The following is a 140,458-nucleotide window of genomic DNA, read 5'->3' on the forward strand; positions in this document are numbered from 1 at the left end:
CTCGACTCTGTTTATTGCCATTGTTCTTGTCTGTCCGTCTCCCCCGATTAGACCGTAAGCCCGTCAAACGGCAGGGACTGTCTCTATCTATTGCCGACTTGTTCATCCCAAGCGCTTAGTACAGTGCTCTGCACATAGTAAGCACTCAATAAATACTATTGAATGAATTATTATTATTATTATGGGCATGTGAAGGAGTGACTGTTGAAATATTGGAGTGCCTAAGTTGCTATGTAGAGAAGTGCTATTTGTGGTGCTGAGTGTGGAAAGGTAGAGACGATGCAAAAGTTCTGAAGCGGTTGTTGGGAGCATGTGACCTAGAGAAGCACTTGATTCTATTTAGTTGCCCTTGATTCTATTTAGTTGCCATTGTTTTTACGAGATGTTCTTCCCCTTGACTCTATTTATTGCCATTGTTCTCATCTGTCCGTCTCCCCCGATTAGACTGTAAGCCCGTCAAACGGCAGGGACTGTCTCTATCTGTTGCCGACTTGTTCATTCCAAGCGCTTAGTACAGTGCTCTGCACATAGTAAGCGCTCAATAAATACTATTGAATGAATGAATGAATGAATGCACTGTGGCTTAGTAGTTAAAACCCAGACCTGGGAGTTAGAAGATTCTGGGTTCTAATCCTGGCTCCGCCACCTGTCTGCTGTGTGACCTTGGGCAAGTCACTTCACTTGGATGGGCCTCAGTTACCCCATCTGTAAAATGGGAATTAAGACTGTGATCCCCATGTGGGACCCAGACAATGTCCAACCTGATTGGCTTCTTTCTACCTCAGTGCTTAGAACGATGCCTGGCATATAGTAAGAGCTTAACAAAAACCATCAAAAAAATGAAAATGAATCAGGGAAGACATCCAGGAAGAGGAAGAATTTAAGAAGATCTTTGAAAATGGGGAGAGTTGTGGTCTGGAGGACTCTGCAATGGGGGTGCGATTTGCTTAAGAGGTTGGATTATGAATTTGTCCAAGAGTTCCATCAGTTTCACCAATCCTGGTAGAAGAGGCAACATGGTGCCACCATCCCCTGCCAATCCTACGATACAATCTGATGTCAGCCTAGTGCCCGCCCCCATCCATGCACATCCTTGCAGCTGCGATGGACTAATGGGCGTAGCTCTGATGGGCCGGGCAGCGGCCTCAGCGCTTCGCTGCCTTGGACCAGTAAGGGTTAATTATTTAAATAAAAATAGAGAATCAGCATGGCTCAGTGGAAAGAGCAAGGGCTCAGGAGTGCAAGGGCACACAGCTGACAGGTGACAGAGCTGGGATCAGAAGCCAGGACCTCTGACTCCCAAGCCTGTGCTCTTTCCACTAAGCCACACTGCTTCTTTAAAAGCAGCATGGCCTAGTGGAAAGAGCATGGGCTTGAGGGCTATAGGATCTGGGTTCTAATCCCTGCCCTGCTACTTTCCTGCTGTGAGACCTTGGACAAATCGCTTAACTTCTCCTGATAAGGGAACTCCTAACTGTTGCTCACAGCCAGGCTGACACATGGCAGACTTGCAGGGAAATCCCAGCAGGAATTTTTCCTGTCAAGCTCATTCTGGGACCGGTGGTCTCTAAGGACAAAACTTAATGGAACATTCGTCCTCTTTCTGGCCTTGTAAGTCTGCTTTGCAGAGGACAGAAATATTTGCGTTCGGATGCCAGACGGCATAGGAACAGCTGATTTGTAATCTCACAGGTAGATATATATATATATAAACATGTCCCATTTTAAGAAATTCCAAGGCCACGTGGGCCTGCGATAGACCATCTGGGAGAGCCAGGAAAACAATACTTCTCCTCAAGTCCTCCCTGAGTGGGTAGCTGAGAAGTGGCATGGCTTAGTGGATAGAGTACAGGCCTGGGAGTCAGAAGGGCCTGGGTTCTAATTCTGGTTCCAATACTTGTCTGTTATGTGACCTTGGGCAAATCACTTCTCTAGGTCTCAATTCCCTCATCTGGAAAATGGGAATTAAGAGTGTGAGCCCCATGTGTGACTGGGACTCTGTCCACCCTGCTTAACTTGTATCTACCTCAGTGCTTAGAACAGTGCTTAGCACATAGTAGATGTGTAACAAGTACCATTATTATTATTATATTTTTCTTACAGTAAGCATTTAACAAATACCATTTAAAAATAGGAGGAAGTGATAAATTATGAGAGATATGTGCTACTGTGTGGTGGGAGTTGGGGAGGTTGGGGAGACAGGGAGAGAAGATAGGGAGAGGTGAGTATCCAAATGCTTAGATGTCACAGAAATGCTGGAGTGTCATTAGTGGGGAAAAAAGGGTGGTGAGATGAGAGATTAATCAGGGAGGGGCTCCTGGAGGAAATGTGATTTCAGAAGAGCTTTGAAGATGGGGAGAGTGATGGGTTGGATGTGAAAGGGGAGTGAGTTCCAGGCAGAGGGAGAGTGCCTGAGCAAGAGGCTGGCAACTAGTCTCTCTGATCTCTTTCTCCCTCTCCAGTCTCACATCTACTCCTGCCTACAAGATATCTCTACTTGGATGTGCTCCCATCAACTCAAACTTAACATGTCCAAAACCGAGCTCCTTATCTTCCCACCCAAACCCTGTCCTCCCCGTGACTTTCCAATCACTATAGATGGCACCACCATCCTTCCTGTCTCACAAGTCTGTAACCTTGGCATTATTCTTGACTCCTCTCTCTCATTCAACTCACATATTCAATCTGTCACCAAATCCTGTCGGTCCCACCTTCACAACATAGCTAAAGTCTGCCTTTTCCTCTCCATGTTAATACAATCACTCATCCTATCCCACCTGGATTGCTGCATCAGCCTCCTTGCTGACCTCCCAGCCTCCTGTCTCTCTCCACTTCAGTTCATAATTCATGCCGCTGTCCAGATCATCTTTCTACAAAAACAATCAGGACATGTCACCCCCATCCTCAAAAATCTCCAGTGGTTGCCTGTCCCCCTCTGTATCAAACAAAATGCCTCACCACTGGCTTTAAAGCACTCAATCAGCTTGCTCCCTCCTACTTCACCTCTCTTCTTTCCTTATACAACCCAGCCCGCACACTTCGCCCCTCTTGTGCTAACTTACTCACTGTGCCTCAATCTCGCCTGTCTCATCACTAACCTCTTGCCATGTCCTGCCTCTGACCTGGAACACCCTCCCTCCTCAAATCTGTCAGACAATTACTCTCCTCGCATTCAAAGCCTTATTGAAGGCACACCTCTTCCAAGAGGTCTTCCTAGACTAAGCCCCACTTTTCCTCATCTCCTACTCCCTTCTGCATTGCCCTGACTTGCTCCCTTTGATCTCCCCCCCTCCTAGCCCCACAGCACTTATGTCCATATATGTAATTTTATTTATTTATATTGATTTCTGTCTCCCTCCCTCTAGACTGTAAGCTCATTGTGGGCAGGGAATGTCACTGTTTATTGTTGTAGTGTACTTTCCCAAGTGCTTAGCACAGTGCTCTGTACACACTAAGTGCTCAATAAATACAATTGAATGAATGAGTGAACTAATAATAAAAATAATAACGAACACTCTGAGTGCTTGGGAGAGTACAATAGAGTTGATAGACATAATCAATCAATGAATGGTGTTTATTGCGTATTTACTTTGTGCAGAGCACTGTACCAAGCGCTTGGGAAAGTACAATAAAACAGAATTGGTAGACACTTTCCCTGCTCACAGTGAGCTTACAGTCTAGAGGGGGAGACGGACATCAGTTGCTCATACTGTAATTACTATTATTATCCTATCCTGCCTAGATTACTGCATCAGTCTCCTTGCTGACCTCCCAACCTCCTGTATCTCCCCAGTCCAGTCCATACTTCATGCCGCTGCCCAGATCATCTTTCTACAAAAACATGTCACTCCCATCCTCAAAAATCTCCAGTGGTTGCCTGCCCCACTCTGGCCTGGAATGCCCTCCCTTTTCAAATCTGCCAGACAATTACTCTCCCCACCTTCAAAGCCTTATTGAAGGCACATCTCCTCCAAGAGGCTTTCCCAGATTAAGCCCCACTTTCCCTTATCTCCCACTGTCTTCTGTGTTGCCCTAACTTGCTCCCTTTGCTCTCCCCACCCCTCCCAGGCCCACAAAACTTGTGTTTATATCTGTAATTTTATTTATTTGAATTGATGTCTCTCTCCCCCCATCTAGACTGTGAGCTCCTTGTGGGAAGGGATTGTCACTGTTTATTGCTATATTGTTCTTTCCCAAGTGCTTAGTACAGTTCTCTGCACACAGTAAGCACTTAATAAATACAATTGAATTAATGAGTGAACAAATATAAGTAAATAAATTACAGATATGTACCTAAGTGCGTGGGGCTAAAGGAGGGGTGGATAAAGGGAGCAAATCAAAGTGCAAGGGCTGCACAGCAGGATTGGGAGAAGAGGAAATGAGAGCTTAGTGGGGGAAGGCCCTTTGGAGGAGATGTGTCATCAATAAGGCTTGGAAGGTGGGGTGAGTCATTGTCTGTCGGATATGAAGAGGGAGGGAATTCCAGGCCAGAGGTAGGACATGGGCAAGAGGTGGGTGGACAGATAGATAAGATCCAGGTACAGTGAGTACTTTGACATTAGAGGAGCAAAGTGTGCAGGCTGGTAGTAATAGGAAGTCGGGGCCGCAAGATAGGAGGGGGAAAAGTAATTAGGTGCTTTAAAGCTGATGATAAGGAATTTGTGTTTGATGCAGAGGTGGATGGGCAACCACTGGAGGTTCTTGAGGAGTAGGGAAACATAGACTGAACGTTTTTGTAGAAAAATGATCTGGGCGGCAGAATGAAGTATGAAGTAAAGCGGGGAGAGACAGGAGGCAGGGAGGTCAGCAAAGAGGACTTTCTGGCAATTAAGGCAGGATAGGATAAGTGCTTGGATTAATGTGGTAGCAGTTTGGATGGAGAGGAAAGGGTGGATTTTTACTATGTTGTGAAGGTTGAACCGACAGAATTTGGTGACAGACTGACATAATCCCTGCCCTCAAGGAGTTTATAGTCTAGTGTGTACGATTAGAACAGTGCTTGGCACATGGTAAGCACTTAACAAATGCCATCATTATTTTCTAAGTGCTCAGGAGAATACAGTGGAGTTAGTAGAGATGACCCCTGCTTTGATGGAGCTGACAAGGTGCACTTTACTGTGTGCAGAGCACTGTAGTAGACCCTTCTTGTAGGCAGGGATCGTGTCTACTATACTGTACTCTTCCAAACACTTAGTACAGTGCTCGGCACAGAGTAAATGCTCAATAAATGCCTTTAATGGATAGATGCTGAGTACAGTGCTCTGCACACAGTAATGCCTAGTACAGTGCCTAGTACAGCGAGAAGCAGCTGGGCGTAGTGGATAGAGCACAGGCCTGGAAGTCAGAAGGACCTGGGTTTTACATGACCAAAACTGAGCTCCTCATCTTCCCTCCCAAGCCCTGTCCTCTCCCTGACTTCCCTATCACTGTGGATGGTATGACCATCCTTCCCATCTCTCAGGCCCACAACCTCGGTGTCATCTTTGACTTGGCTCTCTCGTTCACCCCACACCTCCGATCCGTCACCAGAACCTGCCGGTCTCACCTTTATAATATCGCCAAGATCCGCCCTTTCCTCTCCATCCAAACAGCTATCTTACTGCTATAGGCTCTCGTAATATCCCGGCTAGATTACTGTGTCAGCCTGCTCTCTGATCTCCCTTCCTCCTCTCTCTCCCCGCTCCAGTCTATTCTTCACTCTGCTGCCCGGCTCATCTTCCTGCAGAAATGCTCTGGGCATGTCACTCCCCTTCTTAAAAACCTCCAGTGGTTGCCTATCAACCTCTGCACAAAACAAAAACTTCTCACTGTAGGCTTCAAGGCTCTCCATCACCTTGCCCCTTCCTACCTCTCCTCCCTTCTCTCTTTCTACTGCCCATCCTGCACGCTCCGCTCCTCTGCCACCCACCTCCTCACCGTCCCTCGTTCTTGCCTATCCTGCTGTCGACCCCTGGGCCACATCCTCCCGCGGTCCTGGAATGCCCTCCCTCCTCACCTCTGCCAAACTAATTCTCTTCCCCTCTTCAAAACCCTACTCAAAGCTCACCTCCTCCAAGAGGCCTTCCCAGACTGAGCTCCCCTTTTCCCGCTGCTCCCTCTACCCCCCCTTCACCTCTCCGCAGCTAAACCCTCTCTCCCCCCTTTCCCTCTGCTCCTCCCCCTCTCCCGTCCCATCCCCTCAGCACTGTACTCGTCTGCTCAACTGTATATATCTTCATTACCCTATTTATTTTGTTAATGAGATCTACATCACCTTGATTCTATTTATTTGCTATTGTTTTAATGAGATGTTCTTCCCCTTGATTCTACTTATTGCCATTGTTCTTGCCTGTCTGTCTCCTCCGATTAGACTGTAAGCCCATCAAAGGGCAGGGACTGTATCTGTTGCCAATTTGTACATTCCAAGCGCTTAGTACAGTGCTCTGCACATAGTAAGCGCTCAATAAATACTATTGAATTGAATGAATGAAATTCCAGCTCTGCCACTTTTCTGCTGTGTGGCCTTGAGCAAGTCACTTCCCTTCTCTGGGCCTCAGTTCCCTCATCTGTAAAATGGGGATTAAGACTGGAAGCCCCATGTGGGACATGGAGTATGTCCAACCTGGTGACCTTGTATCTACCCTAGTGCTTAAAACAGTGCTTGAAACATAGTAAGTGCTTAACAAATACCATCATCATTCATCATACTAGTACGGTAGATGACCAGTCAAAACTATTGCTGATTCATTGGCCCCTAGTGACTGAAGCCCTGGAGTAAGGCAGGGAGATGCCCAGTTTAGCCCTGGTATCTGGTTAGGAGGGAGCGAGAAGGGTTCCTGTACCCAGCTTGCGACACACCTGTTCCTCAACAGGAAGTGGAGGTCATGTCAGAGCTCCTTTTTGAGGACAGAAAAGAGCACTGAGAGCAGGAAATGGGCACTCCTAGGACTAGAGGGATTTTGCAAGATGTCATCTGTTCTGTCTCCCTCCTATTGGCAGAACGGGAGTGTGAAACTACTCCTCTAGCCACAGCACACTGTCACTCTGGTTTTTATATTGTTGACTTGTTTGTATTTTTAGGTTGGTTTTGTGTTTGTATTGTTTAATCCTCCTTTATGTACCTGGAGGGCCCTGAATCATGTCCCCACTCTCAGCTGTGTACTTTTTTCCCAGCATTTAGGACAGTACCTTAGGGCTCCCCTCTAGACAGTAAGCTCCTTGTGGGCAGGGAATGTGCCTGTTTATTGTTCTATTGTCAGTAATTACAGTGCTCTGCACACAGTAAGCTCTCAATAAATACAATGGAATGAATGAGTGAATTCTTTGCACCCACTAAACCCTTAATAAATCCATTACTATTGCTGCTTCATAGCCACTCAAGACAGCCCGTACTTTCAATCAATCATATTTATTGAGTGTTTACCCTGTGTGGAGCCCTGTACTAAGTGCTTATAAGAGAATACAACGCAACAGAGTTGATAGACACATTCCCTGCCCACTGTGAGCTTATGGTCTAAGAGGAGGAGTCTTTCGATTTGAACGTCCCGAGAAAGAAATATCTTCATCACATGCCATCATTTGTTTCTGATCCTCAGAAGTGATGAGTAGGGCTCAGAGTCAGGATTCCTAACATGAGAGTATAAGCCTGCAATTCTTTCTTCACTGGGTCAGTTCCATGGACCATCCATCCCAGTGCTCCATCTCCATGCCAAGAAGATGGATGCTTGGAGAAGTCATGTGATGGTTGTCCTTCTGGCTGCCCCATCCGCCTGATTTCTTCTAGAGTCCATGATCCCCTCTGTGTTTTCCCAAACTGGGGGTATGCAATTAATTATTTTTACTTTTCCAGTCCCTTTACCCACTACACCCCAACTTCTATGCTTCTCTCCCTCCAAAGCTCACTGTCTCACCGCTCCTCATTTTCAACCTTACCACCTCTGGCCCCTTTCTCCCACCCTTCCTCTTTCCTGGAATCTCCCCCTTCCTGAAATCCCATCTTCCCTGATTCATTTTTCTTCTCCCCTTGTCAAATCCTCTGCATTTTACCACTCACACCCACCTGTAGCATTTCTGTACCTATTGACTTATACGATCTGCTGTTTAATCAACAAATGAATGGCATTTATTGAGCGCTTACTATAATAATAACAATTGTGGTATTTGTTGAGCACTTACTACATGCCAGGCACTGTACTAAGTGCTGGAATGGATACAAGCAAATCTAGTTGGACACAGTCCCTGCCCCATGTAAGACTCACAGTCTCAATCACCATTTTAAAGATGAGGTAACTGAGGCACAGAGAAGTGAAGTGACTTGCCCAAGGGCACATAGCAGACAAGTGGCAGATCTGGGATTAGGACCCATGACCTTCTGAATCCTAGTGCTCTATCCATTAAGCCACTTTGCTATGTGCAGAACACTGTACTAAACACTTAAGACAGTATAATACAACTGAATTAGTAAACACTTTCCCTGCCCATAATTAGCTTTAAGCCCTTGCTCATTTCTCCATTCTCATTTTTAAAAACTAATGTCTTTGAAGTGCTTACTATGTACTAAGTGCTGGGGAAAACACAAGATTATCAGGTTGAATATAGTTTCTATCTCACAGCATCTTCCTTCCTGTAGTTGATTTTAGTGTCCATCTCCCCAGCTAGACCGTAAGACTCTTGAGGGCAGGGAATCTCATCATCTGACTAATGGAGTCTCCCAAAGGCTCAGTCCAGTGCTCTGTGCACAGTAGGAACTCGACAAATACTACTGTTTGATGGATTGATTGATTGATGCTGGAACTGGAGCAGTTCTGAGCCCTTTGGCCAAAACACTAAAGTTTCAGGTCAGCATCCTCTGCTTCTGCTTCTGCTTCCCTAACTCTCTCTCACCCATTATGTTTTTGGGAGGGGGGTGGGGGTGGAGAGGAAGGTGGAGGCTCCTCAAGGAGGGATCCCAGAACAGTCAAGAAGGGGATTTCCTGGTCTCAAAATGGGAAAGTCAAGAAGGGTAAATGTACAGAGCACCAGCTGTTCTTCACCTCAAAACAACAAATAAGCTTAAACAGCAGCCGGAGGAGATTAAAATCTTTGCCTCCCAGAGCTGGAAAGGGGTCACCTGGTCCAGCTAAAACAGATGGGTGTCCTTTTTGAAAACAGTTCCAGGAATGAACACTCACCAACCTCCTTCAATACCTGGTTCCAGTGTTTCATTCAATCGTATTTCATTCAATTGTATTTCTTGAGCACTTACTGTGTGCAGAGCACTGTACTAAGCGCTTGGAATGTGCAAATCAGCAACAGATAGAGATAATCCCTGCCCACATCAAGTTAAAAAGTTCTTTCTTATGTCTAACCGAATACTCTCCTGCTGCCAATTAACCTGTTTCCTCTGGCTCCATCCACCTTGGACATGAAAAATTTATTATCAGTGTTCTTTGTTGGTTAATGAATCACCAGGTGGAGAAAGCTGATTGATGAATAGTTGGCACCATTTCAAAGCTGCCAGAGGGCAAAATTAAATCCAGGCAGCAATCTTGAGGACATGGATTGTCCACAGGTAAGGTTCCAGGGTTAGAGTTAAGGCTAGAGAGAGAAGCATAGTCATTTCTGCTGACCTGATTTGGGTAGGACATGATGGAAGAATTACAAGAGTGTTCTTCCCACTACTAATAATAGTTGTGGCATTTGTTAGGCACTTACGATGTGCCAGGCACTGTACTAAGCGCAGGGGTGGATACAAGCAAATCTGGTTGGACACAGTCCCTGTCCCACATGGGGCTCACCATCTCAATCCCCATTTTACAGATCAGGTAACTGAGGCCCAGAGAAGTGAAGTGACTTGCCCATGGTCACACAGCAGACAAATGTCAGAGCCAGAATTAGAACCCATGACCTTCTGACTCCCAGGCCCATGCTCTATCCACTGTGCCATACTGCTTCTTTATATCACATGATTCATTATATGAATCTGTCCTGATAGAACAGGGTCCCAAACCGGCACAGGTAGATTCAGCCCAGGAAGAAACAGTATCACACATGCATGTGGTGTCAGTCACCATCTGATGCTGCTATGCTTCTCGAGGTTCCTTGTCGGTTTTGGCAACTTTAATATAGTAGTGTTGGACAAAACCATAATATAGGATTTTGCATCAAAAAATTTCAACCTCAATCGGTGCTGAGAGTAAAAAACAAACTCTGAGTAGATACTATTCATTCATTCATTCAATAGTATTTATTGAGCACTTAGTATGTGCAGAGCACTGAATTAAGTGCTTGGAATGTACTATTTGGTAACAGAGGCAGTCCCTTCCCACTGACCGGCTTACAGTCTAATCGGGGGAGACAGACAGACAAAAACAATAGCAATAAATAGAATCGAGGGGATGTACATCTCATTAACAAAATAAATAGGGTAATAAAAATATATACAAATGAGCAGATGAGCACAGTGCTGAGGGGAGGGAAAGGGAGAGAGGGAGGAGCAGAGGGAAAGGGGGGGAAGGGGGTTTAGCTGAGGGGAGGTGAAGGGGGAGCAGAAAGGCAGCAGAGGGAGCAGAGGGAAAAGGGGAAGCTCAGTGTGGGAAGGCCTCTTGGAGGAGCTGAGCTCTCAGTAGGGCTTTGAAGAGGGGAAGAGAGTTAGTTTGGCGGAGGTGAGGAGGGAGGGCATTCCAGGACAGCGGGAGGACGTGGGCCAGGGGTCGACGGCGGGATAGGCAACAACAGGAGACAGTGAGGAGGTGGGCAGCAGAGGAGCGGAACCTATGGGGTAGGCAGTAGAAAGAGAGAAGGGAGGAGAGGTAGGAAGGGGCAAGGTGATGGAGAGCCTTGAAGCCTAGAGTGAGAAGTTTTTGTTTCATGCGGAGGTTGATATGCAACCACTGGAGATTTTTAAGAAGGGGAGTGACATGCCCAAGCGTTTCTGCAGGAAGATGATCCGGGCAGTGGAATGAAGAATAGATTGGAGTGGGGAGAGACAGGAGGAAGGGAGATCAGAGAGAAGGCTGACACAATAATCCAGCTGGGATATTATGAGAGCCTGTACCAGTAAAATAGCTGTTTGGGTGGAGAGGAAAGGGCGGATCTTGGTGATATTATAAAGGTGAGACTGGCAGGTCTTGGTGATGGATTTGATGTTTGGGGTGAATGAGAGAGCTGAGTCAAGGATGACACCGAGGTTGCGGGCTTGAGAGACAGGAAGAATGGTCGTTCCATCCACAGTGATAGGGAAGTCAGGAAGAGGACAGGGCTTGGGAGGGAAGATAAGGAGCTCAGTTTTGGACATGTTCAGTTTTAGGTGGCGGGCAGACATCCAGGTAGAGACGTTCCGGAGGCAGGAGGAGATACGAGCCTAAAGGGAGGGGGAGAGAACAGGGGTGGAGATGTAAATTTGTGTGTCCCCTGAATAGAGATGATAGTTGAAGCCATGGCTCCGCTCCTCTGCCGCTCACCTCCTCACAGTCCCCCGTTGGCTCCTGTCCTGCTGTCAGCCCCTGGCCCACATCTTACCGCTGTCCTGGAATGCCCTCCCTCCTCAAATCTGCCAAACGAACTCTCTTCTCCTCTTCAAAGCCCTACTGAGAGCTCACCTCCTCCAGAAGGCCTTCCCAGACTGAGCCCCCCCTTTCCCTCTGCTCCTCCTCCTCTCCCCTCCCACCCTCTGCTCTCCCCCCTTCCCCTCCCCTCAGCACTGTGATCATTTGTATATATTATTTATTGCCCTATTTATTTTGTTAGTGAGGTGTATATCTCCTTGATTCTATTTATCTTGCTGATGTTTTGCTTTGTTCTGTTTTCCTTTGCTGTTTGTCTCCCCCGATTAGACTGTGAGCCCGTCACTGGGCAGGGATTGTCTCTATCTGTTGGCGAATTGTCCATTCCAAGCGCTTAGTACAGTGCCCTGCACATAGTAAGTGCTCAATAAATACTATTGAATGAATGGGAATAATAATGGGAATAATAAATAATGGGAATGAATGGGAGCGAATGAGTTCACCAAGGGAATGAGTGTAGATGGAGAATAGAAGAGGGCCAAGAACAGACCCTTGAGGAACCCCTACAGTCAGAGGATGGGAGGGGGAGGAGGAGCCTGCGAAGGAGACCGAGAATGAACGGCCAGAGAGATAAGAGGAGAACCAGGAGAGGATGGAGTCTGTGAAACCAAGGTGAGATAAGGTGTGGAGGAGAAGGGGATGGTCTACAGTGTCAAAGGCAGCTGACAGGTCAAGGAGGATTAGGATAGAGTAGGAGCCATTGGATTTGGCAAGGAGGTCATGGGTGACCTTTGAGAGAGCAGTCTCGGTAGAGTGGGGGGGACGGAAGCCAGATTGGAGGGGGTCCAGGAGAGAATTGGAGTTAAGGAATTCCAGGCAGCAAGTGTAGATGACTCATTCTAGGAGCTTGGAAAGGAAGGGTAGTAGGGAGATAGGGCGATAACTGGAAGGGGAAGTGGGGTCGTGAGAGGGTTTTTTTAGGATGGGGAAGACATGGGCATGTTTGAAGGCAGAGGGGAAAAAGCCATTGGAGAGTGAGTGGTTAAAGATAGAAGTTAAGGAGGGGAGGAGGAAAGGGGCGATGTTTTTTATAAGGTGAGCGGGAATGGGGTCCGAAGCACAGGTGGAGGGAGTGGCACTTGCGAGGAGGGAGGAGATCTCCTCTGAGGATACTGCAGGGAAAGATGGGAAAGTAGGGGAGAGGGTTGGGGGGGAGAGGTAGAAGGGGGAGGGGTGACTTTGGGGAGCTCAGACCTGATTGTGTTAATTTTCGTGATGAAGTAGGTGGCCAGATGGTTGGGGGTGAGGGATGGGGGAGGGGGAGGAACAGGGGGCCCGAGGAGAGAATTAAAGGTCCGGAAAAATTGGTGGGGGTGACAGGCATGGGCGTCAATGAGGGAAGAAAAGTAGTTTTGCCTGGCGGAGGAGAAGGCAGAGTTAAGGCAGGAAAGGAGAAATTTGAAATGGATAAAATTGGCTTGGTGCTTGGACCTTCGCCAGCAGCGCTCAGCTGCTCGAGCATAAGAGCGAAGGAAGTGGACAGAGGCAGTGACTCAGAACTGTGGATTAGTGGAGCGAGAGCGGCGGAGGGAAAGGGGGCAAGTGAGTTGAGATGAGTAGAGAGGGTGGAGTTGAGACCGGTAACCTAATCATCGAGAGTGGGAAGAGAGGATAGGGAGGCAAGGTGGGGAGAGATGCTTTTGGAGAGATGGATGGGATCAAGAGAGTGGAGGTCTCTGTGGGGGAGTAATACAGATTTGCAGGGGGAGAAAGTGTGAGAGAGAAGGCAGGTGAGAAGGTTATGGTCCGAGAGAGGGATTTCAGAGTTGGTGAGGGAGGAGATAGTGCAACGGTAGGAGATGACAGATAGAGGGTGTGACCGAGTTGGTGAGTGGAAGAGGTGTGGTGGAGCAGGAGGTTGGCAGAGTTGAGGAGCGATAGCAGGCGGGTGGCAGAGGAGTCACTGGATACATCCATGTGGATGTTGAAGTCTCCGAGGATCAGAGTGGGCAGAGAGGAGAGAAGGAAGGTGAGAAAGGGGTCAAGGTGGTTGAAGAAGTAGGAGGTGGGACCAGGAGGGCGGTAGATGACGGCTACAAGTATCTGGAGGGGGTGGTAGAGGCGAACGATATGGGCTTCAGAGGAGGGGAAGGAGAGGGAAGGGGGGAGGGATAGTGCGGAAGCGGCATGGGGGTGAGAGAAGGAAGCCGACGCCTCCTCCCTTTCCGGTGAGTCTGGGGGAGTGGGAGAAGGAGAGGCCTCCGCTGGAGAGAGCAGGGGAGGAGACCGTGCTTCAGGAGTGAGTCAGGTCTCCGTAAGGGCGAGGAGGAAGAGAGAGCGGGAAAGCAAAAGGTCAAGGATGAAAGGTGGTTGACCTGTAATGGAGCGGGGATTCCAGAGACCACACTTGAAAGTAGCTGTTGGTGCGGGGGGGAGAGGGAAAGAAGCGGGAGGGGGGGGCTTGGATGGGAACGAGATGGCGGGGCCCTGGACGGGGAGCGGGGGATGAGGGGTGGCGGTGGGACAGGAGGACTGGGATGGGGGGGAAGAGGGAAGGGGGGAGGATGGGAGGAGGGGGTTTGGTGGGGAGGAGTGTACGGGGAGGGGGAAGAGTGGTGGCACTGGTAAAGTGGGGTTCTAGGGCGGGGGATGGGAGGAGGGGAGGAGGCAGAGGAGAGAGCGGGAAAGAGCTGGGCAAGAGAGGGGAAGGGGAAGGAGAGGATTGGGAGGGGGCAGATGGGAGAAGAGGGGGTGGAAGGACATGGTGTGGCCAGAGCGGTAGGTGGCAGCACTGAGAACAATTAACAATAACATGCGAAAGCGGTAAAATAATAACATGATACAATAAAGCATTATTAATAAGCGGGTGATGACCAGGGTCGGGTGTTGACTAAGGGTCGATCTGATCAAAATCAAAGTCAAAAGGCTAGCGGCAAGGAGGGTCCTGGGGCTCATGGTCCAAATGTCTCTGAGGCAGCGGAGGGAGCCCTGAGGATGTCCGATGTGGGTTGCGGGTGCAGGTGGCGGCTAAGGTAAGGTAACACAGTGAGAACAAGGGCATTGTTGACCGGGAAGGGGGGGCGGGGGAAATCAATCACCTCACAGGGGAGGAGGGAGTGAGGGCTTCCCAAAGGATGGCTGCTTCCGGGCAGAGTAGGAGGAGGGAGGTTGGGGAGGTAATGTCCAACAGCCGGGGGTGGGTGGGGGGGCGGCAGGGGAGCACGATGTCCCACGACTCTGCGGGCGGCGGGGGCGGGGGGGCGTGCTGGGGAGAATAGAGTCCTGCAGATCGGGTTTGCTACCAGGAAGGGCTACAAGGGTCAGGGAAAGTTGCGGGGAGGTCTGGGAGCTATTCGTGGATCTGGTGGCTGTGGGGTCTGCAGTGACATGGGGGGCGGGGGGATCCTCGGTGTCGGAATCCTTGAGCTGGGGTGCAGAAGTCTAGGTTGGAAAGCTGACTATAAGCCCGGGGGCAGGTCATTGCTTAATGCAATGCCTGGCACATAGTAAGTGCTTAACAAATACTATAGTAAAAAAGCAAACAAAAAAAAAGAGGACTCCAGTGCAGGTGATGAAATAGCAATTGCCTGGTCTTTAATTGGGCTGCTCTGTGGGAGTTCCAGTTCACCAATTAGTCTGAATGGTAGTTGCTCACACAGTCTCCCACGCCCTATTTCCACCTGATAAGACAACAAGGTGTCTATTGAAGTTCCCTTAATGCTATCTCCCGGCTCTACCCCTTCTTCCCACTTCCCACAGTCCTAAGCCTCACCCCTGCTGCCTCCCAGATCTTAGTAATAATAACAATAATAATAACGATGATTGTGGAAGTCCCTTGTGGGCAGGGGACAGTCTACCGACTCTATTACATTGTACTCTGCCAAGCATTTAGTACGGTGCTCTGCACAACATAAGCGTGAGAAACAGCATGGCCTAGTGGATAGAGCATGGGTTCGGGAGTCAGAAGGACCTGTGTTCTAATCCCGGGTCTGCCACTTGTCTTCTGTGTGACCTTGGGCAAGTCACTTAACTTCTCTGTATCTCAGTTACTTCATCTGTAAAATGGGACTCAAGACTGTGAGCCCCACGTGGGACACGGACTGTGTCCAACCTCCTGATGAGCTTGTAAATACCCAGGTGCTTAGTAGAGTGGCTGGCACATAGTAAGAACGTAACAAATGCCATTAAAAAAAGGAAAAGGAAAACAAATATTTATTCCCCATTTGACTAATGAGGAAGGAGGTACAGAGCAATTAAGTGACTTGCCTAAGATCACACAGCAGGGAAGCGGCAGGGGTAGGATTAGAACCCAGCTTTTCCGACTCCAAGGCCTTGGGCTCCTTCTGCTATATCAGAGTTTTTCATGGTCAAGGAACCTTGGAGAAGGAAGGTAATGCACTGGCGTGAGCCCAAGCAATTAATCTCACAGTCCTATTCACCATTGGCAGGGAGGGACAGTCAGACAGAATCTGAAGTACTGGAGAGGAGAATTGGGAGGCAGTGACCCAGGAGAGTGAAACAGGTTGTGTGACTGCTGAGGGAAGTGAAGACCTCCAAAGGCTCTGAGAGACCTCGGGGTCTTGAGGAAATGATGCAGAGAAAGGGAAAGAGGAAGTCCTTATGCAACCTGAAGGTTCTGTAACCTCAGGAAGTTGTGTAGGCCCAAAATATCAGTAAGTTTAGGAAGGGTTTGAGTAAATTCATGGATGGGACAGGAACTGGGTATAGCTTCCCCAGCACTTAGTACAGTGCTTGGCACTCAGTAAGTGCAAATACTATTATTATCCTCATGAGAGAGCCTCAGTGGGTGGCTGGAGGGAAGTAGAGGAAAAGTTAGGGGTAATAGATGGTCCATTCCTAACCATGAGGACCTATGTCCAGGAGGGTGACCATCACTGAGTTCCTCCTCCAAGCATCTTGTTGCCATGGACATCAAGCACGAGGCTGGATGAGCCATTGGTCTCACCCAGTAATGGTGTTGCTTATGTTCTTATGTACTTGAAGACAGGAAGTCCCCTGTGGCCTCCCATTCTGATATTCAACTGCTGGTTAACCATCCCCCCCCCACCCGTCCCAGGTATTTGCTGCATCCTGCCGGATTTAACAATGGCTGGAAGCTACTGCAAAGATTTCAAACCCCAAAGCCGGGGATGGAAATTCCTGAAATCCATCAATCAGTCTTATTTATTGACTCCTTAAGTGTGCACAGAGCACTGTACTAAGCGCTTGGAAGAGTGCAATATAACAGAGTTGATAGACATGTTCCCTGTCCACAAGGAGCTTGCAACCTAGAGAGGGAGACAGACATTAAATAGAAATAAATAAATTACAGATATGTACATAAGGACTGTGGGCCTGAGGGAGGGGTGTATAAAGGGTGCAAATCCAAGTGCAAGGGTGATGCAGAAGGGAGTGGGAGAAGAGGAAGTGAAGGCTTAGTCAGGGAAGGCCTCTTGAAAGAGATGTGCCTTCAATAAGGCTTTGAGCTTGGGTTTTGAAACACAGAACAGGGCTGGAAGAGAGCTTAAGAAGTCACTTCATCCATTCCCCCTGCTTCCAGGCAGGATCACAATGGAACCACCTGTGTTTGAAAGCTGAGCAGGTGATTTCACCCACTCCTTCTCCTGTCTCTACCAACCCTTCCATATCCCCTCTGGCCCCTTGGGGGTTCCACCTGGTGGAGAGAGCCCCGTGACAAGTAGATGGGGCTGCTCCAGCAGCCCTTTCTCTCACCCAGAGAAGGCTGCTGGCATCAGGCCGTGCAAGTGGGAAGAGGAAACCATCATTAGGACAGTTGTGGTTTCTGCTTGTCACTCTTTGTGGCCCGCGGCCCCCTCGCCTCCAAGTCCCTGTCGGAGCCACAATTTGGCCCCCAGTTAGTAATCTCTCCACTCCTACACCGTTGCCCCCCTTCCCTCCCCCCCAGACCCCATGCCCACTGATCGCAGCCTTTCCTGCTGAAATTTGGCCATCCCGGTGTTCGTGGGCCTGTGAGAAGGGAGGGATGGAGGAGACGATGGTGCTGGCAGCCTGACGGCCACCACCTGAGCCAAGCTTCCGCTCCCCCACTCATTCACCCTCCCTCCCTTCTTCTTGCCGAGAAATCCCAACCACCACTCTAGACCCCACAAGCTCCGCAGATGGAAAGCTGCTCACCCACTAGCTCGCCCTCCCGCCCAGCCCCTTTACACTCCTACCCACCCACATACTCACCCCCATGTTCATTCTCACCTCACTTACCACAAGAATATTTCCAAACACCCCTCTGTCATCATCAGTGGTATTTATTGAGCGCTGACTGCATGCAGAGCACTGTCCTAAGCACTTGGGAGAATATAATACCTCAGAGTTGGTAGACAAGTTCCCTTCCCATAGTGAGCTTAGTCTAGAGACCAACCTACAGTCTAGATACTCACAAATACATGCCCATAACCCCCGCCCCCCCAAAATACCCATGGTCCCCTCCTCATCCACCCATACACCACAGACATGTATGTGTGCAACAACGTATTCCCCCCATTGCCATACACAAACACAAGCACAAGCACAATCACCCACCTATTATTATTACTAATAATAATGTTGGCATTTGTTAAGTGCTTACTATGTGCAGAGCACTGTTCTAAGCATTGGGGTAGATACAGCTTAATCAGGTTGTCCCACATGAGGCTCACAATAATTATGGTACTCATTGGCTCATTGGAAAGAGCCTGGGCTTGGAAGTCAGAGGTCATGGGGTTCTAATCCTGGCTCCACCACTTGTCTGCTGTGTGACCTTGGGCAAGCCACTTCACTGCTCTGTGCCTCAGTTGCCTCATCTGTAAAATGGGGATTAAGACTGTGAGCCCCACATAGGACAACCTGACAACCTTGTATCTGCCCCAGTGCTTAGAACAGTACTTGGCACATAGTAAGTGCTTAACAAATACCATCATCATTATTATTATAATTATTATTATTATTATTAAGCGCTTACTTTGTGCCAAGGACAAGCACTGGAGTAGATACAAGTTAATCAAGTCGGTCACAGTCCCTCTCCCTCATGGGGTTCACACTCATCCTCATTTTACAGATTATGGAACTGAAGGACAGAGAAGTTAAATGACTTGCCCAAGGTCACACAGCAGATGTGGCAGAGCCGAGATTAGAACCCAGGTCCTTCTGACTCCCAGGCCTATACTCTATCCACTAAGTCATGCTGCTTCACACGTTCACAGACATACGCAATCATGCATATATCATTCACAGGCACAGAGAGACAAACTGAAACCCAGATACTGAAAGCCAAGAGACTTCAAGTTGAAACATAAATGTGAGGAGACACACACATACCCAAGGACAAGGATACACAGGCACCGCCCCACCAAGGGGAGAAGATGGAAGGAGTGAATGGATCCAGAAGAGGAGAGGTCAGAGATAGGATCCCAGGAAAAAACTGGGAGACAAAGTAAATAATAATAATATTTGTGGTATTTGTTAAGCACTTACTATGTGCCAGGCACTGTACTAAGAGTAGGGGTAGTTAAAGATAATCAGGTGGAAACAGTCCCTGACCGAAATGAGGCTCACAGTCTTAATCCCCATTTTACAGATGAGGAAACTGAGGCCCAGAGAAGTGAAGTGACTTGCCCAAGGTCACACAGCAGACAAGCGGCAGAGCTGGGATGAAAACCCAGGTCCTCCTACTCCCAGACCTGTGCTCTTTCCACTAGGCCATACTGCTTCCCTAAAGAGAATCCAGAAAGGGAGAAAGAATGACGAGTCCATTGCTTATGTGATCCAGGCAGAGGATTGGTGCTTTTGAAGGTAAAGGACTGTAACACAGCAGCCGAAGAATTGCGTAGAAGGATAGTCCCCCCCAAAAATAAAAATCAATGATTGGCTTCTAAGATTTTTATGTTTTTTTCCAGTCCTGCCTTAGAGCCTAGTTTCTTCCCAGGATGATCCGGTTTCAGCTCGCCCCGTGGCAGTTCCTGACACTTCCTGTCACCTTCAAATCACCCCTGGCCCCAGGGAGGTGACATGGTGCTATAACAAGTGTGGCCAAGAGCAAAGGTAGAAGCTGGGGCGGGGGAACAGGGAAAGGGCTGAGGAAGGAAGTAAGAGGAATGGGGATAAAGGAGGGGTCCTAATTGGCAGGGTGAGGGGAGGGGAGGAATGAGCCCGAAATGTCCCCCAGCTTGGTTCCAGAAGGGAGGAGCTGCCCCCAGAGGAGTGGAGCAGAAAGCAGGAAGTTTCACCCAAGGGGTAGCATGGCCAGGGTCCCTCAGACTGGGCGGTTGGGGGGAAGAAGGGAAACTGAACAAGGCAGTCTCCAGCTCCCTGAAGGGACTGCAAGCTCACTGTGGGCAGGGAACATATCTACCAACTCTGCTATATTGTTATATTATACTCTCCCAAGTACTTAGTACTGTACTCTCCACACAACAAGTGTTCAATAAATATGAACGATTGATTGGAGAGCACAGGAGGATGGAAGGCAGCTGTTCTCTATTTGCCCTGAGCCCGGGATCAGAGGGAATGGGTTTGAAATTGCAGCAGGAGGCACTGAGGGTAGATTTCAGGCAGAAATTCCTACTGGCCAGGGTGGGAAGACAGTAGAATGCTTTAGCTCTCTTCTGGAGACGCTTAGCCAAAGATGTTTCTGGCTTTGTTTAGAGGAGCAGCATAGCCTAGTGAAAGGAGCACAAGCTTGGAATCAGAGGACCTGTGTTCTAACACTGGCTGTGTGATAATAATAATAATAATAATGTTGGTATTTGTTAAGCGCTTACTATGTGCCGAGCACTGTTCTAAGTGCTGGGGTAGACACAGGGGAATCAGGTTGTCCCACGTGGGGCTCACAGTCTTAATCCCCATTTTACAGATGAGGTAACTGAGGCACCGAGAAGTTAAGTGACTTGCCCAAAGTCACACAGCTGACAAGTGGTAGATCCGGGGTTCGAACCCATGACCTCTGACTCCAAAGCCCGTGCTCTTTCCAGTGAGCCACGCTGCTTCTCACTATAATAATAATTGTGGTATTTGTTAAGTGCTTACTATGTGCCAGGCACTGTAATAAGTGCTGGGGTAGATACAAGATAATTAGGTTGGACATAGTCCCTGTCTTTCATGGAGCTCACAGTCTTAATCCTCATTTTACAGATGCGGTAACTGAGGCACAGAGAAGTGACTTGCCCAAGGTCATACAGCAGACAAATGGAGGAGCTGGGATTAGAAACCAGGTCCTCTGCCTCCCAAGCCTGTGTCTGCAGTTTCCTCATCTGTAAAATGGGGATTCAATATTTGTTCTCCCTCCTAGACTGTAAGTCCTATGTAGTACAGGGATTGTGTCTAACCTGATTATTTTGTATCAACTCCAGGAGTTAGTACAGTGCTTGGCATATAGAAAGTGCTTAACAAATACCACATAATTCTATTTATTTATAGTGATGCTATTGATGCTTGTCTATTTGTTTTGTTTTGTTTTATTGTCTGTCTGCCCCCTTTTAGACTGCGAGCCCATTTTTGGGTAGGGATTGTCTCTATTTGTTGCCGAATTGTACTTTCCAAGCACTTAGTACAGTGATCTGCACACAGTAGGCGCTCAATAAATATGATTGAATGAATTAATAGCATCAATATAAATAGAATTATAGATATATACACAATAAAATAAATAGAATAATAAATATATACATTTTTACACAGGTGCTGTGGGGAGGGGAGGGGAGGAGGGTAGAGCAGAGGGAGGGAGTCGGGGATATTTGGAGGGGAGGAGGAGCGGAGGAAAAGGGGGATTTACTCTGGGAAGGCCTCCTGGAGGAGGTGAGCTTTCAGTAGGGCTTTGAAGAAGGGAAGTGTGTTAGTTTGGCGGATAATAATAAATAATAATAATAATGATGGTGTTTGTTAAGCACTTACTATGTGCCAAGCACTGTTCTAAGCGCTGGGGGAGATACAAGGTAATCGGGTTGCCCCACATGGGGCTCACAGTCTTAATCCCCATTTTACAGATGAGGTAACTGAGGCACAGAGAAGTCAAATGACTTGCCCAAAGTCACACAGCTGATCAGTGGTAGAGCCGGAATTAGAACCCACGACCTCTGACTCCCAAGCCCATGTTCTTTCCACTAAGCCACATGAGGAGGGAGGGCATTCCAGGCCAGAGGTAGGACACTGGCCAGGGGTTGACGGCGGGACAAGCGAAAATGAGGCACAGGGAGAAGGTTAGCAGGAGAGGAGCGGAGTGTGCAGGCTGGGCCATAGAAGGAGAGAAGGGAGGTGAGGTAGGAGGGGGAAAGGGTGATGGAGAGTTTTGAAGCCAATAGTGAGGAGTTTTTGCTTGATACAAACGTTGGTAGGCAACAACTGGAGATTTTTGAGGAGGGGGGGGTGACATGCCCAGAGCATTTCTGTAGAAAGATAATACAGGCAGAGAGTGAAGTATAGACTGAAGTGGGGAGAGACAGAAGGTTGGGAGACCAGAAAGGAAAGGATCAGTCCACCTCTCCCCACCATCTAAGTCCTCCTAAAATCCTCCAAGAGGCCCTCAATCAATCAATCAATTGCATTTATTGAGCACCTACTGTGTGCAGAGTCCTGTACTAAGCACTTGGGAGAGTATTCAATCATATTTAGTAAGCATTTACTGTGTGCAGACCATTGTACTTAGTGCTTGGGAAAGTACAATACAGCAGTACAACAGAGTAAAATGCAACAGAGTTGGTAGACACATTCCCTGCCCACAAAGAGCTTCCAGTATATAGGGAAGCTCCCAATCCAGACTAAATCCTCATTTCCCCTTTCTGCCTCTGGTCGCCCATGTCCACTTACTATGCACTTACTATATAAATATGTACATATCTATAATTCTATTTATTTTTACTGATGCTTGTTTACTTATTTTGATGTCTGTCTCCCCCACTCGAGACTGTAAGCCTGTTGTGGGCAGGGATTGTCTCTATTGCTGTATTGTGCTTTCCAAGCACTTAGTACAGTGCTCTGCACACAGTAAGCTCTCAATAAATACGATTGAATGAATGAAATAATTTAGAAATAATGCAAGCAAGAGAAGGAACAAAGCTACCACTATTGATAACAGGGTTATGGAAAGAGAAACAGATGAATAAGTGAAAATTTACCCAAATTTCTATGTGCGTAAGTGCCAAGCAGAAGCTTTGAGGGGGGCACTTGGGTTGACTCAACCATACTTCGTGGAAAGTAAATAGGGCAAGGTTTCTGGAGGCAGAGGATTTTCTGGAGAGCTTTGTAGATGGGGAGATTTGTGGTTTGTTAAAGCCGACAGGGGAGATGTCTCAGAGAAGCAGTGTGGCTTACTGGAAAAAGCATAGGACTGGGAGTCAGGAGACCCGGTTCTAGTTCCGTTTCCGCTGCTTACCACTGTGTGACCTTGGGCAAGTCATTTCCCTTTTCTGTGCCTCAGTTTCCTCATCTGTAAAGTGGGGATTCAATACCTGTTCTCCCTCTTCCTCAGACTGTGAGCCCCGTGTGGGACAAGGACTCTGTCAGCCCTGATTGTCTTGAATCTACCCCAGTGTTCAGCAGAGAGCACGGCAGATGGTAAACACTTTATAAATGTTGGCATTATTATTATTACTGGGGCACAGAGGGAAGGGGTGAGCTAAGGATCGGAGGAGAGAGAGTCGAGTGTGAGGGACGCTTAGGTGGGGTTGGGAGGGTGAATTGGGGAGTAGCAGGAGAGGAGGACAGGAGAGGCAACTGGTGAAGTTTTGAGATGTTTGAGAAGGGAAAGCTGTGCTCTGATTTCTCTCATAGTGGGGAGAGAAATCATCATCTCCTCTCTCCAGGCTGTGAGTCATTAGGGTGTTGGCGCACCCTGCACTATATTTAAACTGGGAATACTTTTGACCGTGTAATTAATCTATCTAGGAAAATGTCTATGGGCAGGGATCATATCTTCTATTGTACACTCCCTTGCACTTAGCACCCAGGGCCCTGCACACAGTAGATGTTCAAGAAATACCGGTGATTGGTTTTCTATTCTGTACCTGTGTCACAGCTCTTACGTCTGTTTCCTTATACCCTACCATTTCCTTGATCTGTAATTGATCTGAATGTCTGTCTCCTCCTGTAGACCTTAAGCTCCTTGTGGACAGGGAACGTGTCTGCCAACAATTTTGTATTGCACTTTCCCAAGAGCTTAGTATAATGCTCTACACACGGTAAGTGCTCAGTAAATACCACTGATTGAGTGAGTCTGGATTTGGGTTACAAGCACAAGAACCATCAGTCAATTAACCATAGCGGCGGAGCAGCTACAGTGTGCAGAACTCTACACTTGGCACTTTCAGAACTTACACAAAGCTCTGCCATAGTTAAGAGCCAATCTGTTTACTGTTATATTGTATTCTCCCAAGTGGTTAGTACAGTGCTCTGCACACAGTAAGCAATCAATAAATACGATTCAATGAATCTCCTATTTCCCTCTAGACTGTAAGCTTGTTGTAGGCGGGGAACGTGTCCACCAGCTCTGTTATATTGTACTCTCCCAATTGCTTAGTATAGTGCTTTGCGCACAGTCACTTGTCTTATGCCGTTGAGTCGTCTCCGACCCATAGAAACGCTATGGACACATCTCTCCCAGAGACTGTAAGCCCGTCGATTAGACTGTAAGCCTGTCAAACGGCAGGGACTGTCTCTATCTGTTGCCGACTTGTTCATTCCAAGCGCTTAGTACAGTGCTCTGCACATAGTAAGCGCTCAATAAATACTATTGAATGAAAGAATGCCCCACCTCCATCTGCAATCGTTCTGATATTGTTGGCCAGGAATTGTCTCTATTTGTTGCTGGATTGTACTTTCCAAGTGCTTAGCACAGTGTTCTGCATGCAGTAAGCACTCAATAAATATGATTGAGCGAATGAATGAATGAATGGTAGTGCATCCACAGAGTTTTCTTGGTAAAAATACGGAAGTGGTTTACCATCGCCTCCTTCTGCTGCACACAGTAAGCACTCAGTAAATACCATTGATCTCAAATCAGCTAATCAATCAGTCAATAGTGTGTATTGAGCACTTACTTTGGTGCAAGCACTGTACTAGGCATTTGGGAGAGTGCAATAGAATTAGTGGATGTGATCCCTGCCCTCAAGGAGCTTTCAGTCTAGAAGCTTACAACTTCTAAGGTCCCAGACATGGGGACTGAGTCTGAGCCCCTTAAGCACACTGATGTTCACTTTACTCCCACCTTCACAGCACATAGGAACACACCTTATACCCTGCTGCTTAGCTTGGACTAGTGGATAGAGCCCAAACCCAGGAGTCATAAGGACCTGGGTTCTGGTCCCAGCTCCACCACTTGTCTGCTGCGTAACCTTGGTCAAGTCACTTAATTTCTCGGTGCCTCTGTTACCTCATCTGTAAAATGGGAATTAAAACTGTGAACCCCATGTGGGACAGGGATTGTGTCCAACCTGATTAGCTTATATCTACCCCAGCGCTTGGAACAGTGTTTGACACGTAGTAAGCGCTTAAGAAATACCAATATTATTATTGTCAGCTTCTTGAGAGCAGGGATCATGTTTACCAACTTGCATCTGTTATATTGTTCTCTCTCAAGAGCTTAGTACAGTGCTCTGCACACAGTAAGCACTCAATAAATACAATTGACTCTCCCAAGTGCTCACTACACTACTCTGCGCACGGTAAGCACTCAATAAATACAAATGACTGGCTCTCCCAAGTGCTCAGTATGGTACTCTGCACACAGTAAGCACTCAATAAAATACCCTTGGTTGACTGATGCTAGATTGCAACCAGCTGACCAACACTGAGACAATGTTTATTACAACAGAGGTTGTCTGGGTAGGACCTATAAAAAATTGTCTGATGCAGGATACCTGAGCAGCTGCTGAAGAATGAACTAAAAGAGAGCACAAGCAAGCAGATAGGGCAGAAGAAATGATGCAGGGAAGTCATGAAACTCCAAACCCAAACAATGTGATGTAGCAGTGGACAGCTGCAGCTACTGGGAGACGTTTGGTAAAAATCAGGGTACCAGTCGGTCACCTGGAAAACAGAGACAAGCCCAATAAAGCGGCATGGTGTAGTGGATAGAGCAAGGGTCGGGGAGTCAGAAGGTCATGGGTTCTAATCCCGGCTCCACCACTTGACTGCTGTGTGACCTTGGGCAATTCGCTTCACTTCTCTGGACCTCAGTTACTTCATCTGTAAAATGGGGATTAAGACTGTGAACCCCATGTGGGGTAGGGACTGCCTCCAACCTGATTACCTGGTACCTACCCCAGCACTTAGAACAGTGCCTGGCACATAGTAAGCACTTAACAAATACCATTATTAGTAGTCGTAGTGGTAGTAATTAGTAGTAATAATAGTTACAGTATTTGTTAAGTGCTTACTAGGTGCCAAGCATTGTACCAAGCTCTGAGGTAGATACAAGATAATCAGGTCCCACATGGGGCTCACAGCCTAAGGAGGAGGGAGAATAGGTTTTTGCAGATGAGAGACCTGAGGCACAGAGAATTGAAGCGACTTGCCCAAAGTCATACAGAAGACAAGCGGCAGAGCCAGGATTAGAACCCACTTCCTCCTGACTCCCAGGCCCGGGCTCTTTCCACTAGGCCAAACTGCTTCTCAGTATAGGGCAAACAGGTCCATACCACCAGGAACTACCTTGATGTGCAAACAATGAGGAAGAGGGTGTTGGTCATGCATGGCTGGAATCTCAGTGTCAACAGTGTCATCTTTGAAGGTGAAGGATTCACACATGCACCCACACACTCACGGAAATGCCATTTGCTCTCTGTCTTTTCTTTTCTAAGCCGATTAGCATTTGCCCAGGCTGGATCAGACCACTGATGCATCCAACCCAGTAATCCGTCTCCCACAGTGACAGCAGAACTCTTGGAAGAACACTGTGTGGCCACTCATCCTGCTGCTTCCTGATCTAATTTGCAAACAGGGAACATGCAAACACTGTTACATTGTACTCTGCCAAGCACTTAGCTCAGTGCTCTGCACACATTCATTCATTCAATAGTATTTATTGAGCGCTTACTATTTGCAGAGCACTGTACTAAGCGCTTGGAATGTACAAATCGGCAACAGATACAGTCCCTGCCCTTTGACGGGCTTACAGTCTAATCGGGGGAGGCAGGCAGACAAGAACAATGACAATAAATAGAGTCAAGGGGAAGATCATCTCATAAAAACAATGGCAAATAAATAGAATCAGGGTGATGTACATCTCATTAAACAAAATAAACAAAATAAATAGGGTAATGAAGATATATACAGTTAAGCGGATGAGTACAGTGCTGAGGGGGTGGGATGGGAGAGGGGGAGGAGGAGAGGGAAAGAGGGGAGAAGAGGGTTTAGCTGCGGAGAGGTGGGGGGGTAGAGGGAGCAGAGGGAAAAAGGGAGCTCAGTCTGGGAAGGCCTCTTGGAGGAGGTGAGCTTTAAGTAGGGTTTTGAAGAGGGGAAGAGAATCAGTTTGGCGGAGGTGAGGAGGGAGGGCATTCCAGGACCGCGGGAGGACATGGCCCAGGCGTCGACGGCGGGATAGACGAGACCGAGGGACGGTGAGGAGGTGGGCGGCAGAGGAGCGGAGCGTGTTGGGTGGGCAGTAGAAAGAGAGGAGGGAGGAGAGGTATGAAGAGGCAAGGTGATGGAGAGCCTTGAAGCCTGGAGTGAGAAATTTTTGTTTTGAGCGGAGGTTGATAGGCAACCACTGGCGGTGTTTAAGAAGGGGAGTGACACGGCCAGAACGTTTCTGCAGGAAGATGAGCCGGGCAGCGGAGTGAAGAATAGACTGGAGTGGGGCGAGAGAGGAGGAAGGGAGATCAGAGAGAAGGCTGACACAGTAGTCTAGCCGGGATATAACGAGAGCCTGTAGCAGTAAGGTAGCCGTTTGGGTGGAGAGGAAAGGGCGGATCTTGGCGATATTATAAAGGTGAGACCAGCAGGTCTCGGTAACGGATCGGATGTGTGGGGTGAACTAGAGAGATGAGTCAAAGATGACACTGAGGTTGCGGGCCTGAGAGACGGGAAGGATGGTCGTACCATCCAAGGTGATAGGAAAGTCAGGGAGAGGACCGGGCTTGGGAGGGAAGATGAGGAGCTCAGTCTTGCTCATGTTGAGTTTTAAGTGGTGGGCAGACATCCAGGTGGAGACGTCCTGGAGGCAGGAGGAGATGCGAGCCTGAAGGGAGGGTGAGAAGACAGGGGCAGAGATGTAGATCTGCGTGTCATCTGCGTAAAGATGGTAGTCAAAGCCGTGAGAACGAATGAGTTCACCAAGGGAGTGAGTGTAAATGGAGAACAGAAGAGGGCCAAGAACTGACCCCTGAGGAACTCCAACAGTTAAAGGATGGGAGGGGGAGGAGGCGCCTGCGAAGGAGACCGAGAATCGGTAAAGATGGACTGAATGAATGATTGATCTAACACCTCAAACTTTCTCTGTAGTAGCCTAATGTCACCTCTTCTCAATGGAGTTTCCCAAACCTCTCTTGAACCAACAGATATATTCGGCCTAGAAGGAGTCGGTATGCTGAACCCCCACTGTTTCCTTCCTTCCTTCCATCCGCCACACCAACTCTCTTCCCCTCTTCAAAGCCCTACTGAGAGCTCACTTCCTCCAAGAGGACTTCCCAGACTGAGCTCCCCGCTTTTCCCTCTGCTCCCCCTCCACCCTCTGCTCCTCCCCCTTCCCCTTTACCTCCCCTCAGCTGAGCCCCCTTTCCCTTTGCTCCCCCTCTCCTCCCCTCCCCACCCTCTGCTCCTCCCCCTCCTCCTTCCCCTCCCCTCAGCACTGTGCTCATTTGTACATATTATTCCAAGTGCTTAGTACAGTGCTCTGCACATAATAAGCGCTCAATAACTACTATTGAATGAATTTATTACCCTATTTATTTTGTTAATGAGGTATACATCCCCTTGATTCTATTTATCGTGATTATGTTGTCTTGTTCTTGTCCGTCTGTCTCCCCCGATTAGACTGTGAGCCCGTCATTGGGCAGGGATTGTCTCTATTTGTTGCTGAATTGTACATTCCAAGCACTTAGTACAGTGCTCTGCACATAGTAAGGGCTCAATAAATACTATTGAATGAATGAATGTTCTGCTCCTGGATCTGTGGGATTTGGGGAACAGAAATTCAGTCCCCCAGTCTTCACCCTGCCTACCCCTTTCCTGACCTCGGGCATTTCCATCCTTGTCTTTTGGGGCTGAAAAGTCCTAATGACTTTTCATTAAGACTGCCCCAGCTCACTATATACCCAACGCTGGGGTAGATGCAATCCAATCCAATAAGATTCAGATCCCTCTCCCACATCAGGGTTCATGATCTAAGGGGGAAGAGAGAGAAGGTATCTTTTTTAATGGTATTTATTAAGCATTTACTAAGTGCCAGACACTGAACTAAGTGCTGGGGTAGATACAAGTGAATTAGGTTGGACACAGTTCCTGTCCCACAAAGTGCTCACAGTCTTAATCCCCATTTTACAGATGAGGTAACTGAGCTACAGAGAAGTTATTATCAGTAATAATAATAATTGTGGAATTTGTTAAGCACTTACTATGTGTCAAGCGCTGTTCTAAGCACTAGGGTAGATACAAATTAATTAGGTCAGACACAGTCCCTGTCCCACATAGGGCTCATGGTCTAAGTAGGAGGGAGGACAGGTATTGAATCCCCATTTTACAGATGAGGAAACTGGAGCACAGAATTGATTTGTCTAGGGTTACAGAGGAGGCAAATGGAACCACCAGAATCGGAACCCAGGTTCTCTACCTCCCGGGCCCATGATCTTTCCACTAGGTCATGCTGGCCTGGTGCCATGAGTCAGGGAGGCTGAGCCCTCTGCTCCATCACCACCCTGGGATTGGGAGTCAAGGTGACACAAAAGACAAAGTGGCGTAGCTGGGATTAGAACCCAGGTCCTTCTGACTCACTGTCCTGTGCACTTTCCACTAGGGCACACTGTTTCACAATAATCCTTTCAGTCTCACCTCATGTGGAACTGCCTCCTATCCCTTGCCAGTCATGTGGCTCAGTGGAAAGAACATGGGCTTGGGAGTCAGAGGTCATGGGTACGAATCCTGCCTCTGCCACTTGTCAGATGTGTGACTTTGGGCATGTCACTTAACTTCTCTGTGCCTCATCTGTAAAACGGGGATCAAGATTGTGAGCCTCACGTGGGACAATCTGACTACCCTGTATCTACCCCAGTGCTTAGAACAGTGCTCTGCACATGGTAAGCACTTAAATACCAACATTATTATTATTATCTTGAGTTCTAATTATTCTCTGTGCAATCTGAGATGCAGTGACCTGACAAGGGATAAGCCTGCAGGTGTGTATTATATTTTTTTGCAGTGGCAAAACTAAGTCTTTTGTTTTATCTTTTTTTGCCTTTCCTGTTGATGCTTCTCTCTGTTTCTTCGGGTGTGGCTGGGGGCTGTTTGCTTGTTTTTGTTTGATGTCTTGGCTCAATAACTCTTTGTCTCCCTCTACTCGCCAGGCCTTGGTGTATTTGTTGAGCCCTTCCCCATTAGATAATAAGTTCCTTAAAGAGGAAGAACCTGGTCTTGTCCTCTTTATAGTTTCCCTTGGCTGACAGAATAGAACTCTGCACACCCTATAAATGCTCAAGAAAACTTTTCCGTGAATGCAAGGGAGAAAATTAGGGCAGAAAGAAGGAAAATTGGAAGGCAGCTCTAGTTCTCGGACTGAACTGGGCCTCAGGGCTCAGGATGGGGCACCAGAGAAGGCCGAAAGGTGTGCTAGGCCACGCTGGATCTGCAATCTGGAGACGGTCCCCTTACCCCCATTTCTGCCCCCCACATGAGATACCGGCCCAGGACCTGCTCCTCACCAGCTGCAGCAGCCAAGGGTTGACAAAGCTGTGCTGCCCACTAGAATGGCAGCTCATCGAGAGCAGGGATCACACTGACCAATTCTTTGTACTGGGCTCTCCCAAGTGCTTTGCACACAGTAGATTGGAAGTCTCTTAAGGTCTGGAATTGTGTCTACTAACTCTATTGTACTCTATCAAGTGCCTAGTACAATGCTCTGCACACAGTAAGCACTCAGTGTCTACCACTGATCGATTGATTGTTTGATTCATTCTTCTCTAGCCTCTCTGCTTTTGCTTTATTTCAATGGCATTTGTAAAGCGCTAACTTTGTGCCAAGCACTGTTCTAAACACTGGGGTAGACACAAGTTAATCAGGTCAGACACAGTCCCTGTCTCATGTGGGGCTCAGAGTATAACTGGAGGGAGAACAGGTGTCAAATCCTCATTATGCAGTTGAAGAAAATGAGGCACAGATAAATTAAGTGACTTGCCCAGGGTCACACATCAGGAAAGTGGTGCAGTCAGGATTAGAACACAGGTCCTCTGGCTCTCGGCCCATGCTCCTTCCATTAGGCCAAGCTGCTTCCCAGTGTTCCAACCTCTGTCCCCCTAATCCAGAGGGTTGGAGGCAACTCTGGGATCAACCCCCGCCCCCATACATGGCTAAAGGCTACAGCTGGGCAAGGTTGAACCACTGGGCTACGTATTTCTATATGCCATCACCTGGTCTCATCTACTAAGGAAGACAAAACCATTGCCAAACTTCAGCCAGCCAAAACTAGCTCACTAGCTCCACATCTTGTTTTATGCCGTCGAGTCATTTCCGACCCATAGAGACACCACAGACACATCTCTCCCAGCACACCCTGCTCTCCATCTGCAATCGTTTTGGTAGTGTATCCATTGAGTTTTCTTGGTAAAAATATGGAAGTAGTTTACCATTGCCTCCTTCCACTCAGTAAACTTGAGTCTCCGCCCTTGCCTCTGCTGCCCAGCATGGGTGAGTTTTGACTTGTAGCAGATTGCCTTCGACTCGCTAGCCACTGCCCAAACTAGGAATAGAATGGGTATGCCTCAGCGTGACCCTCCCATAGCCGAGACTTCTAGTCTTGGAAACTCTCCAGGTGCGACCTGAGGGGGGGTTCCAATCAGCTAACCTTTTTTTTATGGTATTTAAGCGCCTACTATGTGCCAGACACTGTACTAATTGCTGGGGTAGATAGAAGATTGTCAGGTTGGACACAGTCCTTTTACCACATGGGGCTCATATTTACATATGAGGTAAATGAGGCCCAGAGAAGTGAAGTGACTTGCCCAAGGTCACACAGCAGACAATAATTATTATTATTATGGTATTTGTTAAGCACTTACTATGTGCCAGGCACTGTACTAAGTGCTGGAGTGGCTCCAAACAAATTGGGTTGGACATAGTCCTTGTCCCACATGGGGCTCATAGTCTCGATCCCCATTTTACAGATGAGGTAACTGAGGTCCAGAGAAGTGAAGTGACTTGCCCAAGATCACACAGCAGACAAGTGGCAGAGTCGGGATTAGCCTGACTCCCAGGTCTGTGTTCTATCCACTAGGCCACGCTGCTTCTCTCGTGTTTGCAAGCTCTCTCTGAGCCCCAGTCCCCACCATGGTATTGACCTATGGCAATGCATACCCTGGGCATCCCTCTGCAGGGGCCAGGCAGAATAGCCAGAACTATGCTGATGGACAGAAAGAGGAGGGGAAACAAGACCAAAATCTTCTTATTCTTGGTAAGCCACTCCAGGAAAAGGTTGAGTCAAAGCAGCCCTGAGCTTTGGGCTAGTGGGGTGATTTCTATAGGAGAAACCTCTCCTCGGGGATAATAATTATGGCATTTGTTATGCACTTACTATGTGCCAAGCACTGTTCTAAGCACTCGGGGATGTGGCACTAAGATTCAGGTAGTAACTGGATTGACTTTACTGGCAGTAGAGTGGAAAAGTTCATTATTAATAATAATAATAATAATGGCACTTGCTAACGCTCCTACTATGTGCCAAGCATGGGGGCAGATAGGAGATTACCAGATTAGACACAGTCCCTGTCCCACATGGGGTTCCCAGTCTAAAAGGGAAGGAAAGCAAGAATTTTAACCCCATTTTATAGATGAAGAAAGTCAGGCACAGAGAGGTTAAATGATTTGCCTAAGGTCATACAGCAGGCAAGTGGCAGAGCCAGAAGTAGAACCCAGATCCTCTACCTCCCAGGCTGGGGACTCTTTCCTCTAGGCCACACTGCTTCCCATGCCCAAAGCCCACCACCAAAAGAGGATATTAGACCAGTCCTGACAGTTTGGGAAGGCAATCAATCAATCAGTGGTATTTATTGAGCACTTTGTGCAGAGCACTGTACTAAGCACTTGGGAGAGTACACTACAACAGAATTAGCAGACATATTCCTTGCCGATATTGAGTTTACAGTTTAGAGGGGGAGACAAACATTAATATAGGTAATTTATAATATATCATTTAAAGATACGTATATAAGTGCTGTGGGGTTGGGGGTGGGACAAATACCAAATGCCTAAAGGTCACAGAACCAAGTGCACAGATGACACTAAAGGAAGAGCGAGCCAGAAAAAAGAGGGATTAATTGGAGAAGGCCTCTTGGTGGAGATGTGACCATAGTAATGCTTTGAATGTGGGGAGAGTGGTGGTCTGGTGTGTATGGAAGGGGAGGGAATTCCAGGCCAGAGGGAAGATGTGGGAAAAGGGTCAGTAGCAAGAGCCCTGATCTCTCTCCTTCTCTGCAATTTTGCATTTCCTCCTGCCTTCAAGGCATCTCTACTTGGATGTCCTCCCATCACTTCAAACTTAAAGTGTCCAAAACAGAACTCCTTATCTTCCCACCCCAACCCTGTCCTCCCCCTGATTTACCCATCACTGAATACACCACCTTCCTTACAGTCTCCCAAGCCCGTAACCTTGGCATTATCCTTGATTCCTCTCTCATTCATCCCACATATACAATCTATCACTAATCCTGTCAGTTCGGCCTTCACAACATTGCTAAAATCCACCCTTTCCTCTCCGTCCAAACTGCTACCACATTGATCCAAGCACTTATCCTATCCCACTTTGATTACCGTATTAACCTCTTTGCTGACCTCCCTGCCTCCTCTATCTCCCCACGTGAGGGAATACTTCATTCTGCTGCCTGAATCATTTTTCTACAAAAACATTCAGTCCGTGTTTCGCCACTCCTGAAGAACCTCCAGTAGTTGTCTATTCACCTTTGCATCAAACAGGAACTCCTTATCATCAGCTTTAAAGCACTCAATCACCTTACCCCCTCCAACCTCACCTCACTACTCTCCTACTACAACCCAAGCCCACACACTCAGTTTCTCTAGTGCTAACCTTCTCACTGCACATCGATATCATCTATCTCGCCACCGACCTCTCACCTATGTCCTGCCTCTGGCCCGGAACACGGTCTCTCTTCATAACCGACAATTACCCTCCCCACCTTCAAAGCCTTATTGAAGGTACATCTCCTCCAAGAGGCCTTCCCTGACTAAGCCCCACTTTTCCTCATCTCCCACTCCCTTCTCCGTGGCCCTGACTTGCTCCATTTATTCACAACCCCTCCCCGCCCCCCCCGCCCCCTGCAAGCCCCACATCACTTATATACATATCTATAATTTATATTAATGCCTGTCTCCCCCTCTAGACTGTAAGCTCAATGTGGGCAGGGAATGTGTTTGTTATATTGCTGTGTTGTACTCTCCCAAGCACTTAGTACAATGCCCCCAGTACGCAGTAAATGCTCAATAAATACGACTGATTGATTGGAGCACAGTAAGCTAACGCTAGAGGAGCCAGCTTAATGGAATAATTCATTCTATTATCCTGTTACTCCCAATCAATCATTCATTAGCTTTTATTGAGCACTTACTACATGCAGAACTCAATACTCAGCATGGGCCTGGGAGTCAGAAGAACCTGGATTCTAATCCCAGCTCTGCCACTTGTGTGCTGTATGACCTTGGGCAAGTCGGTTCACTTCTCTGTGCCTCAGTTACCTCATCTGTAAAATGGAGATTAAGACTATGAGCTCCATGCAGAACAGGGACTGTGTCCAACCTGATTAGCCTGTATCTGCCCCAGTTTAGAACAGTGCTTGATACATAGTAAGTACTTAACACATACCATAATTAATTAATTAAGGCTGACCCGAATAGAAACTAGAGGCTGATGAGTGTTTCCTGATGGTTGCATGCAGTGTTTGTTCCACTCAGTAGCATTTAAGAGCAGGGTCGGTGGGAGTCAGTGACTTGTGGTTCCTTTGCAAATGGTTTGACTTGATATTTCCCCCTCCTCGGCCCCCACAACATTCACAGTCCTCTTTGATGGTTCCTCTCAAAGGGGAGGGGCTGAGCAGCTGAGCTGCAGAAAGGTTAGTGGGTGCTGAAATTGCCTTTGGTTGTGGGAAGGGAAGGTTTCATAGAGAAGAGGTTGAAGTGGCAGAGAGATAATCGGGATTTCAATCACCTATCCCATCCCAGTTCCCGGGGGAAGATCAAGAACTGGTGCATTATGGCAGTCCTTTGCTCCAGCAACTAGGATTAGACTGGAGGAATGGGGACCAGTAACCATCCCTCTGGGCAAACTCCACCAGGTTCTATGGTCCTTGCAACGGTCTCTGGTCTCGTCTTGAGGTTCCTTTCGGTGAATTTTCACTTTGACCAGAGGTTCGTCATTTCCTTTACTTACAATTCTTGTGTGTGCACTGTGAAAACTAAGTGTGGCTGGGCTTCCTCTGGTCCCACAGACTCTGCTCACATAAAGGCCTCTGAAAGGGGGAGGCAAGAACAGTTACCTTGGCAGAATGTGTGCTTGCAAAGCAGGATGGCCTAGGGGCTAAAGCATAGGTCTGGGAGTCTGAAGGACCTGGGTTCTAATCCCAGCTCTGCCACTTGTTTGCCATGTGACCTTGGACAAGTCACTTCACTTTTCTGTGTTTCAGTTACCTCGTCTGTAAAATGGGGATTTACATGAGTCCCATGTGGGACATGGACTGTGTTCAGCTTGATTACCTTCTGTATACCCCAGTGCTTAAAACAGTGCCTGACACATAGTAAGTGTTTAACAAATACCATATTGAGAATAAATGCTGAGGGGGGAAGCACTGTTACCCCCTGTAGACTGTAAACTCTTTGTAGGCAGGGATCACATCTACCAACTCTATTGTAGTATACTCTCCCAAGCCCTTATATATCTGTAATTTATTTATTTATATTAATGTCTGTCTCCCCCTCTAGACTGCAAGCTCACTGTGGGCAGGGAATGTGTCTGTTATTGTACTGTACTCTCCGAAGCATTTAGTACAGTGTTTTGCACAGAGTAAGCACTCAATAAATACAATCAAATGAATGAAAAACACTTAGTTCAGGCATTCCCTTCTTCCCGGGTCTTAAATTGCAGTTAGAGAGATTTGGGGGGAATCAAAAAAAAACTTCAATCCATCAGTGGTTTTTCTTGAATGTATACTGTGGGCAGGACACTGGACTAACTTCCCATCATGAGGATTAAAGGCCGATAAAGGTCACCTGAGAAAGTTGGAGATCCTTCTCTTTAACTATTTAAAGGCAGAACCCATGTGTTAAGAGAACACCTGTCTGAAGGCAGGAGGCTGGTCCAAATGACCTTGAGGCCTCTATCTGGGCTTTCCTTCTAAATGAACAAGCTTTATTCATTCATTCATTCATTCGCATTTATTTAGTATTTAGCTTTAGTTTAGACCACTTCCTGAATAATAATTAAGGATACTATTTGTTAAGCACTGACAATGTTCCCAATACTGTGCTGAGTGTTGGGGTAGGTACAAGTTAATCAGCTCAGACAGTCTCTGCCTCAGATGGGGCTCACAGTCTAAGAGGGAAGGAGAACAGGTGTTTCAATCCCCATTTTTATGGAAGAGGAAACTGAGGCACAGTGAGGTTAAGTAACTTGTCCAAAGGTACAAAGGTGGCTGGTGAGATTGCCAGTACTAGAACCCGCCTCTCCTGGCTCCCAGAACCCGCCTCTCCTGGCTCCCAATCTCGGGTTCCTTCCATTAGAACCACCCTGCCTCCCAAGGACGAGAGAAGATTTGCAGATCTCAATTATTCATAAAACCAAATTGATGAGGAACCAGTTCCAAGAAGCTTCACATTAGAATTCCGATAAGGCCGGAACTCCAACCCTTCTCCCACTCTCAAATAGTTGTCTGTCCTTTAAGAGCTCCACAGGACACCCCATATCCTCCCTTAGACTGGAAGCCCCAAGAAGGGGTAAGGGACCAGGTCTATTGCTTGTGGCACTCTTGCCCTAGCACTTAGTACAATGCTCTGCACCCCGTAGGTACCAGATCAATACCCCGATGAGGATATGTTTCATTATCTGAATGTCTTGGTGTTGAACCTAAATCCCTCTTACTGCAACTTCATCCCTAGTCTCTCTCATCCTGGCCTTTCAGGAGACAGGTCCTCTACCCCTACTTATCACATTTTACAATCCCAGCCTTGAAGAATCAAGGACCACAAGGCACGAAGCTCTAGGGGTTTGAAAAATATTTTTATTGTTCTAGATCAGATCCCTGGAGTTCAAACCCCTCTCCCTCAACTTCTAGAGCCAGCTGCTCAGGAAAGTTGCAGAGAAAAGTGCCATAAACTCTTAACACCCCACCCTCCACCCCCAATCATTCAATGATATTTATTGAGTGCTTGCTGTGTGCAAAGCACTGTACTAAGCAATTGGGAGAGTACAATGCAATAGAAATGGCAGATGTGTGCCTTGCCCACAGAGAGCTTACAGACATTAAAATAAGTTACAGATATGTACGCAAGTGCTGTGGGGCTGAGGGCGGGGTGAATATCAAGGGTACAGATCCAAGTGCAAGAGTAATGCAGAAGGGAGAGTGATAAGATAAAATGAGGCCTTAGTTGGGGAAGTCCTCTTGGAGTAGATGTGATTTTAATAAGGCTTTGAAGGTGGGGAGACTGATGGTCTGTCAGATATGAAGGAGGAAGGAGTAGCTGGCGAGAGGAAGGATGTGGGCAAGGGGCCAGTGGTGAGATCGAGGTACAGCAAGTTAGAGAACAGTTGCTTTTATTCAGAGTTCTCTGACAGAAGGGGAAAGAAACGAAGACTCAGTAAAGTCTCTTCTCCCCTCCCCGATAACCCTCCCCCTCAGCCCACATCCATCTAATTCTAGACTGAGCCGAGAGCAACGCTCCAGCACACATCTTAGCAGGTCAGTGAGAGACTGCAAGCCCCATGTGGGACAGGGACTGTGTCCAATGTGATTACGTTGTGTCTACCCCAGCATTTATCACAGAGTAAGTGCTTAAGAAATACCACCATTACACCAGCTGCAGCTGGCTCTGAGCCACAATCAATCAATGGTATTGATTGAGCGCTAAACTCAATACTCCATACAGATCACTGTACTAAGCATTTGGGAAACAGCGTGGCATAGGGGAGGGAGCACAGGCCTGGGAGTCAGAAGGTCATGGGTTCTAATCCTAGCTCCACCACTTGTCTGCTCTGTGACCTTGGGCAAGACACTGCACTGGGCCTCAGTTACCTCATCTGTAAAATGGGGATTGAGACTGTGAGCCCCACGTGGGACAGGGACTGTGACCAACCCGATTTCCTTGTATCCACCCCAGTGTTTAGTACAGTGTCTTGCACACAGTAGGCACTTGGGCAAGTCACTTGACTTCTCTGGTCCTCAGTTACCTCATCTGTAAAACGGGGATTAAGACTGTGAGCCCCACGTGGGACAACCTAATTACCTTGTATCTACCCCAGTGCTTAGAACAGTGCTTGACACATAGTAAGCACTTAATACTATAATTATTAATAAATACCATAATTATTAGGAGAGAGCCATAAAGTAACCAGACTAGATTACCACCCTCAATCTAATGTGGGGGAGGGGACAGTTCTTAAAATATATTATAGGTAGGAGAATTCTCCCAGCAGGGTTCCTTGGCCCCTTAACCAAATGAGCTGTGCCCACCTGTGGCTAGCCTACATAACTGCCCTGGGGGTGGACTGTCTATCAAAGCATTTGCAGAAGAGAGAATAGGTTGGGAAGATGAGATTTAAGTCACAGAAGGCTTCCAGAAGGACTTTGAAGATGGAGAGACTGGTGGTCTGTTGGCAGTGAAGGGGAAGGGAGTTCCAAGCAGAAGGGAGGACATGGGCAGTGAGATAGAGGAAATCGAGGCACCGTGAGTAGGTTGGTGTTAAAGGAGCGAAGTGTGTGGGCTGGATTGTAGTAGGGAGGGAGAAAGCTGAATGCCTTAAAGCCGATGATGAGGACTCTGATGTGGAGATGGATGGGCAATTGTTAGAAGTTTCTGAGGAATGGGGAGATGTGCGTAGAATGATGTTTTAGAACTATACGGGCAGTAGAGTAAAACAACTTGCTTGTTCAGGGCTTGAAGAGAGTCAACTACTTGGTTGGTTGGCCACACCACACCCTCCTTAAAGACACATCCCAATTAAAAAACATAAAAGAAAAAAAAAATCTATGAATATCTTAAATAAGAACCAGTCAGGGTGAATGTTCAAGTGTCCTCCTGGGGGCTCTGAACTGTGGCAGAGAGTTAAGGCACAAGCTGAGAATCGGAAGTGATGCCAACACATCCATATGAGATGGACCCATGCTCTGCCCACCCCCTCACAGAGCAGCTCTGTTCTGAGGCCTGATGGCTCACTACCAGGTGGCTTTCCCAGAGGACTTTGGGCCTCTGGCCTCAGTTAAGTGGAAGCCCCATCTGCTTCTTTCACTTCCTTGCTGGGTCCTCTGCTGCCATCTTCCTAGTGGAAATGAGGACCCTAGAAACTACCCTCAACAAGCTTCCCTCTCCCTCTTTTCTGTCCCCCTTTCCTTAGCAGGAAGACTAAAAGGGATAGATATTGTTTCTGGCTGGGTTGTGGGGGAGGGAGCAGGAGGAAGAGAGGGAATATGAAAGCAAGGTGTCTCACTGCCTGCCTGGCTCCAAGGGACCTGGCGGAAATCTCCTCCCACCTTCACCCGGTTGAAATCTATGGAGTGTCTCTGTCCGGCCCACTGTCTACCCTCCTCCCCTGCTCAAGCAGAATAACTTCTATTCAACGAAGCAAGGGAATGGCAATAAGCCTGATCAAAGCTCACCAGAAGCTGGAGGGGAGAGCAGCTATCCAGGCCCAGGATAGATTTCTGAGGGGTCATTAGCAGTCTGCAGTAACTTTACAGGGAGAATGTCTGCCGATTTCCAGCTCCCACTTGGACAAGCTATATCACATCCGAGGGAAGCTGCTGACCACCCCTACACTGGAACCATACAGTGCCTGGGTCTGGCTGGTTCGGGCTGGCCTTGCCCCCAATCCAAACCCTGAACCTTGAATTTTTTTTTAATTGCTGTTGACAGGTGTAACTTCCCCAGGTTTCTGAGATACTGTGGTCTGGGCTAAGGCTGTTTCTCTTTCACCTTCATTAGAGTTCATTTGATAAAAACCAAATCAAAAGAGGATGAAGAAGTGTCCCATCCCTCCTCTCCTCCCTGTGGCTGGGCGCAGGCAGTGATCTGGGAGCAGGGAAAATAGAGTGATGGGTAGGACTTGTGCACACTGCCCTAGCTAGAGCATCAGAGGTGAGCAAGGTGTATTCTGGGTCAGGCAGGCTTCATCTTCAGCCTCTTCCCCACCTCCTACCAAATCTGGAAGTTCTCCCTTGGGCTCCTTACTCAAATGGGCTGTGCCCACCTCAGGGCTGGCTTTCAACTTTGAGAGTAAAAGAATGGGAGAGAATCCCAGACCAGGAAGAGGGGACCCTGGGCTCCTCATCCCTGCCTTTAGTTTGTATTCCCAGCTGCCATCCTGCACCCCCAGAGGCATGGGGAGGAGGGATGGGCAATACCAGTTTAAATTGGGGGAGAAGATTCCAATCTCCTGTTATGCACCCTGCCCCCACCCGCCAAATCAGAGACACCCCAATGAGAGCACGGTCTGCCTAGACAAGGCCACTCCAGGCCCCAGAGTGACCTCAGCCACCGCGATGGCCACTGTGGCACAGTGAGGGCTGCGCTGACTGGGAGTCATGGGAAGACACGACCTGGTCCTGTTAGGGCCCCCCTCCCCCATTTGGTTGCCTGGGGCTTATCCCACCAAGTACAACTCTGCCCCTCCCCCACTCCTGGGATGGGCAAGGAGGAAGGGCAGCGGTGTGATGTGCCCAACTCAGCTCGGACCACTCTTGCAGGGGCCTCTGGGCTGAGTAGCTCGCTCCAGGTCGGGGATAAAACAGTAGTCAGCTATATCATTCTTGTCTGCCTCCCCCCACAGCTCCTTTCCATACTGCTTCTGACCTTCTCCCATTCTGAGGTGGAGAGGAGCTGCTGGAGAGAGGATGGTTAGAATGAACAGAGGCCCCAGGCAGCCAAGCAGTGGAGGAGGTCCCTGACACACATAGAGGGAACAGATCGTCCTCTGCTTTCCACCACTCCCCACCCCGTCAGCAGAGCGGCCCCCACCATATTTCTCCTCTCTCGCCCTACTCCCGACCCCAAACGTTGTCACCCCAGCAGCTGCCGGCACCGACGATGACGCAGAGGAAGAACACTCAGGGCTTTCCAAGACAAATAGGCATTTCCTGGCTCACCCAGATTTAATCTTCAGGACCCTCGGTGCCCACCTTGAGCTGGCTCCTGGGAGCCCAGTCCCACACAGGCTAAAGGCTTAGGCCCTGAGTCCATCCAGCCAAGCCTAACCTAAGACTCCAGCTCCAGCCCTGGCCCAAGTAATTCTGCTGCAGTGTGGCAACTGCCCCAGTCCACATTCCCAGGGACCCTGGGGCAGTTACTCATTGGCTCCAAGGTGAGAGTCAAGCAGCTCAAGGAAGTTTTCGGACTTCCTCCTTGCTACCCATTTTCCTATGTGGCTCCCAGCCAGAGCTGGATTGCTCTAATCGGTTGAGTGAATTGGCTTGAGGTCCAGCTTTGCCCAGGAGCCACTTGAGAGAGCAGCGGTGATAAAGGGACTTCCCCTCTTTAGATGCTTCCCCCCCCTCAATTCTAGCCCTCCTCCATGCCCGCCCCCCACACTTTTAATCCACTCCCACGGGGATTGCCTTAAATGCCCAAAAGAGCTATTCCCCTCACCCTGACCAACCTTTGGAGTACCAGAGTGGGGGCAGTGAGTGGGGAGGCTCATTTCTTCCCTCACAGCCCTGGACTCGAGCTCCATCTGAGGGGCTCACCTTGATGAGCCCAGTGGGCTGGATTCAGGGGCACTGGAGGATATCTGGAGACAGACCAGAGCTAAGCAGGTCTCTTCAGGTGACACTCAGTTCCTCACATTCACTCCATTAGTAGCCCCCATGGCCTACAGCAGGGGATGGAAGCTTGGGGACACTAGGTCAAAGGAAGGAATACCTCAGTTCACCAAGAACCACAACCTCAATCTCTTTTGTCATAGATGCCAGGGCCCACGAAAACCAGGCAGAAGGGAGCGGGGGACAGGGAGAGAGCAACCCAAAATGCAGGAAAGCCATAGTCAAGGTGGGAGAGGGGGACCGGGACCGGGCCATCTTCTCCTTAGAAGTCAGGCCGCAGTAGGCCAACAAGGCCTACGAGATTACCCTAGTGTGATCGTTCAGGTCAGAGCCAGAGTGAGCCAAGCTCCTATCCCCTGCCCCTCTCTCCCTCCCCTCTACCAAGCCCAGGCCCTCTTCCCCTGGCCTACCTCCCATCCCAGGTCCCTACACCCTCTGGTACTTCAGGGTCCTCTTGCCACACACCAGTCCTGGCTCGTGCAGGGCCTGCCACATCAGCAGCATCTCATAGGGCACAAAGCGATGCACCAGAAGCAGCTCCCGGTAATAACAGGGGTCAAAAGAACCAAGCTGGGTGGAGGGCACCTGCACCCCACCCGTGCGGATGCCCATGTGGGAGGCAGGCTGCAGCCCCTCCCGCTGCAGGCACATGCCCAGGTAGACATCGTCAATGGGGAAGAACTCGATGCTCAGGGAGGCCCGGCGGATGGCCCGGACGGTGAAGCGTGACATGAGCATCCCACCCCCTCCGCAATAGGGCGGATACAAGTTCTCCGGGCTCACCAACCTAGGCACGTAGTACTTGCTGTACTTGAGCCGGATGGGCCCCACGTGGCTGATGAGGTGGCCCACGAAGAGATGCTTGTCGGGTAGCAGGCCCTGGAGGTAGACCACCATGTTGTCCGTGTGGGCGAAGACATCGTCGTCGCCATTAAAGAGGAAGTGGGCCTCCGGGCAGTGGGCCACCTGCCACTCCAGGAACAGAACCTGCTTCAGGGTCAGGTTGAAGAAGCTGTCGTGGAAGTCCCACTGCAGGATGTCGCCGTATTGGAGCGCCTCCATGGCCAGCAGCCGGTTCAGCTTCCGGGCCTCCAGGACGTTGGCGGCTGTACCCACCAAGAAGAGGCGGCGGATGGACAGCCCGTGGATGGTGCGCTCCTGCCCCCAGGTCTTCCGGATCAGCTCCCGCCTCTCATAGTTGGCAGGAGATGACTTGATGGCCAGGAGGAGGAAAACCTCATCTGAAGCCCCAGGCCCCCCGCACTTTCCTGGGGCATCCCGGAGGGGCTGGAAACTCCGGCAGTGCTTGTAGAGGAGGAAGTTTTTGATGTGGATGGGCAGCTCAGCAAAGCCCGAGGCATTGACGACTGAGGTGTTGGCGTGGCAGGGAGCTGGGGGTGGGGAGAGGACTGTGGGAGGGGAAGAGTCAGGGAGGGATCCCAGCTTTTCTCCCGGGGGGATGTGGTGGATCAGTTCTCTCTGATCAACCTGCAACAGGAAGAGGAGTGCACCCAGGCCCATGGCCAGCAGGAGGGCGATCTCAAGCCGCTGGAACTTGCAGCGCAGCATCTTTCCCTGGGAGGAGAGAGGGCAAAGGAAAGAGGGCAGAGAAGGAGAAAGAGGGCAGACAAGGAAAAGAAGAAGGTGAAGAGGAGGAAGAGGGCGAAGAAGGAGGAGGGGGGCAAAGAAATAGAATTCATATGAAGGAGGGGCCTGATGATCTGAAAAGCCCTGAGAAGCCTCAGTCCTTCTCCCCTGAACCCCCTTCCCTCTTGGACAACCAGACCCTCCCCAACCAGTTCCCTCTTCTAACATGGCATTTCTACTAGTAGTAATTGCATTTAAGCATTTACTGTGTGCAGAACACTGTACCAAGTGCAGGGAAAGAGTATACAGATGAAAATTAAACATGGTCCTATCACTCAAAGGGCACCCAATCTAGCTATCGGGCATGGAAGAACTGGGCTTAGACTGTAGCTAGAGATTCAAGTGAGATATAAAGGAGGACTGCATTGGGGACACTCACTCGGAGGCACAAGCCTGGACCAGGTGACCTCTTTGAGACTCTTCAGTGCGAGGATTCTAAAGTGAATAAATAAAAAAAATGAACTTTCTTCTTACTGCCTTCTCCTTGCCCAACTCTCTCAGTTTCCCTGGTCAATGACATACAGGCGGCAGACCCACAGAACTGGTGGGTAAATGGGATCCAAGCCCAGCTGAGGCAGGGCTGAGGGCTCATGAGTACAAGGGATTTATTTTGAGGCAGAGAGACTGTTGTCCTGTCCTCAAGAGAGGGCTGAACAAGTGGAAATGGGTTTAAACTGCCACAGAAAGAGTTCAGGTTGGTGGAGGGAAGAACTTCCTGAAAGAGAGGGTTGCTTGACCCAGGCAAAAGGGACTGCGATGGGCTGAGGAATCTCCTCCTCTGCCTTCCAACACCACAGCAACCTTGCCTGGAAGCAGGGGGATGGATGAAATGACAACTTAAGGCCCCTTCAGCACTATTCTGCACTTTTGATGTGTCACGCTTTGACTATTGCATGTGAGATTCCCAGAAATGGGGAAACATGAGAAAAAAAAAAAAGAAAAAAGATTCTGAAAATAAATGATTGCTTTTCCCAGGAAAACCTGAAAATTTGGGGGAAATTGAAAAAGTGTTTTATGAAATTGATTGACTGAAGTGATGAATTGCTTTTCAAATCATGGCTTTCGCATACTGTTCCAGATGTTCTTTACTTCCTCAAAAGGATTTCAAAAGGTGATTTGCACCAGGCAATAATCTATGGCAGAAATGACAGAGGCCTCACAAGTGGAAACAGCCAGGGCTTTTTGGAATGCTGTTTTCAAGCATTATTTGATTGCCGACATCATGATTCTGTTGTGGCAAATTTGCCTCCAGCCTTAGAAGGTGTGGGGTTAATTTTTGTTTCTGAATTATTTTTTTTTTTTAAATAGGAGATTTTCTCTCTAGACCCAGATTGCTGACTGTGTGGAGGAGACTTCCTAAGGCCAGATAATAAAAATGTAATTCTGTTTAAGGGAGTTGGCATCTACTTTATTTTTTTCCCATTTCTCTTAAAAACAAAGGAGATATATTCAGGCACCTAACAGTGTAAGAAACGGCTCGAAACACCAACTGTTCAATGATTTGCAAGTGATGATTGTCTATTCATATTTATTTGTAACTATTGTTTAAATAAAGAACCTAAGAACATAAACACTGCTATTCCTGGGTCAGCCACACAATACAGGGTTCTGTCTCCATGGCAGCAGGATGTTTGGTGATGTTTGCCCCTAGATGACTTGTAAAAGAATAATACATTTACAATTGCAAAAGTATCTACCCCAGCGCTTAGTACAGTGCTTGGCACATACTAAGCACTTAACAAAAATCACTATTATTATGAATTACCAAGTCTGATCATTTTGTGCGTCAAGGTATATGTTTTTGTGTTCTCAAAGTCATAAGAAAAATTTAGATCTGATGAGAAAAATAAATACAGCATATAGTACTTACATTTCATCCCCAAATTTCCATTCTGGCTGGGGGGAGGGGAAAAATGGGGAGCAGGGGAAGGAATGTGTGAGAGGTTCCGTGGCTTCAAAATTTCTGGAAATTTCACATCTTCATACCATTGCACTTGACTGTATGAATTGAGGCGTCAGTATGCAACTACATGCAAATGTACTGCAAATGAGGCCATTCTCCACTAAAACTCTGATAGCTTTTACTCCAGATCTGTAGCCCAGGGGAATCCCAGAGTCCAGTGGAAACATGGTCAAGGGGAGGCCAGGGCAGGGCCAAGATACAGACCTTGGGGGTTGGCTCATCCTCATCCAGGGAGAGAAATGGGGCAGAGGTGAAGCATCTCCTCAAAGCCCCCACCCTCTCTCCAGCACAGGGCAATTCAGTCTGCTCCCCCAGCCTGCAATAAACCATCCAGTTAAATGTATCTTCCAGGAACACAAGCTGTGCCTCTCCAAGACTGCACATTCAAGGCAAGTATGCAAGGGTCTATGGGTAGGGAGTGGGGAGGTGGAGGGGGAAGAGGACACACACATCTTCGTGATTAAGTATTCTCAGAGTACAAGAGAAAATTTCAAATTTCTCCTGGCCCTTACTCCCTTCTCTTCCTCCAATTCCAAAGTGCCTCAGGTGACCAGCCTTAACTCTTCCCACACCACAGACCAGCCTATGGTGTCAGGCAAGCGGATCCAGAAAGAGGAGGTTGGGTGTTAGGAGAGCAGACCCTCAGCTGCCCCTGGCCCCCAGCCCCATCACAAACACTGGCCCCCTTTCCCGTCTCCCAATTCCCAAACCAGGCAGCCCAAGACTCCTGCGCCTGCTATCTGGGCAATGGCTTTCTGGGTTCTAATCCAGTCTCTGCCACTACCCTGCTGTGTGACCCTGGAAAAGTCACTTAACTTCTCTGGGCCTCAGTTCCTTCCTGGGCCTCAGGGCTTTTGTAGAGAGAGAGATGTGGGGCAGGGGATGGGGACGTGTCCCTTGTTGATATGCTTGTCTCCAAAGCACAGAGGGGCATGACAGGAGACTGGACAGTGCCGGCACCGAATTCAATACCTGTTCTCCCTCCTAGACTGTGAGTCTGATGTGGGACCTGATAACTGTATATCTACCCCAGCGCTTAGTGTACTCCTTGGCACATAGCAAGGGCTTAATGAATACTACAATTACTATTATTATTATTCCAGTCGAGTCAGAGTCAGAGGAATGTAGCTTTGCATTTAATTGCAGGAGGGTTTTAACTTGTTCTAGTCAGGCATAACCACCTGAGCTGACCTTTGTCCCAGATCCAGACTGACAGGTGGACTTCTGCTTAGTGGCAGGTGTGTGGGCCGCTAAGAGTGGGGAGTGGGAGCTGGGGGGTGGGGCATCGGGCAGGGCACCCCTTCAGACCAAACCAGTCTGCTCTTAACCTGCTGTGCCCAAGAAGCTGGCACTGTCCAGTCTCCTGTCATTCCCCTCTGTGCTTTGGAGGCAAGCGTATCAACTCCACCCTCTCTACTCATCTCGACTCTCTCGTCCCCCTTTCCCTCCGCCGCTCTCGCGCCACTAACCCACAGCCCTGGATCACCTCCTCCGTCCGCCTCCTACGCTCCTATGCTCGAGCTGCTGAGAGCTGCTGGCGAAAGTCCAAGCACCAAGCCGACCTCACACACTTCAAATTTATCCTTTCCTGCCTTAACTCTGCCCTCTCCTCCGCCAGGCAAAGCTTCTTCTCCTCCCTCATCGACACCCATGCCCGTCACCCCCGCCGATTGTTCCGGACCTTTAACTCTCTCCTTAGGCCCCCTGTTCCTCCCCTCCCCCATCTCTCACCCTAATGATCTGGCCACCTATTTCCTCACGAAAATCAACACGATCAGGTCTGAGCTCCCCAAAGTCACCCCTCCGCCTCTCCCCCCCCCCCCCCAACAACCCCCTCCCCTACTTTCCCATCCTTCCCTGCAGTATCCTCAGAGGAGATCTCCTCCCTCCTCGCAAGTGCCACCCCCTCCACCTGCGCCTCGGACCCCATTCCCTCTCACCTTCTTAAAACCATCGCCCCTGCCCTCCTCCCTTCCTTAACTTCTATTTTTAACCACTCAATCTCCAAGGGCTCCTTCCCCTCTGCCTTCAAACACGCCCACGTCTCCCCCATCCTAAAAAAACCTGCTCTTGACCCCACTTCCCCCTCCAGTTATCGTCCTATCTCCCTACTACCCTTCCTTTCCAAAATCTTAGAACGAGTCGTCTACAATCGATGCCTAGAATTCCTTAACTCCCATTCTCTCCTAGACCCCCTCCAATCTGGCTTCCGTCCCCTCCACTCTACCGAGACTGCTCTCTCTAAGGTCACCCATGACCTCCTTCTTGCCAAATCCAATGGCTCCTACTCCATTCTGATCCTCCTTGACCTCTCTGCTGCCTTTGACACTGTCGACCATCCCCTCCTCCTCCATACCTTATCTCACCTTGGCTTCACGGACTCTGTCCTCTCCTGGTTCTCCTCTTACCTCTCTGGCCGATCATTCTCGGTCTCCTACGCTGGCTGGAGCCTCCTCCCCCTCCCATCCTTTAACTGTTGGAGTTCCTCAAGGGTCAGTTCTTGGCCCTCTTCTGTTCTCCATTTACACTCACTCCCTCGGTGAACTCATCCGCTCTCACGGCTTTGACTACCATCTCTACGCAGATGACACGCAGATCTACATCTCCGCCCCTGTCCTCTCCCCCTCCCTTCAGGCTCGCATCTCCTCCTGCCTCCGGGACGTCTCCACCTGGATGTTGGCCCGCCACCTAAAACTCAACATGAGCAAGACTGAGCTCCTCATCTTCCCTCCCAAGCCCAGTCCGCTCCCAGACTTCTCCATCACCATGGATGGCACGACCATCCTTCCCGTCCCGCAGGCCCGCAATCTCGGTGTCATCCTTGACTCGTCCCTCTCGTTCACCCCACACATCCTATCCGTTACCAAGACCTGCCGGTTTCACCTCTACAATATCGCCAAGATCCGCCCTTTCCTCTCCACCCAAACGGCTACCTTACTATTACGGGCTCTCGTTATATCCCGGCTAGACTACTGTGTCAGCCTTCTCTCTGACCTCCCTTCCTCCTCTCTCGCCCCGCTCCGGTCTATTCTTCACTCCGCTGCCCGGCTCATCTTCCTGCAGAAACGATCTTGGCATGTCACTCCCCTTCTTAAACAACTCCAGTGGTTGCCTATCGACCTCCGCTCCAAACAAAAACTCCTCACTCTAGGCTTCGAGGCTCTCCATCACCTTGCCCCTTCCTACCTCTCCTCCCTTCTCTCTTTCTACCGCCCACCCCGCACGCTCCGCTCCTCTGCCGCCCACCTCCTCGCCGTCCCTCGGTCTCGCCTATCCCGCCGTCGACCCCTGGGTCACGTCCTCCCGCGGTCCTGGAACGCCCTCCCTCCTCACCTCCGCCAAACTGATTCTCTTTCCCTCTTCAAAACCTTACTTAAAACTCACCTCCTCCAAGAGGCGTTCCCAGACTGAGCTCCTCTTCCCCCTCTACTCCCTCTGCCATCCCCCCTTTACCTCTCCGCAGCTAAAGCCTCATTTTCCCCTTTTCCCTCTGCTCCTCCACCTCTCCCTTCCCATCCCCACAGCACCGTACTCGTCTGCTCAACTGTATATATTTTCGTTACCCTATTTATTTTGTTAATGAATTGTACATCGCCTTGATTCTATTTAGTTGCCATTGTTTTTACGAGATGTTCTTTCCCTTGACGCTGTTTAGTGCCATTGTTCTTGTCTGTCCGTCTCCCCCGATTAGACTGTAAGCCCGTCAAACGGCAGGGACTGTCTCTATCTGTTGCCGACTTGTTCATCCCAAGCGCTTAGTACAGTGCTCTGCACATAGTAAGCGCTCAATAAATACTATTGAATAAATAAATACTATTGAATGAACAAGGGACACGTCCCCATCCCCTGCCCCACACCTCTCTCTCCAAAAGCCCTGGTATGGTTGCCCCTTACAAGCTTGGCTCTCTTTTATATTTCTAGTATTTGTTTGGCAACAGCTTGCTTGGCTCAGCATAGAGGTACTAGGGTGGCCAAGGATGTCTGGCAAAAAGTGCGTGAGTGTGCTCCATGGGATGTGGTGTGGCACTGAGAAGCAGCGTGGCTCAGTGAGAAGCAGCGTGGCTCAGTGAGAAGCAGCGTGGCTCAGTGAGAAGCAGCGTGGCTCAGTGGAAAGAGCACGGGCTTTGGAGTCAGGGCTCATGAGTTCGAATCCCTGCTCTGCCACTTGTCGGCTGTGTGACTGTGGGCAAGTCACTCAACTTCTCTGTGCCTCAGTTCCCTCATCTGTAAAATGGGGATTAAGACTGTGAGCCCCACGTGGGACAACCTGATTCCCCTATGTCTACCCCAGCGCTTAGAACAGTGCTTGGCACATAGTAAGCGCTTAACAAATACCAACATTATTATTATTATTATTCACTCCAGGCCCAGCCCAGACCCCGATCCAGTCACCCTGTTTTGGCAGAAATCCTTGAGAAGCAGCATGGCTCAATGGATAGAGCACGGGACTGGGAGTCTGAAGGTCACGGGTTCTAATCCTGGTTCTGCCACTTGTCTACTGGGTGATCTTGAGCAACTCACTTCACTTCTCTGGGTCTCAGTTACTTCATCTGTAAAATGGGGATTGAGACTATGAGCCCCGCATGGGACAGGGACTGTGTCCAACCCGATTTCCTTGTATCCACCCCAGTGCTTAGTACAGCATCTCACACATAGTAAGCGCTTAAATACCATGACTACTATTATTATCCATTCCTCCTTCCCTGGCCCAGGCTTCCTGTGCCCTCCTCCCCTTGGGGCCAGATGGCCCAGGTTGCCAGTAAACTCATGCCATCATTGCCATCAGGGGCTGAACTCTTTTTTTTTTAAATAGTATTTGTTAAGTGCTTACTATGTGCCAGGCACTGTACTAGGTGCTGGGGTAGATGCAAGCTAATAAGGTTGGACACAGTCCCTGTCCCTCATGAGGCTCGCACTCTTAATCTCCACTTTACAGATGAAGAAATGAAGCTCAGAGAGGTGAAGTGATTTGCCCAAGGTCACACAGAAGACAAACTCATTGTGGGCAGGGAATGTGTCTGTTATATTGTACTCTCCCAAGAGCTTAGTACAGTGCTCTGCACACAGTAAACGCTTAATAAATACGACTGACTGACAAGTGGTGGAGCTGGGACTGATACCACGTTAATACAATCACTCATTCTATCCTGCCTGGCTTACTGCATCAGTTTCCTTGCTGACCTCCCAGCCTCCTGTCTCTCCCCACTCCAGGCCATACTTCACTCTGCTGCTCGGATCACTTCTCTACAAAAACGTTCAGGACACATCACCCCACTCCTCAAAAAACTCCAGTAGTTGCTATCCACCGCTGCATCCAACAAAAACTCTTCACCATTGGCTTTAAATCACCTTGTCTCCTCTTACCTCAGCTTGCTACTACAACCCAGCCCGCACATTTTACTCCTCCAGTGCTAACCTTCTTACTGTACCTTGGTATCATCTATCTCGTAGCCAACCCCTTGCCCATGTCCTGCTTCTGGGCTGGAATGCTCTCCCTCCTCAAATAATAATAATAATAATGATGGTATTTGTTAAGCGCTTACAATGTGCCAAATCCGCTCAAATCTCACAGACAATTACTCTCCCCCACTTCAAAGCCTTATTGAAGGCACATCTCCTCTAAGAGGCCTTCCTAAGCTCTCCCCCTTTCCTTTTTTTCCTCCCACTCCATTTTGCACCATCCTGACTTGCTCCTTTTGTTCCTCCCCACTCCCAGCCCCACAGCACTTATCTGTAATTTATTTATGTCAATATCTGTCATCCCCCACCTTCCCAAGGTGAACCCGGAGTACCCACCATCTCAAGGTCAAATACTATCTCACGACTGCCCGAGCCAGCAAGGTGGAACTTGGGACGTGCTGGTGGGATACTGCCTCCAAAACCAAAACTGCTAGATAGACAGCCCAAGTCGTGAATACAGAAGGTGTCCCTCAACCCCGTGCCAATCAAATTAGGTATAGAGGAGTGGGCAGGGTGGAGATTTGATAAACTGTGATTGGAAGCTGGAATGGTCTAGGAGCACAGGTAATAAATACCTGTGCCCTCTGACCTTCTGGGCAGTGAATCAAGACTTACAGCAGCCAGCTCTGGGTCACCTCTGCCCAAAACGTGAGATGCCCAATCTGCCTGCACCAAGTGAGGAGCCGTGGGATAGTTGAGTGTCCCGCTGAACGCTCGTGGGGCTGGAAGCTAGGCGCTTCGCCACTGGTGGGTAATGCTTAAATGGATTCCTCCCAAGTGGGAAGTGCTCGTGGGTGGGAGCTAGCCGCCTCACCACGGGTGTGTAATGCGTAAGTGGATTCCTCCCAAGTGGGAAGTGCTTCGCCACGTGTGTGTAACACATAAATGGATTCCTCCCAAGTGGAAAGCATTTGTGGCTGGGAGCTAGCTGCCTCACCACGTGTGAACAAAGTATAAGTGAATTCCTCCTGGGTGGGACCTGAGTGCTTTGCCACGTGTGAGTAACACATAAGTTCCTGATAGGGAAGCTGTAATATCATTAAATAATCATATTCCTCTCAAAAGGGAAGTTCTATTCACCATGTCCAAAATAATCAAATAATTCAATTTGCCTTGCAGAATAAATTTTATATAAAACTCAGCCTCTCTGTCCCCAGTCTCTCATCTCTCTCTCTGCCGATTTCCAAACGAACTCATCTCCGGGCAACTGGTGACACCCTCCTTAGACTATAAGCTCCTTGTGGGCAGGCAATGTGTCTATTATTCTATTGTACTCTCCCAAGTGCTTAGTACAGTGCTCTGCACTCGGTAAGCGCTCAATGAATACGATTGATTGAACCTAGGTCTTTCTGACTCCCAGGCCTGTGCTTTTTCCACTAGGCCACACTGCTTCTCAGAAGGTGAAGCAGTGCCTCATTTGCTCAAGGACTGAACTTGGCAGCCCCCAGGAGGGAGGCAAATTCTAATCTGATGACCAGCGATGGTAACACTTATGAAAAAATGTGGCCACAGCCCTGACCAAGGAAGAGAGGGAGCCCTGCCTCACGGACACCAGGCAACAGCAGCCAGGAGACCTCTCTCTTCCCTCTGGCTACCTGTTCTGGACTTAGCCCCTGCTCCATGGGTCTCTGCCCTATTCCCTTCACATCTGAGCCCAGGACCCAGAAGGGGCAACAAGCAAGGCTGCTCCCCCTGGCTATTTTGTTTAGTCTTGCGGGGAGGACCCTGATTCTAAGGAAGGAAGGAAGGAAGGCAGCAACTCCCCTCCCCTCACCTCCTCCCCCGTCATCTCTACTTGGACGTCCCACTGACTCCTCAAGCTTAACACGTCCAAAATAGAACTCCTCATCTTCCCAACCAATCCCTGTCCTCCCCGTGACTTTTTCATCACTGTAGATGGCATCACTGTCCTCCCTGTCTCACAAGCCCATATCCTTGGCGTTATCCTCGACTCATCTCTCTCATTCAACCCACATAGTCAATCTATCACTAAATCCTTTTGGTTCAGCCTTAGATTGCTAAAATCTGCCCTTTCCTCTCCATCAAAACTGCAACCATGTTAATTCAAGAACTTACTCCTACCCCACCTTGTTTACTGCATCAGTCTCCTTGCTGACCTCCCTGCCTCCTGTCTCTCCCCACTCCAGTGCACTTCACTCTGCTGCCCGGTTCAGTTTTAGTAATAATAATAATAATGGCATTTGTTAAGCATTTACTATGTGCCAAGCACCGTTCTAAGCGCTGGGGTAGATACAAGGTCATCAGGTGGTCCCATGTGGGCTCACAGTCTTCATCCCCATTTTACAGATGAGGGAACTGAGGCACAGAGAAGTCAAGTGACCTGTCCAAAGTCACACAGCAGACAAGTGGTGGAGTCGGGATTAGAACCCATGACCTCTGACTCCCAAGCCGGGGCTCTTTCCACTATGCCACACTGCTTCTCATTTTTTACGAAAACATTATGGCCATATTTACCTACTCCTCAAGAACCTCCAGTCGTTGCCCATCCACCTCCACATCAAACAGAAACTCTTTACCAACAGCTTTAAAGCACTTATCTTGCCCCTACCTCACTATTTTCCTACTACAACCCAGCCGGCACACTTAGCTCCTCTACTCACTGTACTTCCATCACATCTATCTCACCCCTGACGTCTCACCTACTCCTGCCACTGGTCTGGAGCACAGTCCCTATCTCATAGCCCTGCTCCCTATCTCATAGTCCCTTATCTCATAGCCATCTGTCCCTATTCTCCCTAGCTTCATTGCCTATTGAAGGCACATCTCCAAGAGACCTTCCTCAACTAGGCACTCATTTCCTCTTTTTCCACTCCCTTCTGCTTCACTCCTGCAGTTGGATTTGCATCCTTTATTCACCCCTCCCTCAGCCCCACAGCACTTATGACATATCCATAATTTATTTATATTCAATGTCTCCCCTCTAGACTGTAAGATCACTGTGGGCAGGGGACATGTCTACCAACTCTGCACACACTAAGTGCTCACTAAATACAATTGACAGCTCAGAGCCCTTTAGGGAGTAAAATACTCCACCCCTCATCCCCAGTATCACCATTTACTCAATCAATTATATTCATTGAACACTTACTGTACTAAGCTCTTGGGAGAACACAACAGAGTTGGTAGACACATTCCTTGCCCACAAGGAGCTCTCAGTTTAGAGAGGGAGACAGACATTGATATAAATTAGGGATATGTACATTTGCACTGTGGGGCTGAGGGTGAATAAAGGATGCAAATCCCAGTGCAAGGGTGATACTGAGATCTGACGCCTGCTGAACCCTTTGAACCTACTCACTATAACTGGCAAATAAGAGCCCTGCTTTACAGCTCAGGCCTTTGCCCCACTGGAAGCCATGTTCCTTGGGCTCAGGCTCTAAAACTCTAAAATCTCAGCCAAGGTATATAAAGAGCTATTCAAAGTGTGACAGCTCTTTCTTATCAAGGTCATAGGCTGTAAAATAATTAATAATAATGGTATTTGTTAAACATTTACTATGTGCCAGACACTGTACTAAATCCTGGGGAGGATTCAAGCAAATCCGGTTGGACACAATCCTTGTCCCACATGGGGCTTACAGTCTTAATTCCCATTCTACAGATGAGGTTGAGGCACAGAGAAGTGAAGTGACATGCCCAAGGTAACACAGCAGACAAGTGGCAGAGCCAGGATTAGAACCCATCCTTCTGACTCCCAGGCCCACTCTCTATTCACTAAACCATGCTGCTTCTCATTTTGGGCAAAGAACATATCTGCTAATTCTGTTGTATTGTGCTCTCCCATGTGCTTAGTACATTGCTCTGCACATATTAAGTGCTCAGTAAATACCACTGATTGATTGTTCGAGCCCAGAGTACCAGTCCCGGAATTTCAGTGAACTGGAATGGGTCTCACTAGCTAGAAGTGACTATGCTCTTCCTTCATCAAAGCTGCTTACTAAGCATTTACCATGTGCAGAACGCTGTACTAGGCACTTGAGAGAGCACTCATCTAGGGATGGTCTCTCATTCATTCATTCAATCACATTTATTGAGCACTTTCTGTGTAGAGCAATGTACTAAGCACTTCAGAAGTACAATTCAGCAACAAAGAGAGACAATCCCGCCCACCGTGGACTCACAGTCTAGAAGGAGGGAGACAGACATCAAAATAAGTAAACAGGCATCAGTAGCATCATTATAAATAGAATTATAGATATATACACATCATTAATAAAAATAGAATTATAAATATGTATATATATACTTAAGTGCTGTGAGGTGAGGAGTGGGGTAGAGTAAAAGGAGCGAGTTGGGGCGATGGGGATGGGAGGGGGAGCGAGGAAAAGGGGGGCTTAGTCTGGGACTTAGTCTCTAGCTTTCACATCGCCTAGAAACCATAAACCTCAGTCGATCTCCCGACTCAGAGATCACAATCTCTCAGTGAGATCTTGGGACCTCAATCAACCAGTGGCATTTCTTGAACGCTTACTGTACACAAGGGGCTATAATTGAGCAGCTTGGGGGAGTCTAATTTAACAGGGGTCCCAGATGGGCTTCTCCTCCACTCCACCCTTGGACCCAGACCAATTGGCCTGTCTACAAGCCCCATCCATCTTCTAGCCATTTGAAGTTTTAATAATCATAATAATAATACAGTATTTAAGTGCTTACTGTGTACCAGGCACTGTACTAAGCGCTGGACCAGGTGGGGGAAGAGAAGAAACTCCCCGTATCTGTCCAAATTGTCTCATTCCCACCCAACGTCTTGGGAAATGGGATGAGGCTCAGATGGGGCTGTAGCTACCCAGTTTCCCCAGCTGTTAATTGGGGATAATAATACCTGAACCCTACCTTGCAGGGGTGTTGCAAGGAGTAAACTAGCTAATGTAAGGCTCTTTGGTAATAAAAGAACCACATAGAAACACAGGTATTATCAAGCGCTTAGTATAGTGCTTTGCACACAGTAAGTGCTCAATAATATCTCCTCCGTCAATTGACACCATAATTCGAGGCCCAAAGCCTCCAGCGCAGACAGAGATGTTCAGTAATATTCTTAGGGGCCAGAGGTCATGCATGGCTTCTCTTCCCCTGCCTCTGCACAACCTATAAAGATCAATCGTATTTACTGAGTGTTTACTGTGTGCAGAGCACTGTACTAAGCGCTTGGGAGAGTCCAATGCAACAATAGACACATTTTCTGCCCACAGTGAGCTTATAGTCTAGAGAGGGAGATGGACACTAATATAAATAAAGATCTCCAGTGAACGAGAATCCCTCAGCCTACCCGGGCTAGGGACTCAATCCTTGAGGCTGTGTTCTCAGTGCCCACTTCTCCTTTCAAGAAAAAGCAGAGAGAGGTCCAGTGGTCAGTCTGAGGGAGGGGCCCAGCCAAGAGCACACCACTGGAATCCTAGGCTCTGACTCTGCATGCATAAAGGGAAAACATGCCTAAGGGAGGGAGACCACTGCTGAGGTTGCAGAACAAGAAGGGCAAGATTCAGCACCTGATAGGAAATGGACCTGCTTCTGCCTGGGTTCCTCATTCCCCAGCAGGGCCTTGGGGTGACTGTTGAGGTGGGTGAGACCAACTTAAGGCAAGTGGGTCCTGGAGGGTCTCCAGGGCTCCTCCTTGAGGGAACAGGGCATTATGCTCTTCCAGCCCCGCGGGTCTCATCGCTGTTGGCCCTGTCACCCACCGCCAGCTGTCTTGGCCAAACTAAGAGGAAGGGAAGTGTGAGAGATGGGTGAGGCCAGAAGAGAGGCGCTGCCAGGTGTGGGGTGGCGGTGTCAAGTCAAACACCGACAGGGTAGAGGCACAGGGATATGGGAGTGTCAGATGACGCCATCCCTGTTGACTGGCAGCCACTTCCTGGGCACATTATCCAGGGGAGGACTGTCCATGCTCAGTGGCACACTGCCACTTCTTACCCAAGAGCAAAGAGGCAGAGACCAGGCCTGGCATCTGCACGACTGGGCTGCTGCACTGTCCAAGGCTAGCCCCTGTTTCTCTTCAGGCTTCAGTTGGGCCCTGACATAATATAAGCAGATCCATCAACCAGGGCCCATAGAGGACCGCTAGTACCAATGGGGCTTTGGAATCTCAATGTCAAAGGAAGCCTGACTGGGGGCATCTAGCCAAGAGAATCCCCTTCCTCAATTTGTGCTCCCTCCCCCTACCTAGGTGTGTCTTCAGCTGCTTTGCCTATAAAGTCAGTCACCCTATTCAAACCTCTTCCCAGTTCCAGTTTCCCTGTCTTCCAAGATAATAACAATAATAATTATGTCATTTATTAGGTGTTTACTGTGTGCTAGGCACTGTACTAAGTGCTGGGGTGAATACAAGCAAAGCGGGTTGACGCAGTCCCTGTCCCATGTGGGGCTCACAGTCTCAATCCCCATTTTACAGATGAGGTAACTGGGGCCCAGAGAAGTGACTTGCCCAAGGTCACACAGCAGACATATGGTAGAGGTGGAATTAGAACCCACAACCTTCTGACTCGCAGGCTGGTGTCTATCCACTATGCCATGCTGTTTGCGAGCCCCCCCACCAACCCGTCCTGCAATGGGCTGTTCCCCGGGTTTCCACAGGGGCAAAGACCACAGCATGAGGAGACATCCAACTGCCCCACCCCCAGCTCGAGCTGGGAGAGGGCACAGGGGAAGAAACAGGAGAGGGATGCAGGGAGACAGGCTGTCATTTGGAGCCTGTGGTAGGACTGATTTCTTAGTCCTCCCTGCCACTCTTAGGGCCACCCTTGTAGTAATAGTACTAATTGGTTCAGTGCTTACTCTGTGCCAAGTGCTGGGGAAGATACAAGATAAATCAGATCAGACACAGTCCTCATCCCTCATGGAACTCACAGTTTAAGAGGGAGGGAGAACAGGGAGTTTATCCCCATTTTACAGATGAGGAAACTGAAGTCCATAGACATTACTGGCCCTGGGTCACACAGAAGACTAGGGGCAGAGTTGGGATTAGAACTCAGGTCTTTGGACTCCCAGTCCTGTGCTCTTTCCACTAGGTCACATTATTTCAATCGATGGTATTGATTGAGGGCTTACTTTGTGTAGAGCACTTTAAGTACTAGAGAGAGCAAAATCCAGTTGGTAGATGAAATCCCTGCCCTCGAGGAGTTTACTGAATTGGCTTGGAGCTTCCCAGCTCCATAGCCACCCCCAGAGTCAGGGGAAGCAGCATGACTTAAGGGATAGAGCACAGGCCTGGAAGTCAGAAAACTTGGATTCTAACCCCAGCTTTGCCACTCACCTGCTCTGTGGCCTTCGGTAAGTCACTTCACTGTGCCCTGCTAAATGGAGAATCAATACCTGTTCTCCCTCCTTCTTAGATGGCAAACCCCATGTGGGACCTGATTATCTTATATCTACCCTCAAAGCTTAGCACAATGCTTGGCACACAGTGAGCACTTAAATACCCCAATTATTATCTGGCACATAGTCACTACAGCCTCTGCTACTTCCTTGGCATGATTCAGTGGCCAAGTGACTGAAAACTAGTGGTGGTCAGACTGAACCCTGCCAAGGACAGCCACACCAGCTTCGTCCTTCAAGGAGCAGGAGAGGGAAGAGGGTAGGAGACATGGAGCTTTAGCTCAGGGAAGGAACAAGACTGTAGACTGTAAGCTCCTTGTGGGCAGGGAACGGATCTACCAACTCTGTTATATTGTACTCTCCCAAGAGCTTAGTAGTGTGCTCTGCACCCCGTAAGTACTCAATAAATACCACTGATTGATTAATTGAACTAAAGACCAGTGGGCTTATGCTGACTGGTCCTGAGGCCACTGTGACCCCAACCTCACCCGGAGTAGGGTGCCGGTTTCCCAGCCCACTGGCTCCTGATCAAAGCGGTTCCATTGTTGGCTGGGGATTATACACAAGAACCCTGTTTGATGACTCCAGTCAGGTCGGGGCAGGGAGAAGAGTATCAGCCCAAGCAGAAGAACCAGAAGCAAAGCCCTGAAATTTCTCTCTAGGCCTCTGAAGTTTCTTTCCAAGGAGGGAGACAGACTTTCCGGCAGCTCCAACCCAAACCTTTAAGGTTCAGAGGGCCCATGTCCCAGGGGTCACAGCCAGGGAAGGAGGTGGCTTGGAATGTGGCAGGATGACTCAAGAGCCCTGTCCCTGGCTGGCATGCAGGGACCAAGTGCTGAGACTTCAACAGATTGCCATTTTAAAGTTCCTCAAATGAGGCAAACCCCGGGTGGATCAGGCAACTCTGCCGTCACCAAAATGGGGGTCTCTGTCAGCCCAGCCTCAGCATGGACTGGAAACCAGTCCTTGGGCTCTTGCAAGTCTCAGGGCTGCCTGGAAACCAGAAACCCCAAAGCAGCCCACTGTAGCCACAGGTGCCCCCTCCCTTGGCAACACATCCTCCTGAGGTTGGCAGAGACGTTGGAAACCCACAAACCTTGCCACCCGACACCCCGACACCCCTGGAGCCCGTCCCTTCCTGTTGATCTGGAACTCCAAAAACAAGGGGGTTGTGCCAAGGGTTGGATGGGAAGCTCTCCAAACCTGCCCATGGGGTCCTAGTTCTGTGCCATTGAGGGGAATTTCGGTCAGATTGACAGAGGTTGGTCTCCTCAGTCAGGCGCCCCACTCCCACTCTCCCAGTCGCCAAGGGGCAGGGGAAAGGGCAGAGAAGAAAGAGCCCACGTCAGGCCAGAGGTGCACTTAGTGGTCTGGCAAGCATTCTACCAGGTAGCTGTATCGGCTCATGCTGGGTGGAAGAGAGTGGAGTGGAAGTTGCCAGATATGGGAAGTGGAGACAGCTTTGGAGGATTACTGGAGGAAAGCTAACGGGTCCCATTTTTACTTTAAAAATACACACACAAAAAAAACCCCAAAACCCCAGCAGAATATGCCAAATTCTCTTGTCTAGGGGTAGTTATCAAAATCCAGGACAGAGAAGGCTCTCAGCTGCCAACCACTCTCCCAATGCACCCCAGAACCCTCCCCTGACCACCCCCCCAACCCTCAACCTGCTCCACCCAGCAACCCGTGGGGGGCACACGGTAAAGGCTGCAGCTTCCGACCCACTCACCTGTCCTGGCTCTGCCCTGGGAAAAGGGGCCTCGCAGCAGTAAAGCCTGCACTTGCTCCTTCAAAGGAGGAGCCCCGATGCCAGTCCTGAGGGCTTGGATCCTGAGACCAGACCTCCTAGATCTCCTCTCCTCCGGAGTGCGGCCAGGATCCAAACCCAGCAGGGAAGGGGCTCACCCCCAGATCCCGGATTCCGTCCCCCTCCTCATGAAAGGAATAAGTGTAGATATGACTGTGATCAGGGGGTCCACACGCTTCTGGTAGCTCAAACGCCTCTCCTTTTCTCCCCACCCCCCTGGCTAACCCAGAGGGACGCAGAAAGGTAACTCAGGGCACCCCAATTTTCAAAGAAGAGACAGAGAAAAGGCCACCCAAGGGGTGGTCGGACAGACAGGCGGCAGTAAGAAAGAGCGCTAGAGATTAGTCTCTCTCCCCTCTCCTGGCTTTAAGCCCCTGTTTCAGCTCCTCTCCCTCCAGCAAACAAAGCTCAATACCCAGGGGAGCAGAAGAAAAGGAGAAGGTTAGAATAGTTCGCTGCAAAATGCCAGGGACCCCACCACCACTTACCGTTTGTTAGCCGAGTCCGTGAGTAAGCCCTGCCCAGCCTGGCTCCTCCTTTCCTCCACCTTCTCTCCTTCCCCTGCTCTCTCCTCTCCTCCAGCCCCGCCGGAGGTAGCTTAATTTCACCTGAGCCGTTGACTCTCTCCCGCCCCCTCCCATCATGTCCCCTCCCCTCTTCCTCCTCCCCCAATCTGTAGCACAGGAAGGCAGTTTTCATGTGCTGGGTAATGAAATGATTTCCCACTAGGAGCTGCTGTTTGCTTAGGTGTTAGTTCAAAGGGAGAGGGCCTGAGTTCCGGGCCGGGATTAGGATACAGCTGTGGGTGGAGTGGCCCTGCTGGGGGCGGGGGATTTGCATAGAATCCCCCCAGGGGTGTGGGGGAGGGGTCTTTGCATGGTAATTCTGAATACCCCCACTCTCCCTCCCCCTTTCCCTATTGTCCAACTCCTCTGGGTTCCACGCCGAGGGCTGGCCCCTTTTTGACCCTGATTTCCCCACCTTTCAATGAGCCGATGGTAGTGACACTAAAGTCTGAGCTGGAGGGGTGCCTCTCTTCCCTGCTCCCCATTCCCCCACCTCAGTGCTCCTCTCACACCTGCTTTCATCTCCAGGAAATTCCCTTCCTGAAATTCTCAGGAATGTCATTCCCCCACCCAAGCAGGTAGTAGTAGTAGAAATAGTATTTAACACTTACTGTGTGCAGAACCCAGGAAAAGGATACGCAGGTGGGAGTTATACACAATCCCTGTCCGGCAGGGGACTCCCAATCTAAGTATATAAGTGAGAGGGGACTGGAGACAGACACATTAGGAATGATACAGTGTAACTAAAACAGTATAAAAGACAAATACACAGAGGAAAAACAAAAATTAGTAAGAATTTCAGGCTCCTCATGGCTCAGAATCCTAGGCACACCTGTAGCCACAGTGACCACTACAGCAGACATCAGTCTTCCTTGGGTTGTTTGGAGGCCTCATTCTGCAGCTGCTCTTCTCTTTCCCACCAGGGTGGTGGAGCCAGGACTGGACAGAGTCACCTGGTTGGCGAGGAGGAGGAGAGTCAAGGGCGGTTTCTAGGGAAGAAGGCTGGCTGTACGATAGGGTGAATGCCAAGAGTGCAGGCGGGAGCAGGTTTAATCCCCTGCCCGGTGTGCCCAGAGCACCTCAGGATCAGGGGCTCTTGGTCCCGGTAGGGAGGGTGGCAGTTTCTGGTCAGTTTGCTTAGCCTTGGGGGAGAGATAGCCCGCATAGCTGCAAACATGTGGGGCCACTGTCCCCCATCTCCCAAGAGGGGTTTAGGGATGCAAGGGGAAGTCCGTCCAGGCCAGCCCCTCCCTTTCCTGTCTGTCTATTCTTCCTCCCTTGTTCCTTCCTGGTCTCCCACCCGCCTAGGCCAGCACTAGATTCTCCAGTTTGAGAAGATTGGTGGGGGGGGCTGATTCTCTCTGGGTTTGGAAAGAGAACAGAGCAGTCATTGTCAGGAAGTGGTTTGATGATTCAGAAGAGCTCATATGCAGAATAAGGTCCCCCTCCCCACCCTTACCCAATATACCCGCATGGCAACAGTTTTTGGGGAAGCAGCATGGCTCAGTGGAAAGAGCATGGACTTGGAAGTCAGAGATCATGGGTTCGAATCCCAGCTCTGCCACTTGTCAACTGTGTGACTGTGGGCAAGTCACTTTACTTCTCTGTGCCTCAGTTACCTCATCTGTAAAATGGGGATGAAGACTATGAGCCTCATGTGGGACAACCTGATGACCTTGTATCTCCCCCAGCACTTAGAACAGTGCTCTGCACATAGTAAGCGCTTAACAAATACCAACATTATTATTTTTGACAACATCCAACACAAGTCCAGAAAGCTTCTCAGTGCCCCCAACTCCACTCCACCCCGTCTCTGGGGCCCACTCGTTCCTGAGGTCTCTGGGCAGCAGGTAGCAAATCTGCTGCTGAGTTCTACACCAGAGGCAGCTGCTTGGTAATAATAGGTCACAGTCCTCCAGCCCTAGGATCCAGTGCTAGAAGGGCTCTTTGGAGGTCACTGAGGGGATGGAGATAAAACACTGGGGTTGGTGGGTGATTGACAGATGGAGAGAGAGAAGTCCAGGCTGTGGAGTGGAGGAGATTTGGGGAGAAAAAGCCCTAAATTAACCAGAAGCCAAAGAGAAAGTCTATATTACTTTAGTGTCTACCCAGGGTTTGATTGTCACTTCTCTGAGGACAGGAATCGTGACTATTAACTTCACTGTATCATCCCAAACGCCAAGTAAAGTACCCTCCACACAGTAAGCAACTAATAAATACTATTGATTGATGGATCACTCCACTTTCTGCCTTTTCCAGCCCCCACTTCTAACCCCCACCCTGGCCTAGAGTCCCTCTCCTTCCAGCTCCACCACTTAGCAGACTGCATCCCTCCAGTGGAGCAGAGGGGCAAAGGCTACACCCACTTCCCCTTCTCACCCCTCTGCCGCCCCCTTGTGGGCCCAGCTTATCTCTAACCTGGCTTGCAAAAGAGCTAGAGCCAGCCTAGCCAGAGAGGAGAGGTTCTGTTTATTTGCAAATCTCCTCCTTCCTTACTTCCCAACAAATGCAGTTGCTGACTGGTAGCATGGCCATGGGAATCTTTCCTCCTTGACACACACAGGTCTTGATTGGGCCCCCGTGGGCATGGATTGGAACGGTCTGCTGCTGTGGTCTCTTCTCCCCCACCTCTGCCCTCCTCCATCTGTTGGTTGGTGGTCTGGGTCTGGCACCAGCTCTTTGATGATTTCTAGGTACCCACTCTGAGGGGGCCACGGCCCCATGTGGGCTTGACACTGGAGGGGCAATGTCATTAACTTCACCCCCACAGTTTGGAAGCATAGCCCAACTAGCCAGTCGGCCACCTCTTGCCATGGCCAGCTGGAGTCCTGATGGGTGGTGGGGCAGCAGAGGGCACTGGGCCCGTGCTGAGGTTTTCAGAGTATGAACAGGGCAGGGGTCCTCACTCTGCAAACTGGGGCTGGAGTGCCTACAGCCTGGGTGGGAGCTCGAGTTTTGTGCAACAGTGAGTTGAGGTCCTGGTAGTGTAAAAGGTGGGGGGTTGGGGGGAGGGGGGGACATAGTCCCTGCATCCAGAGTGGAAGCTAAGCCTCAGTTGGCTTCATAATAAGGGTGGCTTCATAGCTACTGCAGCCATGGCGCTTGTGTGGTTCTGTGAGGGAAACACGTTGGAGTGAGGGGTGAGGCAAGAGAGCAGGGTGAAGGGAGCCACTCAGGGCTGGCCCTGCTGCACCAAGAGGACCAGAGGAGAAGTGGTGGAGGAGGCTGCACTCCCCACCTTGTACCTTTCACTCCCTTCTCCCTTCCCTCAAATCTCCAAACACAAGGTCATTCTCTGCTTTAGGATGACCTGGGAATACTGCTTGTGCCCAGGGTGACCTGGTTTCAGCTTACCCCATGGCAGTTTCTGACATTTCCTATCACCCTCAAACGACCCATGATCCCAGGGAGGAGACGACCCATGTATGGCCCCAGGGAGGTGACGTGGTGCTTATAACAAGTGTGGCCAAGAGCAAAGGTAGAAGCTGCGGAGGGGGCACAGGGAAAGGGATGGGGATAAAGGAGGGGCCCTAATTGGCAGGGTGGGGGAAGAGGAGAATGAGCTCAAATTGTCCCCCATCCTGGCTCCAGAAGGGAGGGGCTGCCCCCAAAGGAGTGGAGCAGAGGGCTGGAAGTTTCACCCAAGGGGTAGCATGGCCAGGGTCCCCCAGACTGGGGTGGTGGCGGCACAGAGATGGAGGGAAGAAGGGGAAACAAACAAGGCAGTCTTCAGCTCCCTGAAGGCACTGCAACCTCACTGTGGGCCTGGAATGTATCTACCAACTCTGTTATATTGTTATAAGCACAGGAGCAGTGGGAAGCAGCTGTTCTCTGTGTGCACTGAGCACAGGATCAGAGGGAACGGGGTTGAAACTGCAGCCGGAGGTATTGAGAGTAGGTTTCATGCAGAACTTCCTACTGGCCAGAGTCGGGAGATGGTGGAATGCTTTAGCTGGAGAAATGGTGTGTTGCCTTCTTTGGAGGCAAATTTTTGGCAGCCTTTATTCAGAACCTGGCTTGAATGTAGTGCTGGCCTGAGGCAGGAGGGTGGATTTGATCACTGCTCAAAGTCCCTCCAGGCCCAAGTATTCTCCAAGTACACTGCAGAGAAGTAGTAGTACCTTCACTCTGCTGCATGGATCATTTTTCTACAAAACTGTTCAGCACACAGTCCCAGCTCTGCCACTTGTCTGCTATGTGACCTTGGGGAAGTCACTTCACTTCTCAGTTCTCATGTATTAATTCATTCAGTCAGTCATATTTACTGAGCTCTTACTGTATGCAAAGCATTGTACTTAGCACTTGCAAGAGTACAATATAACATATAAAATGGGGATTAAGACTGTCAGCCCAATGTGGGACAGGGACTGAGTCCAGCCAATTACCTTGTATCTACCCCAGTGCTAAGTAGACTGCCTGACAAGTAGTAAGGGCTTAACAAATACCAAAATTATTATCATATTTCCCCACTCCTCAAGAACCCCCAGTGGTTGCCCATCAGCCTCTGCAAAAAACAGACACATCCTGCCATCAGCTGCTCAATCACCTTGTGCCCTCCTACCTCACCTCGCTACTCTCCTACAACCCAGCCCGCATGCTTCACTCCTCTAATGCCAATGTACTCACTGTACCTCCATCTCATCTATCTCATCACCGACCCTTCACCCACATCCTGCCTCTGGCCTGGAACGCCCTCCCTCTTCATATCCGAGAGACAATCACTCTCCCCATCTTCAAGGCCTTATTAAAAGCACATCTCCAAGAGGCCTTACCCGACTAAGCCCTCATTTCCTCTTCTCCTCCTCCTCTTTCTCTTCTCCTCTACTTATTTGTTTATATTAATGTCTGTCTTCCCCTGTAGACTATAAGGTCATTGTGGGCAGGGAATGGGTCTACCACCTCTGTTGTATTATACTCTCCCAAGCATTTAGTATAGTGCTCTGCATACAGTAACTGCTCAATAATAATGATATTTGAAAAGCACTTACTCTCGGCCAAGCATGTTCTAAGTGCTGGGGGTAGATACAAGGAAACAGGTTGTCCCACGTGGGGCTCAGTTAATCTCCATTTTACAGATGAGGGAACTGAGGCATAGAGAAGTTAAGTGGCTTACCCAAGGTCACACAGCAGACAAGTGGCAGAGCCGGGATTAGAACCCACATCCTCTGACTCTCAAGCCCGTGCTCTTTCCGCTAAGCCACACTGATTGATTGAAGTATATAGTATTTGAAGAGGATTCCACTGATTGAAATTCACTCGTGTGACTGAAAAGGCCGATGGATCCACAGCCCCAGCCCTATTGTGAACACAAAGGCGGCCCCTTGTTGTGTTGTCATGCTGTCACGCTCAATGTTTGCAATACCTACCGCTGTTTTCGCTTCTGCTTGTCTTATTCCTCACGAAGCTTTTGCTCCAAAAAGGGCCATCCCTTGCTTGAAAGCAGGCAACTTCCTTCACAGCAATTGACTCCTAGTTTTCAGCTGGGTTGCAGCTGAAAGGTTTGCTCTGCCCTTCCTCACTTCCCAAGTTCAGCTCTCCATAGAGAAGCTGTTTGGGTCTCTTGCTGTTACTCATTCACTTCACATGTGCCAGCCAGGGCAGCTGGGTTAAGGTGAACAGGACTTCGATGCTAAGAGACTGATTACATTCTAGAAGTTCATTGTTCATGATCTTGCCCTTTGATATCACCTGGTCCACAAATGATACTGATGGAGCAGAGAAGTACTGGGGCCCCGTGGACTGAGGGAAAACTGACTGCACCAACCTCCACCCTTTTTACTCCCCACTTCCCCTCATCACCATCATTCCACGTCCCACCAGAAAGAGTTTTATTAGAAAATAAAGTGTTTATTCAAAGAGCATAAAACACCAAGGGCTGGAAGCAGCCTCCAGGGGCCAGGAAGGGGGCAGTTCTGGGTAGGGGTGGGGGTGAGGGTGGGGGTGGGGGCTGAGAGCATCTCAGTGCAGCCAGGAAGAAAGGAGTCCCACTGACTGGTTCCCTCTCTCTCCTCAGGCATCCTGTTTCCTCGCCTACCAGCAGCAGGGGAGGGGGTGGCAGGGATGGGGTGGGGGGAAGGAAGAAGTGTGGGGGAGGGGTCTCTTCTCGGTGCCCGTTTATTTAAAAAAACCAAACCCAGAGCCAAAGTGCAAAATCAAAAATCCAGAGAGAAGAGGGGCCGGGGCCGGGGCCGGGGTCAGGTCAGCAGCCGGCCAGGTAAATCCCTGTAGAGAAACGGGGGGCGGAGGAATGGGGGGCAGATGCAAGTGGCTGGGTGCTGGGGTGGGAGCTTTTCCAGGGCAGCAATGGGCCCAGCACCAAGGGGCGGGGCTTGCCCACCTCACCGGCGGGTGACGGCTCAGCAACTGAGGCCAAGAGTGGGGGAAGCTGCTGGCCAAGCTGGGCTCCTCTGGCCGCTGCTGTGCCCCTCCCCCCTTCCCCGACCTCCCTACCCCAGGGTGGTGGGTACCTGTGGCAAACCTCTTCTTCACCAGAGACATGCGGTAGCCGCTGCCCACCAGCTCCACGTCCACCCCCGACAGTGTGCTGCCCTCGCTGGTGAACTGGGCGGCCACTGGGCTGGGAGTACTTGGCCCGTATAGGGGTTCCCAGCTGGCAGAAAGGCGGCCGGAGCCTGGGGGTTGGGGCGAGGGAGGAGAGTGATGCCAGTTTACAACCGACTTCCATCCCACCACACCCTGCCACCCTCCTTTGCATGGCCAGAAGGCCACCCTGAAGCACAGGGAATCCCCTCGCCTGCCCTGTGAAAAGTCTGCTGTCCTGGGAGATGGGCCCGATGCCAACTGGCACCAGAATCCGCTGCCCAGCCCAGCCCCAGCATAGCCCTCTCACGGGACTGGCATCCTTACCCCCAGCCTCAGAGATATCTGGCAGCCGCCACAGCAACCTCTTCTCTTCCAGGTTCCTATGGGCACAGACACACCGAGGTTGAGCCCCCTTCCCCCCTGAAAAAGCAGGGAGATGCCAGGCACTTGCTGCCAGAAAACCCTCCCCTCCCCTACTCAGGCCTGTCAAGTGCCCATGTGCCAGGCCCCAAGGCTCTTACCAGCTGGCGGCGGGCTGCAGCCTGACGTTGGTGACTGGCTCCTCGACGGGTAGCAGGACCTGGACATTGGTGAGGGGAGCGGGCAAGGGTGCAGTGCCCGGGCAGTAGCTGTATTCTACCGAGACCTGGGTCAGGGCTGGCCCGCACTCCCAGCAGGCAGACAGCTGGAGCGGCGTGGCGCCGGCCCCTGGGCGGGAGAACTGCAGAGGGGGAGGGGAGGAAGACAGGAAAGCAGGGCAGCAGAGGTTTTTCTACTGCCTCCAACTACTTCCCTCTGGCCCCCACGACCCACCCCAACGAGCTCTCCTCTCCAGCTCAGACATTGCCATCTTCCTACCCCATTTCCCACCCCTTCCACTGCCTCCAGGAAGTCTTCCTAGATTTACCCCAGGCCTTCAGTAGTCCCTCTGCACTCGTGTATATATCTATGATTCTATTTACCTATTCTGATGGTATTGATGCCTGTTTATTTGTTTTGTTTTGTTGTCTGTCTCCCCCTTCTAGACTGTGAACCCGTTGTTGGGTAGGGATTGTCTCTATCTGTTGCCGAACTGTACTTTCCAAGGGCTTAGTACAGTGCTCTGCACATAGTAAGCGCTCAATAAATACAAATGAATGAATGTCATCCACCCTCCCACATCCTCTCCTCCACCTGACTTTCCCACCACTGTAGACACCACCACCACCTTCCCTCATCTCTGAGGGCAAATGTGGCGCCTTTCTTGACTCAGTGATCTCTCTCCACTCAGATTTGGACTGTAATTAAATCCCATCATTTCTTTCCTCCATAACAATTTCTGGATCTGCTCCTCCACCTCCATCCAAACTCCTACTATGCTACTCCAAGCACTTATCACATCCCACCTTGACTACTGCAGTCTCCTCCCTGACCTCCCTGCCTCTCCCCTCTCCAGCACTTACTTCACTCTGCTGCCCAGACCATTTTTCTAAAACATCGTTCTGAACACAACTCCCCACTTTTTTTTTAAATGGTATTTAAGCGCTTAACTACGTGCCAGGCACTGAACTAAGGTCTGAGGTAGATACAAGATAATCAGGTTGGACACAGTCCATGTCCCACACTGGACTCACGGTCTTAATCCCCATTTTATAGGTGAGGTAACTGAAACACAGAGAAGTGACGTGACTTGTCCAAGTTCACACAGCAGCGGTAGAGTCAGGATTAGAACCCAGGTCCTCTGATTCCCAGGCCTGTGCTCTTTCTACTAGGCCACACTGCTTTATCTCATCGCCATCCCAGTTCATATAATAATAATAATAATGTTGGTATTTGTTAAGCGCTTACTATGTGCCGAGCACTGTTCTAAGCGCTGGGGTAGACATAGGGGAATCAGGTTGTCCCACATGGGGCTCACAGTCTTCATCCCCATTTTACAGATGAGGGAACTGAGGCACAGAGAAGTTAAGTGACTTGCCCACAGTCACACAGCCGACAAGTGGCAGAGCTGGGATTCGAACTCATGAGCCCTGACTGGCTCATGGCTCATGGCTCATATCTGGCAGACCACTGCTCGCCCCATCTTCAAAGCCCTTCTGAAATCCCAACTCCTGCAGGAGGCCTTCCTTACCAATTTTTCTTCTACTAGGTCGTGTCCCGCAATCAGTAGAGCATAGAGCACTTCTAAACATGGTGACTCACAGACCCAGTGACACACTCGCCTACATACCCATTCTCCCTTTCTCTTCGTTCTGTAAGCTATTTTACAGAATAACTTTCCCCGCTAGATTGTAAGCTCCTTTAGAGTAGAGATCCTGTCTTCTAACTATTGTACTCTACTCTCTCAAGCACTTAATGCAGTGCTCTGCACAAAGCAGGCACTCAAATACTATTGATTTATCGATTGAAGACACCTTTAGAGCAGCGATTTGTTTCCTCCTATCCCTCTTGCCAGTGCCTAGTCCAGGGTGTGTGTGTTGTCCATCCATCCCGTTTCTCTCCATGTCTTTTTTCTCTGTCCCTTCCCAACACCCAGTCTCGTGTGTGTGCGCATAAATGTGCATGGGTGTCTTCCATCTCCTCCAGACTACCAGCTCCTCTTCCTTTTGTCCCTCTTCCCTTAAGTGTCCAAGCTCAGTGTGCAGACTGTGTGTAGTGTGTGTCTTGTCTCCCCTAGACTGTCAGTCCCTGGAGGACAGGTACCGTATCTCATTTTTCAGCCCCTAACCCAAAGCGCTGCACCCAGTGGGGTGCTGAGAACAGGCCAAGCAATGCCTACCCTGAGCACCTCTGCAGGGCCTTACCTGATACCTAAGCAAGACCACGTTGTAGTAGGAGGCCGCAGGGCTCTGCTCTGCCTGGCGCTGCAGATGCCCTGTCAGCGTAGCCATGTTGAGCCAGAAGTCCTTGGCCATTGGATCGGTCTGGGAGGGATCACTGGGGTGGGGTTGGGGGAAGGAGAGACCTTGAGCAGGGGGCAGGGGTGCTGGGAGGGGGAGGGGGAAGAGTAGGAATCCCACACTATCTCCTTCCAGCCCCGGGCCACCCAATGGGCCCCTTTGTGTCTCCACCCTTCCAAGCAGGCATGCTAAGGGGCACAGTGGGGGACTGGGGAGAGAGGCCAGGAGGCCAAGGTAGCGGGGCGGGGGGGGGGGGGGTGTCCCTGCCGACCCACCTGAAGAGCAGGTCGGCAACAGGCTGGAACTGTTCCACTGGCCCCGTGTGGACCAGGCGGAAGCTGAGCACAGGGGGTGGGGGGTTCCCGCTCAACACCCGCACGATTCCCGCTGGGAAGGACATCGTCAACTCCCCCGTCACCTTGGCCAGGCAGCTGGAGAAAGGGGGCCCAGAGCTCAGAGGAGGTCCGACCGCCGTTTACCCCTCCCCCCGTGACACCCGCCCTCCCTCTATACCAAGGGAGGGATGTGTGAATGGGCCAGGTTGGAGGGAGGAGGAAATGTCCTGGGGAGCATTCAGTTGGCGAGGTAGATCAAGACGGGACTGGGGAGTGGGGAGGGTCTTGCCATGCCCCTCCACCTCTCCCCATACCTGTGGGTGTCCCGACCCCGGAAGTAGGCATGAACATACTCCGTGAAGGCCGTGGCCACAGGTAGAGCATCCTGGGACCCCAGGACCACGGGGCTGGGGCCCCGGGAGATTCCTGGGGAGAGGGAGGGAAGAGCCAGAATTAGCCCGGCTGGCAGCTTCTGATGGATAATGCAGCCTTATTGCAAGATGGGCCCAAGCTGCTCACCTAAGGCCTGAAAAGGGAGAGACCCAGCCAACCGGTGTTACCCTCCCCACTCTCCCATCCCCTGGGAAAACTACCTGGACCCTTGACCCATGTGTGCTCTGCCTCACAACAGTCCCAGGACAGGCGGTGTCCTCAGCCTCATCTCCCCCATCACTGTCACGCTGACACCTGCCGGGTGCACAGCCCGGAACTAGGCACTTGGGGACACCCAAGAGAAGGAAGAGACGCGGTCCTTGCAGGCTCCCCTTCTGCCACATACCCAGTCCCGTCTGTGCAGACATGTAGAAACTCCGATCGCTGAGCCCACTGGGGGCCGAGGAGCCCAGAAGGGAGGGGCTGAGGGAGCGAGACTGGATGCAGAAAAAGAGGAGAGCAGCCTGAGATCTTGGGCCCGGTCCATCTCCAGCCGCCAGGCTCCCCTTGGGCTCTGTGGGCCACTGCCTCCCCCGACTCCCTCCTCAACCATCCCACCCTCCTCCAGACCCCAGGCCATTCCTACCAGGTCCCCGTGGCTCCGGGTGAGAGCGCTGGCCAGGGGCCTCTTGGCACGGGCTCTCCGGGGTGGCGCTGCCAGCCCCTCCCTGCTTGCTGGGTCGGGCAGAGCGGGCACCAAATCTGGGGTGGGGAAAGGCCCCAATGGGGCATGGGGTAGGGTCACTTCTAAACTCTCCCCAAGATGGCCCCACCGCCCCCGGACCCTTCCTTCCCCCATCCCAAGTGCAGGGCGGGGGGGCCTCTGTCCCTGCAAGGCTGACTCACCTTCACCAGCCCGGGGCACAGAAGTCCCACTGGCCCAGGGGGCTGAAAGGGAAGAGCCGCCCACCTCAGGCTCTGCCCCCTGGGGCCCATCCAGAGATGTCCAGGCTGAGCGGTCCTCTTGGAGAGAGCCAGCTTGGTGGGGCCGGGCGGGCCGCCCACCCAGCGACTCCTCACCCCGCTGGACCGGCTGTTCCTCCTCTGGGAGGACCTGGAGACCAGGTGGGGTCTGGGGCGTGCCAGGGCGGGGGGCCCACGAATCAGGGGAGGGGCCAAGGGCCGGGCGGGAAGGGGAGTCCAGGCCCGAGTCCTCCACATTCTCAGGGGAGGACGAAGAGAAAGGTGACGGGCTAGAGGCCTGGCCGAAACTCCTGGAGCCTGTGGAGATGATGGGGGCGTCAGGGCGGGGAGGGCCTGGGGATGGGGCTCCCCAGCCCCTGCCCACCCCCAGTCTCAGCACCTGGAAAATCTTCTAGCTCAAAGGCAGCCTCCAGGGGTGGACCAAACAATGCTTTGGCAAGTTGCACATCTCCTCGGGACTTCCCGGCACAGCTGGAGAGAGGCATGGGTTGGGGCGGTGGGGGGGCGGGCCCAAGGCAGGTCCCGTGCTGCCAGAGGGGGCAGAGCCCACGGTGGGGCAAAGACCCACACCTGAGCCCCTGGCTTGGGGCAAGGGGTCCAGGGTGTCCCAGCACACCTCTGTGGGGCCATGTCCACGGGCCCACACACACACACCTGCCAGCTCTTGAGGCGGAGAGGGGTCTCTGCAGCTTCCCTGACACGTCTCCTGTGAGAAATTCCAAGGGCTCAGGCACTCGCCACCCTACTCCCCTCTCCCTCTGCCCCACCGCCACTCACCTCTGCTCACTTCTGACTCCCCTGTCACAGGATTTGGGGCCGACAGGTGACCTGGGAGGTGGGTCGGGGGGAAAAAAACAAAGTCCCCGGCTGAGGACCCCCTGGGGCCAAGCCAATGGTCCCAGCTCCAGCTTCCTCCCTGCTCTGCCCCCAACACCAGGGCACCGGGCACCTCCATCCAAGAGAGGATTATGCACTTGGGCAGGCAGGGATGGGGGAGCTGGAGGTGAGAGGAGGGTGTGATGGGAGCTCTGAGGTGGGGGCCCCTGCCTTGCCTAGGGATGGGAAGGTGCCCACTCCTGAGACGAAGCCCTGAACAGGAGGCAGATGCTGCTGGGAAAGAGGGGAGGAGGGAAGGAGGAAAAGGAGGAAAGGAGAGGAGGAAGAGAGAAAAGGGGAGGAGAAGGAATGTAGGAGAAGGGAGAAAGACACTGATCGATTGCTTGAGAGGAAAGGGAAGGGTGAAGGGGATTGATGGATTGATTAGGAGGAGGGGGGTGAGCAAAAGCCTCCTCCCTAAGGAGGATGGGTGTCCATGCCCTCCAGGCCAGGATTCGCCCAGGCAGCCCCACTGCCTAGACTTGTTCAGCGGGTTCCCTCCCTGGGGCCACATCCTCAGCGCTGCCAACAGGCCCGGTTGGCACTTACGGGAGGAGTGGCGCTTCACGGTGCCCTGCAGACCAAATACAGAACATAAATCCATAAGCAAGGCCACCCTGGGTTGGTCCAGTGATCTGAGGGCAGGGAGAGGCCCCCGGTCCCAATCACTCAGTCCCACCCAACACCCCTGACCTGACCTAATCCTCCTGACTTCTGATCCCCCCCATCCTCTGCTCTTCCCCCTTCCCCTCAGCACTGTGCTCATTTGATATTATTTATTACCCTATTTATTTTTTTAATGTGGTGAATATCTCCTTGATTCCATTTATCTTGATGTTGTCTTTTGGTTTGCTCTGTTTTGCTTTGCCGTCTCCCCCGTTTAGACTGTGAGCCCGTCATTGGACAGGGATTGTCTCTATCTGTTGCCCGATTGTACATTCCAAGCGCTCAGTGCACTGCTCGACACATAGTAAGCGCTCAGTAAATACTGTTGAATGACTGAATGAATGAACCCCTAGCCCCACTGACCCCTTCCTCCCTGAACCACTGACCTCGGATGCCCAACGCTCCCAAGCCACCCCCGCCCTCCCCATCTCTGAACAGAAGACTGGGCTCACCCCAGTGCCGGGTGGCAGGACCAGGTTGCCCACAGTGGCTTTGAGCTGTGCCACAGCCGCTTCGGGATCACAGCTCTCATCCCGCGGCTGCACGGGCTTGATCTGGATGGAGAACTTGCGTGGTTCATCATCGTCGAAGTCCGAGTCGCTGGACGAGCAGAAGTGGTTCTCGGGCTCAGGTGCTCCACGGTCAAGGGAGCCTCATGCCATTTTCGGCTACCTTACCCAAGCACACCTGCCATTCCCTCATCCCGCCACTGGGTGGCAGGAACGGTACACTCCCCGAGGAGGAGCCTCGCCCCATCGTTCCCGTACGACACCACAAGAGGGCGCCGTTGGCCGGGCCAACGCTAACCCAGACCAGTGCTGCCCAGTCCCCAGGCGATTCACTACCTGTTGGCTTTTTGTTCTTGTTTGTGGTTTTCTTTATGGTATTTGTTAAGTTCTTACTTTGTCAGGCACTGTACTAAGCGCTGGACACACATGGGGCTCACAGTCAATCCCCACTTTACGGATGAGGGAACTGAGGCGCAGAGAAGTTAAAGTGACTTTCCCAAGGCCACCCAGCAGACAGGTGGCAGAGGCGGCATTAAAACCCAGGTTCTTCTGACTCCCAGGCCAGTGCTCTAGCCACTAGGCCATGCCGTTGTTCCTCCTATTTAGATTGCGAGCCCCATGTGGGACAGGGACTGTGTCTGATCTGATTATCTTCTATCTATCCCAGCACTTAGTACGGTGTTGGTCATACAATAAGCGCTTAACAAACACCACGATTATCATCATTATTATTATTAGGGCGAGTGGAAGGATATTGTTTTGGTTGTTTTGGTTGATGTCCGGCCGGACCGTGAAGCCTTCTTCATCCACCACTGGGCAGGTCTGGTGGAGAGGGAGCGAGAACTGGAGAAGAGGCGGGGAGAAGATCTGGGGACGCCTCCACCCCCACCCACAGACACCCACCGGGCCAGTGTGAGCAGGAGGAGCGAAGCATCATGGCACAGGGTCCGGGTTCCTAGGAGGGACCCTTGGGCCGAGTGCTCCCCCATCTCCCAAATGCATGCCCGAGTCCTGGGGCAGGAGGGGAGTGGACGAGGGCATGATGATGGGTCTCCAGGGGCCGTGGGCACTCACCAATGACTCTGCATCCGGAGAGTCCCTGGGGTGGGGGCGGAGTGGAGGGAGGCCCAAAGAGAAACCGAGACAGAGAAACGATCAGAGGGGAGCTCGATCTCCAGCCAGGAGAGAACGAACAGGGGGTCGGAATGGCACCGAGGTGGAGGTAGGGGTGAAAGGGGGACACGGCTGCGGGGAGAAGAGTTGGGATGGGATGGAGGTGGAGAGACGGCAGGAGGTCCGGGGGCATGAGGAGACTTACACAGAGCTCCGCTCCCGCTCCCGCCTGCTCAGCCCGGGGATGCGGAAGGGTTTGCTGCGGGTCCGTTTCACACCTGCTGGGAGGCGGGAGAAAGTGGCCCTGAGCTCAGGTGGGAGGATGGATGGGAAGGCAGAGTCAGGCAGCTCCCAGCCGCCCCACCTTGAGCTCTCTGCAAAGCCCACGGGGCATTAAATTTGCTTCCAAGGGCCCTGGAGGGCCAGCCACGGCCTCGGGCGGTGCTGCCCCCTTGTCGGGTGGGCACGGCACTGCCCAGGCTTTATAGGCACTCAGACGTACTTGCCTTCCTGCACAGCCATGGTGCTGCTGTACTCCTCAAAGTCCAAGACACCTGTGGGGAGAAGGAAGAGGTGGATGGGATCAACCCGAGCTAGCCTTCGAACCAGGCCAGGCAGACACTAGTGCCCTCTACTGCAGGTCAGGCAATAGTGTGGCTTGGTGGAAAGAGCCCGGGACTGAGTGATTCGAATCCCAGCTCTGCCACTGGCCTTCTGTGTGACCTTGGGTAAGTCAATAGATCAATCAATGGTATGTATTGAGCACTTACTGCGTGCACAGCACCATACTAAGTGCTTGGGATGGTACTATACAACAATCAGTGGTATTTATTTTCTCATTTTCCTCATTTATCAAATAATAATACTAACAATAGTGTTATTTGTTAAGTGCTTACTGTGTGTCAAGCACTGTACTAAGTGCTGGGGTAGATTCAGGCTGGATTATTGTGTCAGCCTTCTCTCTGATCTCCCTTCCTCCTCTCCCTGCTCTAGTCTATTCTTCACTCTGCTGCCCGGCTCATCTTCCTGCAGAAACGCTCTGGGCATGTCACTCCCCTTCTTAAAAACCTCCAGGGGTTGCCTATCAACCTCTGCACAAAACAAAAACTTCTCACTCTAGGCTTTAAGGCTCTCCATCACCTTGCCCCTTCCTACCTCTCCTCCCTTCTCTCTTTCTACTGCCCAGCCCGCACGCTCCGCTCCTCTGCCGCCCACCTCCTCACTGTCCCCCGTTCTTGCCTATCCCGCCGTCGACCCCTGGGCCACGTCCTCCCGCGGTCCTGGAATGCCCTCCCTCCTCACCTCCGCCAAACTAATTCTCTGACTCCTAGGCCTGGGCTCTTTCCACTAAGCCATGCTGGGATAAGATACCTGTCCTCCCTCCACCTTAGATTATGAGTGCCATGTGGGACAAAGCCTGTGTCTGATCAGTTTGAACCGTAACTACTCCAGCGCTTAGCACAGTGCTTGGCATGGAGAAAGTGTAAAAACTTCCAAGCCAACCCTCCCCTGAATGTCAGGCGAGAGCAGGGATGCCAGGTCCACCTGGATCGCATGCCAGGCGGGCACCTGGTCCCAGAACAAGCCCCATGGGAAATCGGGGGAGTGCAACACTCTCACCTGGCTTTTCCCGGCCTGTGCCCTTGTTCTCGGCAAATTTCTTCACCAGCATCTCCACGCTGATGTTCTCCACGTTCTGCTTGAATTCTTCATGGACCTGAGGGGGTGGGCGGTGAAGGGAGGAGGAAACAATCTGTTCAGGGAACTCAGCCAGGCCCAGCCACCCCACAGGCTGGGTGGGGATGGGGGAAAACCCCACAGGGTCTTTCCTCCACCTCAACCCCACACCCCCACCCGCCGTCCCAGCCCCCCTTCCCCTCTGATGACGGTCGGCTTGCAGCCACGCCGAAGCTCAGCCCTGGGGGGGTGGGCCCTCGGCTGGCCTCTGCCCCATCTCACCTGCCCGATCTGGACATGGGTATCCTCCACCGAGTGCGAGTAAGAGCTGATGAGGCTCTTCAGGTGCCGCAAGTGAGACTCCTCAATGCCCTGGAAACGCTGCCCGAGAACGGGAAACAATTAATGCTTAATGCTCCAGGGGATGTGCAAGGGTGAGAGGAGGGGAAGGAAGGGGGGCAGGAAGAGGAGGCAGAGGAAGAGGCAGAGGAAGAGGAGGCTGGCCCCTCCCCATGCCCCCATAGACTAAGGTTGGCAAGCACTGAGAGAAGCTCTCTGCCCAACACCCATCACTGGACAATACACCAATGGCCCCACAGGGAGAGACAGAGGCAGAGAGAGACAGAGAGTCGATCTCCTGCCGCCCCGTGAGATGCCCCTTGGTCCCTTGCTCCCCTTCCTGGGTGCTGGGCCCATGCCCGCCCTGGGCACTGCCTGTGAATACCAGGGCAGAGTCCATCATCTTCTGTTCAAAATCAGCCCTGGCTGCGTTGAACTTCTCCACCGAGCGCCTCAGTGTCTCCGCCGCCTTTTTGGTCTTTATCTCCGCCTGGCAGGAGGGGTACAGGGTGGGTGTGGAGGGAGGAGGCGGGGGGCGGACCTTAGTGCCCCCTGCCAACTCCCTGTAGTGCCAACACCTCGGGACCACCAAGGGCAACCCCTAAGCCCCGGCCCGAGCCCACGGGCCACTTGCGGCACCATCCGGAGGCTGGGGTTCACTTCAACTGGGGCGCCGGAGGCCCTCAGAATCCTCTGGGCACCTCCCCAGCCTCCGCTCACCTTGTCGATCTCCTTCTGGCTGGTGGCTTCCCGTTTCAGCCGCTCAAACTCCACACACTTGCTGTGGTAATTCTCCCGGGACTTGGGCAGCAGCTGGGAGACGCCATGCAAGATCTGCACCGCTTCCAGAGTGCCCGCAGCCTCCTCCTTGGACTAGCCAGGGGAGATCCCCGGGGGCATCAGGCACGGCGGCAGGGCCGGCATTTCTCCCCCACGGACCCCGGTGCCAATCCTGGGGCTGTGGCTCCAGCCCGGGCCACCGCCCCCAGTGCCGAGGACAACCTCCCTCCCCGACCGTCTCCCGCAGTGCCCCGCCCCCGCCCCCCACCGGAGGCACCTTCTTGTGGGCTTTGCCCTGCTCCTCCCCATAGCGCAACACCTCCTTGATGAGATCGTACAGCTTCTTGGTCAGCTCCATGTGGCACAGGGCCAGTTTGTCAGAGGAGATCCGGAACACTTCCCAGAGTGGGGCGAAGGTCCTGGAGGAGTCAGGGCTACGTCACACCCACCCCCCGCCCCAACCACCACCTCCGGGAACCAAGTGCCACCACGTTCCCGCTTTGTTCTCTGCTGGTCCACATGGGTTCAGCAGCTCTTGCTGCACCCTATGGCCCCACCTCCTCTGATGTACTCCCCCCCACACCTCAGGGTGATCCTCAGCCCAGAGGGATGGGCTCACCCAAGCGGGGTCCCGTTGCTGGCCATCTTGGAGAGCTTCGCCATCGATTTGGCATACGTCTCCTCGATCGTCGCCCTGTTGAAATGGCCAGGAGTGGGCGTGGGGCAGGGCATGCTGCAGTATGTGTTGGGGATAGGGGGGCTAGGGAGGGGGCCGGGGAGGGAGAGACCAAGAAGGCATCTTTAGGCCAGGCCCAAGAGGTAGAAGGGGATGGGCACGAGCACCGGGGGATGCCAGGGCAGAGGGGTTGCCGACAGCCCTGGGGTCCTGGGACGGAAAGGGCACCTCTCTCGGATGAAGTCCGCCAACTCCTTGGTGGCCAGCTGCCCGTGCTTCATGCTGTGGTAGAGCACATCAAAGCCGAGGTTCTTCTCGCCCTACGGGTGGGGATGGGGAGGTGAAGAGGATATGCTGAGGAAGGAGCCCGGTGAGGGGAATCAGAGCTTTTTACCCCTCTGGGGCCCCGCGGTCAGCCATGGGCCTTCCTGCAACCTATTAGGATCATCGGATCTCACAGCAGTAAAGTGGCAAGGTCGGGATTAGAACCCAGGTCCCCTGACTCCCAGACCTGGGCTCTATCCACTAGACCACGCTGTGCTCTCTCTCTCTCCTGCTGCCGGCTCTAACGACACGATTACAAACGGGCGCTCAACCTGCCATTAAAATGGTCTTGTGGGACAGGGACTGTGACTGCCCTGATTGATATTATTTGTTAAGTGCTAACACTGAGTGCTGGGTAGATACAAGATCATCAATCAAGGTGGACACATTCCCTGTCCCACATGGGGTTCCCAGCCCTAGCGGGACAGAAAACAGGGATGGAGCTGCAGGCGAGGGAGCTGAGGCCCAGAGAAGTCAAGTGACTTGTCCAAGGTCACACAGCAGGCAAGGGGCGGAGCTGGGATGAGAACCCAATTCCTTCGACTCCCAGTTCTTTCCACTAGGTTACATTGCTTCCAACTCCCTCCCACCCCCCAACCGCCCCCCATCTCCTGGCCTGTTTCCAAGGAAAGAACTTGAGGCCCAGAGAGGGACCATGTCCGACCTAATTAACTTGTACCTATCCCAGTGCTTCGAATAATGTTTGAAACATAGTAAGTGCTTAACAAATACCACAAAAACACTTACTTGTACCCTGCCCCAGATTCATTTTGAATCATTTCAATGATTCATTTTGACTGCTCCAGTTGTAAATATTTTTATATTGTTCTTCCCTGTTAAACTCCTTGTAAGCGGGGAACATGTCGCTGGGTAATTCTGTATTTCCCAAGCACCTAGAACAGTGCATCGCACCAAGTGGGTGCTCAATAAATGCTGCTGCTACTACACAGCACACCAATGAGACAGCAAGGATTACAAGGACCCAGAGTTGAGTGGTTTGTCTGTGGGGGCGGGGGGATGGGAACGAAGGACAGGGTCAGGCAGAATAAAGCTGAGAGGGCAGAGGGAGGTGAGAGAGCATGACTGGGAGCCATGAGATCTGGGTTCTCATCACAGCTCCACCACAAACCTGCTGTGTGACCTAGGGCAAGTCACTTGACCTCTCTGGGCCTCAATTTCCTCATCTGTAAAATGGGGATCGGATCCCCGGTCTCCCTCCCTCCTAGGCGGTTCTTGAGTGGGACAGGGACTTGGTCTGATTGGATTCTCTTGTGTCTACTCCAGAGTTTAGCACAGTGCTTGGCACAAAGGTATTCAATAAATACGAGAGCTAGGATTGACCTTGGTCTGCCTTTTTGTTTGCTTATTTTTCTTTCAATGGTATTTATTAAGCACTTACTATGTGCCAGGAAATGTATTTAAACACTGGGACAGATACAACGTATTCAGGTTGGACACAATCAGTGTCCCACATGGGGCTCAAAATCTTAACCCTCATTTTACAGATGAGGTAACTGAGGCACAGAAGGTCACTGACTTGCTCAAGATCCCACAGCAGACAAGTGGCAGAGCCAGCATTAGAACCCAGGTCCTCTGACTCCCAGGGCTGTGCTCTTTCCAGTAGGCCCGCTGCTTCTCTCCTGGTTGCGGAGTGGTTGTAGGCCATGCAGAATCAGCATGGCATAGTGATAGAGCACGGGCCTGGGTGTCAGAAGCTCATTGCTCCTAAACCCAGCTCTGCCACTTGTCTGCTGTATGACCTTGGGCAAGTCACTTTGCTTCCCTGTGCCTCAGTTACCTCATCTCTGAAATGGGGACTGAGATTGTGAGTCCCACATGGGACAGGGACTCTGTCCAACCCAATTTATTTGTATCCACCTCAGTGCTTAGTACAGTGCTTGGCACATAGTAAGCACCTAACAAATACCATAATTACTATTAAGCCAGGACTTCTGATACCCAGGTGCCACCTTCGGAATCTCCCCAGCTCTGGCTCCTGCAGATGCTATCCCCAATGGGACAGGGGGTGGAGTTGGACACCCCCATGCCCAGGGGGTGGCAGGGGTAGGGGCCCAAGAGCTGGCAGTGGGGAGAGAGGGTGCCTGATGGGGAATGGGTCCGGGGGGGGGGGGGGGGAGAAATGGGGGTGTGAGCTGCCAGCGGCCACCTGCCAGAACAGAGCCCACTCACATCCCTGCCGCGGCTCCAGCTCCCAGCTCGCCGCCTGGCACATCACACAAAACCTCTTTCTTCTTGGCACCCAGTTGAAGCCAAGTCCCCCCAGCCCAGTAGCACCCGCGGGGACCAGTCAGACCACCGCAAATCCCTGGGCTGGGAAGGGGCAGCATCCCGTGACACACCCGGCCCCCCACCCCAGCACCCATCTCGCTGTGTGGGGGGATGCCTGGGCCCCAGGATTCTCAGCTGTGCCACTCAGACCCAGGCAGCACCGGGGACCTGCTGTCCCCGCCAAAAGGTGCCAAGAATGGCACCCTGCCAAGGGGGAGCCAGCATCTCCATGAACCATCGTTTACTTTTCACTTCTGGGGGCCAGAGGGTGCGAGGCAGAAAGGCAGAGTCACGGCAAGAAGACGGGAGAGTGGGCATAAACCGGGCTGCTGACCCAAGGGTCCCTGGGTCAAAGAGTACGGGCTCAGGGAAGGGAGAAATGCCAGCTGGCACATCCCCACGGTTGGGCCATTCCCAAGGGCTGAAGTTGAGGTTTACATCATGGAAGGAGTTTATCTGACCCCTGAAGAGCACAGCATGGAGACCACTCTCCAAAGCCTCTACGCCCCTCCGCTTCCATATCCCTGGGGCCCAGCTTTGTCTGGGAGCGGTGGAGAGGGGTCAGGAAGGGTGGGGGGAGAGACAGGCGCAGATGACTCATGCCATCGTGAGTCCCACTTCCTCCCCTGCCAGCCGCCTGGACCTACACCCGCGGGGAAGTTGTTGGGGGGCGGGAGGGGGGAGGCGGGTAAGAGGCCTGGAGATGCGGCCCCTTTAAGAAAGGAGAGCCCCTCCTCCCCCTGCAAGTAAGTGGCAACAGGGAAGAAGCAACCAGGAGAAGAGCTGTCACCGCCTCAGCCTTGCCGCCTTTCCCAGCAGGCCCTGTTGCCATGGGTGATCATTGCCTAGCAACTTGCTTCTTCCTCCTGCATAGCAATTTCATTTAGAGCTGGGAGCAGCAGCAGGAGAGCCAGCAGTAGGGGGGAGCCGGGATGGAAGGAGGTGGTCCTGAAGGTACAGATCTCCCAGACAAGCCGGCGGAGGAAGCAGGAGGTGGGGTACGCAGGGATAACCAGGGCTTGGGATACAACCCTAGGGTTAGGAGCTGAACCAACTCAGGATAACACATTGTCCCTTTCCCCGTCCACTGCAGACATGGGTACCCTGGTCAACTGGCACCTGCCCAATTAAGGCCACCCCTAGGGCTGAAGTTGACAACATGGGAGAGACTGTTATATTGTACTCTCCCAAGTACACTGCTTTGCACACAGTAAGCACTCAATAAATACGATTGAGTGACTGAATGGATTTAGTTGATTCCAAGGAGCACCACACCCAGAATCTCTACACTCCCTACCCCTCCCTATCCTTAGGACTAGAATAATAATGGTAATAATAAAAATTGTAGAATTTATTAAGCTTTTACTATTTGCCAAGAATTATATTAAGCACTAGGGCAAATGCAATGCCACCAGTCCCTGCCCCACTTGGGGCTCAATCCCCTTGCCTCCTACCTCACCTCGCTCCTCTCCTACTACAACCCAGCCCATACACTTCGCTCCTCTAATGCCAACCTTCTCACTGTACCTCGATCTCATCTATCTTGCCGCTGACCTCTCGCCTCTGGCCTGGAACACCCTCCCTCATATCCGACAATGACTCTCCCGCCGTCCCAGTTCAAAGGCTTACTGAAGGCACATCTCCTCCAAGAGGCCTTCCCTGACTAAGCCCTCCTTTCCTCTTCTCACTCTCTCTTCCACATCGCCCCAACGTGCTCCCTACATTCATCCCCCCGCCCAACCCAACAGCATTTATGTACATATCTGTAATTTATTTATATTAACGTTTGTCTCCCCTGCTAGATTGTGAGCTAGTTGTGGGCAGGGAATGCGTGTTACATTGTTATACTGTACTCTCCCAAGCTCAGTACAGTACAGTGCTCTGCACACAGTAAGCACTCAATAAATACAACTGACTGATTGACTGAGAACAGATGAGGAAACTGAGGACCAGAGAACTTTAGTGTCCAAGGTCACATAGCCGCTAACAAATACCACAATTATTATCACTAGAGAAGCTACGTGACTTGTCCAAGGTCACCCAGCCGGCAAATGGAGGTGCTGGCATTAGAACCCGGGTCTCCTGACTCCAAGTCCTGGGGTCTTTTCACTAGGCCATGCCACTCTGCAGCAAAAAAACCCCTCTCCCATTCCCAGGGGTTGGCTAGTGGAAAGAACCCAGGCTTGGGAGTCAGAGGACCTAGTTCTAATCCCAGTTTTGCCACTTGTCTGCTGTGGGACCTTGGGCAAGTCACTTCGCTGTGCTTCAGTTTCCTCATCTGTAAAATGGGGATTAAATCCTACCCCCTACTTGGAATGTGAGCCCCTTGTGAGACAGGAACTGTGTCCAACCTAATTTTCTTGTATCTACCCCAGCGCTCAGTACAGTGCTTGGCACAAAGGAAGCAGTTAACAAGTATCGTAATTATTATTAAAGGACTGTCACCACTCCCACCACTGGGCACTTGGCACTCCTCCCATCTGCCCCCACCATGCCCAGAGCAATAAGATCATAATCGCCTGCCCCCCCCCAACCCCCACCCTCCACAGCACTGCTCTGGGTCAATGGAAGGAGAGGGGCGGGCGGGGGGGGCGCGGCAAAACTCCCCAACTCTCCCAGGGAATGGAATGAGAAAGGCTGGAAACCCCCAATGCAGCTGGAACACACACAGGGAAAGGAAGGTCAAAACTGCAAAAGGCAGAAACCCCTGGCCATCTCTCCTGAATGGGGACAATCTTTAATTCCCTGCTCCGTGCCCACACCCAAAGCCCCAAGCATAAGGCACCTTCCTGGGCCCCAGCACCCCTCCTCTGAGTCTTTCACTGCAAACACAGATGCCACCAAGGTCGTACCCAGGGAAGTCATTAATTAACAGCAGTACAGAGGGTTCCGGGGGTGTGGGGGACGGGGAGAGGAGGAGGAGGCGGCCGCCGTGGACAGAAAAGCAGTCATACCGGGCTCTGGCCTCTGTTTCCCAGGGATTCCACCCACCCTAAGGTCACGGCCCTCCCTCCTCTTTGGCCCTGATCCCCCTCTTCCGAAATCAGAGTTCATCTCGACCAAATCCAAAGGGAAACAGCAAGCCCCCGACCACGATGAAAAGCAGTTTTCTCTGGCTCACCCAAAAGTGCTCTCCGAAATAGGACATCATGGAGGCGACAGGCAGGACCCTCACGCAGCTACCTGTTTCTGCTCACTGCTCTAGAGAGAAGAGAGGAGAGTCAGCCCTACAACTTGGGCCCAATCTTGACTCCTCCTGCTTGCCCCGAACTCCCTCTTTCCTTCTCTCCCCTCCCCAGCCCTTCAGGAGGTGGAGGACGGTCCAATGTGGAACCAAATATTTTTTCTCCACCCCCCTCACCCGTGGCTCAACCCAGGTGGCAATGGGCTAAGCCCAAGTCCAAGTCAGAGCCCAAAGGAAGGGGTGTTCTCTCCACTGGAGGTGGGGGGAGGGCGCCGGGGGACCCTCAAGACAGACTCACCAACTGACAGAATTTCAGTGGTCATTAGAGAGTCTCCTCCAAGAGCTCCAACTGAACTGGGCAGGGTTGAACTTGACTCCTGAACCAGCCCATTCTGAATCCTTTCCCACCCCCAGGGTCCAACACCTCCCTTCCCTACCTTCTCTTGAGAGCACGGGGTAGAGGCTTGAGGTCTTAAAATTGACCTTCTTTGGGACTCCTGGGAATAGAGATGTCAGATAAATTTTAGGGGCCACAACAGGACTGAATCCTCTGCCGCCCGGCCCCAAAATTCAAGTCACAGGTCTGATCTGAGCCCCTCGACTCAGATGCTGAGGGTCATTGGTAAAGAAGGGATCTGGTCCCTGTCCTTGGGAGCTCCTAGTCTGATTGGAAAAACAAGTCAGACAGACACGCAGTCAGTCCCGATCCATATGGACTGCAGGACCCAATCAAGACGGGGAGCTGAAAAGCGATTTCCATCTCAATGCCTCCCATGACCTGACCGAAGGTGGGGGTTGGGGGGAGGGAGGGGGAAGGAGGAGTGAGGGCGAAGAGGGGGTTGACCTCTGCTGGGGTGCCGGAGTGGGCAGAGGATTAGGTGTTCTTGGCAAAGTCCCTCCTCCCCCCCAACCATCCAGCCCCCGTGCTGCTGTCACTGGAGATGTGGCTGGGGAGTTGATTCATAATGAATGGGCCCAGAGGCCCCTGCCTGGCTCTCTGGCAGCTGGGGACGCATCTTTAATTCAACCTCTTTATTTTTATGGGAGGGGGGCATGCCCCACCCTCTCCCTGGCCACGTAGGTTGTCTCCAGGATCCAAGGCAGGGAAGGCTGCCAAGGCCTGAGAATCCACAAACACAAGAGGTAATTGGCATTTCCCAGCCTCACAGCAGCGGGACTGGGGAATATAGGCCTTGGCTTGCTCCCCCAGGGTAAGTTTGTCGAGCAAAATCTTGAGGTCATGGTCGTCCACTCCATCCCAGGGAACTGGGCTGGAACTTGTTCGCCGGGCTGGCTGACTGGCCTTGCCTCCCCTCCAAGGGTCCCCTCCATTCCTCAAGTCCCCTCCACTCCTCACAGCTCCCACCTTTCACTCTCCTCCAGAGGTCTCCCTCCAGGCACCCCACGGATCAGCTGAGAAACCAGCTCGCTTCCCGGGCCTCCCCTTTTGGCCTCCCAGATGCTGATTCCTCTTCACCTCCCCCCCACTTTCCTGCTGCCCTGCCCATCCCCATTCATCTCCCTCCCTCGCCGGTCTCTCCTCCCTCCCTAGCCCTCCATCCTTCTCCCCCGCCCCCCACCACCTTCAGCCGCCCTGAAAACAGGAAGAGAAGACGCTGTTTTGCTTTTGCTCTCAAAACCCCGGGGTGGGCGGAGATGTGCTGAGCGGCAGTCGGTAGTGGCGGTTGCTCAGTTCCTGTCCTGGCAGAGCGCCCCAGCTCCTAGCGCCCCAGCTCCTAGCGTCCAGGGCCGTGGCCAGGGGCAGGGAGGGGGGAGGCAGCCCCCAGCCCTCTCCGAGCCCTTCCGGGCCCTTCCGAGAGGACCCGGGGGAAAAGGGGCCTTTGTGGCTATTGGAACTCACCCAGGCCTGGCGTCCTCCTGAGGTCATTCTCACATCTCTGCCTTCCAGGGGCAGCAGGGAAGCGGGCCCAGAGGAGAGACTGAAACAGAGATAGGCCGGGGGGTGAGGAGTCAGTCACTTCCTCTGAACAAGAAGCTTCTGTTGTGGAGGCCCACACCATCCACACCTGGGTGCCTCAGGGCAGGAAGGAGGCCTCAGGGGCCGGAGGTTCCCCCCTCTGGCATCCCCCTCCCCCACACCGCCCCTCTTCCCCAGCAGAAGTGCATACTCGGGACCCACCAGTTGGGCAGTTCTCTGCCCCTCAAAAGGATTCCAAATCATTAGAAGAGCAGCTCTGCCAGGAGAGCCTTAAAGGGCTCCCTGAGGTGATTCGGTCCACCCCCTCCTCCAGGCTGGCATGGCAGAGGTCAAAAGGCAGGTGAGAAATTTGAGGTGGATGAAGCGGTGACGGTTTGGCTGGAGCGGGCAGTATAGCAAGGAGAACTTTTAGAGCAGACGACCCCTCAGCTTCCGCGAGTCACTCATCTTGGGCGCCAACCAGTCGCTCCTTTGGGAAGTTCTTCCTTGTATCTAACCCAAAACCCTGCTGCCTAAGCCCATTATCCCCTCCCTGGAGATGATACCCTAGAGGACCCAGGGAAGGAAGAGCCATGTGATCTTGGGAACAGGAGGCCCGGCCAAAGGGATCTGGAGAGGGCAAGGCAACAAAACCAAGCCAGATTGGGTCAGACAGGATCTCATTCAGCAAAACAGAGATAGGGACTTTCTCACATTGCCCTGACTTTGGCCTCAGGATCCCTGAGATCAGGAAAGGGAGGGGTTGGTTTCTTGACAGGCTGGGTTGCCCTGCATTATACAACTCGGGGAGAGAGGGGTCACGTGCAGGAAGGACAAGGGAGGGAAGCCGAGCGGCTGCGGTACGTCCCATAACCACCTCAATCCATAAGAGTCTCCATGGCCTGGGACGACTGGGCCTCCGTGACCAGTGCCAATTTCCCCATCCCCTGGGGAAACTGAGGCAAGACGGGCAGACGGAGGGAGGAGGAAGGAAGTCAGTGGTTTGCCCAAGTCCAACTGATCAGGGCTGAGATCCAGACATCCAGCCCCCGGCCCAGGAGAGCATCCCAGATACCTCAGCTGGCCCCATATCTGCCCCTGCACAACTGACTAACTCCATCTCAACCCCAAGATCCAGGCCAGCTGGGAGACTTGAAATTAATATAGAGTGAATGAGGAAAAGGCAGAGAGGGCAACCCTCAGGATGGGCAGCTGGACTACTGCCAGCCGGATGGAGCCTCAACTCTGAGGAGTCCCTCCAGGCTGCTGGCCAGGGGGCTGGGGGGCCAGGGCAATGACCTCTTCCCTCTTTCCGAAAGGGCGTCCTGTCCTGAGCCTAGACACTCTGGCCTCCTCCACCCTCCTCCTCAGCTGCCGACTGCTCCAGCTGGTTAGCAAGCAGAGAGGTTAGGGCATCCACCCTCTCGAGGACACCCAGAAACTGGAGGATAGGGAGGGGTGGGCTGAACCCCAATATAGGCCTGGCTCCCCTCCATAGTCATGTCTCCTCAGCCCCTGGGCTCCAGACATGGGGAGAAGGGAGACAAAGGCAGGAGTCTCTCCGAGGTAGTCAGAGGGTACAGTGGGCACAGCCATGGCCCCTCAGGCATGGCCAAGCCAGAGAGTCCTGCTCAGACCAGCCGCCCTATGGGCACTGGGCAATCCCCCTGGTCAGCCTGCACCCCAGCATGAGCGGGTGGGTTTGGGGGCAAACTGGAGGCCTCTCATTCCTCTTGCTTTACAGTCAACACCGCCAACCACCCCCCAGGGGCCGAGGGGGGAGAGAGAGCTGGTGCGAGGGAGGGGTGGGGCCAAGAGAGGGAAGAGAGGGAGTGCAGGAATCTGGGAACCGATGGATACCCAAGGAACCTGGCCTTAAACAGAATGTGACCCTCTAGACTGTAAACTCGTGGGCAGAAACATGTCTACCAACTCTTACACTGTCCTCTCCCAAGCACTTAGTATGGTGCTCTGCATACAGTAAGCACTCAATAAATACCATTGATTGATTGACTGTGACAGGTGCCATGCCTTTTCAGTGGTACAAGTGTGGCAACACAAAGTCAGCAAGGAGGCTGGGGTGATGGAGAGCCCAGAACGGGTTTTACACTCATTTGCAACACTGTCCAGAGTCGCCTCAGCCTGGAAGCTGGGCAGCGACCACACCTGCTCCCACCCACCTCCAACTGAGCTCTGGCAGAGGGGAGAAAAATCTGGCTACTTCATTCTGGACCAAGTTCTAAGGAGTCAGCCAGAGTCCCTTCCCACCACAATTTCCCCAAGGCCCTTGCTCTCAGCAGGGGCAGGATATTTCCAGGAGAGCTGGGGACACTGAGGCCTGGAGAAGGGAAGAGAATGAGCTTAAAGGAACCCAGAATCAAGGAGTTCTGACTGTCCTTGGGCCCCTCCATCTCCCCCACCATACTCTGTTAGCCAGCCAGGGCCCTGAGACCTCTCCAGAGCTAAAAGGATCCAGGTGCCTGTATTCCCTTGGGAGGTCCCTGAGAGGTCTCCAGTTGGCCCTGAGAGACGATGAGTGGCTCAGCCAGAAGGGGAATTGCCCCACACGGGGCCTCCTCCACCTCCTCCCTCCTTCCAGAAACCGGGACTAACACAGACAACCCCACTCGGAGGGAAAACCTGCTCTCCGCTGAGGGCGCCAGGCCAGCCCGCCCGCCCCCATCCAAGGTATGTGGGTCAGGAAACGCCTGCGGGGAGTAGGCACTGCCAAGCCAGTTCGGCACCCTAACCCCCCTTTTCCGGTCTTGGCCCTTCTGGAGGCTGAATCTTTGGGGAAACTATTGTGGGGAGGGAATGGGGATTCAGTCAGTCTCGGGGGTGGAGATCAGAACAGTCTTGTTTGACTGGGCCTCTGCCAATCACTTGGGCACCTAGCCCAGGATAAAGATCTCTCACCTCCTTGGGGTCTGCCCTCCTCAGGGCAGGGGTGCCCATTTTCCTCCTCCAGATACATGGCTGGCTGGAGCCTACACTATCTCTCTGTCTACAGGCACACACACACACACACACACACATCCAAACGCCCCCATGATGTGTGTGGTTTCGGGGAGGAGATAGGTGGAGAATAATCCATGCCAGGCACGCGCACGCGCGCATACACACACACACACACACACATAATCTACACCCCCTGAAATGCCCAACCCAGGCTCCCTCTGGAATGCAGTGACACAGGCCTCCCCCCAGGCCCTCAGATTCCCTTTAAAAGGAGGGGGCAATCCCATTCAGCCTCTGATGACAGAAATCCATCTCCAAGAATGGGAGGGAGAGGCAGAGATGCCCAGAGCCCAAGAACCCCCAACCATCACACACACAACACCTTTCTCCTCCTAGAAGCTGCTGGGTGTAAATGCCACTGGTACAAGCGGGATCTCATTTCACCTCCAATTCATTGCAGCAGATGCTCAACAAACAACCTTTCCAAGCAGCCCCAGGAGCCGAGAATCTGTGTTGCACAGTGTGCCAGCTGAGCTGGGGCGATGGGGCGCCATTCCCTGCCCCCACCTCAACTCTCCACCCCACAGCAGAAGGCAGCCTAGCCTGGCTCAGATCCCACACCTGGTCTGGACGCAGCTCCACTGGGCACTAACCCCCACCCCCCTTCCCTCCTCCCCGCCCCCCAGCGCCGGCACCAGGTTCAGGTGGCAAGAGGGGCTCTAAAACCAGCAATCTCCTTCACCCACCAGCTGCCTCAGCTCCCTACCCACGTGGTACCTACCCCTGACCCAACCTCATTGCTTTGTAAGGGGAGATGCGGGGGGGGGGGGGGGGGGGGAGGCGGTGATCCTCCATTGCTGAGGCTTCTCACAGCTGGGCCTCACCCATGGTACCCCGCTACTCTGGAACCCACTCAGCCAGACAACGAGGCTAAGCAGATCCCAGCTCCTTGATGCGGGAAAGGGGTGGAGAATTGGGGGCGGGGGGCTGGGGGACACTGTAGAATGGGCGGGATTGGTCCTAGGAGACCGGAGACGGGGTCCGGGCAGGAGAAGGGCGAGGTCCCTTCCCGCCCCCCAACAACCTCATTGTCTCCTCGGGGACGGGAGGGGACGGCTGCCCCCCGAAATGTAGCTGAGGAAATAGGACCCCCGGTGGGGGGAAAGGGGGAAAGGAACGGTAGGGAGCGTCTCCACTCCTTCCTCTGGCGACCCTCCTCCGGGGAGAGGGTGCGGGGGTTGGCGGCGGGAGGCCCTCCGACAGAAGGGCCTCTCTCTGCCCTAGCCATGTGTAGCTGTGCGTGCGCGTCTTACGAGGGGGAAGTAGAACGCGGGGGTAACACGCTTACACGGGAAGGATGGAAAAAATCGAACCCCGGGGCAGTGGGGAGCGATCTACCCGGGTACAGCACGTTAATGCCGGGGCTGGGAGGAGGGAGCTGCAGCAGAGTCACCCCGAGCTCCCTAGTGGGGGTGATCTGAGTTGGGGGAAGCCGATCCCTCAACCCCGGGGGATGCACTCACCTCGGCTCCCGGCAACACGGAGGCTCCGGCGGTCGGAGCCCCGACCCTCCGCCGGTGCAAGCACCTGCAGCTCCCGAGCTGCACGAACTCCGCGGACACTGACACCCGAACTGGCCTCGGCGCGGCAGCCGCCCCCTCCCTCCGGGGGCCCCTCCTCCACCCTGCAGCAGTAGTGGCGGCGGCGTTCGGGCAGAAGGCGGAGTGATCAACCCCCGCCCGCGAAGAGTGGTGAGAGTTGCCCCGCCTACTCATCCCCGCCCACCATGACGTAAAGAGTAGATTGAAGGGGAGCCGAAGACGAGCCACGGGCCAGGGAGGGATGAGGAGGGTTTGGGGTCTTGGCAAGCGGGTGTGTGTGTGTGTGTCAGGTGTGGAGGATCGGGCCGCGAACACCTCCAGTTCCTGTGTCTTAATTGGCTGAGTCCATGAGGTTGGGGCTCTTTGCTTAAAGCGATTTTATAAGAATAGTAGTATTTGTTAAGCACTTACTCTGTGCCAGGCACTGGTCTAAGCGCTGGGGTAGGTACGAGGTAATCAGGCTGTCCCATATGGGTATCAGTCTTAATCCCCATTTTACAGATGAGGTCACTGAGGCAGAGAGAAGTGACTTGCCCAAAGTCACACAGCTGACAAGTGGCGGGGTGGGGCTTAGAACCCATGACCTCAGCCTCCCGAGCCCGGGCTCTTTCCACTAAGCCACGCTCCAAGTGACGACGCACTTTCTTTCGGAGGGTCTGCTGGTAGACCAGCTAGGAAGGGAACAAAAGTGGGGAGGGGCAGGTGGGCATAACCTTGAGATCCTAGACGTCAGCACTTCTTCTGCAATGGAATGGGGGGCGGGGGGGGGGATGGGGATGCTTGTATAGATAAAGGGCCCCACTCTTCCCTGGAAAACCAATTTTAGGCAGGGAGACAGGCGCTGCTCCATTTTCCCAGCTCCAGTACCCAGAATCTGCCCGTGAGTCATGGGAGAAATGGGCCCGTGGTCTATTGCCATCTCTTCAATCAATCAAGGGTATTTACTCAGCCATTACTATGTGCAGAGCGCTCTACTAAGCGCTTGGGATAGTACAACAGAATTGGCAGACATTTCCTGTCCATAACGTTCTTTTGTAAAACATCCCACCCATGCAGGAGTGGAAGAGGGAGCAGAGGTGTGATCCCAGCCCAGCTCCTGGCCTCCCCCTCACTAGGGCTGAAGGAGGAAGGGGCAGGATGAGAGTGTATGGAAAAGAAATACTTCCTTGCAATGACCATGGCCGTGTCCCTAAGGCAGGCCAAGAGGCCTCCTCTCGGGTTATCAGGTGGGAGAGGAAGTGGTGGAAGGCTGCTGAGTGGCCATGGGGCCAGAGCTGCACTGTGCAGGGGCCCTTCCTTTTTAACTTTCACTTGCCTATGTGAGCCCCTGGGGGGCCAGAATGGAGGGCACCCAACCCCGCCCCTCCAAGTGAAACCAGCTTCCCCCTACCTCTTGCCCGCCTTCCCTTTCATACTAGCTCACTAAGAAAACTGTCCTCTTTCGGCACCTTGGACCATCAGTGCTGACAACTGAAGCAGAACAGATGGCCTACAGTGGGCAAGCCAGAGCCAGGGCCAGTGGCATCCACCACCCCCAGCCTTAGACCGAGTCGGGCCTATTTTTAGTCCTCCCTATAGAAAGTTGAGATGACAGAGGCCAGACAGCTGGCCGAACCCAGAATGTCCTTATTGCCCACTCCTTCCCCTTCCCAGAACGTGACCAAACTTTGGGGGGGGGGGGGGGGGGGGGGAACGACACACACTTAACTACTCAGAGCAAGGTTCCTTCAGCAACCCACAATGGACATTATAGCACAGTAGCATGCCACCCATGCTCCCTAATCACCCCTCTCCCACCCCCCAGCCAGGACTGTGTCCAAACTGATTGTACCCCCACACCAAGCTGTTGCTACTTGGAGCTTGCACCTCTCCCCTCTTCCTCTTCACCCTGCCCTCCTCCCTGCAACAACTCTGCTGGAGGAGATTGCAACAGGCCAGGGCTAGCCAGCAGAGTGCCCCTTTCCAGCACATATTGTGCCCCAAAGCCTGAGGGAGGGACCGCAGTAAGAAGTCAAGCTTATCTGTGAGGGGCCTAGGTTGGGGGAGGGAGAGGTAGTGCCCACACCAGCCCCTCATATGCTCCCAACTCAACCACCCCTGAGATGATCCAAACACCAGTCCCCATTGCCACTACTCAGGCACGGTCAGGGGCTGGCGTGGGGACTTCGGCCCCACCTCCACCCTACTCCAGCTTCTCCCTCTTTCCACCCTCCCTTTAGTCACAAGGAAGGAGGCGGAATGGTGGAAGGGGAGGGGCTTGGAACGAATCTCTCTTTAATGCTTTAATCTCAGAATGGTCGAAAAACCGTAACATTTCTGTGCGAGAGGACAAGTCGGTACAGGGCTAATGGCTACAGCAGTCACAGGCCCCTGCTGATGCACAGGGAGATTGGGGGAGAAATAATCAACCTACAATCTTGGGGGTGGGAGGGAGGGAAGGACTGACTGGATTGGGATGGGAACAGAACAAGCGCACCAAGAACCCCCCCACCCTCTCTTCCAACCCCCACCCCCCACCCTATAAAAGCAGCTTCAGCCCAGAAAAAACAGGCAAAAGGTAACAGTGCATGCTTCCCCCCCACCCCCACTATCACCTCCAGCGGCACAGCTCCAGTCTAGAGCCCCATGTCAAAGGGATGGGAAGAACACACCCCTTCAGCCCACCTCCTTTACTCCCGCTCCCTGGGCTCAGCACCATGGCAGGGGAGAAGGGAAGGAGGTTGTTTTTTGGTTTCTGCACAAGGGACAAATATCACATCAAAGCCGAAAGCCTGTCAGACACAGAACAGTTTAGTGTTTTGGGGGAGGGGAGGCTTGTGCTTGGTTCCTTTATGCTACAAGAAGGGGTGGGCGAAAGGGTTTCTTTTTGGTCTCCTGCCCCAGGCTATGGGAAAGCAAGCCTGGGGGAGCACCAAGAAGGAGGCAGGGGAGATGAGATCATTAGAGTTATGAACTGGGGTAGGAGTGGCACTAGTTGAAGCTCAGGAGTGAGGAAAGAGAGGGAATCAGTTTTGCCCTCCTGTCTCCTCTTTAGCTTTTCTGCCACCCCTTGCACCCTTCTCCCTTCACACCAACCCTCCCAGCATGGAGCAGCTTTAAATGAAGCGTGAAAACAAAACTGTTTACTGGCCCCTGTAAGTGGGTCCCCGTCCCCCACCTCCCCCTCCCCCCCCCCGCCAAAGTCTGCTCTCGGGGCCGAGGGGCAGCACCCCGAGGACTCCAGTGCTTGGCAGCCTGGACTGGGAAGGACTAATGGTTGTAGAGGAGGGTGGGGGAACCACCTAGAATTCCACCTTGCAGGCAGGGAAGGTCTCATCCTGCATGGCCACCGTGCTCTTGCTACTCAGGACGGTGATACCCAGGTCCTGATGCTGCTCGTGGGTCTCTTGGTACCACTCCTGCATCACCGGAGAGTCAAAGGTTGGGATCAGGATCACCTAATAAAAGTCGCCAAGTATTTGTTAAGTGCCAGACATAAGATCATCAGGTCAGACAATCCCCATCCCACATGGGGAGAAGGGTGCTGTGAGAAGATGCATTCTCGAGCCAAGGAATCGGGGTCAGCTTTTCCAGGGGTTCAGGGGTACAAAGTCCCCGAGAGCCAGGAGCACTGAGCAGGAGGGGTTGGGAATGGCCTTCGGACTCCTACCACCCATCTAGGCCTGCCCCTGTCCCAGGCCCAAGGGGCCACGCGCAGAACCCCGCCCCTCATCATCTTCTGGGACCCCTCCCCACTCCCAAACGCCAGCCTCCCCTAGGAGACCAAGCCCCAGGCCCTCACCTGGATGTCACTCTCCCACTGCTGCTTGGCAGCCAGCAGCGCATCCAGGATGCCCTTCATGGCCACCTCCTTGCCGTGGTCGTCGCCACTGATGACATAGCAGAAAGAGCGCACCCGGCGAAAAAACTCCTCATCCACCAGGCGGGCGCTGTTCCCACCGGGCACATAGGCCAAGTCCAGGTACACAGGGGAACTAGGGGGGGGGCCGGGGGCTCCCACCCTGCTTGAGGCTGATGCTGACCCTGTAGGTGGAGAGATGGGCCATCAACAAGCACGTCCCTCCCCACCCTGCGCATACCCCCTTGAGATTTGGGTCTAATGGGCATACTGGGGGCTGACACTGACCACTCCCAGCGCTCCTAGACCAGGATCAGGGAGGGAGGGGCACAGTGCCTGAGCTATGGAAAAGGGGCAGTGGGTAAGAGGAGCCCCCAAGTTAACCAAACTTTCTTGCCCAATGAACCCAAGCCCTATTCTGGTAGCTGGTGTTAAGCTCTGGAGGAGGGGGCAGGGCCTGTTGGCAGGGTATTGAGGTTCTGGACGGTCCTCGGTTTCTCCCAGAGGGGTGTGGGGGAAGGACACATCATTGGGCTGGGCAGTGTCAGACTGGAAGGGGTCAGGGGCCAGGAAAGGGAGGGACAAACAATTCCAAAACTCAGGGCACAGGATGCTGTCTCCTGGTCTCAGGTGTGAAGAGGGAGAGAGGGAAGGACAAGGGGCCCAAGGCCCAGTCAAAGGCAAGAATGGGGGGATGGAGAAAAGAGAAGAGGAGGAGGAAAAGGCACACAGAAATAAACTTACCCAAGGTGGCCCGGGAGGCAGGCTTTCCCCCGGCACTGCCCATTCCCCACCCTGCCTGGGTCCTGCGGGCGTCGGGGCCAGGGCGAGCACCCTTGTCCACTTGCTCACTCCTTGCGCTGGGGGCCCGGGCCCCTCGGTCTGCCGCCTGGCGGGGGGCAGCTGCCGTCTTGGCCTTTGAGGCTGGGGGCTTGAGAGGCTCGGCCTTCAGTGAGGCAGGACCCAGGCCCACCCCGGACAGGGGCCTGCGGGCCCGACTGAGGCTTTGGCGCCGCCGGGCTAAGTCAGGGGCCAAGGCCTCAGGGTCCACCATGCAGATGCCCGGCTGGGCGGGCAGCGGGTGCGGGTCCTTCATGGGGGCCGAAGGGGGGTCCCGGACCCTGCCCAAGCTCTCCGTGTCCTCGTCCGACTCCAGCCCCAAATCGGGGGCCGGGGAGGGGTCGCCCCCAGCCTCCAGGGCGGGGGGCGGGTCTGAGTCCGACAGGGTAGGCAGTGACTCGCTCACTGAGGTGGGGGGAGTCTCGTCAGGGAGGCCCCCTGGCGGCCGGAGGGCCGGCTCCTGGGACAAGGCGCTGCTGTCGTTGGACAGGTCCCGGGGGCTCGGGTGAGCGCAGGGTGACAGGGCCGACTTGGGGTGCTCAAACTCACAGGGGGACACCAGACACAGATCCACATCGTGGGGCGAGTCCGAACGGGGCCCCCGGTGGGGGGCCGAGCCATCCCCAGCTGGGCGGGGGCCCCGAAGGGGCAGACTCAAGCCCGCCTTGCCCGGCTCAGGCTCTGGGGTGGGACCCAGGGGCGGGGGTGCGGGCTCACTCTCACTCACGGGCGGCAGCACCTGCTCAAAGGATGCAGACAGCGACTCGTCCACCTCCGTGGAGTGCGGCGAGCCAACCTCGGCCGGCAGCGAGGGGGTGGTGACTGTTGGGGAGACATCGGGCCCCTCCTCCCGGAAGGGGCTCAGCGACAGGCGCTCTGCGCTCTCAGGGGGCCGCCAGGAGCCAGGGACCCGAGGCGGGCCTGGGTAGGCCTCGGAGGAGGGCTGGGAGGGCGTGTGCTCCGAGCTGGCTGGAGACATCATCTCCAGGGTCTTTTCTTCAGAACTGCCGCAAGCATCCTCACCCAACTCCCCCGTGGGATCGGGGAGCCCCTCGGCAGGGGGGGTCATCCCCAAGATCACACTCTGCTCGCTGCGGGGGGTCTTGACCAGGGGCGACAGGGACCCCAGCCCACGGAGGGGGCTGCTGTCCCCGCCACGGAAGCAGGTTGGGCTCTCGGGAGCACTCTCCCCCGCACCGGCCCCCTCGCCGCTCCCCGGGGGCAAGGAGGCCGCCCCCTCCCCACCCTCAGGGCCCCCCGCCTCAGAGCCGCCCGTCGTGGCCACCATGGGGTTCCTCTTGGGCACCCTGGCTGGGGCCTTCTCGCCACTCCTGGCGCCGGGACCGCCCTTCTTCGGGCCACTGGCGGTCCCCAGGAGGGACCGCCGTACCTCCCGGACAGAAGGCTTCACACTCCCGCCCTTGCGCTCTTCTGCCTTGGAGTCCTTCTTGGTTTCCCCCCGGGCAGGCTTGGCCTTTGTCTCCTTCGCCGGCACCCCATCCTCTCTTCGGCCTGGCCGATCCTCCGGGCGGGCCTCTTTCTTGGTGGGCAGAGCTCTGCGGAGTCTGGCCTTCTCCGCCTCCGGCTTGGCCCTCTCTGCTTCGGGCCTGGCCTTCACCCTCTCCTCGGTCGGGCCCTTGGGCTTCTCCTTGACTGCCGGGCGTGTCGCCTTGACACTGCTGCGGCCCTCGGGCAGGCCGCCTCGGGAGGCCGACGACTTGACACTCTCCTTGCTCTCTGCCCGCTTGGGCCTGGGGGTCGCCAGGTCCCGCTGGGTGACCACGGGCTGCCGCAAGAAAGCCAGGTGCTGCAGCTTGGCCAGCCCCTCCAGGACACGGCCCGGAGGCGTGCAGCCGGGGAAGAGCACCCTCACGATCTTCTCCGTGGGGCTGACTGGGTGCCACACCAACAGGGCACACACCGACGTCAGGCAGGGCAGAGGCAGCGGCTCCAGCCCCCGGGGCCCAGCCTCCCCAGCCCAGTGGCGCTGCAGGAACTCCAGCTCCTTGCTGCCCTTGAGCGGGTGCAGCACGTACAGGTCCAGCTGCCCCACGCCCATCTTCTGGAAGAGCACAGTGGGCTCGGCCGGGCTTGGCCCCCGGCAGAGCGGCACCGCCTCGAGGCCCAGCCGCTCCAAGTAGCCCAGAGTCAGGCTCACCTCGTCACAGCTGCGGAGCAGGCGTGAGTCTCCCCGAGCCCCCCGCAGCCGCTCTGCCACGTTCAGGAACACCACACCCAGCTCCGGGGAGATCAGGTTCCTCAGCCAATCTTCCCCCTGGGCGGCCGCCCCAGCCGCCGTCCCCGCTGCTGCCGCCGCCGCCGCAGCAGCCGCCACCACCGGCTCCTCCTCTTGCTCTGCCAGCTTGCGCCGCAGCAGGCTGTTGACGCCGGGCAGGCTGTCGGTGCCGCTGTGGGTCACCAGCACGGCATCCACCCGGTCCAGGTGCCTCACCAGTTTCCAGAAGCTGGACTTGGCATTGGAGCCGCCGTTGACCAGGACGTTGAAGCCGTTGACGGCAAACAGGGCCGAGTCGCCCTGGCCGCCGGGGAAGACGTAGCAGCAGGGCTTAGAGAGCTTCAGGAAGCCCAGTTTGGCAGGCGGCTCCAGCAGCTCGAAGGGTGACGGTGGCTCCAGGGACTCGGACAGGTACTCCAGGAACTCCTGCAGCCCCTCTGAGCCGGGCAGGGTCTGTGGCGGGTTCAGGCGCAGCTGGATGAAGTCCTGCAGGCTGTGCTGGGCCAGGCTGGGGTTCGTCCACTCCCCAAAGTCTGGACAGGTTATTGTCAGGCTCAGACGGACTGAAGGGTCGGCAGAGCTCAGCAGTTCCCCAATCTGGATGGAGGTTGGGGGTGGGGGGGGCGGTGGGAGAGAAACACGACAGGGAGGTTCTCAGCCCAGGCCCTGCCTGCACCCCTCTCCTCAACCTCCACCTCTCCGGGCTCCCGAGGGAACATGACAGACAGGATCTAGGGAGTGAATGACACCCATCCCTCCAATCCCTAGCCATCTGTCCGACTGGGAGCTCCTTTAGGACAAGGATTGGATCTACTGTACACTCTCCCCCAAGTGCTCAATACCATGTTCCACACCCACAGTAGGTAAATGCTGAATAAACAGGAACAATGGGTTCTGGACCCAGATTGCCCTGTGGGTCTGTTCTGTCTTTCCTATTAGATTGGGAGCTCCCTGAGGGCAGGGACAGGGTCTGTTCTCTCGCAGGGTGCCTAGTACAGGGCTCTGCCCCCACTGTGGGAGCTCGGGGCAGACTAATTGGTGATGCGGATGAGAATGAAGGAGTTGCAGCAGACTGCCCAGCTCTCTACTACCAGGGGCGAGCGTCACTCTCCTGCCCCCTTCCCGTGGGGAGGATGGCAGGACACAATGGGATCGAGGTCGGACAGAGACCTCTAGGCTTTTAGGAGGGGAGACAGTTGCTGGAAACCTCTCCTCACCCCCACATGAGGAGTTATCCAAATCAGATTTTGGGTTCAGATACCTGAGGGAAAAGCCAGAGCATGTTTCCACCCGCCACCTAACCCCCTTGAGGATCTCTCTCGCTTGCCCCACCATTCCTCAAGATCTCAACAGCATCATTACCTACCAAATCCTACGCCCCCCCACTCTCCCAGAATACCCCCGAGGCTAGACGGGGCCATTCCCGGCACATTCCCCAACACCTCTGGGGGGGGGACCTCTCCCCTTGAAGCCAAGTCTCAAGGGCTGGGAGATAATTGCTTTGAAGATGCCAAAGTCAACTATTACACAATTTGGGTTCTGTTCCCTTGGCCGGAGCATGGTGAGGAGGCGGGCGGAGGAGAAGGCAATAGCTTCAACGGGAGCAAGGAATGCAGCTTCTTGCCGGCTGCGGGGTTGGGGAGGCCAGCCAACGGGGCCTGCCAGAGCAATCCCTCCAATTTCAGAGCTAGCAAGCCTTGAGGTCAGCCCACACAGTCCGCTCCCACAGGGAGGCCCCAGGAGGACTGGGCTGCCCCCTCTAAGCCAGTCTCAGACCCCCTCAGGATCCTGCCTACCCTGAGAGGCTCCAGCACCAGTCCCGGGAGCCGGGGCTGCTGAGGAGACTGATGGACTTTATGGCCTTTCTTAAGTCCTACCCACCCTCTCTCCAACCAGGCAACCTGGACCCAAGGGAGCTAGTCCCCCGCACCAGCCAGCAGAGGGCAGTCTCTGGTACCTCCAGTTTCAGTGGCTGGTTTTGGGTAATAATAATAATAACGTTGGTATTTGTTAAGCGCTTACTATGTGCCGAGCACTGTTCTAAGCGCTGGGGGAGATACAAGGCAATCAGGTTGTCCCACGCAGGGCTCACAGACTTCATCCCCATTTTACAGATGAGGGAACGGAGGCACAGAGAAGTTAAGTGACTTGCCCAAGGTCACACAGCTGACAAGTGGCAGAGCCGGGATTAGAACCCATGACCTCTGACTCCCAAGCCCGTGCTCTTTCCACTGAGCCACGCTGCTTCTCAGTAAGAGAGGAGCTATGGGAAGAATGCTAATTTGGAGACAAAGTTGGGTTGGGGAACGCAGGGAACAACTGCTCTTTAAAAGTGTCATCCCACCCTATGACACCCAAGGTTCTCCGTCAGCCTCTCCTGGGGCCTCATCCCACTCTCCAGACCCACCTCCTTGTCAGCGAAGATCTGGATGAAGTCCCGGAGGGAGAAGCAGCCAGTCTGAAGCAGGAGCTCCCCCGTCTCCTCCACACAGGGGCCTGCAAACACTAGCAGCTTGTAGCTGGAGGAGTCGGTGAGAAGGTTCCGGAGCTGCGGGAGGGATAGGGAGAGAGAGGAAGGAGAGCAAAGAGTTAGGCACCAACATCAGCACCTCCCCAATACCTTGAGTCGGGTCCTTGGACTCCTCCAAAGCACTTTCACATCAGTGATCTCAGGTGGCTCTCACACCATCCCTGTGAGATAGGAAGAGACAGGTATTATTTTCCCCAATCCCCAGATAAGGAAACTGAGGCCCAGAGCGATTCAGTGACTTTACCAAGGCCACCCAGCAGGTCGGTGGCAAAGCCAGGATCAGAACCCGACTTCTAGACTCAGGCTCTTCCTTCTAAACCACACTGTCTTTCCTCTGGCCACCCACCAGACACCCAGCACATTCGGCCCTTCACCTCCCCATGCACTGAGGTTTGGGGTTCAGGCATCGACACCCTAAACAGGTGGCCTCAGGAGGACAAAGAGGGGAGCAAGTCCTGCAGCCTCAGTGGGGTCTGCCTCTCGCTCCCCATTTTCCTCTCCCATCACGTTCCCGGAGGGAGCAGTCAAGCGTCCCCATCAAGCCAGTGGGCCCCAGCCTCCCCGCCCCAAGTGGGGGGTGCCCTCCTCCCCGAACCCACCCACCTCATCACAAAGGGACTTGTCCGAAGGGTTCAGCAGCACCAGTGTCTCCAGAACATCTCCGCGGTGGTGGAGGCTCCTCTGACCTGGGGTGAGGAGAGGGGCCCCGGGGTAAGGACCCTCCAGACCCCAAGCTGGTGGGAGGTGGCCTCCCCTCCTTGCCTAAATCACCTGGCTTGGCAGGACGGCAGGCAAGGGGTGGCATCAGAAATGGGGTTTGCCCTGGGGGGTAGCTTAGTCGACAAAATCCCTAGCGGGGAGCTGGGACCCGGGACTCAGGTGTAGTCTGGTCTCCCTCCAGGAAAACAAACTTCATTGTCTTCCCCATTCCCCGGGTCGGGGAAGCCTTTTAGGAGCAGAACGACACCTTTCTGTGGGGCAGGGAGAGAGCACAGCCCTGCAAGAAAGACTGTCTCCTGTGCTTCCCCTCTTGCCCACCCCCCAACATAGTGTCTCGCTCTCAGCAGAGCCTGGGTCCCTCAGTCCCAGGCTGGTGTGGTCTGTCACTCCATTTCCCTCTCTCCCTCCCCCGACAAACAGCTAGTCCTCCAGTGTCACCGGCCTTTCCCCAACACCACCTTGGCAAACAGTCTGACTGGCTCTCAGAGCCTCTCAGCCCCTACTCCTGGGAGCACTTCACCCACCAAGAGGGACAGAGGGAGGGAAGTTTATCTCCACAGGAGAGAGCCTCCAGGCAGTGGACACACAAGTTGCCTCCGCCCCCAGAACCAGGGAGGGGGCCACCCCGCCCCTTGACCCAGACCAAGCTGAGATTTCTCTCAATTGGGAAACTTTGGCCCGATGCCCAGTGTGGCCAGACCATCAAAAGGGCCCAGATGGCAGCACCAAGGTCCCAATGGCTGCTGCAAAATATCAGCCGCTGCCCAGCACGTGGTAGACGCCCCAAAGGTTCAGGGGATGGAGGGAATGAGAGAGGTCAGAGGAAGACCCTGTTCCCTGAAGTCAGAGGATGTCCCCAGTGTCCCCGAAGAAGCACATCTCGGGCCAAGCAACTTGCTCATATGGGGAGCCCCGCTCAGCCCAGCTCATCCTGCTTAAGAGGGGAACCCAAGAGGCACAGCTGATCTGGATGGACCTCATTCATAAAGCCCAGGAGTAGTCAGCCCATTCTCCTCCCCAACATCTCCCAAGCAGGCTGGCAGAGTGGGTGAGCCCTGTGGAGCAGGGAGAGGTGGCTTGGGGGGCTTTAGAGACAGATATGACGGCCATCAGAGAGGAGCCCAATGCCATCCATCCAGATGGGCCCTAAATTGGTTGCCATGGTGTGGTTTTGGGTGATCTCTGCCTAGCAAGGGAGCGGGGTCAGCTTGGGGATGCAGAACGGGGTGCCGGTCCACTGGGCCTCTGGCTCGGTCACCCCAAACACCCACAAACCTTTCACGATGCTGGAGAAGGTGGCTGAGTGGCGGGAGACAAACAGCTTCAGTTGCTCGTCCAGGTTGCAGGACACCGGGTCAATGTCCCAGGAGAGGATTCCTAAGGGAAGCAGGATGGAAGGGTGACCATGTAGCAGCATGACTTAGTGGACAGAGTACAGGCCTGGGAATCAGAAGGACTTCGGTTCTAATCCCATCCCTGCCACTTGTCTGCTGCGTGACATTGGGCAAGTCATTTCACTTCTCTGTGCCTCAGTTATCTCATCTGTAAAATGGGAATTAAGGCTGTGAGTCCCTTGTGGGACAAGGACTATATCCAACCTGATTAGCTTGAATCTACCCCAGTGCTCAGTACAGTGCCTGGCAAATAGTAAGCACTTTAAAAAAAAAAAAAAAAAGTGTAGGCTCCCCTTCCTTCCTCCCTCCCTGACCATCCCCACAGACTCTGGGATAGGAAGGAGGGGGCAATCCTGAAAGTTGATGTTCCTAAGCCCCCAGGCCCTACTACATCACCCTCAAGGGCTCAAAGTATGAGTCATGGCACCAGATCCCCCATGAGGTCACTATAAGGCCAATGGGGGGGGGGGGAACCACATGAGCACCTCCAAGAGACCTCAATTCAGCAGCCTCATTCACCACTGGCCACCACTGAGGACACGTGAAGCAAACACACCTACATTCCAAGGCAGGGAGAGAAGGGTGGGTGAGGAGTGTACCCCTTCGGCCTGAAGTCTACACAGCCACCAGCTCACTCAGGGGGCCCAATCTCAAAGGCTGGCAGGAAGGAGGTGGTGAAGAACCCAAGAGAGGGAGATTGTCCCCTCCCTCTAGTCATGGTCACCCCCTGGTCACAGGCAAGCAGTTGGACTGGGGCACGCTGAACACAGCCCAGCTCAGCCTTCAAGCCCCCAAGAAGAGTGTCCCCAGAAGGCCAGTTCACCAGGAAGATGACATCCTGAACCCACTGCTGCCTCGGTGCTGGTAATGAATGGCTCAGACCAGGGTTGTGGCCAGGAAACCCCGTGGGGTGGGGCAGATCACTCATTGCTTACTGTGTGCAGAGCACTGTACTAAGCACTTGGGAGAGGACATCAGAGAAGCAGCGTGGCCTAGTAGGAAAGGGCATGGGCAGGGAGACAGAAAACCTAGGTTCTAATCCCAGCTCTACTTGTCTGCTGTGACCTTGGGCAAGTCACTTCACTTCTCTGTGCCTCAGTTACCTCATCTGTACAATGGGGATTAAAACAGTGAGCCCCACGAGACAGGGAATGTGCCCAACTTGATTAACCCTTGTATCCACCCCAGTGCTTAATACAGTGCCTGGCCCATAGTAAGTGCTTAATGAATACCTACAAATATAAAACTTCCCACAGGGAAGGTGGCAGCATATCCAGATAAGCTCAGTGCTTCTTTTATACTCAGTCTAGTTGGTGGATGGTTGGGGGAGGGGGGGATAGTGGCAAAGAGGGGCAGGCAGGGAAGGGACAGGGTGCTCAGGAACCTTTGGCACTGGTTGCTATCTGGAAGGAATCTTGCCTGGGGCTCTGGCCAGATCCCCAGCAAGTAGGGAGCAGCCTCCTTCTGGGACAGGTGCCTATCCAGCTGTGCACCTTGCAGCTATGACTCACCAGGAAAGGAGCAGGAGCAGGGCCAGAGCCGAGCCCCCGCGGGGTGGGGCGTGCCCCTACCTCCCCTGATCCCCTACAAGCAGCAATTAGAGCAATTGCTCCCGGGAGTGGATATCCAAGGTCACAGGCACTCCTGCTTCTCCACTGCTGATTGGCACCAGGTTTCCTTTCCCCTGGGCTGGGAGAGCATCAATTGCCTGCCCACACATGAGCCCTTCTTCTTGGCAGTGCCGGCTCCTTATGGCATTTTTGCCCGAAATGGGCCTGGGGAGGAAATGATTCCACGCCCTGAGCCCTGTCTGCCCCTCCCACTCACCCAGTCAGCCAGCAGGCAGGCTCTGGACTGCTAAGGCCATAGGAGGCAGCAAAGGGAGGGTGTAGTAAGGGAGCACCCAGGGATCTGTGCCCACTCCTGTCCTTGTCCCACCCAGTGGCAGTTCTCCGGGGGCCTGCTCACTGGAAACCCCAGTCCAGGGTTAAGCAGAATGTCGGTTTGGGAACGGGGGCAGGGGAGCACCAAGAATTTAAGGATAAAGTGTACACTCTTTAATTGCTCCATCTGACAGGGCCCTACTGCCCTGTGCCCCACCCACTGCCTGCTACTGGGGGCAACTGCTGCAAGTCGCAGCCATGGGGAACACTGGGGTGGGCAGCAAAAGCCAAAATGAGTCCAATCAGCTCTGCCCCAAGGTCTTGGAGGCCAGGGAATGACCAGGTCAAAGGGACTTGAAGCAGAGTCAAAGGACCCCTCCCCACCACCACACACACATTAAGTTGATGGCAGCTAGGGGCTACCCCACGCACCCCAATGTGAGTCAGTCTCTCCCCACAGACAGAAAACTCAGACTCAGAATTCCTGGAGAAGAGTCATGAGGAGAAGGGGTAGAAAAGGGGGAGGGACAAGGCCTGGGGGTGGGAGAGGGCAGACTGGTGGAGGTGTTGCTTAAATCTATTGCTTAATTTTATTTTTTTTTTCAGCAGGCAGCTTTAATGACTTCCACATTAGTGTGGCCACCTCCTCCCCCCACCACCCCTGGTCTCATGGCCTCCAGGGCCCGAAAGCTTCTCCCCCAATATAGCTACTTCCCCAGGGAGCTCCGGGGGGGGGGGGGGGTGGAGGGAAAGGAGGAGGAGGGAGAAGAACGGGAGCCGAACCCCCGGATGGCTGGAGGAAAGCGTTTCCTCAGTTGACACCGCACCCCTTTCAGTGGCGTGGGGCCCAGGCGACGAGGCGATCGACACCAGCTCGCCTCTCCCTAACGCGGGGGGAGTGGGGTTCCCCGCTCAGCACCTCCAGCCGGCCCCTCCCCCAGCCTCTCGAGCCTAAATCAGGAATCGCTCTTCCCGCCCGCGTCTTTCTAGCAACATCACGCCCCTTCCCCTCTCCCCTGCAGAGCCGGGGGTGGGGGGGAGGCGCGAATAGGAACCCCTCGGCTCTCAGCCCACCCCGGGCAGGTCCGTGCGGAGAGACGGGAGGTAAGGAGTCTTCAGTGCAAGCGGACCAGGCCGGATGAAGAACACCGGGGAGGGGTGTAAAAGGGACTACCGGGTCTCTCGTACTGCGACTTCCATACCCGCCCCGCCCCCTCCCCTCGGACATCCTATCCCTCCTAAGTGTCCCCCAGGGTGCCCGACTTGCGCGCTCCAGCTCGGGGCCATGAAGTGCGGGGGGGAGGGGTGTATGTGTCGCGAAGACCCCGGGCTGCGGGAGAAGGATCGCGGATGCCTGCCTCCTTCCCGGGGGCGGGGAGGAAGGGGGGGGCGCGAGAGGGGGAATCTCCCGGGATCTCACCTCGCTCCAGCTCCGCCAGGACATAGTCCAGCAGGCCGGGCCGGCTGCACTCCCCACCCACGATCACCAGCAGCGAGCAGCGGACCTCGCCCAAGCCGGGCTGGGGCTCGGGCGGCGGCTGCAGCTGCTCCCGGGCTTCAGTCCCCGCCGCTGGCGTTGCCGCCGCCGCCGCCGCCGCCACCACCGCCGCCGCCGCCATCTTCGGGACCGGCCGTGACGTCAGGAGCAGACCCTCCGTTCGCTTCCCCGCTTCCCTTCCGTCCCCACCCCCCTCGCCTCGTGCCACCCTCCTTCTCTTAAAAGCACCCCCCTCCTTCCTCCCTCCCTCCCGGTACCTCTTTTATTCGTTCCAGAGTCGGCTAGTGATGTCATCTCCAGCCAATCAGCGGGGAGATCCAGGCTGGGGGGGGGGGGGGGTCCGCCTCTTAAAGGGGCAGAGTTGTGTGGAGGGAACGCCAGTGGGGGTGGGAATAGATAACCGATGCGTGGACACTCGGTGCCGTCGTGGGTAGGCACGGAGATTGGTAGTTAGCAGTGAGGGGTCTGAGGCCATTCACTACAGCTTCTCTCCAAATTGCCCGCCCAAAAACTAGGAGCAACCATCCCTACTTCCTCATGCCTTCCTCTCCTTTCCCCGCAAACTATGAGGGTCCCCAAGCTTCTTTGTCTCGGTGGCTTGATTGGTGTTTTGAAGTGAAGGGAAGTGACCACCACCTCCACGCCCTCCGCCACTGTCCCAAGAGAGATTCCCGGGACGAAAACGATTAAAGAGAAAAGGCCCTGAAGCCCTCCACATTCTGCTCTCAACATACCACTACTTCCCCAATTAGAGAAGAGTCTGTGTGTGTGTTTGAAGTCGTATTTCTTTTCGATTTCCCTTCCCTCTTAGACTGTGAGCCCCATGGGGGTCAGGGTCAGTCTGATCTGATTATCTTATATTTACCCCAGAGCTTATTAAAGTACTTGGCACAAAGTAAGCGCTTAAGAAATACCAGAATTATCATTATTATTGATCAATTAAGAGTATCTATTGAGTTCCCACTGTACTAAGCACTTGGGAGAGTATAAGAGAACTGGGTCAGTAGATACATTCTTCCTGCTCACAAGGAGCTGATGGTCTAGAGGGGGAGACATGTGAAAATAAATCATAGATATGTGGGACTGAGGGTAAGGTGAATAGCGAGTGCTTACGGGTACAGATACAAGTGCAAGGGTGACACAGAAGGGAGAGGGAGTAGGGGAAATATGAGATGATTCTTGCCCTCAAGGAATTTACCATCTGAAATAGATACAAAATGATTTACCAAGTGAGAGGAAAAGCCAAGATAGAACTGGTTTTAATAAGAGGAGCAAAATGAATACATAAGTGCATAAGGAGTATAATACATAGATTTGAGTTGCACACAATGCTATGGGAGGCTATGAATACAGCTGTTGAGAGGCTATGACCCCAGAGAGGTGGGCTTTTAGGATGGCTTTGAGCCCTTCAAAATCTTACTGAAGGCACATCTCCTCCAAGAGGACTTCCCTACGACTTCATTTCCTCTTCTCCCACTCCCTTCTATGTCACACTTGCAGCTGGATTTGTTCCTTTAATTCACCCTTCCCTCAAGCCCACAGTACTTATGTGCATATCCATAATTTATTTATTTATAGTAATATCTGTCTCCCCTTCTAAAGTGTAAGCTCGTTGTGGACAGGAAACATGTCTACCAACTTTGCTATCTGGTATTCTCCCAAGTGCTTAATACACTGCTCTGCACATAGTAAGTGCTCAATAAATATGACTGATTGATTGGGAGAGCTGAAGTCTGGGAGATGTGAAGGAAAGGGAATTCCAGGCAGAGGGACGGGTGGGAGTAAGGGGGCAGGAGAGATGAGAACAATGAGGTGTGGAAGTCCTTTCCTGGACAAGTCCCTTCCCTGCTTAGGGGACTTGGTTTTCCCATTCCCATTGAGGTCACCATGCCTGCCTCCAAGAGGGATGTCTTCCTTCATATTTGACAGATCAGTCAGTCAATCATATTTATTTAATGGTTACTGTGTGCAGAGCACTGTACTAAGCACTTGGGAGACAACAATATACCAATATAACAGACACACTCCCTGCCCACTCTCCCCATCTTCAAAGCCCTACTAAAGTCACATCTCCTCAAAAGAAGCTTTCCCTGAGTAACCTCTCTTCTCCCCACCCCATCTGTCTACTCTTCTGCATCACCTAGGCACTTGGAACTCTTCCCTTTAAGCCCTTTGATACTCAACCCGCCCCAGCCTCACAGTACTTGTGTTCGTATCCTTATACTCTACTGTTTTCCCTATCTGTAATTTAATTTATTGTCTCCAACCCTAGATTATGAATTCCTTGAGGGCAAGGATCGAGCCTCCCAAATCTGTTATACTGTACTCTCCCAAGTGCTTAGTGCAGTACTCTGCACATGGTAAGCACCCAATAAATACCAGTGATTGATGGACTAATTGATAATGCATGAAAGGGCCTGGATATTAAGGATTATTATTGAGTGTTAGGCACTACTTATTATAATTATGATATTTTTAGGCCTACTCTATTATACAGTGAGGTTACGTTCCTTGAAAATGTGGCTGACTATCACGCGAGGCTGTATCGTGGGGTGTTATCCCGTAGACTTACACATATTATCAATTGGGAACTGTTCCAGATTCTCTGGAAAAATAAAACTACAGCTCTTTATATGCCCTTTACTGTGAGATTAATCTTGTTTAATTTTTGTGAAAACAATACAAAATATACCACAACACTAACGAAATAAGGAGTGTTAATATGATTATGAGCCTTCGCAGGAGACTGCAGAAGTAGAAGCTTGATCTGCTGACTGTGGTAGTGGTTTTTCTCTTTCGTGATGAATCTGACCCACTTGAGTTGCATGTGCTCATAAAATACTTTTAGGAAGCGAACTCCTTCTGAACCTCTTTTTGCACCTTTGAACCCTTGTTTTTTTCATTCATTCAACCTATTTTTTGAGCGCTTACTGTGTGCAGTGCACTCTATTAAAAGTACTTGGGAGAGTACAATAGAACAATAAGCAGACACATTCCCTGCCCACATCAGGGACATTTAATCATTTGTAGAAAATCATCCTCTCTCTTTCAAACTGATGGTAGGCTTCTTTATCCCCAAATCTGAACTGGAGGGGGTGCAGAGGCCGTATTTTCTTTATCTGTTTCGGCACCTTACAATGATGAGTTGGACTATCCAAGTTTGATAAGGACCTCCTTCGACAATGATTCTTCTGAATGAGATGCAAAGAACTCATCGACATCTGCATCATTCAACCATTGCTAAAGTGTGTTGCCGTTCCAGTTCTACAACTTCTTTGGTTCTCTGATCAGGGTTCTCTTCAGTGCCTTACAATTACATTCAAACTGTGGGCAGAACTTCCTCCAAAATCCACTCATTGTTCATTTCTTAGTCTTAGCCTGGGGGTGGGGTGGGGGGCAAAGGGGAGGAGACAGGCCACCCAGATTCACTTACCTCAGCCAAATCATCTAGGTAAGGCCTCAAGCTATATACATTGTGTTCCAACTGACTGTATGCAGAGGTATATCTGTGTTCTGGTATTTATCATAAAGGGCTTACTATGCGGTAAAACACTGGGCTAAGCACTGGGAATTATGCGAGATTATCAGATCAGACATAGTCCCTGTCCCACCCAGGGCTCATAACTTAAGAGGTAGGGAGACCAAGGACCTTCTCCCCAGAAAGAAAACTAATATTAAACAACTCACACAATAGTCACACAACAGGCCCCTGGTAGGGCTGGGACTAGAACCTGGATGTCTTGGCTCCTAGTCATTCATTCATTCATTCATTCATTCATTCAATCGTATTTACTAATCTCTTACTGTGTGCAGAGCACTGTACTAAGCACTTGGGAAAAGCAGCATGGCTCAGTGGAAGGATCACGGGCTTGGGAGTCAGAGGTTGTGGGTTCTGATCCCAGCTCCACCACTTTGTCAGCTATGTGACTTTCAGCAAGTCACTTAACTTCTCCATGCCTCAGTTGCCTCATCTGTAAAATGGGGATTAAGACTGTGAGCCCCTCTTGGGACAACCTGATTACCTTGTATCTCCCCCAGAGCTTAGAACAGTGCTTGGCACATAGTAAGCGCTTAACAAATACCATCATTATTATTATTACAATAAGCAATAAAGAGAGACAATCGCCACCCACAAGGAGCTCACAGTCTGGGTGGGGAGGGGCCGGGTGAGACAAACATCAGTACACGAAAACAGACATCAATACAAGAAAACAGACATCAATATAAATAAATAAAATTACAGATATATACATAAATTCTGTGGGACAGGGAGAGGGGGGAAGAGCAAAGGGAGCAAGTCAGGGTGACGTGGAAGGGAATGGGAGATGAGGAAAAGTGGGACTTAGTCTGGGAAGGCCTCTTGGAAGAGATATACCTTCAGTAGTCCAATGCTCTTTCCATAAGGCCAAACTACCTCCCCTATTAAGTGAGTTAAGATATTTCTCCATCTCTCCTGTCTGCCTGCAGGGTCCTCATGTAATAATAATAATAATGATGGTATTTGTTAAGCATTTACCATGTGCCAAGCACTGTTCTAAGCGCTCGGATAGACACAAGGTTATCAGGTTGGATGCTGTCCCTGTCCCACATGGGGCTCACAATCTTAACTCTCTTAATTAGAGAAGCAGGGTGGCTCAGTGGAAAGAGCATGGGCTTGGGAGTCAGAGGTCATGGGTTCTAATCCCGGCTCCGCCACTTATCAGCTGTGTGACTTGGGGCAAGTCACTTAACTTCTCTGTGCCTCAGTTACCTCATCTGTAAAATGGGGATTAAGACTGTGAGCCCCAGGTGGGACAACCTGATCACCTTGTATCCTCTCCAGTGCTTAGAACAGTGCTTTGAACATAGTAAGCACTGAACAAATGCCATCATTATTATTAATTCCCATTTTAAAGATGAGTTAACTGAGGCAAAGAAAAGTAAAGTGACTTGCCCAAGGTCACATAGCAGACAAGTAGCGGAGCCAGGATTAAAATCCAGGTCCTTCCTTCTGGCTCCCAGGCCTGTGCTCTATCTGCTATGCAGTGTGGCATAGCAGCACTGCTTCTCATGTCTACCCAGGGGGACGATGCTAGGGTGCTGAGGGTTGGGAGGGTGGGGGAGGCGGGCTTAAAGAATTGCTTTTGTTTCAGATGGCCTCTTTTTCCTACCCATCCATTTCCACCTTGAATGGAATCCAAGTGACCTGGGTCCCTGCCTGAGGTCCACCCACTCTACTCAGTGAGCAAGCCAAGGAGAGTCGGCATATTTGAGGCTGTGTCCCCAAGACAACACAATGCCAGTCCTTCAGTGCCCACTCCTGCTGGCCAAGGGAGGTAGTATAGTCTCTGTCACTGGTGATTTTTAAAAGAAAGAGTCGCGCTCTGTCAAGACATTCACCTGTCTATATGCAGGGGGATGGACCATTTGACCTCTCAACCAGCTCTGGGATTCTGATTCAGTGTCATGACATTTCTCTTAGACTTGTGGCTCAGTGGAAAGAGCACCAGCTTGGGAGTCAGAGGTCATGGGTTTGAATCCCACCTCTGCCACTTAGCTGTGTGACTGTGGGCAAGTCACTTAACTTCTCTGTGCCTCAGTTACCTCATCTGTAAAATGGGGATTAAGACTGTGAGCCTCATGTGGGACAACCTGATTACCCTGTATACCCCAGCACTTAGAACAGTGCTCTGCACATAGTAAGCGCTTAACAAATACCAACATTATTATGTGGGACAGGGACTGTGTCTGACCTGATTAACTTCTATCTACCCCAGCGCTAAGAATAGTGCTTGACACATAATAAGCACTTAACATGATAATAATAATAATAATAACAGCATGAGGAGCCCAGTAGGAGCCAAAGGGGAGTGAGAGGGAAGGCAGCATTGCTAGAGCCTGGTAATAATAATGATGGTATTTGTTAAGCACTTACTATGTGCCAAGCACTGTTCTAAGCACTCTCATGGGATGGGGATTAGAGATCCGATGGCAGGAAAGATCCAAGAGACTGTTCAGGTTTTTCCACTCTGCTCACGGGAAGTTGCTGGTGCAGTCAGGAAAATCACCCCTCAAAGCGGGGATGGGGCAGGGGGCAACATAATCAACAAGTCTTTAATTCACCTCCTCCCTTGAGTGCTGGGACTTGGGAGCTGGATGGAACAGGGAGAGAATCAGTAGGGAGAATGATCCTCAGCTCCCTGACAGACAAATGGACCTGCTTGGGAGTTACCCTCCCCTTTTCCTGAATCTTCACACAATTTCCTCCCTGCTTGTCTTTCCCTGCCTCTCCCCTCTTTCCCTCTAACTCTCCCTCTTTCTCTCCCCCTCCTTTTCCCTCTTTCTCTTCCCCTTCATTTCCCTCTCCCTCTTGTCTCCCTTCCACTGGCCAGACCTGGCAGCTGGATGGTCCCCATATCTCATCATCCAGGACAGAAGGGGATTAAAAATAAGAGCACAGGCAAGAGATAAATCATTGGCACTTAGCCCAAACAGGGAGTTTGTTAACGGTCACTGTTCCCGGAGGGTAGGGACTTCTACATTTTGTCAGCAAGAGAAGAGTGGCTAGATCATCCCCAGGACCCCCCCGTCAGGGGCCAGCTGTCTACCTCTACTTTCCTTCAAGCCTCAGCTGGCATGACCTTTGGCCCAAAAGCTCTGGCCTGACCCTGACTTCCTTCCCCTGCCACCCACCCCTTCGATACTCATTAGCGCTCACCCCAAACTCACTTCTGGCCTAGAGGGAAGAGCCTGGGCCTGGGAGTCAGAAGGGCCTGGGTTCTAATTCCAGCTCCGCCACTTGTCTTCTGTGTGACCTTGGATGAGTCACTTAACTTCTCTGTGTTTTGGTTACCACTTTTGTAGAATGGGGATCCAGACTGTGAGCCCCATTTGGGACAGGGACTGTGTCCAACCTGATTAGCTTGTATCTATGCCAGTGCTTCGAACAGTGCTTGACACATAGTAAGCACTTAACAAATGCCATCATTATTATTACTAAGCGCTGGGAAAAAGCATATACCCAAAAATTAGACACAATCTCTGTCCCTAAGAGGCTCACAACCTAAGAACACTTTCTCCCATGCTTAGCACAAAGTAGTCAAAGGCCTCCATTATCTCACCCCATCTTATCTCTCTGCTCCTTTCACATGCTTATTCCCCAATGGTAATCTTCGTTCCTTCCAAGCCAACCTTCTAGTTGTCCCTCACTCTTCTCTGTCCTACCGCTGTCCCTTTGCTCACACTATTCCCTCCTCCCAGAGCTCCCTCTTCCCCACATCAGACAGACCCCACCTTGGCTCACATTCAAAGCCCTTCTGAAATCCCACTTCCTCCAACAAGTTTTCCCCAGTTAATTTCCCACTACCCTAAACATGGCCTAGTGAAAACAATACATTAACTGGGAGTCAACAAAGCTGGGTTCCAATTCTGGCTCTGCCACTTGCTTGCTGTGTGACCTTGGGAAAATCACTTTACTTTTCTATACCTCCATTTCCTCATGTGTAAAATGGGGGTAAAATACCTGTTATCCCTCCCCCTTAGCCTGTGAGCCTAAGACAGGAACATTCGGGACAAGAACTGGCTCTTATCTGATTGTGTTTTATCTAACCCAGTGCTTACTGTGTGCTAAGCCAATACCAATACCACTATTATTATTCATTCATTCATTCATTCATTCAATAGTATTTATTGAGCACTTACTATGTGCAGAGCACTGTACTAAGCGCTTGGGATGAACAAGTCGGCAACAGATAGAGACAGTCCCTGCCGTTTGACGGGCTTACAGTCTAATCGGGGGAGACGGACAGACAAGAACAATGGCACTAAACAGCGTCAAGGGGAAGAACATCTCGTAAAAACAATGGCAACTAAATAGAATCAAGGCGATGTACAATTCATTAACAAAATAAATAGGGTAACGAAAATATATACAGTTGAGCGGACGAGTACAGTGCTGTGGGGATGGGAAGGGAGAGGTGGAGGAGCAGAGGGAAAAGGGGAAAATGAGGCTTTAGCTGCGGAGAGGTAAAGGGGGGATGGCAGAGGGAGTAGAGGGGGAAGAGGAGCTCAGTCTGGGAAGGCCTCTTGGAGGAGGTGATTTTTAAGTAAGGTTTTGAAGAGGGAAAGAGAATCAGTTTGGCGGAGGTGAGGAGGGAGGGCGTTCCAGGACCGCGGGAGGACGTGACCCAGGGGTCGACGGCGGGACAGGCGAGACCGAGGGACGGTGAGGAGGTGGGCGGCAGAGGAGCGGAGCGTGCGGGGTGGGCGGTAGAAAGAGAGAAGGGAGGAGAGGTAGGAAGGGGCAAGGTGATGGAGAGCCTTGAAGCCTAGAGTGAGGAGTTTTTGTTTGGAGCGGAGGTCGATAGGCAACCACTGGAGTTGTTTAAGAAGGGGAGTGACATGCCCAGATCGTTTCTGCAGGAAGATGAGCCGGGCAGCGGAGTGAAGAATAGACCGGAGCGGGGCGAGAGAGGAGGAAGGGAGGTCAGAGAGAAGGCTGACACAGTAGTCTAGCCGGGATATAACGAGATCTATCACTTAAGAACTTATTTAGACCTATCTTCAACACTCGAGTCTGTGTGTTCAGTCAATGATTTATGTTGACCACTCTAGTTGTAAATAATTTTCTCTTTGTCTCCCCTATTAGAATGGAAGCTGGTGAGCAGGAAACATGTCACTTCTTTATTCTGTACTTCCCAAGTGCCTAGTACAGTGCCCTGAACCAAGTGGGAATCCAATAAAGACTAGAGCACTCACTAACATTTATCCAGTACTCAAAATAATGCTGACACACATTAGTAGCTATGCAATGTTCACCAGTACTCAACAATACACTCTCACGCAATACTTAGTGTGCTCACACAACAACACTCACTGGTACTCATCTAGTACTTTCCCAATATCACCTGTGGTTGTTCAATACTCACTAGTCCTCAACAAATAGAACCCACTGCATCCCAATCTACACACTTCACTCTTCTAATGCCACCCTACTCTCTGCACCTCAATTTTGTCTATCTTGCCTTGCCTGTGTCTTCCCCCGGAGCCTGGAACTCCCTCCCCCTTCATATCTGACAGACCACCCCTCTTCCCACCTTCAAAGCCCTCCTAAAATCATGTCTCCCCCAAGAAACCTTCCCTGACTAGGCCCTCATTTCCCCTACCCACACTCCTCTCCATGTTGACAAAGCACACGGCTGTGTAGCCCCTTAAGCGTTTTGATATTCTCCACAGCCCCACTGCATTTCCCCCAACATCACCCCCAACCCCCAAGGACTTTAACTCTGTTGGCACACCAGGGATTGTAAAGAGCCAGACTAGCCAGGGGCTGCTGCCTTCCCAAGACCTAAAGAAGAAGGTAGTTCGGGAAGGGGGTGGAAAACCCTGATTGGATTGGCCTTCAGGCCTTGTGGTACTGCTACTCAGGCCTGGGGAAAGTTGAGCCAACAGGAAAGTGGACCCCTGCTTGGGTAATGTCAGCCTCTCAATATGTCATCCCCTTCCTTGCCTGCAGAAGGGTGCAGAAGGGCATTAGACTTCCACAGCCTGTTGACTCTAAGGCTGCCAGCCAGGAGCCACAAGAGAAACATCTGCACTGGGGTCCTGGGCCTTCACTTCCCCCATTTCACCTCACCCTCTGATAGACAAGGCTGCTGGAAAGCATTGTCAACAGCTCCCAATTTTCAGGAGAAGTCTCCAGCTGCTGTAGCACTACCCACTCCTTGCCCCCAGCTGGACCCTATGGAAACTCAAGCCCTGTCCATCCAATCACAGCTCTCCTTGAGAGCCTTAAAGCTAGAGAGGGTGAAACAGAAATTGTTCTTGGCAGTAAGAGAAGATGGTGGTGGGTTTGTGGGTGAGGCTATGTTGGTGGCTACTTGCTGGGCCTCTGGTCCTGGCAGGGCCCAGTTTACTGACCTGTGGAGAGACCAGCCTACAGTTCACTCTACTGCTAGGTGCTGGGAATCAGAGACCCCATGTATCTGTGATGACTGTGGGTGAGTAGGTTGGGGCTTGGTGTCACTTTTGTTTTCAAATAATGTGTGGTGTCTAAATGGTGCTTACTCTGTACTAAATGCTGTACTAGGTGCTGGAGTAGATACATGATAATCAGAATAGGCCTGTTACCTGTCCCTCATGGGGCTTATAATATGAGTATAGGGGGAGAAGGAAACAAGTACTTAATCCCCATTTTATGGCTGAGGAAACTGAGGCATACTGAAGTAGCATGCCCCAGGTTATACAGGAAGCAAGAGGCTGGATTAGAACCCATAGCCTCTGACTCCTTAGCCCACTCTGTTCCTTTCTAGGTGAGAGAAGGGGGCTGTCTTCTCACTCTAAATTAATGCAGGCTTTACTGGCAGAGGCTATAGCCTTTCCTGTATGGATGCCTAGTTCCTGGCCTCCAGGAGGGAAGGGGGTTAATGCTTCCAGTCTAAACCTACTTTCCAGCATCCACCTGGAGGATTGTCTCAGCACAACAATATCTTGCTTTTCTGACAGTAGGTGTCCAACCTTCTAAAGCCTTTCAGGGCTAACTAATCTTCCTCCTTCCTCTGTGTGTGTATTTGGGGTGGGGGTGGGGGGCAGTGAGAGAAAGGGGAAAGGATTACCTTCACAAAAGGAGTTGAATGAGTTGCCAAAAGAAAATCAGATTTGACAGTCACTATTCCTCACTGGGCTCACAGTTCAAATAGGAGGGAGAACAGGTAATGAATCCCTGTTTTTAACAGATGAGGAAACTGAGACCCAGTGAAGTGACTTATCCAAGGTCACACAACAGGCAAATGTCAGAGCTGGGATTAGCACCTGAACCTGGACTCTTTCCACTACCTCACTAATGGCTGAGCTGGAATTCTATCTAGCTGATGGACAACTTCACCCTCAGTCTTAGTGCCTAGAGTCTCGACAGCCTGTGCCATTGAAAATCTGAAGTTAGGGAGGGGGCTGTCTAGGAGACTAAAGCTGTTGCTAGATCAGATTTGGCCTACATACCCCTTTGCTCCCTTCCTCCCATCAGATGCTAAAGGAGTGGCACATGAGCTTCAGAATGATTCCACCTGTGGGACTTCATTGCTGTGGAAACCAGATGGTTCTGTGGTGGTGGGGGTAGCCTATGGCAGCTGTTACATCAACCAAAAGGTAAGGTGCTTAGGTTACCCCACCCACTAGCTGCACACTAACACTGCCAGTGTTGGAATGTGGCCAACTGCCCTCGTGAGCCCCAGATACTGGGGAGAAGGAGCCAGCCCCAAACACCTGCAAGATGAGGGGTGGAGTTGGTGAGAGAATCAGATTCAGCTGTTCTGGTCACTCATGCTTCATCTGCTTCTTCCTCTCCAGTTACTATCTGCCTTCCTCAATTACTCCCCTCCCCCTCCTCCCCCCCCCCAAAAAAAAAAAACCACTCCAAACCTCATTCCTACTGCCAGGAGCTGGAAATACCAGTGAGGGGTGTTGACTAGGTCTCTGGGAGAGTGGCTTCAGCCCCTGGGGACATAGCTACTAGGTGGCCAGCTGTGTGGACTAGTCAGCTGTCCCTACCCCCTTCAGAATGGCAGCCACGTGATGACAATATGGATCGCAACCCCTGCCTTGCCCGGGAATGGCTCTCTCTCTGAAGAGATTCGGTGTCCAGCTCACTTAGCAGGTAAGCTAATTTTCAGAGAGAAGGGTGCACTCTGCTTTCAGGCTTAGAAGGATGAAGTTTCCCTGATGGGGCATGGGGTAAGCTAGCAAGCCAACTTGACTCTGTCTTCAGCTCAGGATGCTCCTGCTGCCAGCCCATGTGCAACAGTCCAGCTCCTGGACAGGGTGTCATGTGTACCAGGGGTGAGTCCACTGCTCACCCAGGAGGACTGTGAAACCAGAGGCTGCTGCTATGACCCAACAGATCAAGTGATCCCCTGCTACTACAGCAATCAAGGTAAATTGAAAGGGATTGGGGGGTGGGTGCTTGAAAGCTGGCACCTCTGGTTAAGCTTCTTTAACTGTCTGGCAAACTAGCAATCTCTCCCATTTTTTTTCCCCCCTTCCCCCAACCCCAAGACTCTCTGGCTTTGATCACTGCTACCTCTGTTCCATAGCATTCAGAAGGTGCTGAGTTAAGGAAGGCAAGAAGTACCTAGAAAGACTCGTGGGCAGGACACAGGCCATATATACTGCTTCTTCTCCATCCACTCCTATTCCCAGATGGCTTATGGGTCCTAATTTTCTCTTGCTCCTAGAATGTTTAAGTTCTGCTCTGGGTTGTAAACTTCATGTGGGCATTGATGCCTGACCTAAGTATGTAGAATGCCTCACATGCAAATAGTGCCTTGTGGCCTGGCAAATGCCAACCTAGGGGAGATGTATGCTTCCAGGTCCTTGGTAAGACACTGGGTGAGCAAGCACTAACCCTGTGCCCTGGATATCTGGCTTCCTACAGTGACGGTGCACTGCACAGCCTCCGGCCAATTCTCCATCATGATTTCTAAGGAAGTGACCCTGCCCCCTTTGGTCCTGGATTCTGTGCACCTGTCTGGAAACCAAACCCCTGAATGTGCTCCAATGGTCCAGAACCAAGCCTTCACTCTCTTTCGCTTCCCGTTCTCCTCCTGTGGGACCACCTTCCAGGTGAGTAGCCTTCAGCAGAGAAGGGGTTCACATCCTATGTGCCTCCCAGTGAGGTGGGGCTGGGAAGTAACTGGACTTCTTCCCCTGCAACGAGTGGGGGTGGGGGGCCCTCTTCTCTCCAGGAATCCAGAGGCCAGAGGGTGTATGAAAACACACTGGTGGCAGAGCAGGCGGTCCAGACATCTCAAGCGGCTTCAATCACCAGGGACAGTGTGTTCAGGTAATGTCTTGGGGGGAGGAAGGGGAGAGAAGGCAGAGGATGGGTTGGCTCTCCCAGGGACACTCTGAGCTCATTCTGTGGGAATGGAAGGAATCCCAAGAGTTCAAATCTGCCTCCTCAGAGCGACTGTTCGCTGTAGCTATGCTGCTGGTGACTCCTTGCCTGTGAGCTTCTGGGTCTCCACAATGTCTCCACCCGCTCCTGCCACACAACAGGGGCCCCTAGCCCTGGAGCTGAGAATTGCCACAGGTAATGTCCACCCCATTCCTTGACCCAAAGACCTTGGCCCAGTCTTACCAATTCTGCTCTGGGATGCAGATGGCTTTCCTCAAGGGGCTGGATGTGAGGCAGTTAGCTGAGGTCTCTGGCTTCTGACCCAAAGTCCAGGCAAAAGCAGGCCAGGAAACCTGAATTCCTGCCAGTGAGTCTGCTTCCTACCTGTGAATGTTATCAAACCCCCCTCTCCTGGAGACTTGGCTAGCCCATAGGATCAGGGTTAGCTTATGCCCTAACCTAGTCTTACTCTTGGCACTACCCTGGTCATGTGTGCACCACTCCCTTGCCCACCCCCGGCCCGCTTCAGACATCCACTACAGCTCCTACTACAACATCTCGGACTACCCTGTGGTGAGGCTGCTCCGGGACCCTGTGCATGTGGAGGTGAGACTGCTGAAGAGGACAGACCCCAACCTGGTCCTCGTCCTCCACCACTGTTGGGCCACTCCTAGCACCAACCTGCAGCAGGAGCCAATGTGGCCTATCCTGGAAGATGGGTAAGGCTGGGGAAAGGAGGGAGCCGCCTGGGGACTGAGGCCAGGCCAGTGCTCCAACTTGACTGCTTTCTAGGTGCCCATATGCCAAAGACAGCTATGCCACCCAGCTGGTGCCCATCAGTGCTAAATCAGCCCTGGAGTTCCCCTCCCACTACCAACGCTTTGCTGTCAGTGCTTTCACCTTCATGGACTCTACCTCTCAGCAAGCTCTCCATGGGCCAGTAAGATATGTCATTTGGGGGAACTGGGGGTTGGGGATGGGGGTGAGGTGACTTTCACAGGGGGGTGGGGAAGCCTCAACTCCAGCAGATACAAAGACTGGTACATTTGGGCATCCTCCCTTAAATAGCCTTGAGCCTGTAATTTCATGGCTAATCACAGCCTAGTGACTTCTGTACAGAATGAACTTGGCCTGGATCAGGGCCAATGCTGATAAGCATAGGCCTACTTAACCTTGACTTTTTTAGATGCAGCTTTCTAGTCTCTCCTTCCTACTCTACTTCCTTGTCTCTCTGCCAGCATGCTCTCTCCCTGCCTCCTATTCAACTACATATGTCCCTCAAGGCTCAGTTCTGGGTCTCCTTTTCACCATCTACACTCCTTTAGGAGCTCATCATTCCCACACATCAACTAAAATCTCTGTGGATGACTCCCAAATGTACCTGATTAGCCCTGACCACTCTCCATCTTTGCAGCCTTGCACTTCCTCCTGCTTCCAGGATATACCTACATGGATGCACCTCATGTTCAACATGTCCATAACTGAACTCTTCTCCTCCAATTTCCTGTAGGTTAACCAAACCTACCACTTTTTTCAGGTTCTCAAACTTATCTGGACATTCTCCTCAACTCTCATCTCTTGCATGGCCTGCCCTTGCCTCACTATCCACAATGAGGCAATTATGTCCTAGTTTAACTATTCTCTCCACCTCCTCACTGTTCTCACTGCCTTCAGTCCATATGCTACTACTCTGCCTGAACAATTTCCTAAAACCTCATTCTACATACCTCTCCCTTCCCCAGATTTTCATTGGTTACCCCTTACTCTTCAAATGTAGCAAAGTCCTAACCATTGGATTTAAGGTACTTAATCAGCTCTCCCTACCCCACTTTTCCCCCTATACCCCAGCTTGTTCTCTACACTTTTTTTTTCCTCAACCTACTCCACTGTTCACCATCTTAGCACTCCCCTCACAGCAGGCAGACCACAACTCTTTCCATCTTATCCCTACTCAAATCACTCCTCCCTCCCACCCTCTTCCCTGCCGACATGCACAAGCCCAACTACTACTTAAATGTTCCATGCCGCTTTAATACTATGGGATGGCTACCTGAGTGCTAAAATTAGAGAGGAGGTAAGTCTGTCTCCCTCAATAGGCTTAGACAACTGAAAAGCAGGGCTGCCTACTACTTCTATTATACTTTCCCATGCTCTGATTAAAGTACTCTGTATATGGTAAGCACTCAATCAATACTTCCAGCTGAGGCAGCACAGTAGAAATGAGTCCCCAAGTCTGACAAGGTCCCCCTGAAGACAGAAGGTGGGGGCTGGGCTAGTATCACTCTGGCCCCTGCATTAGCAATAATGCCACTGCAACCAATCTTCAAGGATGCATGGTGTCATTCTCGGGGAGCAGGTGAGGGGAGAGCAGCTGGCCTCTGCCAAGTTCCTGACCACCAATTACCTCCCACAGATCTACTTCCACTGCAGTGCGTCGGCCTGCCTCCCACAGGGGCTGGAGCCCTGCACCTCTCCCTGCACCAGAAGCCAGGTCCCAAGATGTAAGAAATATACTGTGGGGGAAGTCACTGTAGGCTTTGCAATTCCTCTCATCTCTTCACCCCCACCATCCACCAAACCTAACACCAACAGCAGGGTGGGTGAACAGACCTGGGTAGAGAAAATAGAGTGGTCCTGAATTTTTGTATGTTTGGGGACTAAGACACTACAGGCATGGGCAGGACCTTCATAAAAGCAGAAATATTAAACTTTCTCTACCCCAGTGTGGTCGTACCTGGAAAAAGTTTGCTTCTTGCCTCTAAGGACCCTCTCCTAACCTCCTGTAGGTGTGCCCCCTACTCTCCCTCAAACTTCAGGAAGGGGGAAAATACCCTCCTAACACTTCCCCACTCTCTAATCATTCCAGTGAGACGGACCTCCTACCACAGCTCAGCAGAGCCACTAACCCTGGTCACTGCTAAGGGGCCTGTGGACTTTACCAGCAACCAGAGAGCCCAGACGCCAGGCCTGCAGGAAGGTGAGGCGGGGAACAGGATGGAGCAGGCTGTGATGGGGAATAGAATTTCTAATGTCACAGGTGTGTAGTCTTTTTGTTTCTGTATCTTTTTTTTTCTCCACCCACAAAGGGACATCAGAAATGTGGGTGGGAGAGCATAATGTGCTGTGACAAGTAATAAGGAAAGCTGTCAAACTGGGGAATAAAAACCACCTTAATAGCAGGACACAAAGCAGGTATAGGGATGGGGAGGGAATCTTAAAATCAGTTTCTGACCACCCTCCTCCTCCTTCAGGCATCCAGGCAGCTAGATCCCAAATCTGGTGGACAAAGGTGGCTGTAGCAGGCGCTGCTGTCTTGCTGACTGCTCTCATCCTCCTGGCTGTGGGTATAAGGATGTACTGGCAGCAACAGAATTGTGCTTCTGTCACTATCTGAGGCTTTAAATAAACCACATAGTATATGCAACAGGCTCTAGTGTGCTTGGATGGAACAGCTGGGGGTGGGGATATAGATCAGGTACAGCTCCTTTGAGGGTGCTGGGCTCCCAGATGGTCTCTGGGCTTCATCTTCTCACTAAAGATGGGCAGGATCAAAGGTGCCTGGGAAAAACTTTTGCCCCCCAGGCCAGGATGCCTTTCCCATGCAAGTGACTTGGTAGCTGGGCCAAGGCTGACACTAGTGTTAAGTTCTTAAGCCATCTTAGCTACTGTTTAACCAGTTCCTGCTCATGTTGACCTGTAAGTTCTTTTTCTGGGTTAGGGATGGTGGTAGGCACCATTGCCAGTTTCCAGGAGCACTCATTTTCCCCCAGCCCTTTAAGGGGAGGCATCCAAGCTGAGCTAAAAAGAGCCTGGTGAAACCACTCCTTCACTGCTGGCCTATTCTCCTCTTTAATACCCCCATTTTCCTCTTCTCCTCCCCCCCCCCCCATCTGTTTCTTTTTTCTTCCATCCTCACTCTTTCTGACCTGCCTGTGCCTAAAACCAATGTACAACACTCTTAAAGAAGACTTCCCCTCCTTCTCCACAAGGCCTTAACTGTCTTCTTGTCCCTTGGTGCCACACCCTCCCTATATGAGTTCCAGCTTATGGGGCAGGGCTATACTAAGTACTGGACCCAGGTCAGATTGAGCTGGGAGTAGAGGGGGAAGTGGATGATGAAATGACAATCTGCATTAAGGGGCTGAAATAAGCTGTCAAAGGGGCAGGGAAAGGGTAAGAAGTCCTACTTCCTGTCTTGCTATGTGACTGGCTTAGACCCAAAGGAGCGTGGCTTAGTGGAAAGAACACAGGCTTGGGAGTCAGAGGTGGTGGGTTCTAATCCTGGCTCTGACACTTCTCTGCTGTGACCTTGGGCAAGTCACTTAACTTCTCTGTACTTCTGTTACCTCATCTGTAAAATGGGGATTAAGCATGAGCGATAACCTGATCACCCTCTATCTACCCTATTGTTTAGAACAGTGCTTAGCACAAGTACTTACCAAATACCATAATACTCAGCCCTACCTGGGCCTGAGCAGCTGTGTGGGTTGGAGCTAACTGGGCTAGTGATGTAACACACGTCAGCCTGCATTCCAGGCTCACCTGCTGCTAACTGCTCATAGCTTTGCCACTTCTGAGTTTTTTTGCTATGTTTCTTTCAAGCAGGTCTTCTAGCCCTTCTTCCTACAATTACCCTGTCGATGATATTAAGTGCTTACTGTATGCCAAGCACTATGCTGGCTTCTAGGGCAGATTAAAAAAAAAAATCAGGTCAGATAGTCCCTTTCCCACATGGGGTTCCCAGTCTAAGGGGGAGGGTGAACAGGTATCAACCCCCTTCTCAGATAAGGCAGTTGAGCCATGATATGCCCACTGTAACAACACAGCAGATGGGATAGATCTGGGATTTCAACCTGGGTCCTCTGACATACTAGCCGCCATGCTTCTCTCTTCCCCAATCCCTGGGGGAGGTGTAGGTGTCTTGCTCTGGCCTCTTTCTTCTCTCTCTCTTTACTCCTGCCTCTCCATGCCCAGCCCACCCACCCCCACCATTTAAGCTCTACTTTTCTTTTCTTAACTTGCTCTGACTCATGCTGACAGGCCTGACATGTCCTGCCTCTGCTATTCCTTTCTCCTCTAGCTAACAGGGTTAGCACGCTGTAGGTTTGGGTGACTTTCTCCCCCCCCTTATTCCATCTTCCTTTCTCTTTCTTCCCCTTTCTTCCCTTCCTCCCCCCCCCCCCAAAATCCCTTCACACTGCTGTGAATAAATCTGGTGGGCTTCAAATTTGTTCACAGGCATGGCGCCTGGAAGGTGGCTGTCAAGTGCTTTTACCCACCACTGGTGTGTCATGTCACACTGCTCACGTGATCCCTCTCAAAACTTCATGGTATATGTTAAATTTACCCCAGTTTCTGGGGCACAGTACTTAAGATAATCAGGTTTACAGACCCTGTCCCAGGTGGTGCTTCATCAATCCCTCTTTTAATAATAATAATAATGTTGGTATTAAGCGCTTACTATGTGCAGAGCACTGTTCTAAGCACTGGGGTAGACACAGGGGAATCAGGCTGTCCCACGTGGGGCTCACAGTTGTAATCCCCATTTTCCAGATGAGGTAACTGAGGCACCGAGAAGTGAAGTGACTTGCCCAAAGTCACACAGCTGACAAGTGGCCAAGCCGGGATTCAAACCCATGACCTCTGACTCCAAAGCCCGGGCTCCTTCCACTGAGCCACGCTGCTTCTCAGCAACTTTTACAGATGAGGTAATGGGCACAGTGAAGTGACTTGCCCAAAATCACAAACAAGTAGTAGAACTGTATGCTTGCTTGGTATAGGTAAAATATGTCTTTAGTATATGCTCTCCCAAGTGCTTAGTACAGTAAGCACTCAAATACAACTGACTGATTAGAATCTGTACCCGCTGACTCCCAAATCTGTTCCTTCCATTAAGCTTTGCTGCTTCTGTCCCTGTTCCTGCCCCCATGGAGCAGTATGGAGTATGCCTACATATGCATGCATGCTGGGGGTAGGAAGTAGACCTGGAAATAAACTGATCCTGGGACTCTCCAAGCCCCCAAATAATAGAATAGCAAGGGAGCTGAAGAGGTACTGTTACAGCAGTCTCACATCAGACTTGTCCTTTCAAAGAAAGGCTACTTATCCAAACCATGTTCCAGGTGGGCATATATGCAGGTTGCCTAAATTGAGGGTATATAGATCTGTGTTAAGGCAGTCACTATATATTCACATATTCTTGCTTTGGATCATTACTCTTTCCCTCTCTTCCTGGCCTAGGCCTGTTCCTTGTCCTGATTACCCCTCTGCCTTCCTCCCCTGGATGGAGGTCGGAGGGGCAGTGACCTCCATGTTGGCTGTAGAGTAGTGTCTATTGTGGCTTATTCTTTCTCTACCCTGTTCTTTCTCCTACTTTGACTGAAAGCCCCATGGGGGATGGGACCTGTACCTGACTTGATTTTTGTATCTACCCCAGTGCTTAGTACAGGTCTTGGTACATAATAAGTACTTAAATGCCACTATTACCTACCCATTTATACCAACTCTTTAAAATGGTATTTAAACACAGAGTGGGGTAGAGTCAAGATAGGTTGGACTCAGTACCCAGGCCTTTGCTGGGAGGACCTATGCCTTGGGCTTGTGCTGGTATCTATACTAGGCTCTTGGGCAGATTGAGGCCTCCCCAGAACCATGGGAAAGATGCTGGTGTGAGTGCTGTTTAGTTACCAGTCTTGCTCTGGACCACATGTCTTGTGTGATGGTAGCCACTTCACCCCTCTTCCCCCATCAGTTTAGCATGTACAACCTCTGTGTCTTCCTGCCTGCCCCACCCAAAAACCCCTCAAAACTGGCAGTGAGGTTGAACTGTAAACTAGATTTCTCAGACCAGTAATGAGTCAGTGGTGCAGTGCAAAAGGGGTGGGGCCCAGCTACTAATTCTTCAAACTCTGCTGCACATTCAGGAGCTTGAGTCTTTGGCTCTTTCTCCAGATAGCTGTTGTTTTGGGTGTTTGTTTTTTTAAATGGTATTTTTTAAACATTTAATATATGCTAGGCACTGTACTAAATACTGAAGGGTTTGGGGTGGTGACTCAAAGTGAAAGTGCAGGTTTCTTTCCTGATTCAGTTGTAAGCAGCATGGCTTAAGAGATAGAGCATAGGCCTGGGAGTGAGAAGACCTAGGTTAGTTCATTTAAAACTTACTGTGCAGAACCCCAAGTGCTTGGGAAAGTACAATACAACAGTAGACATACTCCCTGCCCAAAATGAGCTTACAGCCAAAAGGAAGGAGACAGATATTAATATAAACAAATTACAAATATGTAGATAAGTGCTATGGGGCTGGGAAGGGGGGAGAACAAAGGGAACAAGTCAGTGTGATAGAGAAGGGAGTGGGAGAAGAAGGGGGGGTTGCTTAGGGAAGGCATCCTGAGATGTGCCTTCAGTAAGACCTTTGTGGGGTGGGGGAGAGAGTAAATGTCAGATTTGAGGAGGGAGGGCATTCCAGCCCAGACACAGGACGTGGGCAAGGGGGAGGCCTGAGACACAGTGAGAAGGTTAGTTTTGGGGGGGGCGAAGTGTTTGGACTGGGTTGTAGTAGGAGTAGTGAGGTGAGATAGGAGGGGGCAAGGTGACTGGTGCTTTAAAGCCAAGGGTGAGGAGTTCTGGTTTGATTCAGAGGTGGATGGGCAACCAAGAAGTCTTTTGAGGAGTGTGGTGATGTCCTGAACATTTCTGTAGAAAAATGATCCGGGCAGCATCCTGAAGTGTGGACTGGAGGCGGGGAGGTCAGCAAGGAAGATGATAAAGTAATCCAGGCATGATAGGATGAGTGACTATTGTAGTAGCAATTTGGAGAGGAAAGGGTGGATTTTAATAATAATAATGGTATTTATTAAGCACTTACTGTGTGTCAAGCACTTTTCTAAGCACTGAGGTAGATGCAGGGTAATAAGATTGTCCCGCATGGGGCTTACAGTTTTAATCCCCATTTTACAGATGAGGTGACAGGCATAGAGAAATGAAATGACTTGCCCAAGGCCACACAGTAGACAAGTGGCAGAGCTGGGATTAGAATTCACATCCTCTGATTCCCAAGTCTGTGCTCTTTCCAATAAGCCATGCTGCTTCTCTCATTTTAGTGATGTTGGGAAGATGGGACTGGTAGGATTTGGTGACTGAATGAGAGAGAGTCAAGAATAACAGCAAGGTTATGGGCTTGACACAGGAAGGATGTTGGTGCTATCTACAGTGATGGGGAAAGTCAGGGGAAGGACAGGGTTTGAGTGGGAAGAGTTCTGCTTAGGACATGTTAAACTTGAGGTGATGGGAGGACACTCAAGTATAGATATCTTGAAGGCAAGATGAAAGGAGAGACTGAATAGAGGGAGAGATATCAGAGCTGGAAATGTAGAATTGAATAGCATCTGCATAGAGGTGGTTATTAGTCATGGGAGCAAATGAGTTCTTCAAGGGAGTGGGTGGGAGAATAGAAGGGGATCCAGAACTGAACCTTGAGGGACCCCACAGTTACAGGGTAGGCAGAGGAGGAGCCCATGAAGAAGACTGAGAATGAATGGCTAAAGAGATGAGGGAGAACCAGGGAGGACAGTCAGTGAGACCAAGGCTGGATAACACTTCCAGGAGATAGGGTGGTCCCCAGTGTCGAAGGCAGCTGAGAGGTCGAGGAGGATTAGGATGGAGTAGAGGCTGTTGGATTTGGCAAGGAGATCATTGGTGACCTTTGAGAGGGCAGTTGCTGTGGAGTGAAGGGAATAGAAGCTAGATTGGTGGGGGCCGAGGAGAGGAGTTTGAGACATCGGGTGTGGACAACTCACTCAAGGGGTTCTCGCTGATCTCCCTGCCTCCTGTCTCTTCCCACTCCAGTCTATTCTTCATTCCGCTGCTCGGATCATCTTCCTGCAGAAACGCTCTGAGCATGTCACTCCCCTCCTTAAAAACCTCCAGGGGTTGCCTATAAACCTCTGCACAAAACAAAAGCTTCTCACTCTGGGCTTCAAGGCTCTCCATCACCTTGTCCCCTCCTACCTCTCCTCCCTTATCTCTTTCTACTGCCCACCCGGCACGCTCCGCTTCTCTGTCGCTCACCTCCTCACTGTCCCCCGTTTTCGCCTATCCTGCCTTCGACCCCTGGCCCACATCCTCCCGCTGTCCTGGAATGCCCTCCCTCCTCACCTCCGCCAAACTAACTCTTCCCCTCTTCAAAGCCCTACTGAGAGCTCACCTCCTCCAAGAGGCCTTCCCAGACTGAGCTTCCCCTTTTCCCTCTGCTTCCCCTCTACCCCCCCTTCACCTCCCCTCAGCTAAGCTCCCTTTCCCCCCTTTGCTCCTCCCCTCAGCACTGTGCTCATTTGCTCATTTGTATATATTTTTATTATCCTATTTATTTTAATGAGGTGTACATCCTCTTGCTTTTATTTATTGCTATTGTTTTTGTCTGTCTCCCCTGATTAAATTGTAAGCCTGTCAAGGGGCAGGGATTGTCTCTATCTTGTACATTCCAAGCACTTAATACAATGCTCTGCACATAGTAAGCACTCAATAAATACTCTTGAATGGTAGGAGGGTAGGGGCAATAACTGGAGGGAGCTGTGGTGTCAAAGGAGGGTTTTTTTTTTTTTTTTTAAGGATAGGGCAGATACAAGCATGCTTGAAAGCAGTGGGGAAGAAGCCATTAGAGAACAAACAGTTGAAGAGGGCTGAAGATATTGGATGTGTAGGTGGTGGGGGTGGATTTTGAGAGGAGGCAGGATATATCTTCTAGAGATACTGCTGGGAAGGATGAGAGAGTTGAAGAGGGGGTCGGAAGGGGAAAGGACTGGGAAGGGGCAGGGGTGATTTTTAGGGAGCTCACGCCTGATAGTGGCAATTTTCTTAATAATTCATAAAACATTCACTATATACCAGGCACCATACTAAGCAGTGGGGTGGATACAAGCAACTTGGGTTGGACACAAACCCTGTCCCACATGGGGCTCACAGTCTCAATTCCCATTTTACAGATGAAATTTAGGCACAGAAGTGAAGTAATTTACCCAAGGTCATGCAGCAGACAAGTAGTGGAGTTGGAATTAGTACCCATGACATTCTGACTCCCATACCAGTGCTGACAGCAATAATAACTTAATCCGGTGATACCCAGAGGAGATGGCTGAATTGGTCTTGGGTCTTTGAGAGTGAAAAGGCCAGGGACTAGGAGAGATGGTTGAATTGTCCTTGAGGCCTTGGGAGTGAAGAGGCCAGTGAATAGGAGTAACAGCCTGGGTCGGGCAGAGTAGGTGTGAAGGCAGGCAGCTTTTGAAATGTAAGTATGTTGAACCTGGGCCTGACCCCAGGTCCTAGAAAGTGACCCAGCTGAATAGGCCAGATTTTGAACTGGTAACAGTTTAACCAAGCTTGTAGGGAGAGCCGGGTGAGGGGGAAAGTTACCCTCCCAGCAGGCTGGTACTTTCAAAGCCATAACTGCAAAGCTGTCTAAAACCCATCTCTTGGCACTAGCTCTGGGCCTTTGTCACATGTGGGTTAGGCAGCCACATCCTGATCTGAGTACAGGGAAAGAGGGAAGATGAAGAAAATGGCCACTTCTTGGCCATAGCCGATCAAGAACGAAATGTCCTATAATTCTAATCCCAGATCTGCCATTTTTCTGCTGTGACCTTGGGCAAGTCACTTCACTGTGCTTCATTTACCTCCTCTGTAAAATGGGATTAAGAATGTGAGCCCCATGTGGGACATGGACTGTGTGCAACCTGATTAGCTTGTACCTAATCCAAGCATTTATCCTATCCTGCCTTTACTGTATCAGCCTCGTTGCTCACCTTCCTGCCTCCGGTCTCTCCCCATTCCAGTCCATACTTCACTCTGGTGCCCTGATAATTTTTCTACAAAAATGTTCAGTCCATGTTTCCCCATTCCTCATGAACCTCCAGTAGTTACCCATCCACCTCTGCTTCTCCACATCGAGAAGCAGCATGGCTCAGTGGAAGAGCATGGTCTTGGGAGCCAGAGGTCATGGGCTTGTATCCCAGCTCTGCCACTTGTCAGCTGTGTGACTGTGGGCAAGTCACTTCACTTCTCTGGGCCTCAGTTACCTCATCTGTAAAATGGGGATGAAGACTGTGAGCCTCATGTGGGACAAGCTGATTACCCTGTATCTACCCCAGCGCTTAGAACAGTGCTCTGCACACAGTAAGCGCTTAAATACCAACATTATTATTATTACCTCTGCCTCAAATTCCTTACCATAAGCTTTAAAGCACTCAATTACCTCCACTTCCTACCTCACCACTCTCCTATTACAACCCAGGCCACATACTTTGCTCTTCTAATGCCAATTTACTCACTCTACCTCAACATCATCTATCTCACCACTGACCTCTAGCTCATGTCTACCTCTGCCCTGGAATACCCTCCCTCTTCATATCCAACAGACAATTACTCCCCCCCCCCCCCCCCCCCCCCGCCCACCTTTGAACCCTTATTGAAGGCAAATCTCCTCCAAGATGCCTTTCCTGACTAAGCCCTCTTTTCTTTTTCTTAAGCCCCCTTCTGTGTTGCCCTGACTTGCTCCCTTTATTCATTCCCTGCCCCCCAGCCCTGCAGCACTTATGTACATTTCCATAACTTTTTTTATATTGTCTATCTCCCCCTCTAGACTGTAAGCTCATTGTGGGCAGGGAATATCTGTTAAATTGTTATAGTATACTCTCCCAAGTACTTAAAGTGCTCTGCACACAGTAAATGCTCAATAAATATGATCTACTACATTCATTCTTTCAACTGCATTGAGTGTTTACTGTGTGCAGAGCACTGTACTAAGCGCATGGAGTGTACAATACAGCAAGAAAGAGACAATCCCTGCCCATAAAGAGCTTACAGTCTAGAGGACTACAGTCTAGTATAATGCCTGACACAGAGTGAGCACTTAATAAAGACCATAAAAAAAAAAATCAGCCACTAGCCATGTAAATAGACCCCAGGACCTGAAAATGGCCTAGCTGACTAGGCCAGACCTTGATCTGGTAACAATTTAACCCAGCCTTGAAAATAAACTACCCTCCTAGTCCTCTGTAGGGAGAGCCAGTGGGAGGGGTAAGGCTACCCTCCCAGCAGGCTGGTACATTGGAAGCCATAACTGCAAGGCTGTCTAAAACTCATCTCTTGGCACTAGCTCTGTACCTGGCCTCCCTCAGAGAGGTGTGTGGCTTCTGGCTGAAGATAGGGGAGAAAAGATGCAGTCTGTTCAACTCTGCAGTTGGAGGCCTGAGGGAAGGGAAGCAAGAAAGGAGAAAGCAGACATCAAAACTGCAGACCAAAAGTCTTTTGATTACAACAGCTTTAATGGGGGTTGATGTCCTGAACCAGGGCAGATTTTCATGGAACTCACAAACTGAAGGGTGGGGGCATAGAGGAGAGGGTGCTTGGCTCTGGGAGTTGCCTTGGATCTAGCTTCTCAGTCGATGGCATTTGAGTGCTTACTGTGTGCAGAGCATTGCAGTAAGCACTTGGCAGAGTACAATACAGGAGGTGGCAGACATGTTCCCTGAGCACAATGAGTTTACAGTCTAGAGGGGGTGAAAACACTAATATTCATAAATTTGATATACAACTTATAGATATGTACAAAGAAGACTGGACTGTAAGAGCCAGGGAGGTCTGGATAGAACAACAAGCAGCAGGACATAGGGGATAGAGCATGGGCCTGGGCATCAGGGGACCTGGGTTCTAATCCCAGCTCTGCCACGTGTCTGCTGTGTGAACTTGGGCAAGTCACTTCACTTCTCTGTGCCTGTTACCTAATTTGTAAAATGGGGTTTGAGACTGTGAGCCCCATGTGGGACAGGGCCTGTTTCCAACCTGATTTGCTTATATCCATATCTGTAATCTTATTTGTATTGCTGTCTGTCTTCTCCCCCCACTCCCCCAGACTATAAACTCATTGTGGGCAGGGAATGTCACTGTTTATTGTTTCATTGTATTTCCTAGGTCCTTAGTAGTGTTCGGCATACAGTAAATGCTCAATAAATAGGATTGAATGAATGAATTTGCTTGTATCCACCTCAGTGCTCAACGCAGTACAATGGTGACACATAGTAAGTGTATAAATAAACCCAAGGGCTGGGCAGAAGCTCCTAAGCAGGGGAAAGATGGCCCTTGCCCCACCTAAGGAAGTGAGTTGGGGGGGAGCCCAAACCTGGAGCCAGAATCAAGTTTTGTCCTCTCTGAGGTCTAGCTGGACCAAAGGGGTAGCCGTTGCCTGGAGGGCAGGGGATTGGGGATTTCCCTCAGCTCTCTCTGATGCCTTCCACGGGGAATGCAGTATGTGGACGCCTCAGGGGCTGGTGCACAGCTTCCCGATTTGAGCTCCCTCGCTCCCCGGCATCACTGCGGGGAGGTGAGCCTCTTAGCCGCTTGGCTTCCTGAGCCTGGTCAGCGAAGGCGGGGGAGGGGAGGGAAGGGTGCGTGGGGGGCGGGGTTAGGAACCTAGGAAGCACGAACTCCAGCTCGGCCTCTCCATTTGCCGGCAGGAACAGTCTGCTTGTTGGAGATGCCAAAGCCCCACCCCCTCTGCGCTAGCTTCCCATCTGCCGCGACGGGGATCGTGATGCCGATAACCCTCCTAAGCCCCGTGGCATCCTGCTCTTCCATGCCACCTTAATCTCTCATGCACTGTAGCGCTGTGGTGAGGGAGGGGGAGGGGGAGCACAGGGACCTCCCCCTCCAGCATCGATGCCAAAAGGGCCTCGAGCCCGGGCCTGGTCCCCTGACTCAGCCACGCAGCGCTCGGTGCACACTAAGCGCTAAATTAATATTACTGGTGAGGGTAAAGGAGTCTCGAGGCTGAGCTCAGAGCCGGAATGGAGGGCGTCTCCCTGCTCCTGCATAGAAAGGATCCCTTCTGGGAGGGGTTAGGGATCTCAGACGTGGGTGCGTCTTTCGTCAAAATGGCCCAAGGACAGGGAGTTTAAAGAACCACTCCCTACAGACAGACCGAATCTGAGCATTGCTGGCAAGGTCAGATTAGGGGTGACCTCAATTTGCCATTTCTCCTTCCCTCCCTCCCCATTTCTGCCTGCTTCTACCTAGTAGAAAACTTCATTCGATCGTATTTATTGAGAGCTTACTGTGAGCAAAGCACTGTACTAAGTGCTTGGAAAGCACAATTCAGCAACAGAGACGATCCCTGACCACAAAGGGCTCACAGTCTAAAACGGGGGGGAGACAGACATCAAAACAGTTAAACGGGGGCTTGTCTGTCACTTCGAATGAAACACCAACCCGGATGGAATGAGGTCGAGGGGTAGGAGGGTGGATGGAACAGTCGTACCCCCAACCTGTGTGTGTCGGGGGGCGAGGGGGGTTAAGGGCTGCTCTGCCCGCTGGATAATAATGATAATACCTGTGGTATTTAATAATGGTGGTATTTAAGCGCTTACTATGTGCCAGGCAACGTACTAAGCGCGGGGTGGATACAAGCAAATCGGATTAGACTCAGTCCCTGTCCCACAATCTCGATCCCCATTTTACAGATGAGGGAACTGAGGCACAGAAAATTGAAGTGACTTGCCCAAAGTCACACAGCAGATAAGTGGCAGAGCTGGGATTAGACTCCATGACCTCCTGAGTCCCAGGCCCGTGCTCTATCCACTATGCCACGTATTTGTTAAGCACTTACTATGTACCAAACACTGTACTAAGTAAGCTCCGGGGTAGACACGAGATAATTAGGTCGGACACCGTCCTTATGCCACATGGGGCTCACAGTCTAACAGTGATGTCTCTGGATGTATCTGTTTCGGAGGATCTGGCTACAGGGGCCGAGGGAGGGGGCGATCCAGCTCGGTTTTTTCTCCATTTGTTCTTCATCGTTTCCAGAACACTTTGCAGAGCGCCGATCTGGGGGGTGGAGGGGGAAGAGGGAGGGAGGGGAGAGAAAGATGGAGAGGGATGCAATGAGTCTTTCAGAAATCTGCCTGCAATCCCAGCTGGGCAGCCGGAGAGAAACAGTCATACACACACATCCCTTCCCCCTCCCCTTCCAACCCTCGCTTCTTACCAACCTCCCCGCGCCAGCGCCCAGGCTGCTCGCCCCCCTCTCCCCCGGCCCAACACACACCGGACTGGAGGGGGGGGGGGTGGTGGAGTATTTGCGCCGCGGGGTGCCCGGCAACTGTAACGGTGAATGCAAATAAGAGGCCGACCTATGCAGATGCATTGTGCCTAGCTCGGTTCCATCTGGGGCCCAGAGAGCGGCGGCTTTAAAGTGATGGGGCAGGGGGGAAGGGGGTGTTGGGTTCCCGGGGTGTTGGGTTCCCGGGCTCAGCTTTCCTCCCCTGTCCCTTTCCCACCCGAGGGTTGGAGTGTCCCTAAAGCAGTCAGCTGGCTGCTCCCACCCCCCACCTCCCATGTTAAGCGAATTGATCCCTGCAAGAAATGGAGACAGAAAAACTGACGAGCTGCTCCCTGACCACCACCCCCATCTTGCGTCCCCCAAATTCTCCCTCTCTGCCCTGTCCCCTCCCCCTACATCCCATCCTCTCCCTAAACCCCTCTCCCCCCCCTCCCCCACCAGTCCCCCTCCTGACCCACAGCATATGCCCAGTCCTCTCCAACAGGGCCACACACTGAGACCTAATAAGGCAAAGATCAAGTCGGTTGGAGACGGCTCTGGTCGGCATCCCCTTCGGAGCAGGCCCGGAGCCAGCTCCTTGCCCTGGGCGCTGGCAGTTTTTCTCTGCAGCCTCCCAGGCCAGCTGTTCCAGCGCTGAGCTGGGCCAGGAGCCCAGAAATTTGGATCCCCTTCTGCTGTCTGGGGGCAAGGCCAGCTTCCGGTCCCTTCTCGGGACTTCAGTTTTCCAGTGCTGACAAAGGTTCCTCCATTAGGCTGGAAACCTTCACCCTCACTCTGCCCCCAATAATAATAATTGTAATGGTATTTGTTAAACACTTACCATGTGCCAATCATTGTTCTAAACAGTGGAGTAGATACACCATAAGCAGATTGGACACTGTCCCTGATCTACATGGGGTTCATATGTCCAAAACAGAACTCCTCCTCTTTCCACGCAAACCTTGTCCTCCCCGTGACTTTCCCATCACTATAGACAACAGCACCAACCTCCCTGCAATGTAGCCTAGTGGAAGGAGCTTGGGCCTGGAAGTCAGAAGACCTGGGTTCTAATCCCTGCTCTGCCCCTTGCCTCCTGTGTGACCTTGGGCAAGTCACTTAACTTCTCTGGGCCTCAGTTACCGCTTCCGTAAAATGGGGATGAAGAGTGTGAGCCCCACGCGGGACATGGACTGTGTTCAACCTGATTAGCTTGCATCTACCCCAGGACTTGGTACGGTACTTGGCACATAGTAAGTGCTTAACAAATACCATAAAAAAGGCCCATAACCTTGGCATTATCCTCAAATCATCTCTCTTATCCAACCTACATACTCAGTGGTCCCCAAATCTTGTCAGTTCTACCTTCAGAGCATCACTAAAATCCACCCTTTCCTCTCCCTCCAAATTGCCACCACAGTGATCCAAACACTTATCTATCCCACCTTCACTACCGCATTGGTTTCCTGGCTGACCTCCCTCCCTCCTGTCTCTCCCCACTGCAGTTCATACTTCACTCTGTTGCCCAGATCATTTTTCTGAAATTGCGTTGTCAATGTTTCCCCACTCCTTAACAATCTCCAGTCAGTTCCCAACCTTCTCTGCATCAAACAGAAACTCCTTACCATCAGTTTTAAAGCACTCAGTCACCTTGCTCCCTCCTATCTAATCTCACTGATTTACTTCTACAACCCAGCCCACACACTCTGTTCCTCTAACACCTCCCTAATCATTATACCTCTATCTCATCTATTTTGCCACTGACCCCTCACCAATGCCTGCCTCTGGCCTAGAATTCCCTTCCCCTTCCTATCTGACAGATGATCATTTTACCCACCTTCAAAACCTTATTAAAAAAAATCATATCTCCTCCAAGAAACCTTCCCTGATGAAGCTCTCATTTCCCCTACTCCCTCTCCCTTTTGTGTCCCCCTTGCACTTGGATTTGCACCATGTATTAATCCAACCCTCAGCCCCACAGCACTTATGTACATATAATTTATTTTAATGTCTGTCTCCCCCTCTAGACCTAAGCTCCTTGTGAACTGGGAACATGTCTACCAATTCTGTTATACTCTCCCAACAGCTTGATTACAGTACTCTGCACACAGTAAGCGCTCAATAAATATGATGGATTGATTGATAAGTACGAGGGAGAACAGGAATTGAATTCCCATTTTACAGATGAGGAAACTGAGGCACAGAGAAATGAAGTAACTTGTCCAAGGTCACACAGAAGGCCAGTGGCCGAGCTGGGATTAGAACCCAAGTCCTCTGACTCCCAAACCTGGGCTCTTGCTTCTTCTGACATTCTGTGTGATCTTGGAGAACTCGTTTAAGCTTTCCGAGCCTGTTTCCCCACAAGGAAAGAGAACATGAATGTCTTACTCACCTCTGCCTTGGGGTGATGAACTGGGCTAGGAAACCAAAGGGAAAATGGTGCTTGATTGTATACCACCCCCTCATCTGAGCGTTTTCTAAAGGAAGGGAACTGGGAAACAACATTACCTAGTGGAAAGAGAATGGTACTGGGAGTCAGGAGACCTAGGTTTTAACCCTGGCTTTGCCCTTGCCTTCCCTGTGACTTAACGTCTCTGTGCCTCATTTTCCTCATCTGTAAAATAGGGGTTTGAATGTCTTTTCTCCCTCCTCCTTATACTGTCAACCCCATTTGGAACAGGGACTAAATCCAATCCGATTCTCTTAGACCTACCCCAGCACCTAGCCTAGTGCTTGGCACACTAATCAATGCACACTTAATAAATTCCATCATTATTACACAGCCCTGGACCTGAGTGTTGGGATAGCTAAGCTATCCCTGGAGATTCTCATCAATCAGTGGTATTTCTGAAGTGCTTACTGTGTGCAGAGCACTGTACTCAGCACTCAATAGATACGATTGATTGATTGGGAGAGTATGATATGACAGAGTAGACACATACCCTGTTAATGAAATGTACATCGCCTTGATTCTATTTATTTGCTATTGTTTTAATGAGATGTTCATCCCCTTGATTCTATTCACTGCTATTGTTCTTGTCTGTCCGTCTCCCCCGATTAAACTGTAAGCCCGTCAAAGGGCAGGGACTGTCTCTATCTGTTACCCATCTGTACATTCCAAGCGCTTAGTACAGTGCTCTGCACATAGTAAGCGCTCAATAAATACTATTGAATGAATGAATGAGTGAATACCCTGCCCACTATGAGCTTGCAGTCCAGAGGGGATTGGTGTGGGCACCGGCCTGGGAGTCAGAAGGTCGTGGGTTCTAATCCCAGCTCCATCAATTGTCTGTGTGACCTTGGGCAAATCACTTCACTTCTCCGGGCCTCAGTTACCTCATCTGTAAAATGGAGTTTGAGATTGTGAGCCCCATGTGGGACAGGGACTGTGTCAATGCACTTTGTAGAGAAGCAGCGTGGCTCAGTGGAAAGAGCCTGGGTTTGGGAGTCAGAGGTCATGGGTTCGACTCCCAGCTCTGCCCCTTGTCAGCTGTGTGACTGTGGGCGAGTCACTTCACTTCTCTGTGCCTCAGTAACCTTATCTGTAAAAAGGGGATTAAGACCGTGAGCCTCCCCGGGGCTTAGAACAGTGCTCCGCACATAGTAAGCGCTTAACAAATACCAACATTATTATTATTTGTATCCTCCCCAGCGTTTAGTAGAGCGCCCGGCACACAGTAAGAGCTTAACAAATATCACAGTTATTATGATTATGGGGTTCTCCAGTCCCTCCCCCTCACCAGATTCTTCTCCTCTTGACTCGTGCAGCCCCCGGGGGCAGGGGCGCGACGGAACGGGCAGAGGCAGGCGCTGACCGTGGTGCTGCCATTCGACTCCTGCCCTTTCCGCCTCCTCCCGGCCTCCCGGAAGAGCGGCCATCCCAGGGCCTCCGAGGCAGGAGGGGGTCCGGAGGAAGACTCTACAGACACCCCCCCCCCCCCACTCCTCCCACTCCTTTTCTCGGACCCCACTAACGGAAGTCGATACTCAATCAACTCGTCCCCTCCGGCAGCGTGGCATAGCGGAAAGAGCACAGGCCTGGGAGTCAGAAGTCGTGGGTTCTAATCCCTGCTCCGCCACTGATCGGTTGTGTGACTTTGGACAAGTCGCTTGACTTCTCTGGGCCTCAGTTACCTCATCTGTAAAATGAGGGATGAAGACTGTGAGCCCCACGTGGGACAACCTGATCACCTTGTATTTACCCCAGTGCTCAGAACGGTGCTCGGCACATAGGAAGTGCTTAGCAGATGCCATCATTATAATCACTACAACCCAGCCCACACGCTTTGTTCCTCTAATACCATCCTACTTGCTGTACCTCAGTCTCATCTCTCTCACCATCCACCTCTCATCCACATTTTACCATCGGCCTGGAACTCCCTCCACCCTCAAATACGACAGCCCACCACTCTCCCCACCTTCAAAGGCTTATTTTTCCTCCGAGAGATCTTCCCTGACTAAAGCCTCATTTTTGCACCCTATTTTCCCTCCCTACTGCGTCATCGATCAATCGATCGATCACTTGTGTTTATTGAGCGCTTACTGTGTTCAGAGCATTGCACTAAGCACTTGGGAGAGTACAATGCAACAGATTTGGTAGAGGGGGAGACAGACGCTAATATAAATACATTTAGGCATAAGTACGTAAGTGCTGTGGGGCTGAGGGTGGGGGGAGTATTAAATGTCCAAAGGGTACAGATCCAAGTGCCTAGACATCGCAGAAGGGAGAGGGAATGGGGGAAAAGAGGGCCTATTCAGCCAAGGCCTCTTGGAAGAGATGTGATCTTGAGAAGCAGCATGACTCAGTGGAAAGAGCTCAGGCTTGGGAATCAGAGGACATGGGTTCTAATCCTGACTCCGCCACTTGTCAGCTGTGTGACCTTGGGCAAGCCACTTAACTTCTCTGGGCCTCAGTTATGTCATCTGTAAAACAGGAATTAAGACCGTGAGCCCTACGTGGGACAACCTGATTACCTTGTATCTACACTAGTGCTTAGAACAGTGCTTGGCAGATGCAGCATGGCTCAGTGGAAAGAGCGCGGGCTTGGGAGTCAGAGGTCATGGGTTCGAATCCCATATCTGCCACTTGTCAGCTGTGTGACTGTGGGCAAGTCACTTGACTTCTCTGTGCCTCAGTTACCCCATCTGTAAAATGGGGATTAACTGTGAGCCTCACGTGGGACAACCTGATTACCCTGTATTTACCCCAGCGCTTAGAAAAGTGCTCTGTACATAGTAAGAGCTTAACAAATACCAATAGTATTATTATTATAGTAAGCACTTAAATACCATTATTATTATTATTATTATTGTTAAGTCTTTGAGGGTGGGGAGAATGGAGGAGGAGGGAGTTCCAGGCCAAAATTCATCTATTCACTTGGATCTGCTTTTGAACCCATACCCCTAGACAATTAAGAACTCACCCTGCGCCCACCCCCATAACACTTGTGAACATCTCCTTATACTCTGTTGTTTCCCCTACTTGTAATTTAAATGGACATTACCTACCCTAGACTGTAAGCTCCTCAAGAAGGTATTGTGTCTATCAACTCTGTTGTATAGTGCGCTCCCACATGCTTAGTACACTGTTCTGTATGCAATAAGTGCTCCAAAGATCGCAGTGATTGATTGATTGGGCTGGCGCTCAGTGAGGCTCCCTTGCTTTTCCACCCCGGCGGGAGCCCATCCCCTAGACCCTCTCTCCCCTGAAATCCTTCCCCACTCTATTATCCTGAAGGGTGAGATTCAGGAGCACAGAGAGATACGATTCGGGCCAAGACCAGGCCTGATTATTTGGACTCGATGGGCACAGGGCTGTAGAGTCCCGGGGGTATGGGTAGAACAATGCCAGGCAGGAGCAGAAGGAAAAGGGGGCTGATGATTCCATCTTTTGGGGTCTGAAAGTTTAGAGCAGTGCCCCCTCCCCACCCCCCCGAATGTTTTTTCTGAGGATTAGAGGGCGAGCAGCACTCCCCGGGGTGGGAGGCTGCCTTTGTAGATCCAACCCCATCCCAGAGGGCTTTGCTGCTCCAGGGCCAGGCTGCAGAGAAGGATTTAGGTTTATCTGGGTTTATCCATCATCTGATAGATGATTGCCACAGAAACAGCGAGAAACCTTATCCTTCATCCTTCCCCAGCCCATCTCCCCCTTCCCCACCAGGGCAGACCAGGGGCCTGAAGGCCAACCCCTGACAGGAAGGCCATTCTGCCAGCAAAGCCAATTTTAGCGGCATGAGGAGAGGGCAAGTGTCTGTCTCATCCCTGGGATTGGGCTTCTGCCAAGCCCTGGCTCAGGGATGTTGGAAGCAGCGTGGCTCAGTGGAAAAGAGCACGGGCTTTGGAGTCAGAGGTCATGGGTTCGAACCCCGGCTCTGCCACTTGTCAGCTGTGTGACTTTGCGCAAGTCACTTCACTTCTCAGTGCCTCAGTTACCTCATCTGTAAAATGGGGATTAAGACTGTGAGCCCCACGTGGGACAACCTGATTCCCCTGTGTCTACCCCAGCGCTTAGAACAGTGCTCAGCACAGAGTAAGTGCTTAACAAATACCAAAATTATTATTAAGGCTCATCCCAGTCAGTGTCACCTGGAGCTTCCTGGAAGCCCAGAGCTAGTGTTGACATTGAAAGGCATCATGTCCAGCCCTCTACCTTCATTCATTCAATCATATTTATTGAGCGCTTACTGTGTGCAGAGCACTGTACTAAGTGCTCGGAGAGTACAATTCACCATTACTTTGATTGTAGGCTCCTGGTGGGCAGGTAATCTATCTTGTGCTTCTGTTTAATCTCCCAAGTGTTTAGTTCAAAGAGAAGCAGCATGGCCTAATGGAAAGAACACAGGCCTGGGAGTCAGAGGACCGGGGTTCTAATTCTGACTCTGCCAAATGCTTGCTGTGTGATCTTGGGAAAGTCTCTTCACTTCTCTGTGCCTCAGTTCCTCAATTGTAAAATGGGGATTAAATATCTGTTCTCCCTCCTACTTAGACTGTGAGCCCCATGTGGGACAGGGACTGTGTCTGACCTAATTAACTTGTACTTACCTCAGGGCTTAGAATAGTGTTTGACACATAGTAAGCGCTTAACAAATACCACAAAAAAGGTACAGAACATTGCACTCATG

General features: G+C 51.8%; 4 protein-coding genes across 9 annotated transcripts; 1 reads left to right on the plus strand and 3 right to left on the minus strand.

The window, feature by feature from the left end:
• Positions 1–38,887: 38,887 nt before the first annotated feature.
• Positions 38,888–61,621, minus strand: B3GNT3 (UDP-GlcNAc:betaGal beta-1,3-N-acetylglucosaminyltransferase 3). 3 transcript variants are annotated; one of them, XM_029049662.1, is made up of 4 exons: positions 61,252–61,621; positions 45,456–45,567; positions 43,668–43,723; positions 38,888–43,216 (listed from the first exon to the last, which is right to left on the minus strand). In XM_029049662.1, exon 4 carries the CDS (start codon positions 43,208–43,210, stop codon positions 42,068–42,070), a length of 1,143 nt encoding a protein of 380 aa, XP_028905495.1. In that variant the 5' UTR covers positions 43,211–43,216; positions 43,668–43,723; positions 45,456–45,567; positions 61,252–61,621; the 3' UTR covers positions 38,888–42,067. The 3 variants fall into 3 exon arrangements, with proteins under 3 accessions (XP_028905495.1, XP_028905494.1, XP_028905498.1); XM_029049661.1 differs by lacking the exon at positions 61,252–61,621 and adding an exon at positions 60,342–60,423; XM_029049665.1 differs by lacking the exons at positions 45,456–45,567; positions 61,252–61,621 and adding an exon at positions 60,342–60,423.
• A 4,624-nt stretch (positions 61,622–66,245) lies between these two features.
• Positions 66,246–90,559, minus strand: FCHO1 (FCH and mu domain containing endocytic adaptor 1). Of its 3 annotated transcripts, none has more exons than XM_039910341.1 (30): positions 90,365–90,559; positions 85,827–85,905; positions 84,403–84,462; positions 83,903–83,982; positions 78,397–78,488; positions 78,112–78,186; positions 77,770–77,911; positions 77,433–77,585; positions 77,098–77,202; positions 76,656–76,754; positions 76,317–76,413; positions 75,203–75,250; positions 74,902–74,974; positions 74,658–74,682; positions 74,339–74,405; positions 73,527–73,705; positions 72,958–72,982; positions 72,310–72,360; positions 72,187–72,238; positions 71,912–72,003; positions 71,455–71,829; positions 71,195–71,310; positions 70,955–71,045; positions 70,491–70,602; positions 70,117–70,272; positions 69,746–69,878; positions 67,484–67,683; positions 67,287–67,342; positions 66,887–67,051; positions 66,246–66,449 (listed from the first exon to the last, which is right to left on the minus strand). In XM_039910341.1, the coding sequence occupies exons 4-30, from the start codon at positions 83,930–83,932 to the stop codon at positions 66,271–66,273; spliced, it is 2,988 nt and encodes a 995-aa protein (XP_039766275.1). In that variant the 5' UTR covers positions 83,933–83,982; positions 84,403–84,462; positions 85,827–85,905; positions 90,365–90,559; the 3' UTR covers positions 66,246–66,270. The 3 variants fall into 3 exon arrangements, with proteins under 3 accessions (XP_039766275.1, XP_039766274.1, XP_028908028.1); XM_029052195.2 differs by lacking the exon at positions 66,246–66,449 and adding an exon at positions 66,460–66,641 and having other exon boundaries at positions 74,339–74,426; positions 90,365–90,558; XM_039910340.1 differs by lacking the exon at positions 84,403–84,462 and having other exon boundaries at positions 74,339–74,426.
• A 2,122-nt stretch (positions 90,560–92,681) lies between these two features.
• MAP1S (microtubule associated protein 1S) lies at positions 92,682–105,605 on the minus strand. The gene is made up of 7 exons (XM_029051296.2): positions 105,304–105,605; positions 101,882–101,983; positions 100,490–100,572; positions 99,764–99,904; positions 95,025–97,953; positions 94,224–94,465; positions 92,682–93,879 (listed from the first exon to the last, which is right to left on the minus strand). Exons 1-7 carry the CDS (start codon positions 105,500–105,502, stop codon positions 93,724–93,726), a joined length of 3,852 nt encoding a protein of 1,283 aa, XP_028907129.1. The 5' UTR covers positions 105,503–105,605; the 3' UTR covers positions 92,682–93,723.
• Positions 105,606–115,181: 9,576 nt separating this feature from the next.
• LOC100089746 (zona pellucida sperm-binding protein 4-like) lies at positions 115,182–121,673 on the plus strand. 2 transcript variants are annotated; one of them, XM_007661169.2, is made up of 12 exons: positions 115,182–115,358; positions 116,381–116,502; positions 116,914–117,010; positions 117,122–117,286; positions 117,788–117,975; positions 118,098–118,195; positions 118,317–118,444; positions 118,779–118,968; positions 119,042–119,189; positions 120,663–120,750; positions 121,116–121,286; positions 121,501–121,673. In XM_007661169.2, exons 1-12 carry the CDS (start codon positions 115,199–115,201, stop codon positions 121,641–121,643), a joined length of 1,698 nt encoding a protein of 565 aa, XP_007659359.1. In that variant the 5' UTR covers positions 115,182–115,198; the 3' UTR covers positions 121,644–121,673. The 2 variants fall into 2 exon arrangements, with proteins under 2 accessions (XP_007659359.1, XP_007659360.1); XM_007661170.2 differs by having other exon boundaries at positions 121,116–121,226.
• The last annotated feature ends 18,785 nt before the right edge of the window (positions 121,674–140,458 follow it).

The sequence above is a fragment of the Ornithorhynchus anatinus genome, chromosome X1 (assembly GCF_004115215.2).
Source record: "Ornithorhynchus anatinus isolate Pmale09 chromosome X1, mOrnAna1.pri.v4, whole genome shotgun sequence".
Taxonomy (NCBI): domain Eukaryota; kingdom Metazoa; phylum Chordata; class Mammalia; order Monotremata; family Ornithorhynchidae; genus Ornithorhynchus; species Ornithorhynchus anatinus.

What these genes read in the sequence shown, in the direction of transcription:
- MAP1S (XM_029051296.2), bottom strand. Translation starts at nt 105,502, where the DNA reads ATGGCGGCGGCGGCGGTGGTGGCGGCGGCGGCGGCGGCGGCAACGCCA. An exon ending in ACAAGTCCCTTTGTGATGAG is followed by an intron (nt 99,905 to 100,489) that starts GTGGGTGGGTTC and finishes TCCCTCCCGCAG; the next exon opens with CTCCGGAACCTTCTCACCGA. An exon ending in TGCCTCCCGGGCCACCTTGG is followed by an intron (nt 94,466 to 95,024) that starts GTAAGTTTATTT and finishes CTCCACCTACAG; the next exon opens with GGTCAGCATCAGCCTCAAGC.
- FCHO1 (XM_039910340.1), bottom strand. Translation starts at nt 83,932, where the DNA reads ATGATGTCCTATTTCGGAGAGCACTTTTGG. An exon ending in AGGGCAAAGCCCACAAGAAG is followed by an intron (nt 77,586 to 77,769) that starts GTGCCTCCGGTG and finishes TCCCCTGGCTAG; the next exon opens with TCCAAGGAGGAGGCTGCGGG. An exon ending in AGATATCTCTGAGGCTGGGG is followed by an intron (nt 67,052 to 67,286) that starts GTAAGGATGCCA and finishes CCCAACCCCCAG; the next exon opens with GCTCCGGCCGCCTTTCTGCC.
- B3GNT3 (XM_029049662.1), bottom strand. Translation starts at nt 43,210, where the DNA reads ATGCTGCGCTGCAAGTTCCAGCGGCTTGAGATCGCCCTCCTGCTGGCC.
- LOC100089746 (XM_007661169.2), top strand. Translation starts at nt 115,199, where the DNA reads ATGGTGGTGGGTTTGTGGGTGAGGCTATGTTGGTGGCTACTTGCTGGG. An exon ending in CCTGTGGGACCACCTTCCAG is followed by an intron (nt 117,976 to 118,097) that starts GTGAGTAGCCTT and finishes TCTTCTCTCCAG; the next exon opens with GAATCCAGAGGCCAGAGGGT. An exon ending in GGAGCTGAGAATTGCCACAG is followed by an intron (nt 118,445 to 118,778) that starts GTAATGTCCACC and finishes GGCCCGCTTCAG; the next exon opens with ACATCCACTACAGCTCCTAC.